This window comes from Rhynchophorus ferrugineus, unplaced genomic scaffold (assembly GCF_030347505.1).
Source record: "Rhynchophorus ferrugineus isolate W39M unplaced genomic scaffold, kcgeb_rfMv2 rfM4, whole genome shotgun sequence".
Taxonomy (NCBI): domain Eukaryota; kingdom Metazoa; phylum Arthropoda; class Insecta; order Coleoptera; family Curculionidae; genus Rhynchophorus; species Rhynchophorus ferrugineus.
In genome coordinates, this window is record NW_027472583.1 from 26,183,996 (window position 1) to 26,305,891 (window position 121,896).

Genomic DNA, 121,896 nt, shown 5'->3' on the forward strand with positions numbered 1-121,896 from the left:
TTACATAGTGGAATAACGGTCTACAAAATACCCAGAAATATAATCCCAGATGTTGAACACGGGCGGGGTGCCAGCAGCGTCAACTAGAACCCGATAACGAATAGCTAGCAACCCCGAGACGTTTATCTGGGATGTTATTGAAGGGTATTTCCGTCATTCAGTGCTGAACCCTCGTTTGGTTTAGACGTGCCACCATCTACTGCCCAAGCCTTGTCTCCAGGTAACACCGCTGCTATCCACTTTATCTATTTTGTATTTTCCACATTTTTATATTACTTCAATAAATAATGGTCACATAATGTAAACACCACTGTTTCATTTCATTTTACCTCCATTCACCGAGCCACATGTAATTTACCCTAAAGTGGTGACCCCGACGTGATCTTTCGCAAAATAGGGTTTGGACTCGTGAATGGAGGGTACGTGCAACATGGTGTATTTTACGTCGCCGTTATATTTTTTGTTTCAACATTTTCAATATTTTTAATTCGATTCGTTTTCGATTTTACCGTTATTCCTTCAACATTACATTAATTCAAACATTTGTTCCTCATTAAATTTTATTTAAGTGCTGGAACAATGAACCTTAAATTTCATTTCATTATTTCCAATTCATTTTTTTTTAATTTTTTGCCCAAATTTTATTTCTTTCACAAATCTTTTGAACTCTTAGAGATTTTTACATCACTGTTTAATCATCAGCGTCTTGGCTAAACATGTCTTTCGGCACTATATTTAAATCATAATGTCTTCCTTCGCTCGCCGTCTCCGCCATAATGGCAGACTTTTTGATTTGAAAGGCGTTAGGCAGCTTCGGTCGGATATCGTCGTTATTTGTTTTTTCTGAATTACCGTAACGTATGTGACTACGGATTAGTCACAGAGCAGCTCCAAAAGCTAGGTACCGATTACAATCACCGTAGACTTGTCATGTCTTCGCCGAGGTACCAGAATTGCCAACGTCTCGTCGTCGAACAATCGATCCTCCCACAGCGTCGATTATGGAAGCCCTGTCCGAAAAACAGCTTGTTTTCAACGTCGTCGATGGACCACATTCAAGTGCAAAAGCGACGATGAAGCAACGCTATCTGTAGGACCGTAAGATATCAACAGCCGTACCAGATCGCAACCGTACCAACCACAACCGTTTCGATTTATCATATGTTTCAAAGCCCTTTTAATGCAGCACATTTTGTTTGGTATATCGGTATTTTGTATTTGATTTTTTTTTCATACATTTTTGTATTTTTATTTGCTTAAAATAATTGTATGTAAAATTCTGGCAGAGGAGTATTGTAGCGACCTTGAGGCATGTCGATTTTACATAGTGGAATAACGGTCTACAAAATACCCAGAAATATAATCCCAGATCTTGAACACGGGTGGGGTGCCAGCAGCGCCAACTAGAACCCGATAACAAATTGCTGGCAACCCCGAGACGTTTATCTGGGATGTTATTGAAGGGTATTTCCATGGATTCAGTAACCGACCACCGTTTGGTTCAGACGTACCACCATCGACTGCCCAAGCCTCGTCACCAAGTAACACCGCTGTCATCCGTTTTATCTATTTTGTATTTTCCACATTTTTATATTACTTCAATAAATAACGGTCACATAATGCAAACACCACTGTTTCATTTCGTTTTACCTCCATTCACTAAGCCATATCTACTTACCCCAAAGCTTTAAACTACTTAAGAACACCTTCAATCACAAATTTGATATGTTCTAACTTGGTAGTTAATACGTGTAACTTTATTTCAACATTTATATCAAGGATAAATATTTTATAGGAATGTATTTAGAAGAGTATATATAAAATGATATATAATTTTAATACGAAACATATCATGGATAACAGAAGTCCTATAATCTAACCGAAATTTGATTGAAGTCTATATAAAAACTTAAAACAAAGTTAGAGTTTTTCCAAAAACTTATCTATATAACAACATTAGTCTATATAATAACTTGTTGAAACAGTTTAATAATCATATTATAGTGCAAATATATTTCTTCGCAATTATTTACCTGACAATCTAACGTATGGTAACTAATCAAGATACAAATATATATAAGGATGGCAATCATTTTTGTAAAATTCAAATATTAATTCAAGTTTGATATATATATATACATTTGCTGACAATGTGACCAATTTAATTGGGTACTTTGACAATACACGGTCTTTCCATTTTGTCCATTAAACTACATTATCTACTATTTGCTCCATATGCATTAAACAACTAATAGACAATAAATCGTCTTCTATTTACAAATATTTTTTAACAATGACAACAGTAACAATTATGAGTACATGTTATCTTTGAACCAAAATAGTTTTACGACAACCAAAATATAGTAGGTAATTTTATGAAAAAGTTTATTATCAGCTTTAGCGAGTAGTAATATATTATATATAATGACTTAACTGAAATATAGTAAGTGATGTAGTTTTGTAAATGCTGTTATCTGGTTTGACATGTCATGTGAAAATATGAATAAAAGTATATCATATCGATAGTTTTTCTATTAAAATCCTCAATTCGCATCTTCATGTATTACAATGCAACGTTGTCACGTCAATTTTAGGTCTAGCATAACAAAACACATTATAAAAGGACTTGAACCACATTAATTAATTAACTTGTTTTATTATATTTACACTAAACTCCTTTCCACACCATCTATGAGGTAGAGTTTTAAGCGCATTTTATGCATGGAGATTCACCTAATCCACCTAATTAACAATTGTACATCAATGTAATGTATTCTACATTCGTTAGAGAGAATATTTACATCTTTACGTTTAGTTCTTGTTTCCCTCAATATCTCCTAAATATAATATTAGATTTGATTAATGTAATGTAATGTTTAATTGTATTCTCTTAAATGCATTCTGTAAAACAGTTAGTTTAATTATCTCCTCATAAATTCTAACTTAGTAATGGTGTATATTCTGAACAATTATAAACATATATATGCCCACAAATCTCACACACTGTACAATACTTTTTTCTGCAGTTATCCTAAGTTAATTGGCAATTGGCAAACTCTTTGTTGGTAATGGTTAGTATTGGACCATATGCCTACAACAACAGTTTTATTCAGCCACAGTCGCGCTGATGATTTAAATAATTTTGCAGATGTGCCTGGAGATGAAGATATTAGATGATTGCATGTACTATGATGTCATACCAAATATCCATTTCCATAATTCCCTATAACTTCTTTTCTCTGGTTTTGTAATATCAAATGAACGATGTTGGTTTGGTAGCGATTCAGTCATCTATTATCGCACTTATTTAGTATTTCAAAACTGCCAATTAGGCCATGTGTCATCGACTGAGTAATAATCAGAATTCCTGGCAATTTCCCATAATAACTACAACAGCTTACACTTCACAAATATTGCAAATGGTGGCCGTGGACACAAGAAGACGTCTGTAATTTAACTCGACTTTCTGTCTTTTTTCAATATTGCTGGTCTTTTTTTCAACAATATATTATTCAATTTTTTCAATTAATATTGGTAGGTATTCTCAGTACGCAATTCCATTGGGTTTAGCCAGTAGTTGTTTAGCAACACCTTGCTGATCTTGCCATTTGTACAGCAAGATATTAGGCCATGAATAACCCGCAACGGACATATAAAACTCTTCATACTGTGCATGGCCAGTAATGGAATCGTGATGTTCAAATAGTTTGAAGTGAAATAATAGATAATTGTTTTGAGTTAACATTAATAAAAACAATAACAGTTGTGAATATTTTATTTCAACATTATGGCACAAATATGAAATAAATGTTAATAAGTGGTGTAATATGAAGGATCACCATAAGTGTTATAAATATCCTTATAGAATAGCCAGTCATCTTGTTCAGAATTTTTTTGCATGGTTACAGTATCATTTATGTTTAAATAATGCACACTTTCACTAACGTTAGTACTTGGTGTATTGGGTATCCAAGTAATGTTTCGAAGAACACCAGTTCCATTTGACGAAGTTGGGTTCCTTAAATATTGCAAAATTATACATAATTTTCAAATCCATCTCCAACCAAACTTACCCAGTTTTAGCAAAATTCGTCCACATAGTTATGACTCTTTTCACTGTTAATGAATCCTTTTCGGATACGGATACGTTTTTGTAGAAAATATAATTCATATCTTCAGCATGTTGGACACCTAAAATTAAAATATAGTTGAATCTGAATATAGTGTGAAGATATAGTTGAATCATTATTTATGCAAATATAATTTATATGTCATTTTGATTTTTAATATAGCGTTTACTAAAATATTATTTATATAATACATTTATATTCTATACCTGAAACGGTTCTATTTGAATTTCCCAGTTTTCCCTCGTACGAGAATTTGTAGTAGTAAACATTAGAATATCGTGACATCATATGAACGGTTTTCCTTACTGGTCTGTTGAATTGGTCGATCGTAGCAAACTAAAAAATCGAGATTTTTATTATTTAGTATTCCAAAATTTCAAAATGATTTGAATTTACTGCTGCCAACTTTATACAAAATATGGCCATTTTATTGATATAATTTCTTGAATTGTGAAAAATGAATTTGAAAAGTTGCGAAGGACTGAGTCAATTGATCATGTTAAAACCACTGGTCGTGAAATTAAACAGTTGTTCAAATGTCAATAGCGAAACAGTGTGTGAGCATGTTAGTGCTGAACATCATTTTGCTGTCGTAGATAAGAATGAAGTTTCAAGAAGTTTCCTGCAAAGGATATTTATTAAGGACCTGTATCTCAGTAATTGTTAAACATTTAACACATCATTGCGAATATATCATCAAAATCATAGAATATCATAATCATAGAATCATTGAATTTCCCTAGATTCCCTTACAGTTACATGCAAGTGTCTGAAAATATAGCGTAATATAAATAACAATTATTTTTAAAAAGTGATTTTGACTAATAATTTTTGAAAAACATTCATAAATATTAGAAGTAAAATTGAAAATTTGAAAATAATATAACACCTTTATTTTGAATCATTTGCTGACACATTTGATACTTTAAATTCTTTTAATTTGATCTTTTGAATTTGGATTTTCCTTCAAAGTTAAGATAATGTGACAAGGACTTAAATTTGCAGAATTTTTTGGCTGTATGTCGAATATTATAAAATATAAGTAAAGCCAAAATATCAACAGTATAAGTTAGCTTATTATAATTTCTCAATATTTAACAATGTTTTACAATCTTCTTTAATATAACCATTAGGTTGTTACATTTCTATCGTGTTTAAAAGTTGTTTAAATCCACTTTCACCACTTGATCAACATAATTTTTAATTTACTTTTGCTGCGGTAAATTCAAAACAAACTGAGCTTGTAGTATTAACTTAATATTGACAAGAGACAAATATGTTTTTTATTAAATATCTTATGATTAACCTATAAGTTAATATAGTTGTTTCCCTAAAACTTTAGCCAAATATGTTGAAGCAACTATATTTATTTGCTAACGAATTGCTTAAAACTGTAAATTTGCTATAACAATTCGTTTATTTGTTAAGTCTTAGTTAGAAAAATGCATACACTGACAAGTGTAATTTGACATTATGATATTACAGTTGAGTACAACATTCATGTCTATATAAAATAAAAACCTTGTTTTTGCTAAATTTCTTAGTCAGATGTCAATATATTTTTCTTATAACTTATAGTATACAGACAGATATAGGAAACATATTAAGTTTCTTCTTATATATCCGGTACTGTAAAATAAACGCTAGTCTTGGAACGCTTGAAATAGCACTTTGAAAATTGATTAATTTTGTTCTTGGTTCCAATTTCAGTTTTGGTTTAAATGATTTATAACCACCCCGGGGATTAAACTGTTCTCAAAGAATGTCTACACGGCTTACAAAATGATAAAGCGACTGTTTTCTGATCTTGTGGACATGCGGTGGTATATATTCAACGCAGGAAAATTAACTATCGTTTCAACATGATTGTTTTCTTACTTGCTACGCAAAAAAAAGTACTCTTATAGTAGTCATACCATGGATAAAAAGTAAAGTCATGGATTAGTTCAAGAGAACTCAACAACGATACCGAAAATTACTCTTCATGTGATCTAAGTGAAGTTGGTTCAATGAGTGAAGTTCGATTCATATACTTACTCTAAAAGCTTTATCTAGATCTGTAATCAATAAAAATCCTAAGTATTTATTCTTGATTTTATTCCCAGCTTCGTTCCTTTTGGAGGTTACATTAGTTAGATCGTATGGAGCTAAATTTTTCGGCAAAACTTTCAAATTCAAAAATCCGATAACGAGCAAATCTGAAATCGATTAAGAAATATATGAAGAGAGAATAACAATAGAATAGTTTATCGTTTACAATTTGATCCCGTAATCCTCGCCGCGAGCTCATTTGAATTGTATCCAATAATGGAAGGTACTCTGTTGAATTTTCCGCTAGCCAATATTTCATAAGTCCGCCCACTAAGAACTGCCCCTGAATGATCTGGTTCTTGAACAACAGCAAATGGTAAACCAGCCAAGATATCGCCATCAGATAAGATCTAAAACAAAATTTAATATTAGTCCGAAATTCTTTTTTTAAGTTATTATATGTGAATTAAGTTAGATATTTAAATAGATTTGTTATGTTATATCCAATGAAACACATCTGTAACTATAATTATGACTTATTTCTATAAAACAGGATATTAATATTGTCTCCACTAATCCAAATGAATTGAGAAAGAATTGATTGAAGATCGAAATTCAAGCTAACTAAACACTCTTTTCGGAAAGTTAAAATTATAATGTTTATTTCTAACAAAATAGCTGATCCATGTTTTCCAATTCTATCAGCAAATTGTAAATTGAATATTTTCTATCATCAGTTTAAAATCAGTGATTTCGATACACTTGCTGCTTGCTGTAAAGCTTAAAAATGGAACTTTAAGCTAAATAAACCATGGGCAAAAATAATAGAAGGCTAATATTGAACAAATAATGCTCAAATAATAATATTATTGTATAATTCAAAACGGAAATGAAGTAAATCCAAGAAAATGTGGAAAATAAATTATTTATTGCATTCTAAAATATATATTTATAGCATATTAAAAATTCGTCAGCAGTAATTATTATTTCTGGTTATTATTAGATATTACTCAAATACTTTTCAACCGAATTTTATAGAGTAACTGATAAAGTACTAAGCAAATAGCATTGTTTGAATATTCATTTTATTAGATGCTTACATACATCAGCGAGATCTATTGGTGAACAAGCAAATTATCGATGTAAGTACTTGCTCAACAGCCTAAACTAACAGTTAAATTCGATAACTTTGACATATTTGGTACTTTTCAGTGTTAATCCTGAAATGCTCAGAACTAAATTTTCTACATTCAGTACTTTTGTTGTTTAACTTAAAGGAATATCCTTCCGAAGTTCCTTAAACACTTTTTCAAACATATACTGATTTTGCACCGTTATATCCCAATTGTCCGTTTATATTAAATTATTTAAAAGTAGTAGTAATGGATATTTTTGTAAACATTTTAGCACGTCTTAATAGCAGTTTCTCAAATAATTTGATACAACTTGTTCTGAAGGTTTGTCAGGTTCCGTAAGCATATTTTTTCTGCCATCTTTATTTCATAATACTTCACAGACCTTATATATACTCTATTCAACGTTTTTTGTACATACGTCATCAAGATGTTTAATGTATGGTCTGCCCTAATTTGTAAATTCGTTTCAGAATCAGACAATATTTTCCTTCTCATTTTAGTCTAGTTAAAAACAGATACTATGCTGTCTAATTAGTTCGAACACGTAAACGACTGAGTCTGCCAAATTCGTCCAGATGTTAGACGTATGCAAAATTCTTGAAAGCAGTAATGATAAGAGGTTAGAACTCTAACCTATAAACTATTGTGTCTGTATAATTAACTGTAGTTTTATTTTAGACGTACTATAATGTTAAAATAAATTATTTTTGACAACATTTTGTTTAATTATTTTATTTTTATTTGGATTAGAATAGCCAAACTGAAATAAAACTCAGACTTGGTGTGGCAACGCTGCCACATATTGATGTCACAAATTTAAATAACTAGATTCATTCATATTATTTCGTAATTAATATGAAAAATATGCCTTAAATGGGAATCATCCAGAAAATCTCTGTATCAAATAGTAAAATAGGCATTTGGCTCTTAGCACCCAAGACAATTGCAGAGAACTTGCTATCTATTTCATGAAACTTCACTTTCCCAGAGCCCACAGGAATATTTATACTTTAAAATTCTTCAAAAACCAACACCAGTTCACATGATCTAAAATAAGAAGAAATTTTCTGACAAATTAAAAGACTAGGAAGCAACATTCAACGGGTGAAAACAGAATTGTTGCAGAACTCTAAAGTCAGTCGGTTCAGGGAGCGTAAGTCAAATCACATTGTAAAACACTTGGCAAATTGAAAATGTACCTTGATCCATCCACTACATAAGAGGGAACTTTTTGAACGATATTAAATTAAGAAATAAACAATTCCGAAATTAGGTATAACCAATAATAAACAACGGAGTGGAGGACCTATAACATACCTTACGTTATTGGAAAACCTAGCTTAAACACTCAAAGCACCTTCAGACAGAACTTTTAGTTGATTAATCAACTATTTCCAGGCGTTTTACATATGATGAGAATGATTCAAAGTTTCAACACCTCAGTTTCATTAGTTGCTAGGCAAAATAAGAAGGGTTATATAATTATGTCATATTCATAGGCATAACATTTTGCTGTGCATATGGTAGGATCTGCTGAAACCGCGTGAAACTATTACAGCAGATATCTACCGACATCAATTAAGCAAATTTACAAGGTATTGATGGAAATATATTGGTAATATCGAGTAACAGTCATACACTTACATAAAAACACTTGGCATCACATAGCAAGAGCTGTGAAGGATAAACTGACGCTGTTAGAATGGGAAGTTCTGCCACATCCAACATACTCACCAGATAGAGAGTTTTCTGATTACCACTTGTTCAAGTAGATGCAGCATGGGCTGGTTAGCACACTTATTTCAATATCGTTCTTTCAACACGACATCGTATAATGATGAAAAATATTTTGATTATTATATATTTTACTAGGTTGTCTAATTAAATGATCAGATATAATTTATATATCATATACGTCTTTCTTCTGTTATATTTTCACTACCTATAACTTATATCACGTGTTAATCTCAAGCTGAATAATATTTAATAATATAATAAGTGAAAAAGAGCATTTTAACGTTTCAAATATTAACTAAAATGTAATACTAAGTTTCTTACTTTAACGGTAACATTATTTTCTGCTGACTTCAATTGTTTATAGTCCACAAGACGAAGACGTTCTATCAAGGCGGTCGAGTTAGTTTCAGTGATGTTTAGTTCTTTTCCCACTTGTTGAGCTTTAGTCTTAGCATTCCTACTCAACGACCACAAACATAGCCCATTACCACTTTCCATAATTGCAGCTCGATATAATCCTAAAATAAGCATTATTTCATTGCTATAATTATTATATTAGATATATATTATTATAATGTGAAAGAAGTCCGAAGAAGAAAGACGTTTTTCAAATGATAACAAATGTTACTAAATAATATTGTACATGTAATGCAACATAAGATGACAGCCAAAATTGCCGATCTTCGTTATTCCCATCACTATAGATGCTGATTTCGATTTAGAAAATAGATTAACGTCACATTGCAAATATCCCGAGTACTACTTCAGAATTATTTGATCCGTCTTTGATTGATAAGCTTTTTAAAGCAAAGTTTATTAATGTACCAAAAAATAACAGATATATGAGTGTGAATTGTGAACAGTAGTGAATGTGAGTTACAACTCAATATAATTCAATTTTATCGTGTTTTATTGAACAAATAGAAATAAGGGTTAATCTATAAAGCATTATAAAGTATAGATATTGTATAAAAATATATTTTGACTGCTTTCTTCTATTTGAACGTCGTAAGGGCGATTTGCGTTAGTTGAGTTCGAAATATCAAGAAGGAGGGAATAAAGCAAAGTTTATAACCTCTCTAGCTCGAGATAATAACTGTTTAGAGTATGCTGTAACGTAATGTTCTTGCTTATGAATACTTAGAGAGAATTATAGAATATCATGCAAAAAAAATTAACACTACCTAAATGATATAATTTTTTACACCTGATTATGATATGCACTTTTAATGTATAAAAGCTGTGTATTTTATATTGATTTAAAAGTAAGAATATGTCGTTTTATCCAAAAATACTTCCCTGTCGCAGCCTGTATATGAAGAACGTACTCTAGCTGATCAAACCTGTAGAAAGCGGTTCGTGCAACTTAAAATCGCACATTAACCATAAGATTCAGAAATGTAAAATCCATAAGATTGGTTAATAAAAATTCATATTTATATAAATCATTAAAAGTTGAATTACCAACAATTGGTATCATGTCTAAACTACCTTAAGATTGATAAGTAAGAAAGAATGTTGGGACCTTTAGCGAACTGAAACTCAGAGACGCTGACGTTTTTTAATTTGTGACATATTGCTTCAGATTACTGCCGGTGATATATAAAAATTAATATATTTAGACGATCCTAAGCATAAAATATCATGGTTTAGAGAATATGTTTTCAATATCAGCTGCCACAATGTGCAACTGATATGTTTGGAATAGAATTGAATTTTCGACCACCATTTGTAATGCAAAATATTCTTCCAGCGGATGATTCTCATCTTGTACCAATCATAATAAAATATAGCAACTCCAATAAATAACACATATTCCTTTAAATATGCTTTTTTGATTAAAAATAATTAACAATATTTATCAAAAATATCAGCTAGTATTTATTTTCTTTAATGAAGGTATTTATTTTTTAATTGTATTTCATAATTTGATATTTTTTTAACGAAACTGTAAAAAGTTATCATACCTTTTGTTAAATTACTATTGACCAAATACGAAACAGACGCTGCACCGGCGCTTTCACCAAATATTGTTATTTTACTAGTATCTCCGCCGAAGTGAGCTATGTTCTTCTTCACCCATTTTAAAGCCAAAATTTGATCTTTCAGCCCCCAATTACCTGGCGCTGCTAAATCTTCAGTGCTGAAAATGTTGATTATAAAACACGTTTACAGATATTACTGCTCATAATCTTAAGTTAAATGTAGGTCAAGAAAAATTAATTAATTAAGTTAATACCTCAAAAATCCAAATATTCCTAATCTATAGTTAAAAGACACATAGAGCACGTCTTTATCCAAAATATAATCTGGTGCGTATGTGTTATAATCAGATGATCCAGACACAAATCCACCTCCATATATCCATACCATAACAGGCAAGTTTCCAGTTAACTAAAAAGTTTTAAATATACTTGTACAATCCATAAAATGTTTTAAATAATAATTAGTATATTATTGTAGTAATATGGTTTTTATTACTCTTAGTGGTTCTATAATCTGCCCAGTAGGCAATAAGTATATCTTATGTTATTATTATCTATATATATATATATATATATATATATATATATATATATATATATATATATATATATATATATATATATATATATATATATATATATATATATAATATATAATATATATATATATATATATATATATATATATATATATATATATATAACAATGTAGAAAATCACTTCATTAATCTTAATTAATTAGCCTTATACTATTTATAAAGTATATATACGTCCAATCATCAGATCAGGTGGTGTTAAACGTTTTAGTCTACACACTTCACTACCATGTTGCATATTTAGCTGATTAGCGAGAACATTGAGATGCACTGACACTCTTTCGAAGTACTTCACCCAAACACTTTCAATTACACTCGGTATAGGTTCTAGAGGAATATCGCGTTGTATCACTTCTTATGAAACATAGCACCCAACACTTTAATTTGGAACCGTTGAATCATGGATATATTAGATTTGCTAGTGGTACCCCATAGTTGGATTCCATATAACCAAATAGGCTTAAGTATTGATTCGTATAGATATCTTGATATCTAATGATAACTCAGATTTGCGCCCGATGAGCCAATATATCTGATGTAATTTAAATCCAAGTTGTTTTCGTTTAGAGAGTATGTGCTTCTTCCAGGTTAGGCGTCGATTGAAATATGTACAAACTAATTTTAACGCATATCTCCTTAATTAGTGTATTCAAATTTGAAATAATATTTTATAATGTCTAGATTTGTAATATTGAAAACTATATACAACAAAATATTTAACATTCTCTACTTGTGGAGTAAAAGTTATATGGGTAAATTTTGTTTCATTGGCTTTAATGTGCCAAGTCTTCAACCATCGTTGTATTTGCTCCAGACGAATTTGTAGGGTCAGTGATGCCGTGACTGGATCTTCATGCCACAGTAGTTATTTTTGTGGTGGGTAGATCAGCTGTATATAGAAGATACAGTATTGAACCCAGTACATTACTTTGCGGAAGTCCTGAATATACGGGATGTAATTCGGTATGTTTGAGAATCGTTAATATTTTAGCTACTTTCCAGATGCTAGGTAAGTAATTAATTCGTAGCATAGTATTAAATATATGTGTTAATAGTTTTATACCCTTTTTTGATAATTCATATCCAGCAGCTTTTTTAATATCAATATCTCTCATTACTGTTTGTTTAACTTTTTGACATTTATTTTTTAATGCCGTAAATCCATTTGAAATAACTAATTTAAAAACCTAGTCAATTTATTTTCGTCATCTTTATGTAGCTCAGACTAATGAAGGTTTAAAAATATTTTTTAAGTGTTTTCAGAAAATGTCGGCCTTCTCCTTATTGCTTCTAGCCCAATTATTTTCATTTTAGAAATAGTAAAATGCAATATATTTTTGAAGTTAAATACAGCAATAATGAAGTTATGCGGTGAACTTAGTTGTGTACAATTTATATTATAAATTGTTTGTGGTATCTTGTGAGAAATGAAAATAGTAAGAAACCGATATTTGACAAACGTATATGAAATTTAGAAAAACTGATGTTAAGGCTTAAAACATTCTCGATGCTATTGTTCCTATTGCAGTACCACAAATGCTGACAATTAAATAATCGCATTCTACTGCAAATCTCAAAGGTATCCAGTTATAGCAAGAATAAAAATTCATTCACACAGACAATTAAATCTAAAATCCGGCCATTTCGAACGGCATTTTTATCAATCCTCCTGCATGATTCCGAGATCTACAGAGTAGTGCACACTAGGGAAATAAATCACAGTGAACAGTAAAATTCAATGAATTCTTCACAGTCTTCATACAACGAACAGTTAAAAAAGACGCCGGGTAAGATCTTAGAGAACGACCTGAAAATAGGAGACTAACATTGTCCAATGCCAGAACGGTTGTGGCCGACCTCAGAGAGTGGCAATGGTAAAGATATTCTCACATACTAAATATTTTACTGCAAAACACAAAAAGATGTGTCATTTTTAAAATGTGAACATATCAGTGGGGACTAATTTGAAAAATAATAAACTACAAATATTCAACAAATTTTACATAAATTGATTGTTCATTAAAATTATAATAAGAAATGTTTATCAACATTGGATCTCTAGTTTGCACTGACTGGACCTGCTTACAAACCACAACAAAAAAAGACCTTCAGAACAATCCATAAAATAAAGACCCTCCTAGAATAAATCGCACGATTTTGGAGGCCCTTTAATATCTCAATAAAGATAATTATATCTCCAAAATTTTCCTGCAAAATATCCATGGTGGTCCCACTCTGTAGCACGTCCGTATCATTCAATTTTGATCACAGTAAATTGGTTATCATTGTTTACTTTTACTAGAATTTTCTTGATTTTCAATGAAATTTTGGAAAATTATATTTATATTGAGATATTTTTAATCACCACCGCCTTACCTATAATTTTATATATTGCATGGAAAAAATTGCTTGCTTCCAAAGACATTTATCTAGAAATGCGCCTATTTGCTAAAAATGTAGTGAAAAATGTATCCTCTTATATACACACTGAATAGAGAGAGTTGTCTATGATTATTAATTTTAAACTTCTGACTTTACGTACGAGCACTGACTGATTGTTTACTGAATCGTTCGTCTTGAATTTAGCCTCCAAACGTTGGAGACTCGATTTTTAAGGTCCAACCCATCTGTTATAAAATGGATACAACATAAACCATGTAACTTGCAAGAGTAATTTGGCATCAGTAATTTTAGATTAGATACGCTTAATATAATCTTGATCCAAAAATTAATTCATTGCTACTGTTGTACTTGGATCAACTCACAAACAAGACGAATGCTGGATTTGTTAGTTACACAGCAATAAGGACAAGCAATCGGAATTACTTTGTTTTGCCAGCGTTACACTACTAGTCCAGTTTATGTATTAGTGAAACCCCATAAGTTCAAATACGTTTTTTAAATAGGCTGATAAATCAAATATTTGATCTATAAATATTAAGTTATTTAATTTTGAGTCTAACTTGCAACTCAATTTTTCAGTTTCTAGCTCATTTTTGAATCTCGCTGACTTGTTGTTTATCTATAGCTCTGATATATATATATATATATATATACTATAACGAAACAAGAACACTTACATTTGTAGTATAGATATTGATATAAAGACAATCTTCTGATCCAACAATGTCTGACAAATTATCCAGAGATAATGCTTGGGTACAACTCTCTTTATCAGCAGTCGCATTTAATACACCACTCCATGGATCATTTGGTACTGGAGCCTGAATTATAACAAGAACACATATTAAATCATGGTATAGAAAATGCATAGCACCTTACAGCAAATCTTAAGTCACCAATTGGTTTTTTAGCAAATGGGATTCCTCGATATGCATAATAAATTTTACCATCTTGGGCAGTCTTACGAACTGTTCCTTGGACTTTTCCATCCGATAGTGTCACAATAGGGCTCAATTCCTGAAAATAACGTTACACGATTTTCATATTTAAATGTACTTATTAATTTGCACACATATATTTTCACTTTATATCTTTACCTGACAATAAGTGATGCCAGCACAAAATAAAACACCCCAATAACTAATAACAGGAAACATAGTGAAACACTTATTGTCACTCGAATATATCTTATTGTATTACCTACTCTAATTCTTTTCACTTATTTATATACATTATAGTTAGCGATAAATTCTAATTCAATATGTAAAACGTGTAACTATTTCATTATCAACAATAATTCTAAACAAATATGACAATAATTAGTGGAATTTTTCGTCTTATACACAATTATGTATATGAGCAGCATTTAAATCAATTCCAATTTTACCCCATGAATAATTGTACGTCATGTGAACTCGTGGAATAAACTCACTCGTCATTGAGTAATACAAGTTTACAACGGAAGAAAAACTTTGCATCAATGCAAAACAGTTATCTGCAACCGATAATATAATTGTTAAATATTAGTTGCTGCAGTTTTAAATTGAAAAATCGGTTTTGAAAATACATCACCGAATATCAAAAACATATATTATATATAATATATAAGTATATTTTGAATATCGATAACTTAGTTCCGAAATAATAACTTCCAATGAAGTTTATTTTCATCTTCAAACTTACGTAACCAAATAAAACTGTCAAAAGTTCAAACTCCTATTTATTATTATTATTATCTGACATACTAAAACGGCCTTTGGTTTCAGCAGGATAATATCATCATTATCAGCCACAAATGAAATATTCACTAATTCAAGTTCCACTTAACTAATTAATTTGTGGTGTTAATTAGCTTTGAGCTACAAAATTTGATTTAGAAAATAGCATATTTTCAAGCCAATCAAAAGCCAATCCAAGTCAATCATAAATCTACAGTGGTAAGTTTTGTATATACGACAAATTCATATTAACTAATTTTCTAATATCATATTACATGAATACGGTTTATTACTTCAAATATACAGTATATGTGACAAAATTTGTGCAATTTTATAAAAATAAAGAAATAAATACAGTGACATTTATTACGTTCCTTTTCTGTCTTACTTTGTTAGAATGGCATTGACAATACATCATTAAATATTGTTTCTGAATTGTCGGTATTTAGCAATACACTTGAATGAATTAGCTGTTGTTTACAATAATGTTACTTTAGCTAATAACAGCCGCATTCGTACATAATGATAACCATATATTTTATTAAACGAGTGATTAGGCATAAGTGATTAAACGAGGCACGTATTAACCACAAATATCCCGTGAAGTAAAATAATGTAAGTATAATGATGAGGGGAAAACAGACAAAGTATGATGCAAGTATGATGATGAGGAGAAAACAAGCAAAGACTACGCGTGCGAGTTAATTTAGTATAAACCGTAAATGAATAAATTGGTAATATAAAAAAAGAACGCTAGTGCAAAAATAGTATATCCCTTCCGACTCGCCATCCATGTATATTTTGCCATAATTACTGGGTAATTCCACTTTCAGGGAAAGGCTACTTATTCTAAAAACCAAAAATCTTACTCGATCACATACAACTATTACACATATCAGGCCACATTCTTGAAGTAAATACAACAACTAATTATCAATCATAAAAACATAGCAAATTACTAATTTAAATAATACTTAATATTAAATATTCGATTTTCGTTGTCGATTAATTTTTCAAAATGGGCATTATTAAAATATTTAATTTTTTAAACATCCATTCAGTTTTAAGATAATTCGATACAACATGAATTAAATACATTGCATCCCCTACGGTATAATAATATTCCCCTTAATCCAATTTATGCATTAATATTTTTTATTAATTACACCTTATTTCATGTTTTAAGACTAATTCTTAGATCACTTCATATATTCATTCGGTTTCGAGGTTATCGTGCTGCTCTTCACTGATTACGTTCATCATCACCCCATATTAGCACCACATAGGTCCAAATTAGCTTTATGATTGACTGATAAACCAATTTCATTGTTTTTTCGCTGAAAGTATTTTCTGACTCACCAGTATAGTTGCCCGATTATCAGTCTAATCTGCTGTGCTTTTTATTTGGATATTTCCAATTTAGCCTATATATGCCGAGGTATTTAGTATGATATATGCTATAGTAAGTATTTAGTGGGATACTGCTTGATGAATCGGACATCCCTCAAGTGATATAATTAGATTTTGTCATTTCGCCGCAACGCAAACTTAACATGGGCAAATTTGAAGCCTCTAAGCTGTATTTTCTAGTCACAAGACGCTTTGTAGATTTTGTCGAATGCTACTGGTGGTTTGTCTACAGCCTTAAACAGATATATATATCTTTTGTCATGAGAAATGTATCGTCGGCAAATGTTCCAAGAACTATTTCTTTTGTTGTCGGGATATCAGCAGTTTAGACCAGATACAACCAAAATACTACCCTGGGGAACATTAGCCGAAATAGATTTAAATATTGAGAGTGCTCCTTCATGCGAGACCCTAAATTTTCTTTCGAAAATATATGATTCCGGCAGTCGACAGTTTTTCCGAGGTAGCAATTTGCTCATGTTGTAGATTTATCCCAAATGCCAAACACGGTGAAAATCTCGTGAGACGTACAGAAATATTTCAGGGCAGTATTTATTTTCTCCAAATGTTTTTTCACCAACCACTGTTACAGTGCATTGGGTTGATTATCGAGTGGTGATTTTGAAATCCAAACTGGAAACCTGGTAAACGGTTTAATACGTTTTAACACTAGTTTCTCAAATAGTTTTGATATCTTAGGTAGCAACGAAATAGGTCTATAAGATACAAATTGTTCCGTCGGTTTGTCAAGTTTTTCTGAACATAATTATTCGAGCAATCTTAAAAAATTCCAGAACGTGCTATTGTAGATTCCATATAATTCTGATGGAATACGTTAGCTAAATGTTCTGCGAATAATGAATCAAATGGAGATATAAATTGTACAATAAATTTTCCGTCGATATTAGTTATATTATCAAAATAAGTGCTAATGGTAGCCTGGTTCTAGTCGTGCACAACAAGGTCGGCGTTTTACGTTTTTTTACATGAGAGTTTTCCCTTATCAAGATCAAAATACATAAGATCCAACTGAACCAGAAGTTACGTTAATGATTAATAAAACGTCCTTTGCGAGGTAACCGAGCTTCGTTTCGAATCCCAATTTCCAAATATATAATTTTAATTTTAATTATACTAAAAGAAATTATAATAAAGCGTGTTTGAAATATAATAGTCCATAGAACATTCCATATTAATTCGTTTATCGAACAATTGTTATTGCGTTTTTAAAAGGAAGACTTCATAAGTTATTCTATGTCATAATTTGGTTTTTTGTTTCCGAAAGGAAAATAAGTGCAGGTTCATCAAATAGTATGCGGTGTTTGTCGTAATGAGTGGTTAGGTGAGTGCCAGAATTCGATTTCTTGGTCACCTGGTCGAACAATCGTTAAAAAGGTCGATGAACATCTTAAAAATATCGAGGTATATGAGAAGGTACTCGATATTATATCGACCCAGACCCCTTAGGAAATGCTTCTCAAACAAAACGAAATCGAGCTATTTTTTATACAGAAGAATTCGAGTGATGAAATGTAATAAAGTGCGACAATAATGTATAAGCAGAACGTAGATGAAACCTGAAGATGTTTCACAAGCGGATACAAAGTGTGCTACTCTATGGCCTACCTGGCTGAAATAAATCTGTCCAAACATTCAAGTCCACTCTCTGCTGTAACAAAATGAGCAAAATTGTTTGAACTTGAGAAAAAATTTAGAGATTGTCTGAAGTATTCTGATTTTCCTTAATTTAATCTGGACCTTACTCCCACAAAACTCTCTTAATCGTGTAAAGGTGGCATCAAAAAAGTGGAATAACAATGCAGTTTTGGCTAGAAATATTATTATCAGTATAATTATAAATTCTACGATGACATAACAATAGCTTTTCATTGATGAAAACGGCATATATACTGTTAATTGGATAAAAAAGCTAATATGCTTTTTCTTCAATCCATTATTTAGCGACGACGCGTATTTTTAAATGAATGACTCTTACAGGCGTGACATGAGAGATGAGGCAACTAAAATGGATTTATTGTACGATTTCACTCTGCTTATTACCAAAAGATCTTCTGTTCTAGAGTTGAATGGCACAGACCGTCACTCAAATTCAGTTCACTGCATCACTCAGAATCTATACCACCACGAGAAACCAAAACAGCTCTATAAGTCATGAGTTCATTGTAAAATCGATAAAATAAATTGAGATAAGGTCATATTTGAAGTATGGGAATCTTTTCTAAAATTTACTTTGAGCCAATTAAAATGGACCAGGGAAAGTTTTATCTCAAGAGCTCGTATTTAAAAAATTGCATAATAAATATACTTTAATCATTCAGGCAAGTCCATAAAAACTTTAATACAGAGCCTTTAAAGGTTTCACACGTCTTCAATTAATTTCATAATATCGTTCAACTATATTTGGTTGTAGTCGAATGAAGGTAAAAAAATATAAGTACAGTCCAGTATAATACGAAAAAAAAGAATGAAATTAACTATTTAATGTTAGTAATATTAAAAGTAATTTCACTAAAACCATTTTGAGGTACTTTAAAGTATATTAACATAATCGTAAGGCTTTAAAATATTTATATCTCTGGTAATATTTTTAAATATAAAGGTAGCGTCATTTGTTTACCCATTTAAAAGTATTGCGTTTTAAAAATGGAAATTCCAGAAGGTTATTTTCATCATATTTTACTTTGTTAGGCCCGAAAAACATAAAGCGCAGAGTAGGCTCATCAAATGTTATGTGATATTTATAGTGACGAGTCCTTAAGTGAATATCAATCTCAGAATTGGTTTACCAGCAAAAATGTTGATGAAACTTTTTAAAATATCTAAGTAATTTAATATCTTTCAAGACATCAGTACCGAACTGAATATTTATCATAAACCAGTTTTAAACGATTTGTATAATACTGGATTCCAAAATAAATTTTATAGATGGGTATTACAATTGAATAGGCCAAGTTTTCATTAGTAAATCGCTGGTGAAATTAAAAAGAAATAGTTTTCAAACGAATACAGGCGATGATCACGTATGACAATAATCTATGAAAAAATAATGGTCAAAATACAGAAAAGGTTTCCTGCAAAGCTTCCCTTGATGCCAAAAAGTTGATTGTATATATTGATGAGATTGGAAAGGAACTATTCATCATGAAGTTCTTGAATTTATATTGATTTGTCGGGATGTTTTATTTAATTGCATAGCCTGGACCTTGCCCTGCCCGATTACTGTTTGCTTCGGTTTGAAAAACTCATTCAATTTTTCATTCAAAAAACTTTGAAATTTTAAGGTAACATTATGGTTACACCAGAAAAGGTGTATAGTTCATGGGGTTCATAGTATCAAAGGACCATAGTTCAAAGTGGCATTATATGTAACTGATTAGTGCTTTAAATTAATATGAATAGATGTGCTTTGAAAATACATGAAGAAATAATACAAATTTCTATCTTCCAGTCCATTTTCATTTTTCTAAATAAGGTATCCTTTAATGTATATTAATATATGTTGATATTTTAAAATGTAGTCTATATCTATAGATAAAATATATCTATTTGTTGTATATTCGTTAAAACAAAATGTATTCGCGGACGAACAGGAAATATTGGTCGACATACACATAATGCATAAATAGTCCGTAACTATTGGTTAAATCGAACTATAGACAAATATTATAGATAATACAAGTTTATGACACCAGATTGCAAACACATGTGTAAATGAAAGTCAAGAGAAACACAACAAATGGTTTCGTGCTAATGGATTGAGCACCAAGAGGCTTGTCACGTTAGAAAATGACACTGAAATAGAATATTCATCACATACATAAGTCGTTATCACAATCATGCACTTAAACCTATTTTTGCTGAGCATCAGGAAAAATCTCACTTCTATTAATACATATACCACCATCGTCATATTTTCAACAGTGGATTAGCAATTAGCTGAAGCCACAACTCAATCGAAATTATTTTTACTTAAAATTCTTAAATTTAAATCCTGCTTCCAGATGTCATTTGGAGCAACAAAAATCATTCAGTATAAGGATGGTAGTGATTATCAATCAACATTCGATATCCAGAAACAAGTGTACCATCAACTTGATTTTTATTTTCAATATCTGATGCGGATCCAAAATTTTTGCAAATATATTTTATGGGTGGCGAGGAGCAACATATTAACACATGTTGACTATACAACAACAAGCAAAAAGAGAAGAGAGAAATTGAGATAAATTTGAGGAAGTTTTTTCAAAATCATAACCAATTGGATCAGATGTTTAATACCATTTCTAATAGATTACAAAATGACAACTATACTATTATCATTAAGCCACCTAAAGAGCTATATGGAGAGATCTTTGAACGTCAAGATATACATATACAACGCAAAGATAATGGGGTGTAGATGATCCAATGATCCAAGACAGTAATCGTTCTTACGATTCTTTGAAATATCCATTGATATTTTGGAAATAGAAAAACACATGTCATTTAAACAATATTCAAAGAAATTCACGGATATTTTTATTGATCAGGTGCAGAAGCTAACGAGAAATATAGAACCATGAATTCCCACTCATATCGGTTGATGATCCATGCCAATCAAGATAATAACATTCCAATGTCGCCAGTTATTTCAAGAATATATTGTTGATTTGTCTGCGAAAATTGAAAGTAACCTAATCCGATTCATTAAGTTTAATTAAGCGAAGTTTAGGACTGCAAACATTTAAGTGATGCTATCATCAGTAGCTTAGATGGGACAAGTGATATCGATAAGATCGGTACCGCATAAATACTTCCATCATCATACTACTGCTAGTCCACTTCATACGCAAAAATATATTAAAGACGCCATGACTTTTTGCGTGAATTGGTTGACCAGATCCGTTCATCACATTTACGAGTAATCCAAATGGGGATGAAATTAAAATTTTTATTTTATTGTTGTTTTGATGAGGTCAAACATCACCATGGTATAACGCACATGTGTTCAAACAAAAATTAAAATCATTGATAAACTTGATTACACATGACTCGGTATGAAAAGTGACGTCTGTGGGGCCCGCTGGTATTTTTATATTTATCCGACGAATTATATTTAGACAAACTACTTTCAGCTTATCTAATAACATAATTTTTGAAATAGAAAAATATTTCTGTTAAATAAAGACGTATCGAGTGTATCGAGGTATTCTACATATTCGACTAATTTACTTTCTATGTAATTGAACAAAACGCTTATTTAAATATTCATTAGTACCCGTAATACTAATGAGTGTTAAAAAAATCCCTATAAAAGCTATTAAATAAACCGTATTAAAATACTTGGAATGGATTGTCGTTGTCCATTTTCCATTAACCGATAAATTCGCATTTAATGACGAATGAATTGGCCAACACCATCACGTCCTCGCTGATAACTGCAACCACCAAAATAATATTGATTAAAAGTAACACGCCTAATATAGAACACGTAAAAGTAATTTATGTTGTTAATCCTTAAATATAAAAAATTTTAAATTCCCCTAAACTAACATTTATCAACCAAATTGTTTATAATTAATTATCACATTAAAAGTTTTGTCATTCAATAAGAAAAATATTATTTTCTGTTTCTGTAATATTCTTTCAAGTCTACAATATTTCAGGTTTCGACGAAAATCTATGTGATTGAAAGGCCAATATTATTGCTATAGCATTTACTTATTTCCATTGAGACAGATAGTCTAATTTTTAACCTTTCATTTAATAAAACATCCATTTGAGCGATTTGTAAGTCATCTAAATTTGTGACGTCAAAACGTTGCAATGTTGCCGTATCAAGTCTGAGTTTTAGTTCACACTAATTAAACAAAAATTCTGTTGTCGAATATAATTTATTTTAATATTATAGTAAATCTAATGCATATATTATCGAAAGACTTAAAACTACAATTAAGTACACAGTTATAATAATTTGTAGGTTGTGTTTAATTATATTTAAATTGAACTATCTACAGTACCACCTATTATTTACGGTTCTAGGTGCGTTTTTTATGTAGTTGTATCCACTGGAGGCCTAATCCACCTAATTAGCAATTGTATATCGAAATAATATATTTTACTTTCATTAGAAAGTATATTTAACTTTTACGTTTAGTTCTTGTGTCCTTCGGTACAATTTCTTATTAGATATTTTAATATCTCTGTATTTCTCCTTAATTTGTTCTATTAATACCTGTAAATATATTTCTTAATAAAACTAAATTTAATCACTGCATTCTCCTTAATATATTTGCCATCTCATCCATTTGCCTCTTCTGACACATTTTGACCAAATGTTCATATATATTCTGAATAATTACACACATATATGTGCACATAAATATTTTGCACTCTATAATAACAGTTCCTACAATTATCATACTTAATTATATACTCACCTTTTCTTGTTTCTACTCTCCCTGTCACTCTGTCTTAGAAATTGGCAGCATTGAATCATATCATATTCAGAAAGTTTCATTGAAGTGAACTAAGCTGTTAATTTCTAATCCTGCAATAATATATGATTTTAAAAATTGTATTCTTTTAGAAGCAATATCCGGAATTTCCATTAGACCTCTTCGATTTTTCAACAGTTTCCTTTGAAATAATTTATTCTATATGTATGAAATTCTGTTTGTATTGAAAAACTATATAAATGTAAATGTTTTTATAAATTTCATATGTTTATTCTCTGATAGAGCTAACATCAAGCTGATATTAATTCGTGACGAATCAAGATCAGCTTGATTCATAGCTTCATATGAAGACGGTTTTTTTTTCGGTGAATTTAAGATTACATTTTCATTTTTTGAGGTATTTCAGTGACGGTGTCCATACTAATATTCAGTGCAACTGCAACACGCAAAAAATATTTTCAATTAAAATTGCAGATAATTAATATTTAACAGTAAGAACCTTTGTAACGAATTTTTACCGGTAAGAGGTAAGAGTTCCATTATCTCGTTTCTATTTAAAGTAACTGATTAGAGACGTAATCTGTAATGTCTACCTTCGGAATTCTAAATCAGGGTAATAATAAACAGCGATTTTAAATTTATCAAAACAAGCAATTTATCAATATTTACCGGTTTATAATCTCTTATCTCTATTGTTTTGAAGAATTTTGCATACGTTTGGCAACCTGACGACTTACACGTTACACGCAGTTCGGTTACATGTCCGAATTTATAAGACACCATTGTGTGCCTTTTAAACTAGAATAATATGAGAATGAATATATTATCTGATTCTAAAACGAATTTACAAATTGCGGCAGGTAACACAATAAACATCTGGATGAGATATGTACAAAATTTTCTTTAGATAGACTATACATCCCTTTGGTCGTTTCTTTAGGAGGACATCAGTAATAAGATTTCGTTGATATTAAAAACTTATCGTCCATAGCATGTTAATACATAATAAATATGATTAAATAAATAACTGACACACAAAAATGTATAAGATTAGCAAAACACAAAACTAGCCTCTACCTGTTTTACATTGAAAGTAGCGCGACATAATAAAGACTCTTATAATATGAGTTGATAATCAACTATATATTCAAGCAGCCAGATATCAGGAAGTTTAAACATATGAAGTTATCTTCATGCCGAAAGTATAGTAACGAAGACTAAAAACGACATACGGCAACTGAAACCTAGTGAATAATGCAACTAAAAAAACTAAATCTCTGTACATTTCTGCTAAATATCTCCATTTTTTAATGGAAGTAAAACTCGTTGTTAGAATAGATTTCATAGTCAGTCACTCATTCACTCAGTCGAGCATATTAAACTTAATGTTGCCACGTTTTGTGACATATAGTTATATAACAATTATTATTTCAATGCTCAATAATCATGCTGATTTCCCTCGGTTTGAGCCTTCACTCATAATTTATATCAGCATGAACTTTTTAATGAACCAAAGATATTTTTTGATATTTTTAGATGTCCGAGTTTTATTAACCAAAAAATAAATTATAAGTAATATTTTTATTAATCTGTGATTGTTAGGTGTAAATTCTGTCAACTAATGAATAACTAACTTTAAGACAATGAAATTACTTAATATAAAGAATATAATGTAGTTCGGAATAAATACTTAGTAGGTGGTATAATAGGATGGATCTCCATAAGTGTCATAAATATTTTTATAAAACAGCCATTCATCTTGGTTAGGATTTTTCTGCATGATTAAAGTCTTATTGATATTCAGGAAGCATACTTCTTGGTTGACATTGGTATTTGGCGTGTTCGGTTTCCATTTAATGTTTCGAAGAACACCAGTTCTATTTGATGACGTTGGGTTCCTTAAATAATGTTAAAAAATTATCACATATATAGAACTATAAGTAAAGTAGTAAATATATGTAAACACAGCGTTATGTATGAAGTTATAGAGCGAATGTAGCTGCATACGGGCTTTTCCCAAGTACCTATAATCATTTATATAAATATATCTAAATTTGATACGTATATTCAAATATCCTCCATAAACATAGTAGTGGTTATAGGCTTATTGGTTTGTGAATGCGAAGGGTTTATTTAAATGTATACATATATATTTACCTTGTCTTAGCAAAATTTGTCCACAGAGTGACTACCCTTTGGATTGTTAAAGCATCCTTTTCGGATACCGCCCTGCTCTTATTATAAATATAACTAAGTTCTTCAGCATGATGAACACCTATAATTAATTAGATCACAGTTAATATAAAAATTACCCGGGAATATCTTATATTATTTAATCTGTTATATCTTGTACCTGGAACTGTTCTATTGGGATTTCCCAAATTTCCTTCGTAGGAAAACATATAGTAATATACCTTGGAATATCTGGACATCATATTAACAGTTTGTCTAATTGGTCTGTTAAAATGGTTCTCTGTAAGGTACTACAGAAAAAGTCTAATTAACGTTAATATCACAATCGTCTAATATTTTAAAAGGAACAAAATTCCAATTATTGTCTAAGCTTTGAGCAATTTTTGAAGAACATATACGCTTAATTGATATTTACTGATGTCTCAATCAATCATAATCAAAGCAGAATACGAAAAACTGAACTGGATATTTGTTGAAATTGAAGTAAACCTTCATAACACAAGCCCCTCAATAAGGAATTATCGTAACAGAAAATGACATATTGCCGGCTTAAGGCTTTAGTAAAGTAATAGTCAAATATAGTCTATTCAAAGTTTTTTACTAACGCGTCATGGATATATGTGACGTCGAATCATTGCAATGTTGCTGCATCAACTCTGAGTTTTAGTTCAGTTTGGCTTTGACATACAAAAAAATCTAATTTAAATTTTTAAAATTAATTTAAAAATCTAATAAAAACATTATAGTATATTTAAAAACTATAGTTAATTATACAGTCACAATAATTTATAGGTAAGAGTTAAAACCTCTTATCACTATTGCTTTCAAGAATTTTGCATACATCTGACAGCTGGTCGCCGTCCGGTTGTCAGATGTACGCTAAATTATTCAAAATATTAGTTATAATTACTACAGGTTATAAACCGGCAAACATTATTTTAGCCCTTTCATTATTTTGATAAATTTTAAATCGCTCCGTAATATATCATATCACTTTGTTTGAAAATGCCGAAAACAATAGATAATCAGGGTCACAAATTGATTGCGGCTTTAATAGATTATTTCGAAAAGGAACGAGATAATGGAGGCCCCCTTTTGTCGGTAAATTCCGTTAGAGAGGTAACTATTGATGATATTAAATAATATAAGTCCCTACAATTTTATTCAAAATGTTTTAGCGGGTTACTGCCGCGCTAAATATTCATGTGGGTATCGTGAATAATATCGTTCACAAAATGAGGAATAATATGTTAGATTAACCCGAGGAAGCCCGTCTACATACAAAGTGGATAACGAATCTTAACCATCTTAATATTGGCTCTATTCAAGACCAAATATACGAAATGTATAAGAACAGTAAGTACAGCAAATTATTTTATCAATATAAACATAATTTAATAAAATTATTTTAGAGGAAATTGTCTAGAAAGTATACATAAAAGAGTTGGGATAACCCTCGGAGAGGTTTAACGGAACTTTCAGACATTACAAGGAAGATAAACCATTTGAATTAGTGTATCTTGATGAATCTTGAATATTTCAAAATGGTTTATTGTTATTTCACTCTTGGCGAGACAGTAACAAAAAAGTGTAGACAACAAAAATTGATGGAAACAGGTATAAGTTACAATAGCATTCGATTAGGTTTTGTTGCTCATTATATTTATTAATAATTAATCGCGGATATACTGCTGGTTGAGAAGGATATTCCATCAAAAACTGCTTGGATATGTGGAAGGAAACAGTGTCAACCATAACACCTTCGGTTTGGATGAACTCGATAAGAAATTCAGAGGAAGTAATTAAGATGTAATAATGCTGTGCAATGCTCAAAATTCCTGAGACAGCGTGATGAGAGTGGAACCAGCTGAAGGTATACACATAATTATTTGAATAGAATTGTAGAAAATGGTATTTTAGGGTGTGAAAGATTTGTATTCACAGATAGGATTGTAATTATTCAAAATTAAACATGAGCATTAGGTTAGAAGATATGAGGAGATAATGAATACTAACTGTCTTGTAGATATGGTAAATGCATTAGGCAGAATTCAGTGGTTAATTTAATGAAGAATTGTGTACACAGATAGTAGCAGAAGAAATAAAATATATAATGATACTGACAATCTATAAAATGACTTGTCAAGTAAACACACCATCGAAGGAAAGAAGAACTAAATGTAAGAAGCTAAATATGCTCTCGAATGAAAGTAAAATACGTGTCTCAGATATACAAATGTTGATTAAGTGGATCAGGCCTCCAGGGGATACCACTACATAAATAAACGCGCACTGACCAAAAACAACAACGAGTTGATGATTCGGAGCAATGTTTGAAATTGACCAAGATTGAACCCGAACTTTTGCGTCGATATGTGACAATGGATGAAACATGGCTCCATCATTTCACTCCGAAATCCAATCGACAGTCATCCGAGTTGACTGCACACGATGAACCCGCTCCAAAGCGTGGGAAAACGCAACAGTCGGCTGGCAAGGTTATGGCGTCTGTATTTTGGGATGCGCATGAAATAATTTTCATTGACTACCTTGAAAAAGGAGGGACCATCAACAGCGATTATTGCATATCGCTATTGGACCCTTTGAAGGACGAAATCGCCGAAAAACGGCTGTATTTGTAGAAAAAGAAGTGCTCTTTCACCAAGACAATGCACCATGCCCCATGTCAGTGAAAACGATGGCAAAAATCCACGAATTGGGGTTCAAATTGCTTCCTCATCCACCGTATTCTCCAGATCTGGTCCACAGCGAATATTTACTGTTCTCACAACTCAAAAGAATGCTCGCTGTGGAGATATTTTCGAATCGAATGAAGAGGTGATCGCCGAAACTGAGGCCTATTTTGAAGCAAATGACCAATCGTACTACAAAAATGGTATCGAAAAGTTGGAGGGTCGCTATAATCAGTGTATCACCCTTGAAGGAAATTATGTTGACTAATTTTGCCAAATAAATGTGTTTAATTATAGGAAGCCGGGAACTTTTCAATTGACCTGTTATATATTAAATGAAAAACAAACATAACCGGAAAATTATAAAATATAGATTACTGCAACATTTGCTCAATAAATGTGGTATCATCTATGTTGAAACCATTTGCGCACGTATGGACAATGATTTATTGTCAATTTGTCAAGGCGTAAGTGCCACAAAATGTGTCTTAAGAACTTCGTCTTCACCTGTGATATGTGATATATATATATATATATATATATATATATATATATATATATATATATATGTTACTTACTTTATATATACGTTCTGCATCCGAAATTGTGGGTGATGGCCCCAAGTAGTGAGAAATGACAAGTTTCCCCGCTTCGTTCAATTTGGAAACATTTCCTGTCAGATCGTACGGAGCAAATACCGCTGGAGTTGCTGTTAAATTTAAAATACCAGTAACTACGTCATCTGAAATTATTTAAAGAAGCATTTACTGAATAAAAGTACGCACTATTAATAGTTTACAGTTATCTGATGTCAGTGTCGCACCAAGTTCATTGGAATTGAACCCGATAATTGACGGGACTCTGTTGAACCTTCCCTTTTTCAAGATTTCATACGTTCTACCGGTATGGACTGCGCCTGGATGATAGGGTTCCTCGACCACTCCAAATGTTTCACCACCTAATAATTCACTTACAAAGACCTAAATAACACAACATATGCTATAATATCGTTTAAATTAATAAGAAGTAATGTTAATTAATTTTCAAGATATTCTTCAAAATAGAATTTTTTTGTGAAATAATAATTGCGTTATTATTTACTATCTATATAAATGATGTCTATACTGTAAATAAACTATGTCTTTTACTAATCATTATATAATTCACCAATACTTTGAATGAAAAATATTGTTTTAAACGTATTATACATTTGAACCATTGTTATTTGTTCCTTCGCTATTCATTGATTTTCATTGAAAGTGATATCATTTTGTGATAAAAATATTATGAATATTATGTTGTGATAAAATTGATTGAAAAGAATTGGGGAAGGTACAGAAGAGTCATTAGAATGCCTATTAATATGTTTACCGCAAGCACCATCATAGAAGTTTTTGTTCCTTACTAATCCTGCAGTATATGCGACTATATTCTTCTGTGTTAAATATTACCCAAACTTTTACTCTCAACTCAAAGATTACTCTTCCTCAAACTAGATGTTGTTCAGATTTTATTCTTTGTACTTCTATTCTTTAAATATATAGCTATGCAAAAGAACTCTGAAAATACTCGAAGTTTATATATATATATATACCAGAAGCTGTAGAAAAAGTACAGATAGCGGTCAATAAGATCTACAAATATACTAAAGGCTGTAAATTACAACTTAATAGCTCCAAATCTATCGATATTAATTTCGAGTTGCAGCGAAATTACAAAAAATAATTAGATCACTTGACGGGTGTCCTAATTACCTCGGAATACATCTCGATGGTAGGCTAAATTGGAAACATCATGTTAGACAAAAAGTAGAGCAAATTAGACTCAAAATCAAGCAATTATACTGGTTAGTCGGAAGATACTCTCAACTTGACCTAAAATCAATGAGATCGGTTTATCAATCTATCATAAAGCCAAATTGGACCTACGGGTGCAAATATTGGGTTGTACTAAAATATCACACCAAATAGTAATCCAACGGATCCAAAACAAAGTTCTACGATTAATCGAACCAAACTAGCCGAACTTGTTTAGTGTGTAAGTGTATTCTTAACTTTAGTTTAAGTAGATTCGTTTTATTCTAATTTGGGAAATACCTACTGATTTATTAATCCCGTACTCACTCTCCTTGTGTATTAATGCAAGTAGAACAGAACAGTAGTAATAAATTAATTTGCAAATTAAGGTTGTACTAAGCATCTCTAATGTAAGATGTAGTTAATAAAAAAATATGTATCAGATAATGCGGAGCAAATTACTGGCAAACAATCACGAAAAACAAAGTGAAGTATAGAGTTAGAAAAGCTTGGGCACCAACAGCAGCATATTAGTTGTCAAGATTTCAGATGAATTTGTCCGAGATCAAAAATTGGTGATTATGATGGTATTCAACGTATTGTACGCGTTATTCAACGTGTTATCCATCACTAGACTATAGTGTTTTTAGACAACTAGAACTTACCTATGATTCACATTTAAACTCTGTGGGTAGACCAATATGTTCGGTTTGGATTTATTATATTTTCAGGAATTTTCATTTAATTAAAATTCCAGCAAATATTTTTCGATAAAGTTCGATAAAGAAATAAATGCATTATTTATAGCAGAATGACAAAGCTTTAATATTCTTTCCAATTCTAATTATGATGTTTAATAATTATATTATGAAAACGGTGCCTTAAAAATTAAACTTGATATATAATGAATATAATAAGGACAGGGGAAAGCAAAGAACTTATCGAAACTTACAATTGAAAAAGATCAACTATATAAATATTAAATACATTTATAATGAAACAAAAGCAAAATATCTAGGATTTTTCTCAATAAAAATATAGGATGAAGCAATATTTCAGAGAAAGGAAACTAATTATTAAATATCGGTTATTTTTGTCAACAATATCAGCTCTCATGGAAAAACAAATTACTGATCTGCATTTTCATATCAAATTGTCAAAAAATGTTTTTTTATCAAATTAACACATTGTAATAAATAAATTGATATATCTTACCTTTATAGTTACATTAACTTCAGCAGCTTTCAATTTCTTATAATCTACCAGGCGAAGACGTTTTATTAAATTCGTTGAATTGGTCTCGGTAATATTGAGTTCTTTCGCCACCAGTTCAGTTTTTTGTCTGGCATTTCTAGTTAACGCGAATACGCATAAACTAGTACCACTTTGCATAATTGCACCGCCGTATAAGTCTAAAATCATTAGTTTATTAACATAAATTGTTATGGTTGCTCAACAAAATTCATCATTTTATGTTTATGTATATCATGATAATGTATATATATATATATATATATATAGCCCTTCAAATCAAACAACCATTACACGTTAACAAAATATATGACATCAGCAAGTTGTAATATTGATGCATCAATTTAAAATATTGAGTAACAATGTTTAAGGCTTAATATTATTATCCTTAATGATTTAAGGAATTTTGCATGGTCATGGTCAACAAGCGCCAATTTAAATCGATATGTAGACCGATTTCGATTACATGTTCCGACATAAAATATATCGATTGGGCGGACTATATAACCCCTAATTTAATACCAAATTATGGTTTTATAATAAAACGTCAATCGAAGAGTCCCCGGCCTGACACATAGATGAAGATACTGGAATTAAATCCATATGTTTTTTAGTTAGCCCTAACCCTCAAGAGATGCGTGTATAAATTTGACAGTTGTTGGATCATCAATTTGTGAATTATAGCATTTTGAGTGAAGAAACTTTTGTTATTGTAAAAAAAGGATATAAAGGAATTTCGCGTGTTGATAAAATATTGCTTTTTGAAGGAAAAAATACAGTTGAAGCAAAAACTTGGCTTGATGCCGAGTTTCCGGACACTGCACCAGGAAATTCAACCATCAAGTATTGATATGCTAAGTTTAGACGTGGTGAAGTGTTCACCGAAAACGGTGAACGCAGTGGACGCCCAAAAGAGGTTGTTACCGACGAAAAAATTTAAAAAATTCACAGTGATTTTGAATGCCCGTAAATTGAAACTGAATGAAATAGCAGACACTCTAAAGATATCAACTGAACGTGTACATTATATCATTCACAAATATTTGGGTATGAGATAGCTCTGTGCTAAGTGGGTGCTGCAAGTCAGTTTTGACCAAAAAAAAGACGAGTTGATAATTCGGAGCAGTGTTTGAAGATTATCAAGCGTAATAAACCTGAGTTTTTGCATCGATATGTGACAATGGCTCCATCATTTCACTTTGTAATACAATCGACGGTCATCCGAGTGAACTGCACACGATGAACCCGCTCCAACGCGTGGGAAAATGCAACAGTCGGTCGGCAAGGTTATGACGTCTGTATTTTGGGATAATTTTCATTGACTACCTTGAAAACGGAAGGACCGTCAACAGCGGCTATTACCTAGCGTTATTCGACCATTTGATGGACGAAATCGCCGAAAATTTGAAGAAATAGAAAGTGCTGCTTCACCAAGACAATGCACCGTGTCACAGGTCAGTGAAAACGATGGCAAAAATCCATGAATTGGACTTCCAATTGCTTCCTCATCCACCTTATTCTCCAGGTCTGGTCCCCAGCGAATATTTCCTGTTCTCAGATCTCAAAAGAATGCTTGCTGAGAAGAAATTTTCGTCGAATGAAGAGGTGATCGACGAAACTAAGGCCTATTTTGAAGCAAAGGACAAAACGTCCTACAAAAATGCTATCGACAAGTTGGAGGGTCGCTATAATCAGTGTATCACACTTGAAAGGAATTATGTTGAATAAAAAATGTTTTACTATGCCAGGCCGGGTACTTTTCAATTGACCTGTTACCCTATTGAAAAATATTAGCTTTATTAATAAAAACATTACCTTTTGTTGAAGGATTATTGACTATGTATGAAACTGAAGCTGCTCCAGCACTTTCACCAAATATCGTTACTTTATTTGGATCACCGCCAAAATGTGCTATGTTGTTTTTTACCCATTTTAAAGCTAGAATTTGATCCTTTATACCCCAATTACCCGGCGCTGCTAAATCTTCAGTACTGGAAATGTACGGTGTTATAAAAGTTCTTAGCTTTATGATTAAATAATTTTTAATTTATTTATTTAAAAAGTTGATATACCTCAAAAATCCAAAAACTCCTAATCTATAATTGAAAGAAACGAAGATTACGTCTTTTTCTATTAAATAATCTGGAGGATATATTTTATATTCAGACGATCCAAAGACGAAACTACCTCCGTATATCCATACCATAACAGGGAGTCTTCCAGTTAACTGAAAATATTTGAAATAAATTAAATAAATTATGTATAATGCGATAATTTAACGTCCTTAATATTTTAAGTTTTTATAAAGGTATATACTATAAAGGAATCACCTTTAAAAAAGTTTAAGAAATTATGTGTAATGTAATAATTCAACAGCCTTAACATATTAGGTTCTTAGTTATATATATATATATATATATATATATATATATATATATATATATATATATATATATATATATATAGATATATATATATAAATTCTCATTTTTAAACACTTTTAGAAGGGTCTCATTCAGATGAGATATTCTTCTTCGCCAATTTGAAACCGTCTGATAGCTGAACAATGCATTGATCTGAACAAGTGGTGAAAAAAGATGATGATTGAATTGACATAACTAGACATCTGAAGACTGTTACTTCACTTCACTGGGTTTCAGAAGATCTTAACATACTACAGCTTATATTATGTGAATATTCCGCGTTAATTCTAAAAATGGCGTGATCGACATTGACGAACTCATTAATAACAGGTCAATTTCAACGGGGACTTTTTACCCCGGCCTGACACATAAATGGCGCTACTGAAACTAAACCCATATTTTTTTAGTTAACCCTTATAAATTTGACAGCTGTGGGATTATTAGTTTGTGAACTTTTGTTATTGGGAAAAAAATTCATAAAGAAGAATTTTGCGTGTTGATAACATATTGCTTTTTGAAGGGAAAAAATACAGTTGAAGCAAAAATAATCCCTCCAAAATAATCCCCGTTAGCTACATGCTTATACTTTTGATTCCATTCTGTTTGGATTTCCGTTTCAACAATTATTGTCTGTCCAAACGTATTGAAATACAAACGCGCTATCTTAACATATTCAAAATGTTCACTATTTTATGCATCTTTACTTTATATTTTTTTAAAACTCTTTTGTTGATTGTTTTAGGTAATCTGAAACAACTATCGATTTTACACATTAACAATACATAATAATTGTTAATTTATTTCATACGGAATCTATGTAACAGCTATCAAGCATTTGTTTGGCATCAACAGTATTTTCTTGAAAAAAAAAACAATATTTAATAAACACATTTTATTCTTTACCCATCACTTTAAAAATAATAAACTGAATGAAACGTTTGTTTGAAATGAATTAAAAGGCTTCAACAGTTCTTTATACAAAAAACAAATATTAACTTTATTGTTATTATTATTTATTAATGATATGTTGACCCTATATATATATATATATATATATATATATATATATATATATATATATATATATATATATATATATATATATATATATGTATGTATGCCTTAAACTTATATATGCTTATATGCCTAATATTCTACTTACATTTGTGGTATATACGTTAATATAAAGGCAATCTTCAGAACCAGTAAGAAGGGTCGGATCCTCTGCAGTCAACACTTGGGTACAGCTATCTCTATCAGTAGTAGTATTTAATACACCAGACCACGGTTCATTTGGTACTGGAGGCTAAACATTGAAATATGAGAATCAGGTTTATAAAACGATTTTAATGATTCACTTACAGCAAATCTTAAGTCTCCAACTGGTTTCTTAGCAAATGGTATGCCACGGTACGCGTAATAAACTCTACCATCTCGAACAGTCCTGTTAAGAATCCCTTGAACTTTACCATCATTTATGGTAACAATTGGACTGAGTTCCTTAAACCATATGGTAATTTTATTAATAAATAAATAAACATATATTTTCTTTGTATACCTGACAGCACATCACGCCAATGTAAAACGAAATGCTCCAAAACCGAATAACATCAAATATAGTAAACATGTTTGCAGTCAGCGTCAATCTAATTATGATAAATACAGCCATTCTCTTGCCTTATTTATACGAGTTATAGTTAGCGATAAGTATTATTCCTATATGTAAACCATAAAACGGTTGCAATACTTACAATAATTCTAAATAATTATGACAACAGTTAGTGGAATTCCTCGTCTGGGATTTATGTTCATGGCCAGAACTTTACTAATTTAAAATTTTTACAGGTCATTGGGAACTTCCAAAAACATATACACAGATGGTTAAATTAACATTTTGTTATGATAATTTGGTTTAGGTAGCTTCTAGATGGTTTCTCTAGACTGGCGATTATTGATACTAATGCAGGCAAGTCGTCAATTCATATGCGCATTCGGGTACAATATAACACGTTATATACAAAAGATAAACAAAGAATGAACAAGGAAAAGATAAACAAGGAAGTGAACTAGATGTAAAATATGATGGGCTAGTTAAGCGCAGGCGCACTAAAATAAAATTCAATTTAATTTGATTATGTTTTGCATTTTTATTGTTTACATGTCCGTATTTCGTAGAAAAATAAGTCTAAGCTAAGGTTTCTCTCTGAAAAATAATCACAATGCGAATACAGTTATCAATATTTGACGAGAATTAGTGGAGTCGAAGGTTGAAAAATAAAATCAAGTCAAAATAAAAACAAATTTATGTCAATAGATACTTATTATATTGCTGAAATTTACTAATATACCTTTAGTTTTCACTAAATAACTGACAATAATATAAGTAAAAGCTGGTATATCAACTGGTCTTGAAAACATTAATGAAAACGAAAGAAACAATATCAATTTTAAAATAATTTTATTTTTAAAATAATATTAAATTTATATATTTAAATATTTTGACTAAATATGTATATTTATTATCTTATCTATTAACCCATTTAGACATAAAACGAATCTTTAAAAATGCATTTAAGATGCATTAGGTGATGACAAGATGAAACGCATGTAGTGTAAAAAGGAATACAGGATTTCGCTTCTATATCATATAAGCTCTCGAGATAACATAAAATTCAGGCGCCCAAAACAGACAATAACCAGAAAAGCATTGAGGACTACGTTGACCTTGAATACGCTGGAAACTTTGAATCTCTGAAAATTTATAAACACATGTTCTTTAGCGAGAAAGGAAAATTATAATTCAATGGGTTTTTCCCTTTCTAAAAATGTCATAAATACGGCGTTCAAAAAGGGGTTTTTATCCAACCTTTTATACCGCTACAATGAGCCCAAGGAAAGAACATTGGGGATAAAAGTGGAACTACAGATCTAGTATAGATTAAAACGCACCACTATATTATCGATATATTTAATATATTTATACTAAATTTGTATATACGTCATAATATTAAATAATATACGCATCGTGATACTCCACTAAACACTTAATCAAAACTAATGCAAGGCAATATTCAAGAAGTAAAGTTATTTTTTTATAATTATCATTGGATAATGAGTGACATGTGCGGTGTCTATATATAGGGGTTTTGCTTACATTCGAATAGGATTGAGTTGACAGTATAGCTTAAGATGCCGGGTGTTGTCGAGGAAATAACATCTACACATCCCAAAATTTATATTATAAATTGCAGCAGAATCAAAAACCAAAAAAAACCTTTCACACTCCCTCACTTCAATCTATGAGATCATCTAATTAAAGTGTTCTTAAAACTCAAAAAAGTTGACACTACTCGTTCGTCTTTTATGTTCGCTTTCATTGGATAACTCCTTGATAGTCCCCATAACCTAGAGATTCATCTTTAATGCAGTTCTTTTCAACTTTTCAACCAGCATTGTCGCTGTGCTCATTCTTCATTCCAGTTACTGTTCATCAACAGGTTCTCAGCAAGTAACTTCATCATTCGCTTGGGGTCCACATATTTCCGGCATATATGGGATATATTGGATATTGGATATATGTTTCACCTTGTCTATATTTCTGCATGAAAATATAATATAACTTGAATCATTACAACCTCAGCTACTGCTCAATTACTAGTTTTTAGTCAATTGCTAGAATTGCCCATAAAACCTGTCTCAAACTGGTCAAAGGCTCCATAGTACATAGCTGCCTGCACGAAGTAGTGCTCTATACACAGCCTTTTGATTCCAATAATGCCGTGGCCAATGTTGCCGTAACATATCGTCATCGATTATTGACATTCAACTATCAATTTAGTTAATTTATTTCCATCTTTCTGTTAAATATACAAATAATTTTTGCAACTGTTGAATGCTTTAAATGATATTACTGATAGCTTAGTAGCCTAATATATAAAATTAAAAATCTTATGTTCCTTTGTCGACATAATAAAAAACAGAAAAAAAAGAATTGAATAATACTAAGTAAAATTTTAAAATTTATTAAAATGTTAACATAATATTTTAACATGCACTATATTATGAAATAAAATGAAAACAAATTAATTTATCAAACAACCTTCAAAGTGAAATATATTTTCTGATAAGCATGTGACTGAATATGAAAAAGCAACAAAAAGGTAATTTAAATATTCATAGTGCTCTCTACAAATGTTAAAACAGCTACTATAATCATAGTTGAAGCGTCTAGTAAAACTTCGGTTCATTTAAAAAAAAACATATTACAGCTAAAATATGGTACTATAGCCAGCTTAGTAACCGCAGTGCTTAATAAATCGGTATTCTTACTAGATACTGATTCAATCTGACATTCTGTATGGATCCAGTGCCTTCATTTTCATCTCACCCAGCAGAATATCTTCAGGTCTGCCAAATCACACCCCTCAGAAAACCTCTCCCCTAGTTCGTTAGGAACTCCCAAAATCACAGAGAGAATGACGATCTTCAAGATTATGATTTCATTTCTGGCATTTCTATATGGTTCCAGGTTAAAAAAAAATAGTGTAGTTTTCTGTAATGGTCCCTCTCTTTGATCGTTGATCGGTAGGTCGATAGGCCTAACGGCGAGGACCATGTTTTCAAAGCCACGTAAACAGTAGATCCAGCCTTTTTAAGGACAAATCTAGAATTTAAAAGTCCATCTATATATTCTTAAAATATTCTATAAGAACTAATATGTATGTTGTGAAAGTATATTAATACACATTAATGTATAACTTTATTTATTATAGTACCTATAATAAACGCAGATTATCAGCATAATTGTAAGAAAATAAACGTAAAGCCGAAATTTTACTTTAAAATATAGATGTCTATATATATACAGATAATACAGAACTGCATCAAATAAAAAATATATAAAATATATATAAAACTATAAATTGATTGCCCACTGATCTTGTTATTATGGCGAAGTAATAAATTAACTAATTAATTGAATGTCTACAGTTTTATTTAAAATAGTTATCATTCCCTGTTCCTGATTCTACTTTAGATTACTAATTTAAGGCCTATATATAAATTTTAAGAGCTAGATTGAAAGGTTGGCTTTCTATAGAAATGCATCTACTTTTATTACAACAAACCCCCCATTTTTAAACCTGTAAATCTATATATATATATATATATATATATATATATATATATATATATATATATATATATATATAGTTAAAGTTTAATATATATATATAGGCAAAAAAGTTAAAGGTTTTTTATGTTTATAAAATAAAAAGGGTAGTGTTATGATTTTTGAAATCATAATATTGATTTAATTCGAAGAAAAAGAAGAAAAGAATTCATAGAATTTTAATTTCGACACATGGGACATGAAACAAAGTAGAAAGCAATAGATTAATGAAAGACAGAAAATTTAGGTAAAGAAATTATTCTCTTAATCAGCCCCGTGTATTTGTTGTTTTTGCAGCATATATTTTAGGTAAGAAATATGGATAAAAGATAAGGACCGCATGAATACATATTATAAATGAAGTATTAAAAATATGCAGGATTTAAAATGAAACTAACTACATAATTTACATAAGTCAAACATATACGACAATAGAAGAAATTTAAAAATTACAAAAAAATTATAAAGAATTAGGAAATATTAACTGGTTTAATGATTAATGCAATAAGATATGTGACTATATGACATGTTATTCTTTGGATCTTGCATCAATTATTTTGATTATATACTTTATAGACCTAAGTTTTGGAAAATTAATAGTTAATTTAATGATTGTAAATACATTCCCTTAATATACATTTCGAAACTGTAGAAAATCAATTACCTAATTATGTTCGTTGTAATATACATCAACATCAAATATCAATTTCAAAATTGTTTTATTGATATATTCTTTGTTTTAATGTACAAACATATATCACTTCATTTATTATTCCATTCTTATGTTTATAACATAAAAGTAAAGAAATGTCATGTATAACTTATATTTAATGCGTTGAAATTCGGTTCTGAAAATAGTCTAAACTTATGATACTAACAGGTTATAATGTTTAGTGGCGCAGTAATTTACACTAATTAATACTTTGTTGATTATTGAAAGTTAATGGAAAATAGATTTAATTAAATGCAATTTAAAAGATGTTAGTGAGTGTTAGTTCTGGAGATCTATATATTCGAGTTCCTATATATTTTAATTTTTTAAATTAGCCCTTTTACTCTATTATGAGAAAAACTAATTACGTATTTAATACATTGCGGTAGAATTTCGACCACAGGACATTATCTTGACATTATGGCGAATTGAAATTATTTAAAATACTTTTTAATTTATCCTATTTTAGATTAAATATGGACGACATATTGATAAAAAACAACGGTTACAATAAAAAAAATTCAAAAGTCATCCACATCAAAGACGTTCTCCCGTAAATCCGATTGAAGATGAAGGACTATTTTTTATGAAGTTCTAGAAACTGAATGCTGGTAACTGGGAAACGCCACAATGAACGATTGAACAAAACTGAGTGAATTAACTTGAATAAAGAAGCAAATAATAGTGTTACATGATAAAATGTGATGTTGATAGCAATAAACAATCCCAAAAATATTGTAATTATCTAATGTAGACTAGTCTAGGATTTTTTTCATATTAGGTCATAATTAATAATTTATGCAATAGAAATATTACCAAGCGGTTATTCGCTATGATAACTTGAGCTTCAAGCAGGGCAAATTACGCCAGTATTCGTTCAGTGAGAGGCTATAGGAGCATAGGAAGCAGCAAAACATGTCGATATATCCGATTTACTAACCCGACAACCAAAATAAGGTTATTGGTTTGGCAAATATATCGGTTTGTTAAAAAAATACTGTTTCTGAGATATTTTTTACCTATTTGTTTGGTTTTATCGATTTTATAGATATATCGATATTTTTTCAACAATACTAGGATGCACAAGTTCATTTGTTCGATGTGATCTTTTACACCCCCATTTACATGCTTTGTAATTCATAATTCATAAGCCAAATAATAATTGTTGGTTAAATAATTCATTCTTTAATAACTGTATTATTACATCATATGACGCCGGCAAAAATTTTAATGGGAATTTAGATCTTAAAACAGAAAAAAGTCTTTTTCTCTTGAAACTAATGATTTTTCAGAATCGATATATTTTTTAGATGATATGAAATGCATTAGAATATTGTAGAATGGTTTTAAAAAAATAGTCGCCTTCTCAATTTTCAAGTGGCATATTTGTGCGTAAAGCTGTGAATGATATATGTAAAATCGTTAATAAATATAATTGACAGCAGGAGATGGCACAGGGTCATAGAAAATAATGAAAAATATTTGTAATTTGAGAGGTTAATTATGATCTTTTTTAATAAAATTAGTGAAAAATATATACAAATTAAGTCGTACCGAATAACTATTAGATCTCATTTCAGATAAAGGTTGGAAATAAAAAATTCATTTATGATTTCAACATTTATCAATCAAATAATAATACTAACAATGAATTGCAACAATTGTAATGATATATACAACAAAATTGTAAAAATTAATATGTGTATATATGAATGATTTTAATGACGAATCATTAATGAAATATTAATCTACTACGTTTTAGTTGTGTTACAATACTATCGGTTTTAGTCTATTTTCTCTCAGTTAAAAATATAGCAGTTTTAATGGTAACTAATTGTTACTAAAATATTGTTGTTTACGATCTGATCTATCAGTTTACAATATGTTTCTAGCTCTAAATAACTATATATGACGACCAAATACAACTTATAAAATATAACTTTAAAAGAGAAAAAGTTAGGGAAAATAGTTTCTTGTCACAGATTGTAACTTATGATTAAAAATATAATAATTAATAAAATAATATAAACATGGGCAGACTGTAATATCTAATAATATATATTTTATAACATATATAAAATAATCAAGGAATATATGTATGTTGCAAGACCAGAGTGATATTAGTTAAGTTTATTATTTAAGAACATATTTGTACTTTACCTTACTTAGTTTTGATAAATATTTAATAACAATTGCAAATGAATTTTGAACTTATTTATTATCTATGCTAGATTCAGTCATAATTTGGCTAAAAGCAGGAAAATGGATAAGGCTATCGCTGATACCTAACGTATTTTGATCGTTTTGATCTAATGCGATGTTGTTTATAAAAGAATAATTGCTAGTATTTAATATTTTTGGAGATTTTGCTTCATCTGCACTCCTATTAACTTTTACCATTGCGGGCATAGCGAGCAACATTGATAGATGCGGAACAGCATCATTTCTAGGTTTTGTACCTGAAAATAAATTAAAATTATTCAAAACATGCTAAATTATTTAAATCAATTACATTTGATAGTATAACTGTAATAAAAAATTGTAAAACTTTTAAATTAAAAGGCAAAAATATTATTTAATTAATAATAATTCATTTGTGGTAACAACTTAGGAAATTACGAGATGTGGGACGTAGCAAAATCGGTCCAATAAGGCGCTTGAGATGATACAATATGAAATTGGAACAATATAGAACCATGAATCATGCTATTTCAAACAGCTTCTCTCAAATGATTCCTTATTTATCACAGTAATATAAACAAAGGGGGCTGATAATGTCACCTTTTAAAAAACTTTAATCATTTGTTCAGACTAATAATGTGGTATTATTATTATTATTTATAACTATATAACTGATATGACTTGTATTTATTCTGATAAATTTTTGATCTAAATCGAACTCTAATTAGGAAGAACGGGCATAATATATTTTCCCATTTGCTAGTTGAACAGTGATCGAATAACTTTTTGAGCATTTTGAAATAATGTGCCTGCCAATCCATGCTGCATTATTCTGAACAAATTTCAATCAGAAGGTGCTAGATCTCGAGAGTACGTTGGTTGAAGCAGAACTTCACATTCTTGCAATATGTGGTTCAATTTTTAGCGATAATATGTAGTTCAATTTGTTAAATTGATGTCGCTAAACATCTGCAATAACAATTTCACTCTATTTTAGCAGTTCGTGATATACTACACCTTGTTAACCCCATCATATGCACTTTGTGAACAATAATATACCGCTTCCATGTCCATCTGGATAGCTCTTCTGGACTAAACCACAACTTTTTACACGTCTAATTGCCTAAGTATTATATTAATACATAATATATATTGTAATTAATACACTAAGCTGTCTGAAATTCTTTAAGAGCTTCAAATAGAGTATCGTCCAATAAATCTTACGATTACTTACCTATTTTTTATCATGAAATTATTATCCATTTAAATTTAAATTTAAATGCATTTAAATCATTGCAACTAAATCCACAATTGGAATATAACGGAGTAACAACATTATAAGTTTATAAAAGTGTTTGACTGACTTTGGCAGGAGATCTCTTAATTACGAAAGCTATAAATGTCGAATATGCCTTCCATGATTAACGTTCATATATATTGAATAACTTAGTAATACTAAATTTAAAGATGTTATTTTATAGAGATATTTTGTAGAGAAATGTCAAAACAATCAAGTTTAACAAGTAGGCTAGGTTAATCAACTTTTATTTATAATAAAATTTAGTATTTTCATCAGTATATATTGTTAATAAAATTTTTGTCGTTGTAAATACCTTTTGTCGATGCCGATTCCAGATTTTCGACAGCGTCCTCTCGTATATTGCTATACTCGCAAGTGTCAGCAATAGATTCAATACGGGAAGTGGTGATATCTGACCTAACTGCATCGTTGACAGAGAATGACACATCTGAATCACTAAAGGGATAGTCAATCTGTTCCAACAAGGATTCCAGACTTTTATTTTCAGGTTTAGTCAGTAAATCACACGATACAGCGATCTCGTTTTGATTCACATCAACATTTTGAACCTGTTTCAACAAATGTTTTACTTTATTGGGGAGAGGTACATGTTCCGTGTCGATCTCGGTGCCATCTTGAGATACTAGGTCATCGGATAAGAGTTTAACCGTCGATGCAGGTCCGCTCTCTGGTCGAGATATCGGAGGTTGTTTCAACAATTCCACTGAAACATAATCCGCCGCTCTGTATAAGTTTGCTTTGGTTAAGAGATGTAGTAGATGTCCAAGGTTAGCTCGAGGTCTACCGGAAGTTCCCCATTCATCTAACAGGATTAAAGTAGGAGATTTATTGTACTGACGTGCACCTTGATCAATAGTCCTATAAACATATTAAAATTAATAGTAAATTTAAAACAGTTTTCTGTGCAAATTACTGTATATCTTCGACAGAATATTTTACAGGATTTATTTCCGAGATAGCGCTTACGAAACCATGGATTGATAACTTCTTAGGAATAATAGCCATCAGGTGTTTCCATTGACTTCCGTAATCTAGAAGGTAACTTAGATGGGTGGTTACGCTAGGCGGCAACTTTCTTATTTCCAGCAAGGGGTCCATTGTCCTAAATATTATATCTAAAAATATTAAAATATGATTAGAAAATTAATATTAATGAATATAGGATATATGCTAGAACTTTGGATTAATTTTCGTGGTTTTACAAATACCGCATCAGTTAGGTTAGACTATTATTAGGGACCTTATTAGGGAATAGACTGAAGAGTACTTTGTTTAGGATTATATATATATATATATATATATATATAATATTTATATTTTATAGACATATTTCTTTTTACAGGTTATACTTACTTTATTCATTGAATTTTATTTGATAAATTTATTTCAGAAATTTAATTGCTTTTTATTAAAATTTTATAGGTCAATTAAACGTGACGTCGGGGCTGTCAGGTGCCGCACCTGGGTGACAAACTTATAAAAAAGTAACCATTTAATAGGCCAATCAAATTACTTGAATAGCCGATATAGCCCCGTCTGAATGTTGAGCAAAGCAAAACTTTTCGCCAGAGACCCCCATTGAGTTTTCTCTCTATTACTCTATGATTTTAGATCACACTCGTTATGGTTTCCAGGAAGATATTGCACTTAATTGTTGTTAGTCACAAAATATGGGGCGTCTGCGATGGCAAGTAACATTTCATGTTGTATTTACTCGTGATACGTTTACGTGATACTTATTTTTTCGTGTAAAAAAATTTCGAGTTTCCCAATATATATATATATATATATATATATATATATATATATATATATATATATATATATATACTTTTTGCCGTTCTAATTTTATGAAACCTGCTTCTAGGGCATAGAACTGCTATGATGGTAAAGGTAAAGTTTACTTAGGTAAGTAGATTAATGATTAGTTTCAACTGTTTAAATCTGACATAGAAAACCTAAGCCGAAAGCGAACACACACTAAATTAAAAACTGTAAAATTTGCAATTAGAAAAAATTTTTAATTAGAAAATTAAAAGTTAATATACGAATATTGTTGGTAAAATTAAAATAAGAACATTAGTTATATTTACAAATAATATATTCTATAACAAACCCAATAAAAATTAACTGATGACTACATATACCAAGTAGCATAATGTGTACCTCAACTAGTAGCATTTATAACCCATAGGTGGCCCCATCGTACATGCATAAATATATACTTTTATATATACATAAATAAGTAACTTAGCAAATACAAACTTGTATAATTAAGAATCTGTATTATCTAAAGTTTGTTGAAATTTAAAGGAATCTTCACCTTCGTTTCTATACGAAGAGCAGGTATAATTTACGAATAATCCAATTAATACAAGAATTAATCTATAACGTCTGACGTCGAGCTTAATGAATATAAAGAACAAATTAACAACTACATAGCCAAATAATTAATGTTATTCAATAAATAACGAAATATTACAACATTATTCGGATAATTAAGGCAACATTTCACTATGATCGATGGCAGCCTTGTGAAAGGATGATACGAAAATAGCTTCACTACAGTCTCAGCGGAAAGAGAAATATTTCACATGTGATTCAAACCGGATCAAATCGCCCTTGACTTTTATGAACTAATGTAGCGCAAAAATGATGAAATAAAACAAAATAGTATTGAAGATCTTGACAGAGATAATTTTATAGATATAATATATAGAAACTAATGTATTAAACATATGAGTTAATTATTTATCCGCTTTTTCATAGTACGTGTAGCCGTATGGTTAAACAAACTTCTCATTTTTATTATAGAAAAATATTGTGCAAGTTAAATAAAAACTACTATTGGCCAGTATGTTAAACCTAAGCTCAAAAGTCGGCAGTTATTGAAGAAAACGTAATATACAAGACATATTTAAACGTAGTAGTGCATTAAAGTGTCGTTTAGTATGATAAGTAACACCTTCAAGTTATCGAACAGTCTATAATTTTACATGATAATTTTTTTACTACTACATGATACTACCTTAAATATAGTTTTTTTTCCAAATGCGTCTTGCATTTGAAGTTATTCAGACGAAATAAAATTGATTATTTTAGACGACATGAGCTAATGAATCAAACGTGGATCAATTACTGCATACTTGAAGAAAAAAGAATACCCGAATAAGTACAACCATCCAATATACATAACGGAACAGCCAACCCAACCGGTGATATTAAGACGGTTCAAAAAGTTGAAAAATGTATATTACCTCTGAGAAAAGAATAGTTTTCCTTAATTAAACCTGAGTGATTGTGTGGAATGGCATAACTAAGACATCGTCGTGTACAGATTATACATAACCATAGTCAATATGATTTACAGGCAAGAATATATACATTTTAGGAATACATCAAGTACTCTCTGTTGTAAATAAAATGAAACAATACCCACTATTTTTTACCAAAAACGTACAGATGTCAGTCAGCTACAGCCTTTCAATATTTCCAATTCATACCAATCAACAGTAATGTGAGCCAAATAAAAACAAAATGTATCTAGTGTCATATTATACTCCAACCTTATTTAAAAAAATATCAATATTTAAATTTACCTTAATAATTAACGTGATTTGATAAAAGATCCTATGTACACTAAAACAAACTATTACTCTCAAAACGAGCACTGCCACAAAAGAAAAAAATTAACATTACGGAAAAGTGACACGAAGGTATTATTGAACCTAGCCGGTATTTAGAAATATTAAGAATTAATGATAAGTTAACTGCTGGGAAACCAAATGCTTTATGGAATAATTCCAATAATTAGGGGACGGTACAGGTAAACGAAAAAAACCCAATATTGCATCGAATCCATTGGTAGATTTTTCACCTATGAAATTATGGAATTCTGAAAATTAAACTATGATACAGTGTACACGCCATTTCTAAAGATACGGTATTTAGTTTGTGAAAAGTTAATATTATTTTAGCTTAAGTATCTAATAAGGTAATATGAATATAATGTACTGGTATATGCACTTATGTGAAAATTAAATAGTTAAAAATGTACTTCTCAAATTTTATATTAGGGATAACATAAGTAAATTAAAAATGAAAATATATTTTAAGGAGATATTATTTTCCTTTATCACCTTTGGTTATTAATCATATGAAACAATAAGTTAACACGAATTTAAAAGCACGTTTTTTTATAATACTTAATTTGTATACATTTCTTCATCTTGAAAGTTTTCCAAATTAAATAGAATATTGCACTCGTTGCAATCTACCTTAAAATCTCCACGAAAAGGTTATAGAACGTTGAAATAATAAATTATATTATCTATTTTAAATCTCATAAGATTAAATGGTGGTCTTATTAAATAAAAGTTCCTTATAATAACGTTTCAAAAACAAAAATACATTAAATTAAAGAAAGCAAAGACCAATAAAGTTTGATGGCGCAGGGTAACTATTGTTGTTGTAGTCGCGGGTTCGAATCCTGCTGGGGCATAAATGCACTTTATGTTTGTGATTTGAATTGTAAATGGTTTTATAGACAACAGCGGAAAATTCGACAAGGTATAACCGTCCCAGTCACGTCAGTAACCAGACTGGGTAAGACCGGATGTCTTCTGGGTATCTAAATTGGTCACTGGCCAGTTGGTAGGATTTATGCCTAAGATCGTCGTTCGGAGCCAATGTTAGGTCCACCCCAGATAAACCATTGTTGGTAAAAAGGATTTTACCAACTTTAAAATACATCAAAAAATACCAATAAACAAATTCAAAGGCAACATTCTTGGACCATGAGTATCAACTGTTATTGGCAGATGTGGTATTTATGTAATAAGTATGTGAAAGATTTGTGTATGTGCAAGGATTACCACTGTTTCATAACAGTTCTGTCTTGAACTCACACTAAATAGGTTTACTGACTAGAGGTTCGTTGAATTTTATTTTGCCCAACTCACGCACTTAAAACATGCATTAATATGATCAATTTATTCATTGAGTATTATAGTTTTCTGCCATAATTTTTTTCATTTTATTGGAACTATAATTCTGTTGTAATTATAACTATTCTTATAACGCCGAAGCCGATGCCAAAGTCAATCACTGACGTTATAGATATTATATTATTATGTTATAATAATAATTTGAAACAAACATACCCTACCCGCCACTGATAACAATAGTTGCCGACTATGGTGACGGTGTATCTAACGTTTGCATTTGACTTTTCCCTGGTACGCACTGCACATTAATTTTAGTTTCAGCTAACAAGAAGTGAGTGCATAACAAATTTATTTATTAATTTTTTAACTTCTCTTTAAATGGACCCACTAATTCTGGTAACAAGTTATCTCGCATGTTTCTCATTTTTTGATCCCATTGTCCGTTACGTCCATAAAAACCAATATTTTTAGTATCTATTTTTAACTATTAATTAGTGCTAAATAATGCATAAAAGAAAAAAATTAAAATATTAAAAATCCCAAAAAGATACAGGCTTATAAATTGGGGGTATCAACATAATTAGGCAACGTCATTAACACTAAACTGTCTGAACCCTCCTAGTTGTAATAAGTTCTCCTATTACTAATCCAAGTGATCTGAAACCAAAAGAAAAACATAATACTTAATATAGGGAAGTACTGAGATTGTATAAACTAAAACAAAACATAAATTTGTTTTGACTTGATTTTTGATATTGTATATGTATATATATATATATATATATATATATATATATATATATATATATATATATATATATATATATATATATATGTATATAGAATAGAATGAAATTAAATAGACAAACTGGAATAATCTGTGAACAAACTCACGATTTGATGAAACTCATGTTGGGTGGGACAAAATACAGTAAGAATAAAATTAACAATAAAAAAAATTGTGTATTACTCTTAGCATCACGTCTTCACAAAAATGAACTATTATGAAATTCCAACGTCTCTTAGACTTGGGAAAATATAACATCTGGCCGAGGAAAGAGAACCTAACATATTCCCATTTATGGCAATTGTTTCTGTTACTAGGTGTCTGCAAGAATGACAGATCCCGCAACGGTTAGAGACGACAACATGCCATTTTAGTTTCTCATCATTATTTCAATATTCCCAATATACACAAATGTTCCAAATAGAAAGCTATATTTAAAAAAAAAACAAATTACCCTTAAGACGGTTTCGATATTTTGCAGATACCGTTTTTCTTTTACCGTTTACCGTTTACCGTTTTAAGTTTTCTAATAACCAATTATGTTCAGTTATGTTCGGTGATTCCGAGTTTCCTCGAACGATATGTGTTTTATGTTAGTTCTGCAAAGAACAATTTTTAAAATAGTATACTACAAAATATGTTTAGCAATATAATTTAACCTACTTCAAAAAATAAATAAGGAACGCACTAAAATTTAAGGAATAATCAAACTTAGATTTTTAACACAAAAAATATTTTAAAATAAAATATGTACATAATAATCGTTGTAATAACTAAGTGAAAATAAACAGTTAATCCAACAAACCAAACAGTTATAATAATTTAAGTTTGTTTTGTTGGTAAATTAATTTTTTGTATATATCACAAAATTATATTATTATTTTTGTATTTTTTGTGCTCGGCACCGACTTCAAAGTGATCAACTGGTAGTAGTTAAAATAATATTGTAAAAAGATAAAGAGGTTTAGGTAAGTATTAAGCTAAATTCTGTGTATATAGTAGAATATAAAATACGTGTAGTTCTCAATTTTCCCCTTTCCCCACAAGATATCCTGATTTGGTTCCAATGGGCCACCTCGGAGGTGCACTTTTGCGAATTAAAAAGAAATTTTGAAAATAGGCTCACAAATGACGGAGAAATCGACGAACATATATTAAAAGATAAATATACAGCCGAATATAGAACGAATAGCTGGTAACCCCGAGACGTTTATCTGGGATGTTATTGAAGGGTATTTCCATTCATTAAGTACTCGACCATTGTATGGTTTAGTCGTGCGACCATCGACTGCCCAAGTCTCGTCTCCAGGTAACACCGCTGGCATCCGTTTTATCTATTTTGTATTTTCTACATTTTTATATTACTTCAATAACTAAAGGTCACATAATGTAAACACCACTGTTTTATTTTGTTTTACCTCCATTCACCGAGTCATCTAATTTACCTTAAAGAACCAAATCTATTCAGTTGAATTTAAAATATCATATCAACCGTCTCAAAAAGAGTAGTTTTAAGAAATTACCAAATTCAAGAAAACAGCTAGACGCCAGATCCTTACAGAGTTAAGCTTTGATAGTATGAAAAAAATCACCTATCATACATGTAATATTTATTTTAATCCTCTGTCCTAATTTTATACTACACATTTCATAATAACAAAAATGTTATATAACATCTGTTTCAAATCAAATATGTCTACCATTTACTAATTTCTCTAACATACTTTGTTGCCAAACAACAAACGATAATTTTGTTTGGTTCTTGTCGTTTTTTAATTTATTAGTTTCTCACAAAAGTATGTGATCATCGTAATTAGAACCGGCCGAACGATGCTTTGGCGACTAGTTATGAATAATTCGTCTCACACATGACATTTCCAAGCGAAAAATCAAACGATGTTGTAACACGGTACCAGCCGAAATCCTCGTCTAGGTCATACCGGTAGACAAGGTCAAAGTAACAATTTTTCTTTCATCAAATGCCAGTTTATTTTTAAAGCAACATTCACCATGTACGTGTAGTTGGTGTCGTCGTAGTTAATTTGTTCATTTCGTTCTAAGACGGATTTTCCTTACGAACCTACGCTTTTACCAGTGGCGTGACGCTCTAGAACGTGACGTCATATCAGTAGGCCGCTCGGCTGCTTGGACACATAGATGTCGTAATTTTTGCATGGTCATTGGATAGAATAAATACCGCGGTGATTCTTATGTGAAAGAATCCGATTTATTCTCCGACAAATCATTCGGCAAACTAATTAGAACACTTGTATTAGACCAATTAATGTTTGTAACTGATAGGCGGTGTTGAATGGACGACCTTAAGTTAATGATGCTTTTATATCACTTTATGTTTAGAATGCAATATATATTTCCGACTTGTCAATCAAAGTTAATATAACTAATTACTTCACTTTATCTTTACTTATACAATTGACCCCATTAGTTAGTATTAATGTAATTTGCAATATGTAACTTGTAATTTTTAAAAATTTGTAGTAAATCAAATTACAGCCGAAATAGTTTTTTGGGCCTTCCATAAGTTATCGATAATTTCTAAAATTAATTTAAAATTAAAATATCGATAATACCAAATCACACACGATACTTTCCTTTGAAAAACTCGAGGTTTTTCATATGTATATTTTATTTAGCACATAAAAGTTCGATACTGTTTTTTACAGTTATCAATACCTCCTTGAAAAAAATATAAAAATTACTAACCCAAAAAATTATCGATCTGTTGATATATCGGGCAAAACATTCATGTGCCAATATTTTTCGGCATCCCTATACACAGCTTTAAAAATCTTTTATTACAGTGCATTAAAGTGCGCATTTTCTGGAATGTATTTTACTTGGAGAATAGAATTTATTTTTAAAATATTGACCAAATGCAAACCACCGACTAGCCGGCAGGTAAAATTCATGATGGCCTACCGTTTAGTGCCAAATACTTTCTTTCAAACGAACAATGGCGACGCAAACTTTAGTCATATAGTAAATAGACATGTAATTTAATACAAGACTTTGGAGAATTATTTCGCAGCGTCCACAATTCAGATGAAATTTAAATCGCCTTTCCGAGCACTTTAATTAGTTAGTTTGAATCGCATGAATCAATAATTCAATCACTCAACGAATGCGCAATTGGTTCATTTCATTTATAAGGCGTGTAATATCAGAACAAAGAAGAGCCAAGAAGAAATGGCATTATTTGAGGACTGAGCAAGATAAAATTTACCTGAATAACCTATCTGAGACATGAAATTAAGCAAATAAAAAATGACATTATGAGTAAATTCGCTATATCGAGCTACCAAACACTGCAAAGGATGTTGTATTTTTAGTTGTTGCTCAAGCTCTCGACAAGAAAGTTTGACATGAAAATTTAATGCATGAAATTAAAATGCTTGTCCCAACAGAGAAACAAGAAGAGTCAAACAAAAAGATGTCTTCTTTAACTTGAGGAAAATACAAGCAGAACTGCTAGAGGGAAGTATATTTGAACCAGTCCTTTATCTCCTGTACAGTCGAGATCGGCCAACATTCATTGAAAATTTTATTGCTACATTTGCTGATAACACTGCAATCTTAGCCATTGGAGGTAATAACATTGAATCAACCTAAAAATTACAAACAGCTATCCCTGAAACACAATGCTGGGCCCAAAAATAGCGCATTAAAATAAATAAAAATATATCAGCATATTGATTTCACCAACAAAAAAATCAAGCATAAACCAATACATATAAATCAGCAAGTAGTTCCGTATGGAAATCTAGCCTCAGGTGGAAGCCAAATGTTCAAATAAAAGAATTAAAACTCAAGCTGAAAAAAATGCACTTGTTATTAGGTGGATATTCATCTTGTCAGTATATAATAACATTTTGCTTTACCAACACTATTGAAACCATTGTGGACTTATGGTGTTCAACTCTGGTGTTGTACCAGTTAAGGTAATAGAAATATTATACAAAGATTCAAAAACAAGGTACTGCGAGGTATTGTGGATGCGCCATTGTACATTCGTAATGATAATCTGCACAAAGACCTGAAGGTTCAAACTGTCGATAACGTTATAAAGGACTATGCCTAAACACATGACCAGAGTCTCCATCGGCACATCAATGTTAAAGTTCTCCAAATCCTCGATGATGATGGCTTAGAAGATTAAAGAGAACTCAAGCGGTTTTATCAATTGATTCAGTGAAGTTATAAGTACAACTAGGTTATATTAAAAACATAGACATAGATGTTAAGCCCGAAGTGTCTATCGTAGAATAAGTACTGTGTAAATTTAAATGTAATAAATTATTAAAATTATATAGCATGTTAGTTTCTTGTGTTTTGTTGCCATTTCTATTGTGTATAATATAGAGAAAAGTATGTTTAGAATGTTTCCTTTGTCCTAATCTATCCTCTATTTGTGTATTCGATACGCAGGAACCAGCATGCGAACATCGTTAGAGTTTTCATTTGGTGAAAATAATTTTTCATGGAATAATTTAGTTAGATGTCAAATAAACTAGGCGCCAGAGGGAGCTAACTATGGAGAATAAGCTGAATAGTAGAATCTAACTTGGAGATGAACAAGAATACACATCGATATCGTCAAATAAATATTGTAGACTGGATCGGAAAAATCGGAAAAATTGCTATATATATATATATATATATATATATTCACGGTCCTCAGCATTAAGCCTACCGACTGGCGAGTGACCAACTTTAGAAATCATCCCTAAAGGCATCCGGTATTACCTAGCCTGTTTACTGGCGGGTCTGGGATCATTTTCCTTGTCGGATTTTACAGTCTTGCCTAGGACAATCAGAAATTTTAAACATAAATTTACGGCCATGCCCCAGCATGATTCGAACCCGCGGCTATCGCAACAGTAAGCCTTTATCACTGCGCCACCAAGCCGACCAACTATGAAGTGACTAATTATATATATAATTATTATTATATGATTATTAATATAGATAGATATATTATACGAACTATGTGACAGTTTAAGTAATTAGACATGGTCAGATCAAATATCAATTAACGCCTCTTAATTAATATAATTATGAGTTAAATACGTTTGTTAAACTTATCAGCAAAAGTCTCAAAACCATACCATGATGAAACATTTGTCAATTCAATTTAGAATTAAGTGAAAGTATATAGTTTATCGAGATTAAGAGTGAAAATCCCATAAAATTGATAAATTTCACCTTCATTATAATCTAATTAATATGTATTTGAATCATGCATAAAAAAATATCAAAGAATAAATGCATTTACAAAAATTCAAATATGTTCAATACTTAAATAATAGTAAAATCTTAATTTTGTTTAAAGGTATGTTAATACGTTAAATATCATCCCTAATTATTTATGTTATGAACTTGATAGATTTACAAAACTACAAAAATATATTCACTACTTACAATATTTGCTTGCTATAATTTCATTTTATATACATATACATTTTTCCTGTGTTTATTTTGTATTTTTCAATTTTAAAATTCCTAAAAAATCTTAATTCAGTCAATATTTGTATAATGAGAAATGAAATGAAGAGTGAAATAAATCATTGGTAAAACAGTGGAATAAAATTATCCTCTTGTGGACAGAGGTAACAAACGATTCTTCTTTATTTTAATTTGTTTCAATCTATTTCAGGGTACAATTTTCTCATACGTCGTTTTATATTATTATTACATAAAATGCTAAACGTTTTAACTTTCTATGATCTTACACTATTTATAATATTTTTTATCTGAACTTTTCTTGCAACCTACCAAACTTTAAACATAAACCAAATAACATTTAAACAATATTACTTAATAATTTTTAAAAAACTTTTATATTGAACTAAATGCTCAACCTTGAGCTAGTGATTCTTTTATATACATATTTTCTACCCATATTCATCTTTTAATTCAAGCAAATGTTTTTATTTCCTACGAATAATGGATCTGGACCAGTATAATAAGGACAAATGTTCATTCAACAAATTCGCTTGATTAATTTCGTCGAACCCATTTCATTAAAAAAACGCATTAAGGAATAAAAAATATGGTATTAAGTATGCAAAAATATATTATATATAGCCTTATTAATTTTATCATTAATGTAATTAAACGATTATTTTCATTTCAATTTTCGGTCTATATTTCAAACTTATATTGCAACGATATTATCCAGTTTACCTTCGACCGATATGTTGTTTCATTCTTGTTTTTGAGACATTGATTATAAAAATACTGCTAAGCCTTAGTAATACCATCTACCCATAACTATTTAAGTACAAATATGAAAAAAATACCCACCACACCAAGTTAAAACAAATGTTAATTAGCCTTGGAAGATAAAGGTACTAATTAAATATACCTTCACATTATGGTATGCTACTGATTAAGTTTAATATATCGACCTTAAGCTTAATGGAAGCCTTTGTACAAATATCATTTAGACAAAATAAGACCCAAAACTTAACAGAGTCTGTTATTAATTAATAATCTTTATTAATTATTTAATACACTTAATATAAGGATAAAATGAATGCAAGGTTTTTAAACATATTTTAAAATAATGGTCGTTAGTGCATATATTCGTTTATTTTGGAGTTTTTTAGAGTTCATTAGTAAATATCGGCAACAAATGGAATTAACGATTTGTCCGTAAGTTTCGTGTGTGCAGTAATTCTTTAAGATGTGTTCAATAGCTTTGTAATATAATGCTTATAGTTCAATTGTTGATATTTCGGTTATAAAATATAGTGGTGTTCAGTTAGGATGCTTAATCTGTATGTACGATAAATTAATTCAAATGTTTTTCTGCTTTAGTTGCGAATTATCTTTTGTGTGTACATTTTTGCAGACTTGAGAACTAAATTGTTACCGTTTAGGTTATTGGATATTGTATAGGTAATTAATTATTGTATATTGCTATCGAGGAACCGAATAGAAAGAAGTATTAATGAAATGGTATCATTAAAAAGCAGCGTTTCTACTTCATTAGTGTCTCATAATACGTGCTTATCACAGACTCAGACTTATTTATAAGTCGAGTTCTAATTGCTAAAATATATAGTACTTAATTATTAATAAGTTAAGTTACAAAAATGGACGAGAAAAACACTGATTTCTCTTGTGTATGCCTGTTCATACCAATTCAGTCACATAAGCGTTAAGGCTAACTTATATGGTTTAAGCGATCTTATATATATTATTATGTAATTAAAAATAACTTAACATATTTATTATACATTGAGAAGATTGCTGAATGCTAGTAGAAAGGAATATATAACGTTTGCTCAAGTAAAATATGATCAGACGTATAATATGATCAATTGAAGGAAGTAGCTTAAACCAATAATGAGCTATTTTATAGATTAGAAAAGTACATCAAAGATACGTAAAAATTAATGCAAAAAACATAAGAAATTTTAATCAGAGACTGATTGATGAGAGTTGTTTTTTCGGAAAGTAAGTACAAAGTTAAGTGCTAAATTTTATTTAAAAGTATAAATTTTAGTGAAATTTAACAGTCGATTGAAAAGTCCCCGGCCTACCATAGTCAAACACATTTTTTGGCAATATTGTTTTCTTTTTCAAGGTAGTCCATGAAAATTACTCCACGCGCATCCCAAAATGCAGACGCCACAACCGTGCCAGCCGACTGTTGCGTTTTCCCACGCTTTGAAGCGGGTTCATTGTGTGCAGTCTACTCGGATGACTGTCGATTGGACTTCGGAGTGAAATGATGGAGCCATGTTTCATCCATTGTCACATATCGACGCAAAAACTCGGGTATCTTACGCCTGGCTATCTTCAAACCATCTTCAGGCCAATAGTGAGCTCGCGCGGCACACATTTTGCACAGAGCTTTCTCATACCCAAATACTCGTGACTGATATGATGTACGGTCATTCAAAATCATTTTGTCGGTAACAACCACTTTTGGGCGTCCACTGCGTTCACCGTCTTCGGTACTCATTTCACCACGTCTAAACTTAGCATACCAATCCTTGGTGGTTGATTTTCCTGGGGCAGTGTCCAAAAACTCGGCACCAACCCTGGTTTTTGCTTCAACTCTATTTTTCCCTTCAAAAAGCAATATTTTATCAACACACGAAATTCCTTTTTATATATTTCTTTCACAATAACAAGAGTTGCTTGACTCAGAATGCTATAATTCCCGACCAATGACCCGACAGCTGTCAAATTTATACACGCATATTTTGAGGGTTAGTGCTAACTAAAAAACATATGGATCTAATTCTAGTAGCGCCATCAATGTGTCAGGCCGGGGACTTTTCAATTGACTTGTTATATATAATTCAATATAATAATTTCTTTACTCACCAGAGAGTTGTGTCATTGAATTAAATGCACTAAACCCACATTAGAACATGATGGAGTGAACCTGCATAGACATCGACAACATAAATCAAATAGAAATTGCAGAATTATAAACAGTATATAAAACACAATAAAAATTAAATACGTAATTAATAAATATATATAATTTATATAATAATTATTAAATTGTACCTTATTTTTACCTTTAGTGGTGATATTTAAATAACTATAACAAAAATTGCAACATTTAACACACAATTATTAAAACGAAAAGCCCAGTTCTTAGGGAATACCCAGAAACTACCACCTACGGATAAATTAAAGAACCATTTTTAGATCGTTATTACTCGGCTAAGCGATGAATATTAAGAAAACAATCTTAAGGACGATATATTTCCAGGTCCGTTTTAAGTGTGAACTTCTGGGGATCGGGATATTGTGGGATTTCTCAGGCTTTTAGTTCGGAAATATCTTGATAATATTAGAGTGGGTTATTACTATAAAAATAATTTTATTTAGCTCACCTGAATATATTTTCTTTTTGTTTGGATATTTTATAAAAACCTAATACAATTTAAGGTAGTTTACATATATAACGATAAGAGTAATATATATTTTTATGACTAATCATAAAGGGTGTCCCAAAATATACGCCTAATTTAAATTTTCACAATTTATTACATGTATTTATTGTGCGTATACTTACGGGTTTAAATATATATCTATAAAATTTATTCATCTATATAGTTTATTTATATCTATAAAAATCGATTCATATTTAAATGTGATTAACTAAATATAATTAACTTAAAAATATGTGATTCACTCATTTCAGGTTTTAAATTTCATTAAATTTGTATAGTATTTTGATTATCCTCAATGTGTTTTATTAAAATTTACCGAAGATCTATAAGGCACCAAAAGAACCTCCAACATAAAAAAATATCTGCAATACTCACAGCAGTTCATTCAGATAATTTTATACTATAAGTGATACCAGAAAATGTTAATAATCATCAGGGACAGATTCTGTCTCCCAAACTATTGGTATTAATCATATAGTTTCGTCATTATTGATTCACTTGTGGAAATCCTCTCTTTTCAAAACGGAAGTAGCCGTATGATCATTAGGATGTGATAATTAGGGGACGACCTTGGCAAATAACGTAAAATGTCAACTAATTTAATCGTAATTGACATAAAATACTAGATTCCGTGAATATTAATAGTTCCTCTTTATTATTACTAAGCAATTAACATTAGGACGGTAGCTAATATTACTTGAAGCTATTCGCCTCTAAAGAGCCTTCTTGTACAACACGTGTTTTTCCTCAAAAAGTTGACTCATCAAATAGTTCTGAAACCACTCTATTATCCTTATTTAGATTCGTCGGTTTTCTGCTTATTCCCTAATCTAAAAACACCATATTCAACTTTTTTTTTTCGAATTCAACAATTTTTTGGAACATTAGACATTGCTACCTGGTAAATAGCAAAATTTATAAAATGCCATGAAACGTATCAGAATTCAAACCATCAAATCCGAATAGGTGTCTCTGGGAACGTTTGGCTTCAGTTCCGATGGTGGCCGATTGGTGACACTCACCCGAAAGGAGAGCAGTACCGCGGAGGAAGCTTCCTTGAAGTTGTCAAACTTCAGTGAAGGTAAGCCTTTTCTTTTCTTTCTAGTATGTGATCTGAAAATATCACAGGGTTTCGCTTCAGGACATATGTTCGGATAATTTCAAGATAACATATATTTAGAACGGGATATTTCTCTATAGCATCCTGTGTCATTTTGGGATATTTCAAGATAAGATATTATTTCGGTATTGGAGGTATTTTCATAATCGATTATTTTTGTGTAATAGCACATTTCATGATATTTCGGTATGGGTGTTGACTGTTAGGTAGTAGTAATGGAGTTTGATTAAGATTGTGAATATTACTTTTTAGTAATATATTAGTTTTATAGATTACTTTGATTAGTATTAAGTATTAGTATAGAATTATATGTATTTTTTCCTATAAGTTAATAAATATATAAGTTATAATTTAACTCATCTATCCATGTACCCCCCCTCACTTTATTTAGTGCATCCCATATCCCCTTCGTTGTTTAGGATAACGTAAAGAGCCAAGAACTACATGGCGCACATTGTGGATTCGCGATTCATGGGTTGCACCAACCAAGAGCGCTGTCTGCATGGCATACTTACGTAGCAATAAAGATTTTGGTTTTTGAAGAAAACTATGCTGCAACTTGTTGAGTGCTTCTTTTTCCATCTCGTCTTTAGTTTCAAATTCATTTCAGGATGTAGTAGGAATAGATCGAACTATATATTGAAAATTCCTGGCAAACCTGCTTTTACAGACATACCAAAGTATAAACCAAGTATATATACATGGCCAAAGTATAAAACGTTTTTTCTGAATTTAATACAATTAAATCTAGTCTAGAACTATACTAAAAATCCTAATATCGATGTTATACCATATACGTAAATACATAATACATAATTCATACATAATACCATATACACAAAAATAGAAAGAGGTTTTAAAATCTGCTATCACAAAGTCGAACAGCATGAGCATAATATAAAAAAATGAAGCTGTGCTGAATAAAAATTACACAAATTACCACGAAACAAAACAAATTATCTGATTAGTAATCAGCATCTATTAAAAATGCAAACAATTGGGAAGCCCCCAAAAAAAGAACTCATTGGGTATGTTAAACGCCGTTCTTGGCCGCCGGTAACATCAACCGATTTCAAGAAAACAATTAAGAGGACGACCTATTACGTTAACAACGATGACGTACCTAAGCTCTGCGTTAGGAACTTGGAATTTTCAGGTTCCCAATCGGAAGTATCATGGTATCATCAGGATACGATGAAGAATCAGTAGACGTTTTAATTCCGCCGTGTGTAGTGTGGCTCATTGAATAACAGTGTGTTAATAGTGACTGGTTTTGGTTCCTAATAATGACTCATTAAAGTTTGTTGGATAATAGCATTTGTGTTGTGATACAGTATAGCAATTTAAGAGAATTTATATTAATATCGGTAAGTTTGTTAGAATAAGTCGATATATTAGGTTTACAAATAAGATTATGGTGTATTTTGTTGTAAACTCAATCTTCATCTATATCTCAAAAGATTCACAGATTTCCCCTCCGTACAAATATATAAATATGTTTATTCATATGAGATCCAATTATCAATTAATATTTCAATACTCTTGAAATATGCTACTCTAATTTTTTTAATATGATGTAAATATATTAATTATCGTTAGAAATTCTCACCAAAAATAGTTTCAGGTGATTACGATAATTAATAATAGAATACATTCTTCTGATTCCGCCTTATGTCCCAATTTTATCTTAATATAACGAATATTTGAACTCAAAAAAATAGTTTGACAAATATCTAGTCGGAGTTACTAAAACTTGGATACTAAATAAACTTTCATTGTCATTGCAATACTTTAAGAAGTTATGAAAATAGTGGCAACCACAGTTCGAAAATTTCACATGAAATATAATTGAAATATGTTTTAAAAATCGGGATAACTGGTTTAATTGGTGATGCTAATCCCACTGACTATGGAATAAACTGACATCAAATGTTAATATCGAAACAGCACGTGAAAGTGTGTGAACGTTCAGGAACATCAATTTTAAGGATCTGTGTTTCTATACTTACCAAGTTCAATTAACACAAGAAATGATCATGCACAGGGTAGAGAATAATTACAAATTGACGGCATCTTAAATTCTACTTGCGATTATCGAAAAAATTAAGACATTCGCAACGGTACGTGTTATTGGATTGACTTGTTCTAAAATAGAAAAGGCTGTCACTAGTAATTCATATCATAATAATCAAAAAAATTAAAATTAATGTACATATATATATATGTATATATATATATATATATATATATATATATATATATATATACATATATATATATATATATATATATATACATATATATATATATATATATATATATATATAAATATATTATAGTGTTATCATACAGTGTTATTATGCATGTTTGGGCCCTACTGGACCACGCGAAGTACAACAGAGAGACATTCCACTATAGTTTTCTCTTCTTTCGGCCCAAATTGCTTTTATTCCATCTGACCACACTTTCCAGGTTTCCTGGGTTTCTCTGTCCGGTCCATCTAATCTTTCTAAACGTATCTATCCTGTATTTCTTGTGTTATTTAGTCTCCTTTCAGGTCCTTCTTAATTGTAGCGATATATTTCATTGTTTCAACGTTGGCCTGCAGCGTTATAGAATTCCACCACCTGTCTGCTCAATATGCTTGGTTCCATTCTTTTAATATGTCCATAAAACTTTAGTCTGCGTTTTTTTAAATCAGAATATATATTGTTAAACTTTTCCACTTTCATTCTACCCTTTTTACCTGTTAATTCCTCAGTGTGTTTTGGGACTACAATTTTTCTAATAATTTTTCGTTCTTTCTTTTGAATGTTTGCAATGTAAACGTAATGTCTTAGTTTTATATATTTAGAGATGCATTTTTTGTTGTAGATATATTTTGTAAGTCTAAAAGCTCTATCCTTTTTTGACAGCAAATCATATTAGCGATCATTTCCAATCCAGTTTCTTGAATAGTTCGGCCGAAATATTTGAAATGAGAAACTCTTTGGATTGTATCGTATTTAGTTTATAAAATGTTGGTATTAATTTCATGGCATTGCTTGTCATGTTAATGTAGTGAAAATTTTCCCTTCAAATGAATTTTGAAGACCTATATTTTCAGCCGTTACTTTTGAAATGTCTATTTGTTTTTGATCTGTTTGAATGATCTGCGTTAGAACCGCCAGGTCATTTGCCAAATCCAAACAATCTATCGTAATTTTGATTCTTTCTAATTTGATTGGTTGGTCAATTTTAAGATCCGACTTTATTTTGCGCCACTCTTCGATTACTTTGTCTAGGACGCAATTGAAAAATAATGGGGAGAGTCCATAAACTTGCGTAACTCCTATTTTAATTTCGAAGAATTCCAATATTATTCCCTTAAACTATACCTTGAGTTTTGTACATGTGTCTGATAATTATATTGGTTTTTAAATCCAGGCCCTGTTCTTAAATAATTTGAAAAAGAGATTGATGATCCATAATATATATATATATATATATATATATATATATATATATATATATATATATATATATATATATATATATATAATATATATTCACAAAATCATGTCACAATTTGATCAAAAGAGAACATTCGGAATATTCGGATTGCACATGTCCATAACTTATAAGCTAACTTATAATATTTCTTAAAACGTTTTAACCATTGATAATAAAAATATATAAAGGAGTAGTAATAAAAACAGATAGTATATGAACTACTTTTCAATTATTGATGACAGAATATTTTCTATAAAGACAAATAAACATTTTATTTAATTCAGTGTATGCCTAACACTTGTGGTAAAGTGGAACTTTTAATTTAAATAATTGCATTTTTCATCATGCAAATCAGATAACTCTGAACAATACAATATAAATGAAACCAAAACAGTACTCGCTTTGTTTATTATATGTAAAACTGTATCATGTATTTTTCCTTCTAACTTATCAGTAATCAAATAGTTATTTTATTAGAACCCAAATGTTGCTTTTTAATAAGAAATCTGTCGTACATTGTACGAATAATAATAGGAATTGATGGTTAAAAACAAAACAGTTACAAGAACATCTAATAACAAATACATAAAAACAATATTATGGTAATTCCCCTTCAGCTATATACAAGTGAAATGAGATGTAGTTTTTTACTATAATGTTGTTTCATGTAAAAAAGTATTTCTATGATCTCCTCGACCAAAGATTATTAATATATTTCAAACTATTTTTAATTCTAGTGGTTGTTTAGTGTAGTGTCTGTTTTGTTAATCATAAATTCTTCACTCACACGCCAAGCTCTGATTTTATACTACCTCCCAGTGCTTACATCTAGCTATTAATCTATAAATATATATAATATACAATTATTGGAAATGTCGAATAACAGATCCTCTTCTTATTCCATCGTTTCCTTACTTACTTACTTTTAACATAATGAGTGATTACGGTGAACCGTGAACAAATTCAAAACTCAATAAACTTTCAGATTGAATAGACTGTACGCTAAGATATGAATAAATGAGTTTTTTGATAGATTGCCAATGGATGCAGCAAACAAAATGAGATTGGCAGTACAGAATCAGTAAATGTTAAAAACACGTTAAGTTTTCTGAAATTTTTCAATTTTCCATATAATTTTTAATGATCTCTTTCTTTGTTTCTTTCCCCAAGAACCTCTTACAGAGTAAAGCAATACTAAGAGACGAATTAAATCGGTAAAGTCGTTTTTAAATTATGTCGTGGTCATGGAATATATAAAATACTGATGTGCTGATAACCATGATGAAATTATAGCGATTAGATGCGCGATATACTAAAACCACGTCCTTAAAAACGAGATACTCATAACGTCAACATCCGTTGCATCGCTATAATAGGTTGGGAAAAAAGTAATTTCGTTTTCTCGCTTCGTAGTTTTATTTTTCATGCTTTCCAAAGCGAATTTCGAACAATCGAAACAATCAAGAACGGCCATACAACAGTAATAACCAAAAAGGAAATTATTTTGCTTTACTTAAGTACTTCAACATTTTCTGTACAAACTAAACCGTTGTATCAGTTTCATGCTAAGAAGTGTTAATAATCAAATTAATTTCAAACCAAAATTAACGAAATATCAATCAATAATAATATTTTTTCTAATATATTGTTCTTTATACAAATTACAACATCGGAGTCTAGAAAAAATTCGCATATTATTGACAACCTCTGAAATTACCAACTGTTGAGAAACCCGGATCTATATTAGTAACCTCGAACCATGAATGAACTGTTTTAAAGAACGCTACTGGTCGCTACCGATACTGACAAAATTCGTGAAAAATGCTCGATGGAGGACAAAACATCATTTCCGTGTCGCAATCGAAAATTGGTGACTGAATTGGAAATGTCTAATTGAACTTACTCAAATGACTCACTCAAATATTTCAAAACCGCATTGGAAATATTTTTAAACTTAATTATTATTTTTTTAAATAAGTAAAGCAAATTATATTCAGTATACAAAAATGATTCCGTCTTTTTAATGACATTGATGAATACCCCAAGGTATAACAAAAAAATCAACAACATCGAGAAACAGTTGTTCCGTTAGTGGTTGGGTATCAGAAAATCAAGTCCTTAAAAGAAATGTCTAGCATCAATAATCACTTAGTTCGATCCATTCCCGCTCTGCCACTGTAATATCACGTTGCATCATGTTGCACGATGTGTAACAGTATACCAATTTATAATTAATAAAAGATCTTTAAGTAAAATAATTATTGCATCAAGGATATTGGTGTCTACTGTATGTTGCTGATGGAATTTGTTAATTAATACGTTAGAAGATGCTAAATAAATTAAAATTTAAAGTCTCATTTTTACCAACGAGGGTTTATCTGGACTGGACCTACTGTATAGCGTGAGCTCCGAACCACGGGCCTCGGCATTAGCCAACTTAGAAATCATCCCAGAAGACATCCGGTTTTACCCAGCCTGGTTACTGGATTGAGTGGGATCATTGTTCCTTAGCAAATTTTACACTCTTGCCTAGGACAATCACAAATATTAAACAATCACAAACATAAATTTCCTACCATTCACCAGCAGGATTCGAACCTACGACTATCACAATAGTACTGGACCGTCTTGTCGCCTTTACCACTGTGCCAACTAAGACAACTCAAGTAAATTTTGATCAGTTATTATATTTTCAAATTATATTTACCTTATTATTAAACGTTTTTGAGCTTAATGGATAAATTAGAAAACGAAAGTAAAAATGGTTCGTGAAAAATCGCCATAGATCGCTTTATATAAGATCCTGTGTGACAGTATAGGGTAACAAGTGCATAATTGCTTTTGTTATACTACGTCAGTGTACATAAAATGTGAATCAGTCCTACTTTACTGACCACTCCCAATCCTAAAGAATATGATGAAAAATCTTATAATAAATATATTACGAATAACTAATGGATCTTTGAATATTGTATCCTTCTTCATTTTTTAAAGATACTGCAAACCAACTATAAATTTAATGATTTACTGAGTGATTATTGTCCCTACCTTGAAAGGTCCTTGAAGAATCCTACAAATAATGACATCCCAAAACAGTAGATAATACCAGTTTGTATCTGAAATTAAATGTCTATGTTTTAATTTTAATATGTGTATTCATGCTAGTTGTACTAGAAGCTAGAGCCAAAATGTGTAATATCTAGGAATCTATAGAAATATAAATGGTGCTCATCTAAACCGTATAACACTCATAATCTAAATAGGTTAATATCTACTAAATAAAGCAGATATAATACAATTTTCCATTTGCAATATATGAATCATATTGAACTGAAAATACACATGTGAATACTTAGCTCAAGGGGCATTTATTGTTTTTCTTGCTACATGTTGTAGATATACTTTTCACAGCTACACATCACAGTTATTCAAAGATTCTTGGTAATATGCTTGTCTTTCAGGACTTGGGTTTTGAACATTAAATTTATACTTTCAATGTTAATTTAAGTCTGCTCTATAGATTTTGCATATAGTAGGCAATCGATAGAATCGATATCGATATATCCACATCTCGTAAGTTGATATAGCGTCAAACTCCATTCCAATATTCCTTCCAGTTAGGATTTTATCAAAAATAATTTGTGAGAAGAAATTATCATCATATCTGAGTCTAATGATTTGAATCTTGTAGACGGTTCTGATAAAGTCGATCTTTGCTGTCACCCCCAACTTTACAGAGTTGTTAAACTAATGTATCGCGTTTTGTTGAATCGAGGGTTTTGTTGTCAGTTTATATTCGCTCTAAGCAGATATTTATGTCTTTTTTGTTCATAACAACATTGTGGTAGCGTATATAAGCAGGATGTTGCCTTTCTCATTGAATTTCTCATCTGAGCCTTGCCAACCAGTAGAAATATCATCAATGTCAAAAATTTTATTTAACCAGTTGGTTGCTCTTCAGGTGATATCACATTTCAATATTTCCCATGCTCTATAAGTTAGGTTATATTAGCTTTTGCTAATTGCATAGCATTTTCAACTTCATAGTAGTTTAGGGATTTATGGCTCGGTGAATGGATGTAAGACGAAATTGAAAATGTGATGATTACATAATATGACCGTTATTTATTGACGTTATATACAATATAGAAAATATAAAGAGGGTGAATAAAAAGGGTGAGCAGCGCACTGTTACTTGAAAACGCTTGGCAGATGGTGGCACGTCTGAACTGAACGATGGTCAGTAACTGAATGATTCAAACTACGCTTTAATGATATCCAAGGTCAACGTTTCGTGGTTGTTGCTGGCACCACGCACGTGTTCAACATCTGGGATAATATTGTATGGGTATCTTGTAGGCTGCTATTCTAAGATGTAAAATTCAACATGCCTCAAAGTAGCAACAGTAAAATGTTCTATTGTCATCGGACAGTTTATATTTGTAGTTCCTCCAGGTGTCCTACTTCTCTTGGTAGCCTAGTATAAGTTGAGTAGAGTCACTGTACAAGGTTGTTAATAAGACCTTGTCATATTTTACTGAAATACCATAGTTACCGTCAATATTATATCCCTGTGACTGGCAAAAATACACTTTTATGGTATACAGACACAATGTATTCTTATTAACCCAACGGCAGAAAAATACAAAATATTTGATAAAATATCTTAATTAATTCAATACAAAATTAATGTTTTTGTAATAGAAATCATCTACTAAACAATCCATCAGTAAATTACCGACGTTTAATAAGTCTCCAATTACACATCACAATTATCATGCTTGCTTGATAAATGTTATTTTACGTTATTGACCTCTAGTGGCTATCAATTAAGATTCAAACAACGAAAACAATGACTCATTAATTGCTCTTTAAGACAACATAAATTAAATTTGAGGAGATGTGGATCACCTCGTCTTTGCTGAATTTAATACTGAGTTTTGCACTATCGATATTTAGGTAAAAAGTCTAACACGGGTCAACAATTTCAAGACAATCCAGGAAGCAGGTTATTAAAAAGCATTCCGGAGCTTCGAAACGACTTACAAAATTATTATTGCAGGGGAACGTTATTACCTTGAACAAAAAACAAGTGGAATCTTTTGTTTCTTAAACTTTTAACGTACTTTTATTAAAGGATATATTTGCTTCTCTTTGTCTTTTTATAAACAGGAATAGGAATTTAATCAATAATTTTGTTCTAATATAACAAGCCTATATGGTTTCGAAGTTTTTTGCACCAAATAACGTTTACAGGAAATGGAAATAATTCAATTAAAATTCACTAAATATATGTTAATTCGAAACATATTATGAAACATATTTGAAACATATTGATGGAAACATATTACTTAATAAACAAAAACCGCTTACTTGCATTATATTATTAACAGTTACTGGAGTTGAGAATTAATTGTATTTCTAAAATCAGCTGGTAAAAGAATCTATCGGGATCTTTAAAAGAGATGTTTGTGTCAAAGAGCCCTAATATAATCGTTACTAATAAAAATAAAAATAAATATCTCTTCTTCTGAAATACAGGGGATCATCTACACGAAAGAACTGTTATTTTCTAAATCAAAAATAATTTTCAAACCCTGAAACTTAACATCAAATAGTCTTACAGAACTTAATGTGTCATATAAATTACAGTATATCAACAAAAATATTTATAATTCGTCTAAGTTAGACGGCATAGAACATGCAGAAAAGCACATTGAATATGAATGAAAGCCACGATAAGCTAATATTTTTGTATGACAAAAAAAATTGAACTTATTGGGATAAGTTTAGCAGAAAAAGTTTCACAGGATTCCAAAAGATAGCAGTCAAGAATAAGACGGAGAAGAACATAATTTATAAAAACTTAGGTTCTTACACCATTCTTTTGTTTTTCTTATTTTTTCTCAGTTACAATGGATATTGTTCAATAACTAAATATAGTTTTTCAATTCTCTAGATATGAATGATTATCTCTTGAGCGAGTAATGTCCACGACTAAACTTAGCATCTACTAGAAGAATCTAGCTGTTTGTTTTATTTATTTAATTTGAAAACTATGTTTAATTCGCATTTAATGTATTTTCGTAGCAGAACTTCTTAATTTCTTAATGACTAAAAATGTTAAGTGATTTCAAAAGGATTTCTTTCAAATTAAGGGATTGAACCCCTCACAAGCAGTGATTAAAAGTAAAATTTTAAGCCCTTCAACATTCTGGTTTTTAGTAACCATTATGTGTAACGCTTGATAATTTTTATTCGTAATTTAATGTATATGGGACTTAAATATAGAAGATTATCTATTATAGCCTAACCAGCCTTCCATATTGAAACCGTGTTTATTAACGACGTTCACAATCATTAAATGTTGCATCTTGAGAGGAAGAACTCTGATAGTGAGACTCCATAAATCAGGTAACCCTATTTAATCAGGTACTCTTCATATCAACCGCTTAGGACCGATAATTAAAAGTTGGAACTATAGTACCCCGAGTAGGATTGAGCTTAAAAACTTTCGCCTTTACTGAAACTATTTTGGTGAAAATTAAACTTTGTGGAGTGGCTAAAACATCTATCTTACACATCATTGATATTCTTTTATATATACTAATATCGCATAATCTCATCACAATACAATAAATAAATATAGTATTTTTTGACATAAAAATCGTTCTAGTTTTTTACAGAATTGCGATATATTAGAAATGCATTTATTTTACAGTCTCATTTAGCGGAAAAAGAGTCGAGACACTACATTTGACGTCACATTAATATTAGCAGCAAGAAGTCATATTACAAAATTAATTCTATATATTTGACTGGATAAGAAAGGCCCACTACTTTATAATGTGTTGCACACCGGTCAAACTATTGAAGTTACTGTTTTTAAACAATATCTAATCCTTGAAACAAAAAGCAATAAAATATTATGACAAGCCATCACACGAATAGCCTCATTTTCCGTTTTGTCGTTTTAATGGGTCGTAACATATCTACATAAACCAGCTTCTTAAAATTAAACCGAAAAAGGATATTAGATTGTATATACCTCAAAAGATATTAAAATTTTATATCATCGAATCTATTTGTTTCCAGGATAGCAGAAGATAGTAGATAATAATAGGCCGCACTTTTGTATGAAATAAAATGGGCATCTTGACATATTAATTTTTTCAATATTTTTTAGTGTTATCTTAATAACTAATTGATAAAAAATATTTAATAATTGATGAAATAATTTACAATTAATTAATTTTCAATGCGTGAAACATATGTTTTATGACACTGAAGCAAACTATAGCCAATTAAGCTATAAACTTTACATTGCGTTTTTATGTTATCCGTTTTAATTTATTTTTAAAAATCTTTCTTGGGGGGCACAATTACAAAAATAAATTCGGTATTGTGTAACGTTTCTGACATATTTTTCACCAATAATTGTACATGAGACGGTTACGTAAAACCAAAAGTATCACAGTGCACTGATCTACTTAACACCTGCAGTACTTTCTAATAATTCATAAATTAGCGAACCGTTGAGACAATTTTGTTGTCGTTTTAATTAGCAGATAAACTGAATAGACGACGTACAAAGACACACGTCAAAAAGGACGTGTGGCGTCCGCTAAGATCATTGATTCCGTCTAGAGAACGACCTTAGATTTGGTGGCATTTTATCCACATGATTGTGAAAGTTTTCCCGACCAGAGGTGAATGCAAGAACATAGCGCAAATTTACAACGTTAGTCTTTGGCCGGCTCGCGTCAAGCGTATTACCGAAACGCGTGTTATATTTGATACTGTCACTAACATTGTTGCTGGTCGTCGAAACTCAGTCTCGTTCCACTGGTTTATGTATTCCGTATTAGATTATTATCTCGCTGCACTTTTTCACCTGAAGTGATCACCAGATATAGAGATTTCAATTTTCACCATTCGGTATGTTGTGATTGTGCTTTCGTCTTCTGTCAATTCCGTTTTATATGCACCGTATTGGATAAAGGACAATTGCTTTATCTTCTGGTAAGTTTTCCGTGCTTCACATCCTTTCCCCACGTCTCTGTCATTATAAATTTCTACCATCAGTGATCATCTAATAAAAATACTATTCTATATAAAAATAAAACTTATTATTTTAATTAATATACAGTTCTTATGTTCCCAATGAATTTTGTCATTTTCCGAGGTCCATAACACCTGACATCATATGTTAACTAATACGAATCACCAATTATTACAGAGTTATTAAAATATGCAATATAATAATCAGAAAGGGAAGAGTGAAATGTGAACAAACTACATTGAAGCATTTAATCACTAAATATCCGACACCAACTCAAGGTAGTACAATGTAGGTAAACCTGAATATTCATCTTCATATGAAATATTATATATTGCTTCTATAATAGTAAAATTGTCATAGAAAAATAGTACAAGATATTGACAGTATTACATCTGAATTAATCAATTATGTCACTACAAATTTTCAAATCATTCCTTGAAAAATACAACCTTACCATATCATGAGAAGTGATATACCAATCAACGTCCAATCACAAGGAGAAAATACCCAGATGCTTATCTTAAATATTGAAATAATGCATTAAAACAATTAAAAACAAAAACAAATTAGATCAATACAAAGTTGCGATAAAAGAGCATCACTGTTCCTTTTTCAATACTATATTTGCAAAACATGAATTAAAACAATTGATATATAATATTTATAAAAAAAAACTGTAACTATGAAGATTTTTTGATCGCAAATCCATTTAAAGTCGCTTGATTTTAATTACCAATCGTTGCGTTACACTTTTATCCTTCAAAAGGTGTAATAAAAATGAAAATTCCGCAAATCCAGTTTAAAAAAAGGAAAAGATTTTTCGAAAAATAAACGCAAAAATATCGAAATTATTTTGTCCTGCTGGGAATGAAATATCAAGAGAAAGGAAGGACAATAGCCAGAGGCAAGGACACGCCCACAATTTGGCAGCTGCTTTTTAAAAATTCATAAAATAAAAATGTACCTGCTGGATAAAAGCTGGCCAGCGGCTTTAATTGATACGTAAAAATATATCCATTTATAATGTGTAGAAATTGAGAATTATATTAAAATATATAAATCATTATTTTCTTATTGAAGTAATCTTGCCTGTAATCAATATAATTAATTAAATATTACTAATTATTATTTGATATATGTTTTTACTAAAATATTTTAACTATAAATTAAATTCAATTAATAATCAGTTAACATTAAAAAATTTGCCATGATTTGTCTTCAAATGCCAAAGAACAGTTGAATAACTTAAATGTCAGGTCTTTGAATCGAAAAAAGTTCAAAGTGCTCTCGTTGTTTTAGGAAAATCTGATCGAAAAATAATTACACCGACATTGTCAGGTTAGATGAAGCTGTTCCTTTTTATGTCGACGCAAAAATTGGGTCGCCATTTTTAAAAGTTGTCTAACGAGCAAAATTGTGAAGGTCGTCGAAAAGTTGTCACGCCAAAAAAAAACTTTTAGTGATTACTATGTTAATAGACAGATCTAAAATATATACCTTAACATGACTATTGGTAATATCAACAATAATTAAGTCCATGATATGATTAGACGAAATCACTTGTCAAATTTAAGCATGACATTGATATATACTAAATTAAACTGTTATCATTTTTATTATTTTACATTAGCACACAAAACGTAGACAAAAAATGTATTTATTAATTGAATAAAGAAAAATGTGATCCAAATTAACATTGACATTTACAGCTGTAAATAAAGATATCAATATAAACAACAACAAAATTAAGTTTAATTTCTGATCAGTACTCGTACATAACTGTCGTTATACTTATTGTTAACATTATATCTGAAAGTTGCATAATCACCATTTAAAATGGAAAGGTTTTTATGTTTACTTCTCGGTACGGAATGAAAACTAAAACAAGATCAGTTTTTTGAAAGTAGGCCGCGACGCAAAAATGCAGGCACGAATCTAAATTTGACGTTTTTAGTGATAAATAAGTGGAACCTTACTACGACGCTGTTACGACACCACGTATAAATAGAGAAAGAACCAAGTAATATCGAAAATTAGCAAAAACCGCCACTGGATCATTTTATTTTCGCGGTGTAATAATAATTAATAGAAACGTTTTCGAAATGCGGAATGAACGCTAACCGCTTTTGTCATGACTTCGTTGTTCTTTTGTTTTGTTCTTGAGTATTAAACAAAAAAGGATCATCCAGATATTTATATTTCTCGCGATATCATTATAAACACGGAATATTCGAAATATTTTCAGGTGGTATTAATACAAATTAACTGTTTCATCATAGTTAGGTGTGTGCGATTTAGCATATATTTTAAAAGCCATTAAATATAAAATGGTGTGTTATATCGTCATAATTTTTCTTTGTCAAGCCTACGCAATAACGTAATCTTGTGTTTCTAAAGTAACGTAACAATGCATTCCGATCATGTTTAAACTAAACTTTAAATAGGCAATTATAGGGAATATTTACATAATATATTAATAAAAATAATTTCCATCAATTTCCTCAACTTTCTCCCATCTTTCTGGCAACATAGCGACACTTTATCGAAAGAGGATATTGGTTTAGCATCGATCTAATGATTAATCTAACCTTTGAAAAATCTGGTCAGCCTATCTACTCAGCATCAATCTGAAGTGGTAACCACAAAGTTCTGTTTATTGAGAACGCTGCTTGCGGCAAAACTTCCCATTAAAGCTGCAATAATATATCAAAACTCTCGCAAAGTGGGCCTAAAAAGAAGCCATTCGTGCAAGAAGACGACTTGGTTTGATATTGTTGATACATAGTTCAATTTATTCATTTGATATGGGCATAGCATATATATATATATATATATATATATATATATATATATAATAGATTATATATATATATATATATATATATATATATATATATATATATATATATAATAGATTATATATATATATATATATATATATATATAATAGATTATATATATATACATATAAAACGTTACAAAAAATGTATTATTAAAAATTATTCATCATTATCTGCTTACAATTTTTACGCAAGAGTTTATAATAATCGAATTATTTACACCAATATCATATATATACTTTAATGCTTTTCTTGAAGTTGTTTAACATGAATTTTTATTAAATAACTTATACATTTTAATAATCCAATAACTCTTCCATTTTATAAGCTTCAAGTGTATCAGAGCTTTCTTTATCAGTATCTATGTCTATTTCTGTATATATTCTTTAAAAAGAACAGTTTACACCTCTTTTTATTTTACGATATTTATTTATGACCATAAATGTGTTATCAAGAAAATGATATATACTAAATTTTTACTACAAATAATGATGACAAATACATTGATGTCTATAAGAATATATCGACAAATCAATATATTTGCTTGTGATGAAAGAATGTATATTAGTTTTTTAGTTAGTTATATAACATTTTCCCATGTTTAATATTAGCACCTATTTTGGGCTACTAGAGGGTTCAACATTATAAATATCAGAATTATGTGACTACATATATTTTGGTATGCGGTATATACTGGTTAAATAAATTAACCAAAATCTTAAAGCAGTTATATTAACATTTCTCAAAATAATAGAGTAGTTTTCCAGTTAACATTTTTGAGTTATTCCACGAATACACAATTTTAGTACATTTCCTTCTCTGCATTTATTAATTTTGTTGTTTAATTTAACGAAACCTGCTGGCTAGACAAACCAAATACGTTTAACTTATTATAGTGCCATGTTTCTATGTCGAATATGAATATCCCTATGTCGATTTTCGTTTCAACGTTCTAAAAGTGGTGATTTAAAAGTCAAAATTGACAAAGAACCACAAGGATGAAGAATATCGGCCTGGATGACTAAGATATGTCGATACGATAACGAAACATCTAGAATAAAGGAACTTTCAGACTTTTGTACTTCATGATTCAGTTTATTTATGTTTACATCCAATGAGAAGGCTTCAAAAAATGGGACACAAAAGCTACAAAACGAATTGACTGATAGTTCTATTTCGAATGTTTCAATACCGCCGTTTTACTGCTTGCCACGAAAACAAAAAGTTTTCTATTGTGTATTTTACCTGGTGATGACTATTGGATCTGTTACAATAGGTTAGTCTAGAAGAGCTATCCATATCGACAGAGAATATTCATGATAATAAAGTCCTGCTGTGTATTTAGTTTATATCTCAGCAGACGCCAACTGAACAAATTAACGATATATTGTTGAAGGAAAATTTATGAGTCAATAATAAATGATTTCATTACTATATATTCTCTATCTCACTTTCGACAGTATTTTTGTCACTAAAATCAATGTTTAATCGATTGTTTCACTAACCTATTAACTTATACATGAATAATCGGAATGATATGAAATGTGAAAAATATCTATATGTTTGAAGATATTTTCTATCCAGCAATTATCTGAGCCTCTGAGCAGTAATACTATCTACGGATTCTATCGCATATTACAACACCATCTAATCACAGATTAGAACATGAAAAATGAAAAATTATCATTAATTATTCATTAAGAAATTCCTATATTCTACTATATGTATCAAGTTTAAAGACGTTAAACAACGATTAGTTTATTCTAAAGTCAGATATTTCATCACTAATTAACACTTAATTTATATTTTACACAACAATTTATTTAAATAACTAATATTCAGTAAGCTTAAAATTTAAATTTAAAACATTTTATTTTGCTAATTGAAAATTCTTTTGTGTTTCACAACAACAAATGATGAAAGTGAAAATGAATATTATTCAAGCCGAATGAAACACATCTTCGCCGTTCAGCGTTAGGTGACAATAAACTTTCAAATAATTTCTTTGTTCGACGGGCCTGACGCGTCCCATTGCATAACCTGTTCGAAATAACAATATACATGACACATTCGGCGATAACTTCTCCATGAAAGCCATCACGGTTATTCTTTATTTATGTATTATTTCGAGAAGCGTTGAATATCAAGGCGAGAAGCACACTTAAAATTGTTTCGCTGAACGAGGCGGACTTTGTTTTAGCTACGGTAACGTGATGAAGCAATCTAGCAATGGACTACTAATAAATGGGTATTACAGTACGATATCTTTTAATTAGAAATAATTACGAGGGTACGGTGAAAACTACTGATCCAATGTCTACTGTTATATAGATGTTAATATAGTCTATCCAAAGTTATTTTCTACCTACCTCATCTAAATTTGAATGTTGCATCTAATTTGAATGATGCAAATTAAACATCGAAATGTTGCCGTATCAACTCTGAGTTTTAGTTCAGTTTGGATTTGACGTACAACAAAATTCTAATCTGATTTATATATATCTCATTCGTAACACTATTCTAAAGAGATAATATAACATATGTTTATCGACTTTACAGATACATCTATAGTTTTTCACTATGCCTGGGATGCCATCGCCATTTTGTTCCGTGTATACCTCGACAATATTTGGGTTATTTGATAATTTTATTGCCGTTTAACAAAATACTTCACAATGAAACGCATAATAACTGATACTGCTTTTTCTCGCCCAACATTCATTGCTTATTAACTGTATACTAACATTATATAATACATCGGAATATGAATGTAAGACGTTTTAGTGGGAATTTATATTATAAAATAGAAAGAAAAAATGCAAAAAAAATACGAAGATAAGGTATCTCAATCATGTCTTGTCATAAACAATTGAAATTTAGCTAATTTTTTTTTAATTTTAGCTAAAACTCTTAATTATTATTCACCTTTAATTTGTAATAGTAGAAAAATGACTTACTGAATATAAATGTGGTCGGCGCTAACGAAATATCAAGATATTGGGTCATTTAGATATAAAAATTTGTACAAAACACAAATCACCACCATTTACAGATGATGAATAATTTTTATCATTTAATTAAAATACGAATGATTGCGATGTCCGCCATGTTTAACTTTTGATTACCTCTGATCTACGATGTTCATACTTTTCAAAAAAAGACATTTTCAAAAACGTTTCGCTTCCATGAGATCAAATCTATATATTTTAAAATCACCTTGTATATTGTATCCGTATATTTAATACCAAATAACAAAAGAACTGGGGTTAGACTGACAGGAGCATAATATAATTTAATGGAATTACAAATAGAATAAAGTCGAAGGGGATAGAGAAGAAATAGAGAAATAAAAATGACGGAGTACAATTCTGGAATAAAAAAAACACTTACAACAACTTAACAGATATAAATGACAAATCGCAATTATGTTATATTTTCAATTATATTTTGAATAAATCAAAAGTTTTTAAACAACATTTATTCAATACTCTAAAATTATTTATTCAAAAATAAAGATAAATAATTAAATTAGTTATCATTGGGATTTTTTATTTACATGTTGGTACTATTATCCTACACAATGATTAGGCAGATAATGAAACTCAATAAACTTGATTTAAACAGTTCAGAAAAACTGATAATATAATAAATTGAATAAATTGACTAAAGACTATTTTTAAAAACTAAATGCAACTTATTTAGTATCGAAGATATAATGATAGTAAATGGGCTATATAACAATCACAATCATTTTCACTGTTAACCTATAGTAGAAGAAAAATAAAATATGAGATTTTATAAAAGCTTAATATTTAACACGTCCAATTATTACTAGCGAAATAAATACTAGTACTATAAAATATTTTAAATGAGATATTTCTATACAACACCATGCTTCTTACTTAGTCCTTCCTCAAATATTTAGAAAAACAGTGATCACCATACCAAAAACTCAAGTAACAATGATCTTTCATAACAAAAATCCAAACTCTAAAGCCTAATTCTATACATTAATTTGATTTTCAAAATATGAATTTCATACATTTGAGAAAAAGACAAGCAAGAGTTTTAAAGCTGCTTTTTAAACAATTATTACTGTTCGTGTATCAGATTACAAGTGTTAGTTGTTAGAGTTGTTTACTATATAAAACAATCCTTAGACCGGTCGGGTCATTTTCAACCAACTCGGGGGAATTCAATGCCCAAATAATGACATTTGCAGTGATTTCAAAACAAGATTTTACGCCCATACTTCATACCATAACATATATTCTTATTTTAAAATTATTCATATCCCAATACTACCGAAAATATAGTAAGAGGACAATATGGTAATAATGCTAAAGCTAAAACAATGAATAAATCAACAAAAAAATTGAAGATCGCACATTCAGATCTTATAACTATATACTCATTTCGAACTTACAAATTCAGGTTCATCTGGTTTGTAACTTCTTATTTCAGGAAAACAGTAAATAAAATTATAAAAATCATGCAATGGGTTTAGAATATGAAAAAGTGATAAAGAAAATCAAGAAAAATGCCCATAAAAATAACAACACCAAAGAAATTAAAAAACCTAATAATAATTAAAACATGCAATGTTGAAGATTGTAAAGAACAGCTACAATTGTACTGTGTTTTGTTGTAATATGGTGCAATATAAATAATAAAATATTTTTTATTTATCCTTTTACGACCTTGGTGGTTTTATTGAATTATTTTTTTAATAAAAACTGACCGTCCTATAACAGACATCATCGTTATAAATCAACTGCATAAATTTAACACACATTTTATGAAAACTCTTGAATTATTAACAGGCGTTTCGCTACTTATATTAAGTATAAGTTGCTCAATAATCAATGTAAATTTATTATAATAATTACAAAAACAGTTTGTGATGTAAGACGGAAAGTTCAAAGTTTTAATTATAGATTTTTTGCCCCCAAATTCCTCTTTAATTAAGAGAGGCGATCAACAATCGTACGGATATTAAGAATCTGGTCGCGATTTTGTTTTTACTTTGTAGCGATAGCAATTTAACAAAGTAAAAGTGGGTTTTAAAGAGATCCAATGTTGCCATATTTAATATATAGAGAATATATTAAAAGACTGAGACCGATTTGTGTTGTTTACAATAACTTGAACAATTAATCTCGGGTACTTTAGGGAATCGGTGAATGGAGGAAAGACGAAATGAAACAGTGGTGTTTACATTATGTGACCGTTATTTATTGGCTATATAAATATGTGAAAAATACAAATGATAAAACGGATGGCAGCGGTGTTACCTGGAGACGAGGCTTGGGCAGTCGATGGTGGTACATCTAAACCAAACCATGGTCGGTTACTGAATGATCGAAATACCCTTCAATAACATCCAAAATAAACGTCTCGGAGTTGCCAGTTATTCGTTATCGTGTTATAGTTGTCCCTGCTGGCACCCCGCCCGCGTTCAACATCTGGGATTATATTTCTGGGTACTTTGTTGGCCCTTATTCCACGATGTAAAATTCGACATGCCTCAAGGTCGCTACAATACTCCCCTGCAAGAATTTTACATACAAATATTTTAAGCAATAAAAACAATATGATGCATGAAAAGAATTTTAAACATTTGGATATGCTAAATCAAAACGGTTGTGGTTGGTACGGTTGCGGTCTAGTACGGCTGTTGATATCTTTCGGTCCTACAGATAACGTCGCTTCCTCGTCGCTTTGACACTTGAATTGAAAAAACAAATAACGATGGTATCCGACCGAAGCTGCCCAAAGCCTTTCAAATCAAAAAGTCTGCCAATATAACGAAGACGACGAGCGAAAGAAGACATTATGATTTAAACATAGCGCCGAAAGAAATGTTTAGTCGAGATGCTGATGATTAAATAGTAATGTAAAAATCTCTAAGAGTTCAAAGGATTGTGAAAGAAATAAAATTTGGACAAAAGAATTATAAAAAAAATTAAATGCAAATAATGAAATGAAATTTAAGGTTCATTGTTCCAGCACTAAAATAAAATTTAATGAGGAACAAATGTTTGAATGAATGTAATGTTGAAGGAACAAAAGAAAATCGAAAACGAATTGAATTAAAAATATTGAAAAAAGATCACGTCGGGGTCACCACTTTAGGGTATCGGTAAATGGAGGTAAGACGAAATGAAACAGTGGTATTTACATTATGTGACCGTTATTTGTTGGCAATATAAAAAATGTGGAAAATTCAGTATAGATAAAACGGATGGTAGCGGTGTTACCTGGAGACGAGGCTTGGGCAGTCGATGGTGGCACGTCTAAACCAAACGATGGTCGGTTACTGAATGATCGAAATACCCTTCAATAACATCCCAGATAAACGTCTAGGGGTTGCCAGTTATTCGTTATCGTGTTCTAGTTGTCGCTGCTGGCACCCCGCCCGTGTTCAACAACTGAGATTATATTTCTGGGTAATTTGTTAACCGTTATTCCACGATGTAAAATTCGATATGCCTCAAGGTCACTACGGATACATTCATTTACCGTGCACTGGGTATTTTGGGTCCTCAAAATTTCTATTGTTTAAACGGATGTGTGAATGCAGCGTAGTTCTCAATACACTGTTGTCTTCATTATGCACATCAAACGTGATGGGAAATGATAGCAGGAAAATGTTCTCGATTTTTACCCTATATGACTTTTTATTCCCACAGATTAATACCAACCAGATTACCGGATAATCAATTCAAAACCATTTTCAAAATCTAAAGATGCAGTTTATGCGTACAAATTCGTAGTTTAAAGTTACTTCAATCGGAATGGAAAAAGTACTACGAAAACTGATTCCAGTTAATGGAAAAGTACATTAATATTCATGGAAAATATTTTTGTTATATGGAATATATTATCATTATCTTAAATATAAACAAAATATAAAGTCCAGATAATTTGCATTAAAAGCATATTTCATTTCGTATATGTATTAGATATATCGTCACTGAACGACTAATTGTTAGTGAAACATTATGGAATTTATAAAAGTAATATTAGAGCCACAAATACCTATCTGCCATGAAGAAGACAAGACGTTAAAAATACATTGTGCTCAAATTTTTTGTTAAAGCATATCAAATTTTACGATTCTACTTTTTTCTTTTATTTCTTATTCCAGCTCGTCTCAAGTATAAGAACATTGAATTTGACGTTGAGGGCGAAAGTGCATGAAGAAGTAACATTGTAACGAAAGTTGGATTATTGGACTTAAACATTAATAAAAAAATCAATAAAAAAAGTAATTTTGAAACTTCAAATAATGGCTCACTTCGGAAACTTACCTCACCAAGCATTAGTAGTTTTGAATCACATCACATTATATGACGTTACCAAAATTTAGTCGGTATTATTCGTTATAGTTTGATAGTATTGTTCTAAGTATTTGGACAGATGGGAATGGGGAAAATCAATGCCTAGGAATGGGCAATATTTTGTATACGATAAGGAAAGTTTCCCTCATTCACAATAAATGCCGATTTTCATATATAGGTAAAAGAAACGAACCGAAAAAAATGTCCTACTAAGTAGTCTGATTACTTTGGATTTTGCCTTTCAATTATCTTTGTTCCCTTAGAAAAAAAAACTCCTTTTAAATGCGTAGTTTTGTCAAGAAATTTCATATTTCCCTCTAAGAATATGCCCTTAAGAGGATATTTCAAAATTCGAGAATATGGCTAGTTTAGTGACCAGGCATTTAAACAAAACTTTAAACGCATTTTTCTCGAAACTGCTATTTTCAAGACGGTTCTCATATTTTTGACAAAAATCCAAAGTTTCTAGAAAAAAGCGTTTAAAATCTCGTTTTTGGATTCCGCAGTTTAAATATCACATCACTAAAAGATCTATATCTCCGAAAATAATTTTAATTTTGAAAAAGCTCTTTGTAAGATCAAAAAGTCGATTTTTTCACACATCTAGGCTAAAATATACCCTTAAGATATAGTTATTACCGACTTCAGATACTCACTAACTCAACATGTTTTTAAATATTTATTAATATTCGTAATATGAATTCACATGACTCTGTATTTAGTATTGTGTCTATTACCGAAAAAAAAGTTGTCAGGTATCAGCAATAATAACAAAAACAATAAAACGTGACGACAAAGTATGTAAAATAGTTTCAAAATAATACCCATTTTTTTTTATAATAGTTCTCTTGTTTCTGACCAGAATAACAGGTGAACACATCTATCACATTTGCTTCTCGCTTATCCATCTTTGACAAGTAGAACAAAAAAACATCAAAGAATCGTGACTGTACGTTTCTTGATAACTTAAATATACATGTTATATAATTCTTCTAAATATACATTTAAGGTTACCCAATATAACCTTTAAAATCAACCTGGGATACGCCCATTAGAAGAGGCGAAAATGTGCTTGGGAACAACGGTCGTTTGTAATTACCTACCACACCCACCCACCTTATACACCAATACTACGTACGTGTGATTTCCGTTTGATTGTAAAAAAACGCTCTTAAAGGATATTTATTCAAAATTATTTGGACACATTTCTAATCCAAGGTTACTATCAATCATTTCACAGTTAATTAATATACTATTTTGATAAGAAAATCCAATTTTAAACGTATAATTATTATTTATTTATTTTATTTTTATGAGCTATAACAATTAGTCACTGAAACTGTACCTAATATCTATATTTAACAATTTCCTGAGCATCACCTGCGCAGAACAATTAGACGCAAAAATTACATAAAATATAAGAATTTTCAATTAATCTTGAGCGATTTTCAGACATTTTGATAAAATGTAGGTTTTCGCAAATTTTACAACACATAATCGTACGGCTACAGTTTTTAAAAGTTCAATTATCATAGATATAAATTTTCTATGTTGAATTCGTTCGATGTTCTAATATCTTTTTGATATTAGACTTTTTGATTGCATTGTATCACTTTCCACACATTTATTAAGAATTACTTGTTTGTCACTGTGGTGCCATTTTTTTGCAAGTGCACTTTGGAAACAAGACAACGAACGTTCTATGATGGTTATGGTCAGCACATCTTTAGCTACTGAATGTATATAATTTTACATAAGAGCAATCATAAATCAATTCTTCAACAAAAAAGTTAAGTTGAGTCATGCTAAAATCTGCAAAAAATTTTCAAAACAAAAAAATTCGCAGCAATGTCTCTTGTTTGGATATAAACGTCCCAGATGATGAATAATCTACTCAGCATCACAATGTTTGTTTTCGATTTGATAGTATCATATAACTTCTATGCGTTGTTCAATATTGTAACCTTCCATTGTTATTTTCCAACTAACACTTACACAGCACTCTCAAAATTTAACAGCCCCATGAACGCTAAAATATGCTTTTAAGGAAACATTATGCCATCTTTATATATTAATTTCAATAAAAATATTAACAACATAAAATACAAGAATAAAGTAACGGAATAAGGAACTATTATTAACTGTTATACGATCCATCATTATTGAATAAATAGATTTATTAAAATTCAGCTTCACTATCAAAACACATGACATACTAATGAAAATAAAGCATTAATTTCACAAACAAGCCAATTTAATTTGTCGTGATTATACATGCCAAACAAAGATGGGAAAATGCACACGAGGAGGAATCCTATTCAAAACACAATTTATTTCTCTACAAGAAAATGTCGAAGCTATTGTTGGCATATAGCAAGGTATTTGAAAGCATTGTGTTCAAGGGGCTTGCTCATTTCTTTATATCATTATCTCGATTCCTAAAACAAAAATAATTTAAAACACTACCATTGAAATATTCGTTCTATTTACAGTTGACCTCCAAAATATTTATATTGACAAAAAATCGCTCCTTCATTCTAAAGCTTATTCTAAAGTCTACATATGTCCAGTATATATATATATTAGCGAATACATTGGGATGCACTGGCACTCTTTCGAAATACTTCACACAAACACGTTGAATTACACTTGTTTAGGTTCTGGAGGAATATCTCGTTGTATCGCTTTATTTGAAATATAGTACGGAGCATCAACAATGGCACGCAACACTTTATTTTGGTACCGTTGAATGATGGATATATTAGATTTGCTAGCGGTACCCCATAGTTGGATTCCATATGTCCAAATGGGCTTGAGTATAGACTCATACAGCAATACCTTTTTATCAAATGATAACTTGGATTTGCACCCGATGAGCCAATACATTTGATATAATTTTAGTCCAAGTAGTTTACGTTTAGAGAGTATATGCTTCTTTCAGGTTAGACGTCGATCTAAGTGCATACCAAGATATTTAACATGCTCTGCTTGGGGGAGTTGACGATTATTGATATTCACTGGTCGACATGTTCTTCTACGCAGGGTAAACTTTATATACGTGGATTTTGTTTCATTGGCTTTAATGCGCCATGTCTTCAACCATAATTGTATTTTCTCCAGGTGGGTTTGTAAGTTTATTGATGCTGTAACTGGATCTTCATGGGATGCTAAGATTGCTGTGTCGTCTGCATATGTTGCCACTGTAGTTATTTTTGTAGTGGGCAGATCAGCCGTATACAGAAGATGCACTACTGGACCCAGTACACTACCTTGCGGAACTCCTGAATATATGGGATTTAATTCGGTATGTTCATCTCCTTGATTTACAATAAAATGTCTATCAGTGAGATACGACTTTAATAACTGATAGTCCGGATGAGAGAGAAGTTTGTTTAGTTTAACCTGCAAGCCCGTATGCCATACTTTGTCAAAAGCCTGAGATATGTCTAGAAAAGCAGCCGAATAATATCTTTTGGCATCGCTCCAATCTTAAAACACGTCACATGACCAGGTGGTAAGTTTGCAGACAGCACCAACTCAATATCTCAATATATAGTTTTGCTTTACACCAAGTACATTTTCTTTATTCATATATATTTATTTATTTCATCATAAAGACCACTCCAGTAGAAATTCTTGGTATTACCATTTTAAAATTAAGACTCTCGTACAAAAGGTCACGGAATAGAATGTTCCATTTCAAATGTCGCGTAGACCGTTGCTGATTATCCTCGCTGATATTTTATTCATCCGCTGAAGCCGAAGATATTGTTTTACTCCATAGTTTTTTTTTCTTCTTCGGGCCGACAACGATTTCAATTGCAAATTAGGAATTAAACTATTCCACCATGGACGACGTCGAAAACTCAGCCGTTATATAAATACAAATTAATTTTAGTAATGATTATGCTGTAATGGTGAAAGTGACCAATCTAGTTTTGATTCTGTGCTGAGCGTGGGCTCTCGTATTATATTCATTTGCAATGCTGGGCAAACAATACATACAAATATTTACAAAATACACTGCTTAACATAATCAGTATTCGCGTCATTCTATTTTATGTTACATATTAAGTGTATAAATATTTTATATGTAATACTGTTTTACGTATTAGAAGAGCTTATATGATATTAAGTCTGTTCGAAAAATAACATAGCCTTAAAATCACATCTCTATAAGAATGTTCGTTTGCTGTACCGAATTTGTTTGTTTGTTCCACACACGCACTACCATTTCGTGGAAGAAATTTGCAACTGAATGGATTCGTTCCAGATATTTCAATAAAAATATCGCTAAAGAAGAAATTCACCAATTTAATTGGTAGGAAAGCAAGCAAGTCATAGTATTACATGATAACGCTTGACCTTACGTTCACCTGCCAAACGGTGTTGAGATAAAACGCTTTACAATAGTCTCCATTTGCCTAAGAGTAGACACCAGAAGTTCGAAAATTAGGTATCAAATGAATTAACATTGGAAAATTAGGGGGTTAGTTTACATTTACAATCACTGCTAAAACAATGAAACGTGGATAATAGACGGCAATAGTGCATGAAAAACATGATGCTTGAAACCCTAGAAACTTCATAAATGGTTTCAAAACCCTCACTGAGAGCAAAGAAAATGATGTAAATTAGTAAACTGCTCGAACATGACCAAACCATTAATTTGACAATCTACTATCAACCACTAATGGGTCTGAAGCAGGAGATTGAAAGAAATCCACCAGCATTGATCAAGAGGAAACCTTATTTTCCATTACGATAACACTAATCTACATATATTCATTGACGCGGTAAAAACTGGGAAACCATAACTGGAAAGTGTTGATGCATTCACGGTATGGTCTGAACCTTGCCCTTGCCCTTTCCCATAACCATAATGTATTCCAGTCTCCGCGTCTATCTCTTAATGGTGAAAGTTGACCCTAAAAGAAGCTTCTGAGAATCAATTGGTTCAGTTTCAATCAGAAGATCTACAACGACAGAAGTATGATATTACTAAAAAAAATAATTTGGAATCGAATTTCTATCAATAATTTGGCTTCGAAAAGCGCGCTTAAAAAGAAATAAATTCAACTTTTATGTTAGTTACATCACCTTCTTGACTATCAGAACGAAAAACAAAAAAACGATACGATAGCAAAAAGAAGCGCGGAAATCTATTTATAATGTCAAATTTCGGTAACAACATTATGTGTTATGAAAGGTATTATTTCGATCTTAGTGATCAGCCTCGTCATGAAGAGCTTCGACAATTTAAAGATACAAAATTGCAAGCTCTGATGACTTAACACAAGCGCAACAAAAACTTGCCACTCGTCAACCAACTGGAGTTACCCAAATAACTATTTTGCTAAATATGTTGTTCACTGATTATCCGAAAAAAAAAGAATAACAAGATTCGCTTATCGTGAAAACGGACACTAATTTGCTGGTCAGACAAACTAAACTGGCTGCATTACAAAATTAGATCTCGCGTTGTTTCTAAAACGAATTTAACCATTTCCCTAATAACTTGCAATTATATAAAGGAACAGTCGTATCTACAACTTTAACAGCTTTATCAAAATATGAGTACAAATTGTCTAAACTATGAAACCATGAAGCATTAATTGAACATGAATCTCTTCCAATAGTCCACAAGTACATAGAAACCTTCAACCTTAAAAAAATACATGTCACTTGAAATTGTTACATTATTTTGACATTGTTCGAAATTACTAAAGTCTATTTTTAATTTATTTGAGTGAATTTTCTTTCCAATAGGCAACCATTTCCATTATATAATCCAACAAAATCGGTTTTAAATTATTCACCTAATCATAATAAAATAGCCATAATAGAGAATGTAGTGTACAGTTTGGCAGAAATTGTACATCGTATACTTCAAATCTCACAACAAATATAAGTATTATTTGAATCTCTAATACTGACAATGATAATGAATAAAAACCAACTGGCCATTTCAACTAATATATACAACCCCAACATAAGTTTTAAAAATAGAAGAAATTTAATCAGTAAGTCAAACAACGTGAAAATATTGCAAATTACCAACAATCTATTAAAAGCTTATTCCCATTTGAGAAAGCTCATGAATAAAAAGCATCCATTAAAATGTCGAAACATTTTATTGCCCAAAAAAGTCAATTCACATCTATGTAATAAAACTCGCGTCACATGAAATCTATCATTATCTATAGTAAAATCAATTATACTCACAACTTAAAATGGCTTAATTCAAACGAAGACAGTCAAACTGATTACTCAACTCACGATAATATAATAATTTTAAAATTTTACAAATACAAAAAAATGCTTGTGTCGAATTTATATTAAAATCCAACGAAATTGATATATTTTATTATAATGAAACCGATATCAGGGATTCCCAGAAAAAAGCCAGATGTCTTATATTTTATGTAAATTATTTTTTAACTTCCGGTATATTGGTAAACAATGCTTATTATAGTGATTAATTAATATTAATTTAAATAAATGGAAACCAGCATACACAATTTAAATTTTAATAAACAATATCACAATGATTTTAAACGTTTCAGTATATCTGTCCTTCCAGAGGCACACTGCAATAAGTATCCCTGAATGTGTTACTTCTATGACTATTAAAAATAAAAGTGTCCTTTTCAAACTTTTTGGTAGTTTTTTTGTAATGTTCCTCCATAAGGACAACGCGCCTTGGCGGACAAAATGAATTCAAAACATAATGCATGGTAAAGTTTTTTTTTCATCGATAGTAGGAACATGGTTGTAGCTATCATATTTCTTTTCTACCACAAGGAAATTTTCTAAATAAGATTAGATGCTCTGCTACACTTTCACGAAGTGCTAGGATATCCAATATCTTCATTTTTTGGATCGCCAGAGCCTGCTTCTTGTTTTTCAGCCATGAGTTATCAAAGTCCAGATCAATTACATGGAATGAACACAACTTAGCAAGAAATCAACTTCGTCCACTAGTAGATCGCCTTGATTCTTTGATTTTCTACTTACTTTGGTGTGATCAGTATGAGCTCGTATATAGTATAATGTTCGCCTGATCAGTCGTAAACCTTTGGGTCGTATTATTCAAGACTCATCTATATCAATGGCGTTTTATGACATGATACAGTCAAAGTCACCATTTAACAACCATTAACTTAGATTTAAAAAATCTTAAAAAGTTAGATTTTCGTTTAAAAAAGTAAAGACGCTACACAGTTAATTGAATAAACTAATATGATAAGTTGGTAGTGCCGATAAGGTTTATAATTAAGACTCGATGTTTTTACAGCATTTTTATTTAAGTATTACGAACATTTCAATACCTCACCAAATCTTAACAAGTTTGACCGCTCACTAATATGTTAATGTTAATAATTTCGTAACCTGCTTCAGAGAAATGTCACTTCAATCATTATTTATAGAAGGATTGATACAATATATATTAAACAAAATATGTTCCATAATTCTTCAAATATTTATATGCCACAATATGTCGTTGAAAACTTTTTCAAAGCATTATTTCTTGATTTAAAAGAAATAAAACAACGATGTTGAAATTAATCGAAATGGAATGTTCAATCAATTTGTGTTTTACCCATTTTCCCATTTTTAGATCTTTCCGATCTCATATAAGTTTCTAAAAATTCCCTGAGAGTTTGGTCTGAGTTTTCGTTCAATAACTCTTCCAATTCATTTTAGCGCTCCAGGCCACTGACATCAAATTAATTACATTTAAATCGTTGAAACCAAAACCGACAATTTAAATATAACGGAATAGCATAACCATCAGTTTCTAAAACTGTTTGAGCTTCAGCAACATATTTCTTCAACACAAATCAATATTTCAACAAAAATAATGTAGAAAATTTATATTCGAACGTTCCGTAATACTAAATCAGAAATTGTTATTTTATGGTAGAGGAATGTCAACAACATCGAATTTAACAGTTAGATTATGCTGTTTAAAAGTTGTTTACATTTGGACCTCTCATTTTCAGCAATAGATATAACTGATCAAAATATATGCATACACCTAATATATTAACGATATTAAATAAACAGGATATTCAGATAATTATGTACCCGCCCGGAAAAGATACACATGTGTAAACTCAGTAACAAATTTTTAGACAAATTAATAAATAATTTTTTTTGTTTTGCAGAATTTCATGGGAAGATAACAAAAAGCAAAATGGTATCTCGCAGGAAAATCCTCTCAAGGTCACGAGATGACATCAACCTGCTGGCCAATGCCCAGCCGGACGACTCCGAGGATGTCTGGTACCAAAAGGAAAAACTCTTTAAGGTCAGTTGATGAACACAAAAACAAACGAATCATATGACGTCATCCGGAATATCGTTTTCATCCGGCGCCATTTGTGTGCCATCGAGTATTCAACGTAAACGAAAGTGATTTCGTTTAGACACAACGCTCTCCTATCAGGCGTTTGAATAATTCGTAAAACGTCATTTATCTGTCAATTTTCGTTATTGAGTTTTAGAAAACATATACTATTGAATGAGAAATTAACACTAATTACATTATGCGTTCGAAGTGAAAAATACATAGGTGCTCGCATGTGTTTCGATTATTTTTATTTCACTTTTATTTTTTAGCCCTAAAATAATTGAGAGCAATTGGTACAATATATATTAAACAAACATTTAAAATTGTCGTGGTAGATCCACTTTTCATTGCTAATCATAATACGCACCAGAAAACCTTTTGTTAATAGTTCTAGTCAATTTTAGCAATTTTCCCTCCTTTTGGATATTTCCCACCGCATATAAATATCTGGACATAGTTGATTCATCAGCGACTAAGTTTTCAGAAAGAGTTTGTAATGACACCAACAACATCATACATTTCTAAAAGTGTTTTCGGCAGAACATCTTTTCAAATTAAACAATAAAGTAAGGAATGTCGAAAATGCAATTTTGAGTGCTATATATTATAGTCCAAAATATCTGTGATATTCTTAGTAGAAATATTAGAAATCGAAATAATAGCAGAAACGAGCTAATGGCATAAGTCATCTTACAATTGCAATACTAATAAGAGACAAACACAAATTGCCAACAGTAACTAAGACCTATAATAAAAGCAATGGAAAGCATTTTTACTATTATATATTAGTTATGGCACTAAATAATAACGTTAAACATGAAGTGCTGTAATTACTCTCATCTCCAAGATGTGACAACTCATTTAGGCAAATTATAATTGTCTATTTCAATAAATTCAAGTGAGGACCATCCGCATATCATTTATATGCGGAATATATAGATGGAAATGAATATTAAATACAAGTGCAGCTTTCTTTAGTATCAAATGTTGGTATTGCTATAAATAAAGATCGAGATATCAAAAAATATGAGCTTAATAACTTTCGAAATACTGCTTCAAAGACAAAAAAGATACTAAAACATAATTTCAACAGATGGTGGTTCAATTTTAATAATCAAATATAAAAAAAACAACTTCATACCATATACTTAAAATAGATGTATTCAAATGCAATGCTTGAGGCAAACTCTAGAAGGCACTCCTAGATCATGTTAAAAATGAAGTCCTTCGTTTAAGATGCGATAATCAGAGTACAATTGAAGAACACATTCAGAAACGTAAATTACAAGGGCTTAGACATCCCTCCAAGTCAACCCTTTAGGGTGGAAGACACAGCGAACACCTCCGAAAAAAAAAACGTGGATCAAGATCATCGAAAACAATCTGAAAAGCGTATTGGTTGAAAAATAGATATTCTCTCCGAGCGCTGACTGTGGATTATTGACGCTGATGAAAAGAGATGTAATGCAAAATGCAAAGTAATCTAAGTTTTGCCAAATAGGTTCAGTTCGTATAAACAGTCAATGGTTAAATACAATACTCTAAAATATAATAACAAATTAGGTATCCTAGCTTCCGACGTCATGACGGTAGATAACAATTGTAGATAATATAGTTGTCGATAAACATGCAAAAAAACTAGGACTATCAATTAGTTAAAAAGTAAATTGATTGACAACATGTGATCTCTCCAACAGTCCTTATCTCGTTATTATCAAATGTCATTTCCCCCTAATCGATCGTCGTTCGTTAGAGGCGGATGCTGATTCTGTCATCGAGACATCCATTATTCAAAATTAATCTCGGAATCGGATCGATTTCTTCAGTTCGTTGTATCATTTTCTCTCGGCAATTATTCGACGTACGTAACAACGTTTGCAAAACGGTTTCAATTAATTCTAATTTTAGTTGAAATGAAATCGATTATATTTAAATACAATTAGCACAATTAAAATCGATTAATGTGCAGACAAAAAAGTGCCGATCGAATAGTTTTCCAATTAGCAAAATAATGTCGATCGGATTAAATAATAAAACATAAAAAGTGTGATGTAATTTACCACTGTACATTTAAATATTGTCAAAGCAAGGAATATAAAGAACATGCAAAGCTGTTATATGTATATAGACAAAAAATTCAAAATTAATTCAATTCAAAAATGGACTTAAGTTGCGGTTATTAAAATAGAAAAATCTAGTTAACTATTTAATTTATAAGACTGGACACCTTGAATGCGTTGCTACATAGTGTACATAGTCATATAGTAAAATTCGGCTATATAGCTGAAAAACATTACTGCATTGAATAGATGGAGGAAAAAGACCACTGCATTATCTACCAAGATCACTTGGATAGTTTATCTTCATATAATTACATTTAAAATGAGTTAAAAATACTCAAAATACTTTGTGCATTATCGGACAGATTTGCGAGAAACCAAAACATTTTAACATTTATGAACAAACTGACAATAAAACCTGCATGCCATTTTTAATGAAAGAAACTCTCAAGGAATAAGAGAGTTATATATGCCCTATTTTTTAGAAAGGTGAATCTGAAAGAATATTTACATGTTTAGTAAAGTAGTCCCATTGGCATCTTATACAGTTGCATGGAACTTACAGCAATTTTTCAAGCTCAAACAGCGGAAAAGTTTTGCAAACTATTTTGTTACTGTTACTGTTTTTTAGACAGCTGGCCAAAAATGTTTCATGTAAACAAGAAGATAATAGTTAAATGATTTGTAAACTGCTATTACCTTGAACATATTTATAATAAAAATGTTTGAACTGATTAACTTACTGTATATGGGACTTTAAAAAATAATATCCTTTAAAGATGAACTTTTTAAATATAGTTGCTATACCCGACTATGAACAAGATCTACAGATGATATTTAATGCCAATTCAGCAATGAAAGCCGAAAATTGGCTCTAAAATAATCAAAAGGAAAACAGTGATGAAGTAACCTCTACTTCTAGTGGAATAAATATTAAAATAAACAACCACACACTAGAACAAAAAGTGATGATTAACTATCTTATATAACTTCTTATATTATCTTATATTATTAACTTTTTATAACAAAATTAAACGAATAACTTAACTACGAACTGGAAATCAGGAAATTTATCGAACAAGCTAAAAGGATGTAGTCCATTATTAGCTGATGAAAGCATAAACTCAAAATAAAGAACATTAAAATTGTAGATGCAGTTGGTATAGAAATATGGGCATTAACAATAACTAAAATTCGACTAAGGCGGATGCCTCAGAAACTTCTTTCCAGAAAACACCTTGAATGGAATAGTAACAAATTCTAGTTGTTAAGAATCTCGTTAAAACAAATGGTAGTATCTGTCAGAAACAAGACAAAATAGATGCATAGCATCAAGGATTCACTTAACCTGTTATAGTTAGTTATAATATGTTGTAATAGCATCAATTTTACACAGAGAAGGAGAGAGATACAAACAAATTAGAAAAAGTCGCGGATATCATACCATGTTAATAAAAGAAAAATTTACGATATAAGTATAATATAATATAATAACAGGAATGTTATTTTTTTAACACACACAACACCTATTATTACTGACATTTTATTGCCAAAAGGCAAAAGAATGTTTAAGATGAAATTATTAGAGAGTTAATTTTTAAATTACATTTCATAAACAGTTTAAAATAGTATGTTACCAATTAAGAATTTAAACTCTGTCTTATTCAACACCATAACTATTCATGTTGATTGGCTCAATAAACACTATAACATCTAAGTTTAACATGTAGTTTCTTCAATATAGCAGTTAACCTAAACATTAGAAAAATCCTTATTAAAAAAAAAATACATATTAAAAAGATTATACAATTCCTGTATTTAATGAAAAATGTCTGTCTGTTCCGTCAAAATACCTTTCTAGAAACCGCAAAGTTTGGTAACTATTCAGGGTCAAGGTCTGACCATTACTATTGTTCGTCTAGATTGTTGAAAAAAAAACACTTAAATTCGTAGATAAATACCAATTAATGAAATAAAATGAAATCGATTGGTTTATTTTTAAGAAACAGCGAGTACCCGACGATATATTAACTTAAAAAACGAGTCAGATATTGTTCAGAATCACGTCATCCCCGATAATCTATACCAAAATGATCTCTTAAACAAGACCTCTATCACGATTTTTATTTTTTGTGCTGCTTAAAGAATCACCAACAATTAGTTTATCTATATAAATGCAAATTGTAAATGTTGGTTTGTACAAGAACTCAAAAAACTCTAAAATATCTTCACTGAATGACTAAAATGTTTTTTCCTTCGCTATTCTGCGCCATGGGAATCTGTCTCAAAACAAAAAACCACTATGTTATCCATCCAACTTCTAAACTGTTTGTTGTATTTGTTATGGGAGAGGTTCCACATGTAGTCTCAGATCCCATTCCTCTATGCGAATCTGTTGCTGGGACTGTGGAAGTCGCATCTCTTGAGTATCGCATACTTTTATTTTCCTACTCCACTCAACACCAATGTCAGGTCGTTTGTATGTTGCGCAAGTTTCCTCTGATATTTTATGCTATGCTGCTTCACTATTATCATACTGAAATCTAGAAACCTGTTGCTCAAGCTTTGAACAATATTGAGCATCAGCTCCTCAATGCTTTACTCTGGAACCTTTCTAATATTTCAATATTACTGTTGCTTACATAGTTAGTTATCCATAGTTGAAAGTCATATGTTCAGATTGACTTGATGATGCCTGTGATTGTTTAAATAGTGGCGACTTGTTACTGATAGTGCTGTTAAAATTGTTATTGGTAGTGCAATTTAAGAAATGCGCTTCAGGTCAGATATTTTTCTTTAACTTGCAATAAAAAAATCAAATCTTAACAGTATCTAAAATTTGTAATGCTTTTTATTTCTTATTTTCTACCTGTTATAATTTTGTGTCTTTATTAAAGCTTTCTTAGTTCTTTTTCACGGCATTATTTTATTCTAGTTGCAAAGATGCTTTAAGTAGTTGCAAATTTTACTAAGCTAGACTAGAACTTTAGCTAGAGAGCTAAAATAAACAGTTCACACAACATGATCATTTTAATATATGCTAATTTTCATATCCTTCTCAACATTATAAATGTGAGAGGCTAAGAATAGCTCAAAGACGTCAATGAGAAACCACAAATCGACGCTATACAACGTTAGAACACAGATAATCAAGAAAATGCCTATGTTCACTGGTATTTCGGCGATCATATCAGTAGTAAATTGGACGCTGCAATATCTCTACCGACATAAAACAGTTAAGGTTTTTCATGATAAAATAACAAATTAGTACATTTGTTCTGACCGGATTATACTTATATGCATGACGCTTCAAGGCTGCAACTCTAAATGAAGTATGAATATTTATACAGAAACAATTATATTGAAAAAGAAACATAAACTAACAATTATTATGCTATCCTACAATAGCTATCCTATTTTGAAATGATGCCTCTTTGATTTACTTTGCGATGGATATTACCTCAAGATAAAGTATTTGAGAGTTGACTCCACATTTGATATTCCTGCATTACAATCCAAGCTTAATTTTGAATAAAAAGTTCATTGAAACGAGAAATATAAAATATATGCTAATATCCACGTCCAACCCACATCATATAAATTAGTAATTCTCAATTGTTATCAACAAAGCTCACTAACAACCTTTAATACTAATTCTTAAAATACTAATCTAGAAATTCTCTTATAGCTCCTCACTTGGCAAATTATATGTTCAATGTTCTTGGTTGAGTTGAGCAAATAATATATACATCGTGTGTACTACAAAAACTTGTGCTTACTTCTCTTAATTTTCCTCTTAGGCAGAGAAAATAGAGTGAGACACAGAAAATCTGACTAATGACAGCTAGTAAAAATACAAATATGCCAGTTGTTCTAATTTCTACTTTTTTCTAGTTCAAATAGTTTGGATTCTGACTTTTATACCACATTTCTCTCTTATACAAGATTAATATCACGTCTTTTTTTTCTGATACTTATACAACAAAAACGACTTTGTTTTATATACCAATTCAAAACAAATCAACAATAAACAGAAATTCCACGACAAATACGTATAATTAAACGCGTGTAATGTTATACAAGACAATAAAAAATTAATATGTTCGAAACAAACGTGGAATAAGAATGGTAATAACCTCACGGAGCGTAAAAAATAGGACACTGGGTAGTGAGATAACAAGAACGCGTACCGTACCATTTAATTACGATTGTAATTTTAAAAATCTCACAGCCACAAGGGGGTATAATTAGTTTCCATTAGGTTGAATAACGATGAATATTTTAACCGTATATTTATTATGATACGATTAAAATACTTCATTCAATGTAAACTATTTAGTATTAACAGTTACGTATATATTTACAGTTGGTATTAACTATACTTAACATATAGTTATACAGCACATTGATATTGAAACAGAGTTAATAACACAATTAAAGTAAATTATCTTAAAATATAATATAATTAATTTTAAAATTTAAGTTGTTTGTCCATATTTATTATAATTAGTTTAGTTTAGTTTGAATTTTAACATACTAGGCTGCTCAATAAATTCTAGGATAAAATCTATTAACAGTAAAATTAAAAATTCCTCGTTATATTAATAATACTTCATCTTAACAACGTAATTAAAATTTCATAATTGATGTGAAACCGACATTTGGGCTCCAAAGCAAGTTAACCTCTAAGAATTAATCCAAAAGATATTCGGCGTAAATAATTTTGTTCTTGTATTACCTCCAAACTGGTGAAATAATAAACTGAGAATATAACTGTTACATTCTGAATCATTTAAATAAAAAATTTCGTGAAGAAAATCGGTTATAGAAAAAATATTGATTTGTGACATAGTGCATAACGATAGTCATTTCACAAAAACTAGTTTTTAGCTAAAAGTCATATTTCCATAAGGTTCCTATAATCAAATTGGATGAGTTCTGCTTCTAATTGCTTTACATCAGAAGCTCAAAAAAAGGTCCTTCGGAAGATATTACCTAGTTCTATTTCAATAAACTAGTTTTTTCAATGGTTTTTTAGCTTTGTGTGAATATATATAGTCAATTATAAATACAATAATAAACTGAAGCTATTATTTTAATTGTTTAAAGGAAATTCACGAACAAACATTTTCATGATTTTTCAAATATATTCTTTATGCGACCATTTCTTAAGTTAGTTCCTTCACGTTATAAATATGGTACATTTTGCGGGGCCAAAAATGGCCATGCTTCTCTGGACTGTTTTCAGTATAAGGAAATAGTAATACAATTGTATGTCTTATTTTTTGTAAGTGTTATCAATCAAGAACTAAAATTGATTGAACAACTTAATATATGTTAATTCACTTACAGACAAAATTACTCAGCTAAAGAACCTCCAAATCAATTAATTTCTATTTATATAACATTTTAGTAAAATATTCAAAAACTTATACTTAACAAGCTTATCTCAGTTATCAAATTTTACTGATATATCATAAATGCCAAATCTAATAAAACATGTTTTCTACTCTGAGTGTTTTGATTAAATCATGGTCATAATGAATGCAAAAGAATTCTTATTGTCTGGCATTTTAAGTGTTTTGATGTTATAAAATGTTTTTTGATTACCTTTTAAGGCTTTTTTTAAAGTGTTTCTTAACCTTTTGCTATTCAAAGAAAAAAAAACATCGAATATGTAAATAGGAAATTTATAAATTCAGATCTTTTTTTCAGGTTATTTCGTACAATTTACACGTAATCACTTATGTTTAGTTCATAACTATGTAAAGTTTTTAGACAGGAAGAATTGATATTGTAAACTCGGAAACTAAAATACATGATTATATTTTAAATAATTTCTAACATACCCTTCTATATTTGACAAATAGAAGATAGGAGAAAACATTAACAGAATATATTCCAATAACGTTTTAAACTGCACATTGTATGAATAATGCCTATATAATATATACAATGTATCAATGGCACAGCGTTGGTGAATGAAGCCATACTGTGATTAGAAATTCCTTTTTAAATTCCGAAAAGCAAAAATACGGAAAGTTGTACGAATTTTATATAAATAAGTGCGTAAATGAAGGCATAATGGTGATGTTCAAATGAATGGCAGTGTCAGAATTAGTTTTCAAATTTTCATTCTGGAAATTTCGATGGCTAAGATGAATCTCAACCTGGCCTACCAATCGAAATAGTCATTTGTTTACACTAATTCAATTTAGTTGCATTGGACATTTTTCATTTTCAAAAATAAAAATTGGCTTCGTTAGATATGCTCGTATAAAGTAACAACCATATGTTTTTTTTAAATTGGTATGGTGCCTCATTACGTTTTGTTAATATGTACAAGAATGACATTATGGGTCAAATACTAAACTTAATAAATATCCTTGCTTTAATTATAATATTACACAAACGTTAAAACTTCTTTATATATGGCCGGTACTGTATATTAAAAAACATGTCAATTATTTTTCTTCAAGATAAAGAATAGTATTCGTGAGATATAAATAGTTTATAACTGATACATAACACACATAATTATATGGTTATAACTTTAAAAAAATAATTTTAAAAATTTAGAGTCTGTGATCACTAATTATGTTTGCCTAAATTTACATAAAAAGTGATATTAATCACTAGTCAATAAAAATGATGTAATCAGTGCACTGTTGAAATACAAATCCAGAGACAAAGATTTCAACAGCTCAAACATGTCTATCGATCAAAGGCAAACAAATTCCTGTAATTTCTGTTTAGAAATCCACCTTTTGGATGGAAGACGAAACAAAAATCTCCAAAAATGGCATGGATCAAGATCATAGAGAGATATGAAAAATAGTAGAAATGCAGGGAAATATAATATTAACATTGTTCGAGGTTAGAACGATTGTGACCGATCGTCAACAGTGGTCAGATTTAGCGAAAAATTTTCGTAGTACGGCAACACCAACAACAGCGTGAGAAACAAGTTCAATACCAGCATAAAGCGTCTCATATTATAGGAAAAAAACTTTCACGACCTATTAACTACAAATTAAGTTGATTCTATCCTGCTAATAAAGAATTTCAAAGATAAGCCTTTATAAGGTATAAATAAACCGACTTGATGCTGCAGTGGTAAAGACAAGAGGACGGTCCTCCTGCTGTTGCGAAAGCCGCGGGTTCGAATTCTGTTAGGACATGGTCGTATGTTTGTTTTTGTTTAATATTTGTGATTGTCCTAGACAAGAGTGTAAAATCTGACAAGGAAAATGATCCCAGTCACGCCGGTAACCAGGCTGGGTAAGACCAGATGTCTTCTGGGATGATTTCTAAGTTGGTCACTCGCCAGTCGGTAGGCTTAATGCCGAGAACCGTGGTTCGGAGCCCACGTTAAATAGTAGGTCCAGTCCAGATAAACCCATAGTTGGTAAAAGGAGACTTTAAAATATGTAAAAAAGTATAAATAAATCAAACAAATATTATTCTTTTAGTGTAACAGTACGATCTATATACTATTAAAAATATCTGGATAAAGCAGAGTATAAAATATGGACATTATGTTACACAAAAAAAAACATCCTAATTTACACATTCAAGAATAATTTTAATATTGATAACAAAGTTTTTAAATTTGTTAATCAAATATTTAAATGATAACCAATAAAATTACCAAAAGATCATAGATTGTACTTAGAGCAATAAGTTTATAATTGTTTATAATTGTTGTTTTTGAGTATTGCAAGATCAATTGGTGTACTTTGGTCCGCGTTTACATTTTCGTCCGCTTTCTTATATTCCAAATTCAAAGCTTCTATCTAAATTCCAGTAGACTATGTTAAGATAAGTTTTTGCAAATTACGAATTTCAAAAATCAAAGCTTGATGAAGCTTCGCCGAATAGGGATGTTTTTTAATAATCTACGATTAAGCAACTTCAGTACTCCTTTACTTTTCACGAGCTGCAAGTTGCTGCAAGATATGCTTCGAGTAACTTCAGAGCGATTGGCAATTCCACGTTAAATTGTACTCGTTTGTTGATAAGTTAGATTCCAGTTAATTCAATGAATTCAAAAGAGAACAGATTGATCCTCCCAGAAAATGTCTACCAACACTACTCTGTTAATTAATCCGCTAATTAAATGATTTTGATTCTTTCATACTAAACTTCATTGCCTACCAATTGACTAACTTTATAGTATATTTACATTATATGATACTGTCGAGCGAGTTTAAATCTTAAAATAGAAAAAAGCGTTTTTTTATACCGAGTCGAAAATCTTTAACTATATGATCAATATAATTACTTTTATCTTATGATATGTATATATATATATATATATATATATATATACATAATTTATTTATTTGAATATCTCACTGTATATAAATAAATATGATTCGTAAATGGATCTAGCAGTATGGTAATAAGTAAATAATATATCCATAATGATTTAAGTGTATTGTTCGAAGAAAAATACTTTATTTACAAGTATGTATTCTTTAAACTATAAAATGAATTATATCGTGGTAAACTATCCCATACCGTTCATTACGCTTTGTTCGTGTTATAAAATCGCTTCCAAGTCGATTCTGTTGCATAACGTAGCGCCATAAATTATTAATTCCCCAGCACGACCTTGCTAGTAATTTTGCAAGTCAAAAGAGTCACGGTACTAAGCAGTATGAGTCTCCGTCTGTGTTGGGCAACGCTTGCGTTACGATTAATTTTTACATTTACACCATTTCGACTTCAGTACTTTTATCTCTTATTCTCTCGGACAGGTAAATGTCATGTGAATCATTTTCGTTACAATTTGTTTCTGCCGAGTCCCTGTCGGCTACTCACGCGACGAAGGCTGCTTACTGATTCTGGGAATATTCGAAATTAACAATAACGTTTCTGTCGAAATTGTATTATTTGTTGCGGTGAATTGCTCAAAAGTTTTTAATTGAAATGTTTATGCTCAGTACATTATCTAGTATTAACAATGATAACATAACAGTATACAATATATTATTTATATAAAAGTAATGGATTTTCTATTTGGATAAATTAGTTTTCTTTTCTGATGTAAAGTTTATTGTAAAACTTAATATTTAGCTGGCTCGTAGCTACAGTAGACAAGGCGACCGGACAGTCCTCCTACTGCTGCGATATTTAAAATTATATCTATATATCGGTGAACACAAAATCTCGATACCGAGTCACGCAAAATTAAAATATCCGTATAATAAATATCTGCATTCCGGTGAAAAATATCGATATTTGTTCAGCATCCCAAGTAGCATTTCGAATCCTACAGGGCATGAGTGTACCTTATGTTTGTGATTGATTGTTATTGTATATATTTCTAGGCAACAGTGTAAAATCTGACAAGGAATAATTAATGATTGGTGAAAAGGAGATTTTAAAATATAATAAAAATAAATAATAATATTTTCCTTTAATTGATTATCATTTAAACATTTGGTTATCAAATTTAAAAACTTTGTTATCAATATTAAAATTATTCTTGAATGTGTAAATTAGGATGGAATCTAACTTATTAACTGGAATCTAACTTATCAACAAAGGAGTACAATTTAACGTGGAATTGCCAATCGTTCTGAAGTTACTCGAAGCATATCTTGCAGCAACTTGCAGCTCGTGAAAAGTAAAGGAGTACTGAAATTGCTTAATCGTAGATTATTAAAAAACATCCCTATTCCGCGAAGCTTCATCAAGCTTTGATTTTTGAAATTCCTAAGTTGCAAAAACTTATCTTAACATAGTCTACTGGAATTTAGATAGAAGCTTTGAATTTGGAATATAAGAAGGCGGGCGAAAATGTAAATCCTGACCAAAGTACACCAACTGATCTTGCAATACTCAAAATCAACAATTATAAACAATTATAAACTTATTACTTTAGGTACAATCTACGATCTCTTGGTAGTTCTATTCGGGAACTTCCTTCCTGCTAATTGCATTTGTTCAAATATTGGCTCTATATAGACATGACGGATAAGAGTTTCCAATAGGATCATAATGACACACATAAGCATCCGGAGTTTTCAACTTCGCACACCTCACATCTCATCTTATTTCAACCCCTTGAATTGAAAAGCTCTAAGAATAATAGAGAAATCTAATAAATATCTTTATTAAAAAATTACCCCCAATAACTGATACCACTTGGTATGTCTAAATTCAACATCGAAAAAAGATATATCCTCAAAGGATTATCCAAAGAGCCGTTTTCAAATAAATTTATAAGGGAATTTTATATTTTTAGTTACATGAGAGTAAATTAAAAAATAATAATAACATAAATAAATAATAAAAGGAATAACATTTCATTTGCGAACAGTGGGACAGTATTTTCGGCTTGTTCCCAGGTAAATCTACAAAACTTGACCAAATATGATCATGAATTATTTTTACCGAACACTGTCTTGCAAAATCGCATTGTCTTATTTCTGCTTATATAACGCTCGTTCTTTCAATCCTAATGGTTTCTTAATGGTTTCGCTTTGCTTGCAGTCGCAATGGCTGCATCCAGTTGATCTCACCAAATATAGAGCAATTAAACAATGATTTTTAAATCATCTAAATCAATATTTGTATGTTGTTTCGGATAAATAAAGAATTCGTCTCGAAAGAATTCTATATATTATTTTGCATAAAAATATTCGTATTTAATACAAAGTTCAATTTAACTATTAACAAAAATTGTTTTATTGTTAAAACATTAAACCTATACTTACTACTTTTTATTTCAAACTATACCAAGACATCCGGTCCTAAAGCTATATCTTAAAAAACAACGAATTTTTTTTCAAAATTTCAGTAAAAGACTTAATTAAAAGGCGATAAAGCAGTAAATACGACTTTGAAATAAATGTAACTCATATGTTTTCTGATATTTAATACGTTAAGAATTCTATTTCTATTGGTATAGAAAAAATTATTATTACAATTATTACAATTTTTTATTATTCACTGACATCTCTGAAAATATAATATAATTCAGGAAAAATTAAAAGATGTATTTCAACATGCAGCTTGAAATACAGGTCACATCTATAATATCTTAATATTTTTTTATCATTATTTATAACCAAAAGATTTGGAGATGTAAAATTATTTCTGACTAAAAATGAAAGCCAATATACGAGGGTCACTATTTATATTTCGAGAATTGGCAACCCTGCTGTCATGTGACCATCGTAAAGTTTGACATTTTTGACGACATACGTACCCAGAACATTTTGTCGCACGGACGCTATTTGTTTATTTTATATTTTGTTGAAAGTTTCGTCTCGGCAAAAAATGGAACTGAATCGTGAACATTTTCGTGCGATGATTTTTTACGATTTTCGACGTAGATTATTGCAACAAGAGTGCATCAACCAATTTGATTTGATATTTGTCGATAAAGCTGAATCAAAAACCACCGTGTATCACTGGTTTAGTGAATTCAATCGTGGTCGTAGTACGCTGTCCGACGAATTTAGTGAAGGTCGTCCAAAATCGGTTGTTGTGTCAGAAAACATCGATGCTGTGTGCGAAATGATTAAGCAAGATTCTAATGTCACCTATTGTGAGATTGCGATATCCCTAAGCATTAATTCCACCAGCATACATGCGATTTTACATGAACACTTAGCTGAGCGAAAGTTATGTTCGCGTTGGATCGCTCGCTCGTGTCGATTGGTGCAAATAAATGCTTAAGAAATTCAATCGCGGTGCTTCGAAAGACGTGACAGGTGACGAATCATGGATATACTCGTATAAGCCCGAAAGTAAGCAGCAGTCGACTGTATGGGTGTTCCAAGATGAACCAAATCCAACAAAAGTTTTTCGCGTACGAAACAATTCAAACAAAATGGTGGTCTGTTTCTTCAAGAAAACTGGTCATATTACAATAGTGCCTCTAGAGGATAGTAGAACACTAAATTCTGATTGGTATACAACCATTTATTTGCCAGACGTCTTCGATGAAATAATGAAAACAAACAAGAGACTATTTGAGCACTCAAAACATTGAACTGATGGCCATTCGCCGTACAGCCCTGATTTGGCACTCAATAACTTTTTTTTGTTCCCATCCGCGAAGAAGTCAACGATTTTCATCGCTCGAGGAACTATTGAAGCGTTCAAAAATGTTTTGAAGATACCTCATTTGGTATGGAATAAATGCCTTGAAAATTAGTTTAAGCGTACTCAAAAGTGTATCGATCATCGTGGCGACTTCTTTGAAAAACAATAAAAATATATTCGCAGCTTAACTATTTGTTTTTTTTTTCCTATTCCCGAAATATAAATAGTAGCCCTCGTATTACCGAAACAATTTTTTATTGACCTCTTCAGAAAAATGATTACAAAATATCTAAAAATATGAAAGTACTGATTACACTATTTTACACATTTGTAATTTTCGATAATAAAATATAATTGATACAATAATTAAATCATTCTAGAACGAATTTTAATATTTAAAACCTTTTCAATTGTCCCTGTATCTAACGACTCCATAATAGCTCAAGTAGTTGCCGCTAATGTCTCAGTATTGGTTACACAAACCGTTTAATGGAAGATTTCTATCATTACTTGCAATTGAAAGTGAAATACAAAGAGAGAGCGAGTGGACAGCAATAAAACGTCGAATAAAATTTCGATAGAAAATGCCAGTTTGCCAATGGAATACTGAGTACTATTTAGAAGCAGATGTTACCAGATTTTACTGATAATAAATTAACATGCTTGGTTTCCTTTTCATTTATAGCAGCAGACGGAAAATAATACCGATATGTTTAAGTTATATTTAGTTATAAAACGTCAGGGTATAAAAATAAAAAATTTTATTTTACTTAGAACTATTCTATTTTATAGAACCCTTATGTCTACATACATCACATCTCCCAGTCTGACATAAACACATCGTTTTTTTAATATTAAACAAGTAATGTCGTATTAATCGCGCGATATAACATATTTGCATTTACAAATATATAAAGTTGCTTGGTATGAAGCTACGTTCAAAATAAAAGACGTACCCAGATTCAGATAGTTCATTGTTCTGACCTATTGGCTTTTTAGGCAAATGAACATAATTACCAGCTACCTACATAAGTTACAAAGGTTATTCAAAGGCAATTTTAGATGCAAATTAAAATACAAGTAATGTGTCACCCACTATGACAACCTAATATATCATACACGTATTCTTACCTTCCCGGATATTAGATTGTGTAGTTATTTTTTATATGTTCAAAACTAAACAAAAAGGAAAACATGCATTTTCCTTAACTTCTTTTCTAATAATGTTCCCATTCAAAAACTTGTATAAATCGATATTTTTGACAACTCCTTCGAAGAATTAGGCATTATTATTAGGCCTATAAATTAGTTTTAAAGTATTTTTTTAATTCAAAGGTTCATTGTGAAAAATCTGTACAATCTACTTTATTCAAACTATTATACATCGATGGCCGCTATTTCTTCCCCTGTTTTAGACAATTTACGGATTTCAACTCGAAATAATGATATATTTTTTGAGGGTATCCGCGAGTCTACCCATAACCAGAACCAGAACAAGTAATAATCAGAAGGACTAAGGTCTGGTATATACGGCGGGTGAGTGTATATAACATGTGATTCGAGCGTTGTTATGCTGAAGAATAAGATTCATTACTTGTATTCCAACCGTTTTAAGTACAATGTTCAGCTCAAATGTATTAATTGTAATCGATAGCGATCCCCAATATTGATTTTATCAAGTAATGCCTTCAAATCCTCGTATTCAATTTTTATTGGCTGTCCAGAATGCTCTTTGTCTTTGGTGCCAAAATATCCACCTTTAAAACGAGAGTAAGTCTTTTAGCACCGGGGATTATCATGACTAACGAATAGAGCCTGCGAAGTAACCAACAACCTAATTAATCAATTTTCAATAATAAATTACTTTATGATATATTACAGAGAGTATCATGAATTAAATACATTATTATATAAACTTATCATCCGTAATAATAATTTGCCTCTTTTCAAATGTCTTTTTTTAAGTTATTGTCAATACAGAGCCTTTTTTCTTGCGACATTTTATTACATTAATTTTCCTTATTCAAAAATAACTGCATCTCTTATAGTCTTCACAACAATGTTATTTACCTCAATCTTACGTAATATATACTAAACCTTTAAAATTAAAGTACCAATTTAAAAGGCTTATGGAAAATAATTAAACAGTTTCTATCTTTAAGAAATATATTTAATTTTTTTTTGAATAATATGGGCTTATAAAAATATACTTTGTTGTTTATACAACTTTTCTTGTACCTCATTTCCATATGACCAAACCACAACAAACACAAGAATAAAAGAAACAAACACTAGAATCATAAACTGCCTCTTTCTCTTTCTTGGTCTCGTTAACATTGTTCTCATTTAATTCAGTCAAGTTACAAAACAAAGCCTTTTATAAAAATAAATAAAGAACCAACGTGCCGACCAACTAGGATTTCACATTTTGTGTCGTATTTTCTCTTCGTTTATGCAGGATAATTAGAACATCCTTCAGCTCATGTTTATTTTCGTTTGCGCTTAATTAAAATTGTTTCATGTGAACGTTGCCTTAGTTCAGCTTGCAGTTGAGTAACATGACTTCTTTGTTATAGTTTATTTCGGAGCTGAAGGTAGTGCGTGATATAAACAATCTTAGCGTTTTACAATCGTTCTAATGCTATTTTATGAGCCGTATTGGCTAGGTTAATTGTGCTTGGTGTTGTAAGTTATACAAGTCGTTAACAATATTTAACGCCACAATGGTTTTTGACTGAAGAATTGCATGAATATTTGAGAAATGCCGGTTCGAGAATAAACTAAACTAACTTTGACAAAATCCTCTTAAACACTTAATCAAAAATCGTTTTAAAGATATAATGGTTCCTAATTGAATTTTTAAAATTGACTAACTTATAATCACTACACTATTGTTGTGAATAAGAAATAATTGTATCCACTGACCTAGTCTGACCGACTAAAAGTTATGTCCAACTACGGAAATGAACGAGATTCTTTGTTCTGGCCTAAAACCAGGCGGTGTAATGCATGACGCATACCTGGTGACAAGTTGGATCGGGTTATGTGGGACTACCTCTAGGCTTACCAAAACACTAAAACGAAACCGCCTCACAGCTAACCCCTGTGGGTCGCTACTGTTATTGCATTAAATGTGGGTATATCGCACCCATCTAATCGGGCAGCCATTTTGGGCACGAGGACCAGGCGAAATAACAGATAGTCAAACTAACTTTTGATAAGCGAACTTGAGTTAACGCACGACTGGATACTGTCGTATAGGGGCAAAAGTTATGACTGCAACGACAGAGGAGGTTAGCCTGGAAAAGGGGAAGGTTAGCGGTGACGCGGTGAAGGCGTTTAAGATTCTCGTGAGGAGCTTATTTTGAAAACATGAAGCCCTTTCAACTGGCTGGATGTAAGAAACTTAAAGTAGACCTTAGATCCGTAGGGGAATACGGACCGAATTAACATCTTGTAAAATGAGCATTTAATGGAGATGGGAAGTCTGCTAGGAGATCAGAGAAGATGGCAGGTTCACTATTCCGAAACTTTCTGGATTGATTTCTGGATTTATAAATACTTACAGACAGTGGGGCATAGCCATATGACCAAGCGTATATCAAGAAAACTGACAAATATTCATATAAATAAATTGATTATAAAGCTATTGATAAAAGCTGATTAGAGGATAAAAGTTTATTGTGGAATATAGGTGTAAAATATGAACAAAACCTTCAAAACAACAGCGAAAATAAATTAGAAATTTGATTGAAGTGATTTCATATAGCTGAAAAATATAGCTCGTCCCGGTTTGGCTTAGCGTAACATAAATAAAGTATTACTCCAGTGTTCAAAACTTCAAACTTCTAAGAAGTACTTACTTCTTTTGTTTCGAGAAATGTTATTTGAAAACATTTTATTTTCTAATCGCACATAGAGGAGATTCTGATTGATAAGAAAATAATTGAAAAGGTACCACTCAATAATAGTTCCAAATAATTTCTAAATGTTCGTCCTTCTATTTTAAATCACGACACCAAATACAAAGCACCGTATTTTATATACTTACAATTTTATCATCTTAATAGTCAATAGATTTTCCATGAAGTTCATGCCTTCATAGGGTATATCTCCAAGCAGCTTCTCTAGATCCTGCAGTATGACTTTGATAATATTTTGAATTATGTTGTTTTAATAGTTCCTAACTGGCATTGTAAATACCTTGCTTCCTTCTTGCACTTAACTAAATGTATTAATTTAGTTTCATATGTTCCTCACTATTTTGGTTTAATACAAAATTAAAAAAAAATTAATCTGTCAATGTTTTATCAAATGTCTACTGTATCACTTTGTCCATAATATGAGATAAGGAAGTGAAAAAAACTTTACCATAAGTTTTTTTTATTTCTTTATATAAATTTTAACCAGATAATAACGAGCACAACAAAAAAAATTACCCCCATTCTGTTGTTCTGTTGCAATCATTCTGAAGTTGTCCAATATACAAGTTATGTAATAATTTTTCTAAAAGTTTTTAAAAGTTTTAATCTGTCAAAATGTATTTTTTTCTTTCAAAATAACCCTCTTTTGAAAATAATATATTTATGGCAATGTTTTTTTTTTATTCTTGGAAACAGTTATTGAATTCATTTTCTAGAAGAGATTTCTCTCGTTCAGTTCTAATTTCCTTATCAGTTTATCTTTTAATTTAAGAAATAACTAGCAGAACAACGAAGTTAAATCTAGAGAATAGAGTTATTGTTAAATGATATTATTATGATAAAACGTATTATTGTGAAAAATAAAGCAATTCTAAATTTACGTATAATTCCGACCTCTATCGTTCAAGAATTTAACTCGTAAACGATGCACAACACTCATATAATATTCCTTGGTGGCCGACTAGTCGTGCTGAAAGATTTCCTAATGAGTAACACCGCGATTTTTACATCTTACTATTTTTGATTATTGTAGTATAAAATGTAATATTAAATACAAACCTACAAAATTATACATAAACAACTGTTACGTTATCAACAATCTAGTGGATTTTCTGATAATAATTACCATAATATTAAAGTAAAAAACAAGCTTTACCGTTTATTAGAAACCTAATTATATCACTGACAGCTATATATGCCAAGGTGTTGAGAATGTCCAATTAAAATTAAGAAATAAATGTAAATTTCAACGGCCATTGTTGATCCGGATAACAATGACGCAAAGTCATATTTTAGCGTAAATTCTATTGAATTTAATAATGTGTAATAGCATAGTAATACATAAGTCATACTTTTAATAAACTAATAAATAGATGTAGTAAGCAGAATATCGTAAGATAGATTGTTAAGTGTCTCGAAAGGTCGTTAACAATAAACACGTTTAAGCTGTTTTTGTCAAATTGCTTAACACATTTCAGAAATGCTAGCAATTAAACATCAAATAAGCTTTACTTACTATGAAATTTACGTGACCAAAATCATATAAAATTTAGTACATCGTTAATAATAGATTGTATAATATATTCTCAGGTAAATATTTTCTTAGAATGTTTTATATTCATTTTTTATGGTTAGAAATTCGTCCACCCGTTGGAATTTTTAAAATTTCATAAATGCTAAAGTAATCAATGTTTATAGAAATGAATTCATATTTGTAAAATTACGAAAATGTTTCTCTTTAATTTCTTTCCTCTTTACTGTACTTATTTCAAGATTCTTTAATCTAAGAATAATCACGGTATTTGAGGAACACTTCGACTATGTTATAGCAGGTATTTCCTCTTTACGAGGACTTAATAAAAACCGTTTACCTTAAAAGAATCTTTTGAATTTTTTGAAATTTCCAAATATGTAGAGGTAGATCTAGAAATGTATAAGTCTAAACTATAATTATATGTTTAAGAAACTATTATATTTTTATCCTCTTTTTTCTCTGATTTTCCGTTGCTTCACCGGGAAAGTTTGGAAGTAACTTACGAACAAAGAGCTTTAACGCACACCTTATTTTTAACTTTTGGTTTATTAGATACATGTATTTGTGCTTATTTTGATCAAATATTAGTGAAAATGCCAGGTATCATTGTAAAGCAATATTAGAAAATGTAACTTAACTGTTAAATTTAATTAGTTTTGACATTCCTCTATACAAAATAAGAGTTTTCCAATTAATATTCAGTTATTTGTATATAGACGTTAATAATGAAATATTCAAAATTACAGTTGCGACAAATAGTCATTAAATAGTAATAAATTTTGTCATTCATAGCGTTGTACGTATATATATTAATTGAATTATAAAGGTGATTATTTCAATATCAGTTACCAAGAATAGCCTGCAGAACCAACAAATTTCGAAGACAATGAATGACATGACTTAATGGACGAAAATGCATGCCAACCTCTTAAAAGCCTTTCAAGCAGCTCACCTATTTCTTGATATTCTCATGCTATGGAAAAGATCCAAGAGGAGGGAAAATGACTACGATCCAAAAGGAGATGAGAAATGGATAATCCAACGATAATTCCAAACATAACAAGTAATGGCTTAGTCCAGGAGAGCTGTCAAGATCGACACCAAGCGGAATGTCCAAGTATTGAGGGAAACATAATAAGATCAGCAAGCTATAATCTCTGACGAGTTGTTAAAATCGAATGAAGAAGAATGCTCTAAAATAAAGCGATGTCATGAGAATAAATGGAACGACGCAGCAGCGAATAAGAGCTGCAAAATCATCCTCTTGTTTTACAACACTCGATCACATGAGTAATACATTCTGAAATATGCACTGTTGCAGCTAAAATTGGAAGTTCCGTCATACGCAATGCATTCAACAGGTATTTTAAGTAACAATTTTTCATTCAACAGGTATTTTAAGTAACAATTTTTCAGACCGATGCAACATAGCTTGACTGGCACACAATTTTAAAGTGCTGAAAATACGATCGCTACCAAACTAACATCGTTCTTTCGACATGGTCTCTCTAATTTACCAGCAATGTGAAAAAACGTTGTGCAAACTGATGGAAATATTTTGATTAATATACTGCACCAATTTCTCTCAATAAATTTCTTCTTAAAATAGATTTGCCCAAAAATGATAACAATGGACTTCACTTAACACCAAAAATTGTTTTCAACCATCAAATCACTAAATTAAAATTATTAAATTAGTATTATTATCCAAAACCCCAATGACATTAAAATATAATATTTATTATTATTCATCATTCCTCCACGCAATCATTTCATGAATATCGTACTTCGAGAACTTAAGCCGAATTAAATCCCATTCAGCTTCTGTTGCATTCTTACTTTATTACACCACAAACTAATTCATTTATGTATAAATCTAAAGTGATTGCGTCACATATTTTCTCATTCGCATGAACATAAGGTATGCGAAAACGCGGATGTTTTTCACTCACTAATAGGATTGCAATTTTTCTTTAGACAGTTTCACAATATACATCACTTTCGTCTACGAGAATCAATAAAGTATATTAATCGGAAATGATACAGGGTAACCAGGAATGTTAAGATCTACTCCTAATCATCAAATACACAGAATTAACAAAGAATCAATACGTATTTTTCTTTACAGGACCATATTCAAGAAGTTCTGGATAAGTGGAACCAGATAGATGACGAAATATGGGCCAAAGTCATTATCTTGGAGAAGAACAGAAGGGTGGCCAAGGCCTACGCTCGAGCACCAGTACTTACCATTAATGGATCCGAATCTGGTTTTGACGGATTCAGGTAATATATTTTGCATTTCACTACATAGTATAAAACAAAGTCGCCTTTTCTGTCCCTATATCCCTATGTGCGCTTAAATCTTTAAAACTACCCAACAGATTTTGATGCGGTTTTTTTCAATAGATAGAGTGATTCAAGAGGAAGGTTTATATGTATAATACATGCATAATATACTAAGGCAACATTGCTAATTTTAGAGGTTTCTAACGTGATGTCGTAAATTAACCTATTTTTTTAGGCTTATTTAGCAATTAGCAAAAACGCTGCCTAACCCTACGAGTTAGATCAAATTAATGTACTACAGTATTGTACATCATAAAAAGGTCTACAAAAAAGTCCGCGATAGTATATGTTTATCTTTTAGGGATTAACCATTTTAGGGATTTTAGGGATAACCCACATTAACCATTTTTATTGTTTACTTTTTACGTGAGAAAATGGCTTATTTACGAAGCTATTTTAAGCAATACGGCATTAATCCTTATCGAATTAAGTACCTTAAATACAGTGTGCAATTAATATAGATCAATATGGTTCCTTACAGCATGTAAATTAAACAAATATTTTCGGAGATATTACAAATTTAAAATTTGCGTTTAAAAATGTGTAATGTAATAAAAATTGTATGAATTTAGATATTCCAAAGATAGCAGGAAATCTTCATAGTAAGTATAGGGGAAGAGGAATTGTTTTACTCCAAATTTAATGCGTGCAGGCCAAGGGCAGTAATGAATGAACCAAAAATACTGGATCGATTTTAATCATGTTTTCATTGAGTGACATAGGCATATATATATGCCCGTGCAAAGTCGGAGCGGTCCGCTATGTTTTTATATACAACGTTCATATTTTTTCTGTAGTGTATTTAATTTAGTATCAGCATTGCACCCGTGCGAAGCCGGGGCGGGTCGCTAGTATCTTAATAAAAATAAGATAATTTCGGTTTTGTACTATAGGTCTTCGTAAATATTCATGTTAACATCTGCGGAGTTTGAAATCTTACCTCTTAAGTATCATAAGTTTATGTTATCGTTATAATCAATTTATAACCGGCTCTCGAAGGGAATTTCTACACCTCAAAGCCATACACTGCTTTCGGTACCGCAGGACTTCTGAATATTCTTCAATACATCTCGTCACAGTTGACTATCAACCGCAGCTCTTCTGACCTCTTAGGACAATGTTATTCTCCTATTTTTGAGATATATTTATATCATCATGATCCATGTCCTTTCTGAGCGGTTCACTAGTTCAAAAGATCAATTTCATCACAAATATCTATGAGGAAATCGTTCACCTTAATCTCGACAGACATGTCCAAAGCATTGTAATCTGCGTTATTAAATTTGTTCCTCAAATATGCACTAATTAAGCATCGCATTTGAAGGATCTCAACATTACAGATGTTAAGCTGCACAATATCCAAGTTTGGGATATTACAGATATATTGGCAAGATAAGCGTTCGAACGAGATATCGTCTTGATTGTAATATTTCCTCTCTTCCACGCCCACCATCTTAGAGATGCAAACGCTTCCATCTTCATAAAATCTCAAATCATATGACATTGCAATGTGAACTATATAATGAAGAATACTAGAAATATTTACATCCGTATAAGTGCATATAGCGCTATAATCAGACACATCAAAAAGTTTGTAGCAACATATTGAATGCAATGTCTGTTTTAAAAACTTTTCACAAAATTGCATCCACCACTAAGAAAAGCAGTGGAAAGACCACAACTCCTTCGCGAACATTTGCTCGAATCTTAAATGAATATAATAAATCATTTCACAATCGGGCACAGCTAATGGAACCATCAAAAGATGCCTAAAGAAGTTTAACAATTAGGTTCATCTTATACCACTTTCTATGAATATTTTTGTATTCTATGGCACATATTTTTTCGTCACCCCTGGGTTACGCGTACTAGATATACAAATCTTCATTGTAATGTTGTTTAAACGAATAGATTAGTCGAACGATATCAGATTTGTAGAAGAAAACTTTTCGATTTTGTATTTTGACAAGGCATTATCTCACAAGATTCGTTCACTATCATTTTTAACCAAAAACAACCAACAAATTTATGGTATTAAATACGTACTTTTTTGAAAAAATATGTCACTCATAAAATATACTGATTTTAATTTTCGATATTAATTCATACCTCGATTAAACAAACATGCTGTCATACTTTAATAACTCACATTAGCGATCAACTCAAGCTTTTAACCAGGTAGCTATTAAATAAAGTACTGTATACTTCATAATGCACCTTGTACTATAAAATTCATAATTTTTCGAATAATAATTTTTCATGAACTTTCGATGCTATTTATAACAAGGATATCAACAACATGCGGTCTGGTTTAACAGCCATATCAAACGAATAAATAACATAATTTATTTTTTCGAATTCTTTTACAGGATTGGTATGGCTGCTTTTGAGAATCCACTCAGAGATAAGAAAACCGAGGAATGTCGACGTCACATCGGTCACGTAAGTTTTTAATGTAAAAATTATTCCACGTTTCATATAAATCAAGTTCGATCCTTCATTTCTTCCATCTATAAAAAGATATTTAAAATGTTATTAATGGCTCTAAATAGGGATTTATCATGACGAAAAGGACTGAACGATATTTATTTCTTCATACATCAGCTGAATCTATTAAGTTAATTACATTTCATCTGCAAAATTTACTAGAATTGATTCTGTTTTTTTTCTGTTAAATACGCTTCACTGCACTACCCAAGGTCAAATAGTTTGATTGTTTTGAGACTGTGTCCTGCTTGATTGTTATCCAAGAGTTGCAATCCTTTGGTATTAACATAAGAGTGGAGCATCTCCTCATATATCTTTGCGATTATTTTGATTTCCTGAATAACAATCGGTATATGAAGGTAATATAACTAACCATTTCTATAGTATTTACAGAACATCAAACCATACAACATTCTTGATTACGTAGTTTATATCGCTTTTATAATATGTAACTTATGTACGTATAATGGAGATTTTCTCCCAACTAACCAATACACTTTTTATATTCAATATCCGGTTGTTTTCTTTTCTTTTTAATGTGATCCATCCAATGAAGTGTTGCAGCTATATTCATCCCAAGTTTAGTTTTCTTGCTCTATGACATAACAGTCTCATTAATCGTTACTGTTCCATGAAAAATTTCATTATATGTAAATTCAATACGCACCGATTTATTTGACTAATGAATAACAGTCACTTACATTTCATAATTTTTACAGAACCCAAAATCAATGAATGGCTTTAAAACTTTATATATAGGTAATTTCATCTTTCAATTAGTCAATCTTTTTTGATGATTTATTGTAATTTTATTAAATTAATGTTTCATTACAAACTAATTTGACAAAAACATAGATTCGTACAATAAAAAAATAAATATAAACAATTAAAAACACAATAAATAATTATTATAATTTTACAATTTAATAAATACTAATTCTTTTAGAAAGGAAATTTATTTCAAAGGCATATGATAGTGAATACGATTGATTGAAAAGCACTCGTGTTGTCTTGTTCTTATATTTAGCCCCATACTGAATATCATAGTTTAAAATCATTTTTCGGATTTGAACTTATAGAATGACATTGTTCTTTCAATGATTGATTCAAATGCATCATTTATAATTTATGTGCCCCTATCATTTTCAGCAGTATTTTTAAATTAATTTAACAAGGCCATTAAAGAATATTTAATATAGTTAGTTAGTAAAATCAGCTTTTCTTATACTAATTGTAAAAAGAAAAGCTACGTTTTATTTTCTAACTTGCACTGACAATGATTCGAATTATTTCTGTCGATCACATAAAACATTTCCTTCTTTATAAACTATATTGCTAAATAGTTTCAGTCACATTTTTGGCATAACAACACTATTAATCGAATTATTGAAATAACATATCTTTATTGTAATGGAATGTCGTGGACTTTTTAAGAATATTACTCTCACTGTTTTTAGTAATAATTTATTGAAAAATACCACATAACCTAATATAAACTAACTAAGGGTATAAAAAATGTTAAAGGATCACTAAAAGTGGGTAAAGACATGCAATTTCAACGTTATTAATGATTTCTTAGGCTACGCATCAGGAATGAACCATGACATATTCACTGCAAATTTAACAACTTATTTCACCTTTACTAACTCACTACCTAAGGCAAATAAACCTAATAAATCCTAATCTTCTCTAACCTTTAACACCCCCCTTTCATCATACACGTTCTCGATCAAATATCAACAAAATTAAGCGAGGGCCGCTCGTATCCGTATCGTTTTTTTCGAGCGGCGATCAAAAACCACGCCCATCTCAATGTCAAATTTTGTCAAAAACGATCCGTATGTGTGTGTGCCGGTCACCGAATCGCACCCAAAGCAGAAAAAAATGTCTGCAATCGTACATTCAGCTTGGCCTAACCCACATAGCAATCGTTGCGGAAAAGTTCATTTAAATTGGTGATGCCGAGACTCTCGTACCACCATCACAGTTTGTTGGGTGTTCACGACTATCTCGCTGGATTTTTCCTTTCGTATTTTGCCATAAAAGGCGATATGATACGACACAATTTTATTTCGATTCAAAATATGATATTAAAATAATATTAAATAAATAAAATAATATTTGGTTAAATAATATAGAACTCTAACACATCCCTCAATAAATTTCCAACCTGGTCCATAGATGCCATCACTGCTAGAGGGCTTGTAGTAGCGAATATTTCTTCCAAAATAACAATAAACTCAACGACCCGGTATTGTAGCATCAACTTTTCAAACAAATTTTAAAACAAAACAAATTCTAATGTATCAAATATAATTTATTTTTACATAAAATATATAAAACATATTATGCAAATATTATCAAAGAACTTAAACTACAGTTAATTACATAGCCATAATAATTTGTAGTGTAGAGTTGTTTTATTATTTTACATTGAACTCTTTTGGATACCACCTATGAAGTATAATTCTATGCTTGTTATTGTTATGTATATGTATATGTCTGGAGGTCTAATGTAATATATTTAATTTTTAATAGAGAGTATATTTACCTTTAGTATTTACCTTTATTACGTCCAGTTCTTGCTTCCGTTATCTCACTTGTTCTTCCATCTCACGTTTTCTATCAAAGCTTTATGTTTATTTCCTTGGTTAAGCAACAATAATTGTTATTGTATTTTTTATTTATAAAACTATATTTATTTGATATTAACTTTCACATGTTTGGTGGGAGGATCAACTCTTGATGAAAATATCCTTCACAAGGCATATACCAACGGTTCAAATCATCCAAACTATTAGTTTACAAATTATCATAGTTTTAACTAAAACCATTGTTATAAGAACGTATGTTATATTCAAATTAGGAGATATAAACGAGGCTGTCGTGAATGGGAAAAACACTGTTGATACCAAAAAGTTACTTAATAATTATTGTGGATATAAATATCAATAAAAATAATTGTTGATATCGACCCAAGGTTATCTTCGCAGTTGTTCAAGCGAAACAAAAAAGACATCTTAAGTCATTATGTGACAATAGATGACATATAGATCCATCAATAAACACCTGAATCATTCTCATTTTCAGCTGTATAAACAGAAAGAGCGTTAGAATTAACATATCAGTATTAAAATTAATTAAGTACTTGAAATGTGACCTGTAAATTTTGTTGATTTTCTGCAATATTCAGTAATTTATTTAAAAAAACCATTCATTATTATTATTTCCTAAAATATAATTCATTAAAATATAAAATATATTCCAACGTCTCTTCCTTTTATTAACGCGATTATATATATATATATATATATATATATATATATATATATATATATATATATATATATATATATATATATATGTATATATATATATATATATATATATATATATATATATAAATAATATAATATATATACCATAAAATGTATTCCCTAATAATTATTTGCTATTAATATATTCATAATAGAAAATTATACAACTAAAATTTCATAAATAGCTAATAAACATAAAAATAAATTTTGATAAAGTAAATTATTATTATAATTTAGCAAAATAAATGTTATTATCATAATCAATGTTATATTAAACATACTATGATTTTCAGGGTGTTAAAATCAAAATGGACGAATCTGGAAACATCCTAATCAAAAGACTGTCTCGCTCAAACATATTCATCAGGAAAACCACCCTCGACGATGAAAGTGCCATATCCAACGATATATTGAAACTACCACATGGAGCTCTCGAGGCAAATAAGCCTTTTAAATTATTTGACATTAAAAAATTCCAGGTATGTATCCTACCTGTTCATGTAAAAATCAAACATACTATAGCTCATAACCAGAATTGTTCGATAATAGAAACTAAAAATATATTCATATTTAGGTAAACGTAGCAAATGAATTGAAGAGATCATACCCAAATAGAAGACGTCTAGAGAATCAATGCATCAGTTCGATAGTTTTCGTTAAAAATGAGACCGAACAGCTCAAGTGCCCCATTTGGATGCTCGTTATTAATATGGTTGCAATAGAGATGCTTAAGTCTCAGATACCTATGGGTAAGTAAATCAATTAATTAATCATCTAATCAAATCAATCTAATTTCATAATTACAAGCAAATGGTTTAAATAAGAAAGATAATAAATCCACTTGGAATAACTAAAGAACTTTTAATTTTATACGAAAAGTATAGTGTTATTGTTTTTAATTAAGACCTTGATTTCATTTTATTTTAGATCCCATTGCTAATATTAAAACGAGACATCCCATGCCAGTACCAACTGAGGAAGATGCTTATTCTGTTTGTGGAAATAATAAACTCATTCCGAGCGGTAAAAACCACGTCGAGAACTTTAAAGGATCAACTAATAATATAAACGGTTATGAAAGTAGCAGTATTCATGGAAAAATGGACAGTCCTCCTCAACTACCTCCAAGAAAGCAACTGGAATCTTGTGGTAACATACCCCAGGTAAATGAGGAATGATTAAAATTGTATTCAGCAGTGTTCTTCAAAATTCCATCAATAATTTACAGCCTGACTATGACCAAAACATCCAAACAAAAATGGTTTCAAGCTCGATCAGGAGAATACCATCCAAGAAAAATAAAAACAAAAACGACAAAAAAGCAAAGAAGAAGATGGGTAAGTTCAGCAACAGTGTAATATGATGTAAATTTTCTAAAAAAAATCTTTTATTAACAGATGACCCATATTATTGTGGATTCCGGGCCAGAATACCCAATTTTGTGGCAAAATTGACAGGTAAAAATCACTCAGGTTATCACAAGGAGAACAATGTTGTTAAACAGCACCAGCCAAACTGCAAGCACTATCAGCCTCCAGCTCAACAGATATATGGCTATTTGCCATCCGCTATGGAACAACATGTGAGAAGAGTATCACAAGTAAAGCACCCCAATATGATTCCTCACGCTCTTTGGCACGCTAAAAGTTTAGATAGTGGTTTAGGTAAGAACATAAAAATCGATACTGGCAAAAAACCTGCGAATGTCATAGCCAGTTTTCACCTATACATTTGCTTGCACTTGCTTGAGTATTTATTGAATTATAGTTGGATAAAAAATAATATCAAATTTTACAAAATTAAACAAATTTAATTTGAAATCGTTCAATAAGCCCATATCTTAAACACCATTCTTCAACCCAAATCAATCGATTTATTTCGGTTTTATTGTCTAAAGTTTGTTGTTTAAAGTTTGTTTTAAAAGAAATAAAAACTAAGTTTCTTAGTAAAAAAGCATAATCAAATTACAGCACCTATTCCTGCACACAAAATAGAAACTTTGAAAATAATATTTTAACAAGTAAATCTTACAATAATAAAATATGATTTACATTATGCGAGAACAAATTTAAATTGTTATTTCAATAGAAAATTCTGTATTTATTTCAATATGAATGTTAATTTATCACTATAAAAAGAATACATATACAAATTATTATACATCACTTTATTGATATTAGGTACTTACGTGTATTCTAATAATTTTTTCATAATAAAAAGCATATATTGAGAAAAATTGGTACAATATATACTAATCCAAATATTTTCTATGACATCTATCTCAATCTTTCTGGAAATATGGTAATACCTACCTTGTTGAAAAAATGATGTTGGATTAGAAGAAATCCAATTATGCCATCCGAGCTATGTGGCATCGACCTAAAAAATTATTATTTAGAAGGCGTTATATTTGATGAGTAATCTGCGTGTGGCATAACGTCCCATTCGAGCTGCAACATTGTATAGTTCACAATTCTTGCAACATCAGTAGACATGTAGTAACATTTTCGTTCAGTTTTATGAGTTCTAGTAGGTTCTAGTTCTAGTGTATACCTTATTAATCCCACCATATATACAACAAGACTCTATAGCCATGAATATTCAGCTTCGATATCGAAGTAGATGATTCTTCTAGACTAACCAGGGCTCTTTGATCCAGAGAGTGCCGTGGTAGATCAACTTTTCATCGCCAGACAAGACATTTCTCTGGCTGCCTGTCAAACAATGATACACCAATACTGAAGTAGTACGGTAGCCATTTTCTTCCTTTTTTTTATTCATAGTCACTGTCAACAATGTTGTGTTATTTAGCGACTTTCAACACACTCACTTAATTTTTAAGAGCATTACACGTTAGTACTGTGTACTAGTACGTTATAATCGATGGGCTAAACTCAACCCGCATGGCTACTCGCTGAGTATTTTCACTCCTATTGGATATTGCCATCGCATGTACATGCCTGGAACCGCTTTAATTCATTAAATGCCAAGCAATAAAAAAATATTTACGAGTTTGAGCTGGGTTTACGTCCAATAAGTCGAAAATAGCAATTAATTGCCTTCGAACTTTTAAGAAACCAAAACCAACAATTGCTGTGGAATAGCATCACCATAAATTTCTAAAAACCTTTTGATAGGATTCGACGGCAGATTATTTCATATCAAACAAAAAAGCAACAAATGTTGACAATGCGATTTTGGACATCCAAAGTATAATATCTGAATAAACTGAATATCACAATTATTTTAAATAGAAAACTGTTATTTTAAGTAGAAAACGATCGAATTTAACGGTTGTTCGTATTGTTACTTCGTGTTTTCATCAATAGATGCCTCTGATCAAAATACATGCAAGTACCTAATAATTACATATTTTCATGATTGTTTTTTATTGTTGATACAGAGAACAAATGATACTCAATATAAAAAGTTTATTTGTCTTTGTAGATACAGCTGGTTCATCTCAATCACCCTATAATAACTACACCATGTTTTATCGTTTCCAAGCTCAACCATCCAGGGGATACATACCAGTCCCGCCCGGGACCGTATACATCGGAGAATGGGACTAACACCTGGACATAAATTTAGTATCCACGTTCACCTTTTCATGTACTAGTCCTCATGAAAATAGGCTGAACTGTATCGAAACTAAACTCTTCATGTATGTATAGGTTAGGGTAAATATTTATTTATGTCTAATAGAACAAGACCTATTTACCACTTAATATGTAAAATTAATTATAGCAGCCATAAACCTAAGTAAAACCTTCTTATCATTATATCCCAACTACGACTAGCTTAAAACAACTGCCAGGAGATTCAAAACTTTTTCTTCCTACCCATATTCTCACACATTGTATCGACTAGTTTCTTTATTGTATGTATATCCTGTGATATTTTTTACACTAATTTTGTTTCTGCTGTATATATACTATATATATCCTTCGAAATACTTTTTATAAAGTTACCGTATAACCTACCATAATAATAAAGTCGTACTTGATTTAAATTGAAGTTTTTATTATTGTTCCTTGATTATGGATGATAGAAATATATCGATTATGCCCACATAATCGATTTTTATGCATAACATCAGAGGAAATGTAGAGCAATGCTACCAAGCATACAAATGATGAAAATTAAAGTTTTAAAATTAATTGAGAAATGACGAAATAAAAACATATTTGTTTCGTCAATTTAAAACTTAACATAGCCTAAATTATCTTTGCAGAAACAATATTTGAAATATTTGAGTATTTACCTAATCAAATAATATGCCAGGCATTCCTTTCAATCGGAAGTGGCTTTAAAAGTTTGAAGAAACCGGTATGACTAACGGAAGATGATCAAAAATAGTAAAAAACATGGAGAATGTATGGAGAGGTAGGAATCCTGCCGAATTCCAATGCACTTGAGTATTTTAAATGCGTGTAGATCATCATTACTCTTACAATATTAGATTATTTAAAGTTTGACATTATTAAGTTATGGAAGAGCGTCAAGTTAATCATCTCATGTTTCTCAGGGAACAACTAATTGAACTATGAGGATTAAACCACCCTGTTTGGCGTACCATCTTTGAATATGTTTAGAATGAAAGCCAAGCGTAGCTAATTTATTTTAAATGTATTCAATAGAGATGGATTCCATTAAATTCCTAAACTATCGTCTAAGAGGCTATGTTAATTAACGCTTGAAGGGTGAAGGGGTAAGAAAAACACCCTCCTTACAAGTATATGATAACTAATTAAGAATTGTTTATTCTTGATACGAGGCATCATTGAATTCAGTCATAGTTTATCCTGCGTATCTAACATTCGTAGTTTGACTTGAACTGAAAAATGTTATGTAGAGAATATCACTGCAATAAACAGATTGTACAACCAAATGCTTTTTTAAAATAGGTAGCATTATAATACCCTAACAAC

General features: G+C 30.5%; 4 protein-coding genes across 7 annotated transcripts in view; 1 reads left to right on the forward strand and 3 right to left on the reverse strand.

The window, feature by feature from the left end:
- Positions 1-15,274, reverse strand: part of LOC143196331 (uncharacterized) — a 27,000-nt gene extending 11,726 nt beyond the window's left edge. The window contains exons 1-12 of the mRNA XM_076403997.1: positions 15,116-15,274; positions 14,898-15,035; positions 14,696-14,839; positions 11,274-11,428; positions 11,002-11,177; positions 9,356-9,552; positions 6,388-6,571; positions 6,168-6,328; positions 4,337-4,466; positions 4,074-4,191; positions 3,814-4,018; positions 2,034-2,102 (exon numbers count right to left, since the gene is read on the reverse strand). Of these exons, the coding sequence (XP_076260112.1) occupies positions 2,034-2,102; positions 3,814-4,018; positions 4,074-4,191; positions 4,337-4,466; positions 6,168-6,328; positions 6,388-6,571; positions 9,356-9,552; positions 11,002-11,177; positions 11,274-11,428; positions 14,696-14,839; positions 14,898-15,035; positions 15,116-15,175 (1,737 nt within the window). The 5' untranslated portion in view covers positions 15,176-15,274. The remainder of the gene's footprint in view (positions 1-2,033; positions 2,103-3,813; positions 4,019-4,073; positions 4,192-4,336; positions 4,467-6,167; positions 6,329-6,387; positions 6,572-9,355; positions 9,553-11,001; positions 11,178-11,273; positions 11,429-14,695; positions 14,840-14,897; positions 15,036-15,115) is intronic.
- Positions 15,275-25,170: 9,896 nt separating this feature from the next.
- LOC143194728 (juvenile hormone esterase) lies at positions 25,171-36,047 on the reverse strand. 2 transcript variants are annotated; one of them, XM_076401379.1, is made up of 12 exons: positions 35,712-36,047; positions 35,519-35,637; positions 35,323-35,460; positions 35,123-35,266; positions 33,610-33,764; positions 33,353-33,528; positions 31,502-31,698; positions 29,290-29,470; positions 29,069-29,232; positions 25,958-26,087; positions 25,762-25,879; positions 25,171-25,502 (listed from the first exon to the last, which is right to left on the reverse strand). In XM_076401379.1, the coding sequence occupies exons 2-12, from the start codon at positions 35,627-35,629 to the stop codon at positions 25,295-25,297; spliced, it is 1,722 nt and encodes a 573-aa protein (XP_076257494.1). In that variant the 5' UTR covers positions 35,630-35,637; positions 35,712-36,047; the 3' UTR covers positions 25,171-25,294. The 2 variants fall into 2 exon arrangements, with proteins under 2 accessions (XP_076257494.1, XP_076257495.1); XM_076401380.1 differs by having other exon boundaries at positions 35,519-35,606; positions 35,712-35,894.
- Positions 36,048-41,948: 5,901 nt separating this feature from the next.
- Positions 41,949-47,109, reverse strand: LOC143194729 (protein Tube). The gene is made up of 4 exons (XM_076401381.1): positions 46,944-47,109; positions 44,258-44,459; positions 43,637-44,202; positions 41,949-42,301 (listed from the first exon to the last, which is right to left on the reverse strand). The coding sequence occupies exons 2-4, from the start codon at positions 44,440-44,442 to the stop codon at positions 42,054-42,056; spliced, it is 999 nt and encodes a 332-aa protein (XP_076257496.1). The 5' UTR covers positions 44,443-44,459; positions 46,944-47,109; the 3' UTR covers positions 41,949-42,053.
- Positions 47,110-60,375: 13,266 nt separating this feature from the next.
- LOC143196405 (uncharacterized) lies at positions 60,376-120,977 on the forward strand. Of its 3 annotated transcripts, none has more exons than XM_076404069.1 (10): positions 60,376-60,506; positions 89,048-89,190; positions 110,941-111,098; positions 113,531-113,603; positions 117,259-117,444; positions 117,540-117,714; positions 117,893-118,128; positions 118,194-118,302; positions 118,363-118,629; positions 120,413-120,977. In XM_076404069.1, the coding sequence occupies exons 2-10, from the start codon at positions 89,077-89,079 to the stop codon at positions 120,535-120,537; spliced, it is 1,443 nt and encodes a 480-aa protein (XP_076260184.1). In that variant the 5' UTR covers positions 60,376-60,506; positions 89,048-89,076; the 3' UTR covers positions 120,538-120,977. The 3 variants fall into 3 exon arrangements, with proteins under 3 accessions (XP_076260184.1, XP_076260183.1, XP_076260185.1); XM_076404068.1 differs by lacking the exon at positions 60,376-60,506 and adding an exon at positions 70,376-70,653; XM_076404070.1 differs by lacking the exon at positions 60,376-60,506 and adding an exon at positions 70,466-70,653 and having other exon boundaries at positions 120,473-120,678.
- Positions 120,978-121,896: the final 919 nt, after the last annotated feature.

Bases quoted from the DNA above. Each gene is read 5' to 3' on its own strand.
- LOC143194728 (XM_076401379.1), bottom strand. From the start codon at position 35,629: ATGGCTGTATTTATCATAATTAGATTGACGCTGACTGCAAACATGTTT. The intron at 29,233-29,289 runs GTAAACTATTAA...AAATAATTTCAG, and splicing joins GACACTGACATCAGATAACT to ATGACGTAGTTACTGGTATT. The intron at 26,088-29,068 runs GTAAGTAACATA...CTTTTTCTGTAG, and splicing joins ATGCAGAACGTATATATAAA to TACCTTACAGAGAACCATTT.
- LOC143196405 (XM_076404069.1), top strand. From the start codon at position 89,077: ATGGTATCTCGCAGGAAAATCCTCTCAAGGTCACGAGATGACATCAAC. The intron at 111,099-113,530 runs GTAATATATTTT...ATTCTTTTACAG, and splicing joins TCTGGTTTTGACGGATTCAG to GATTGGTATGGCTGCTTTTG. The intron at 117,445-117,539 runs GTATGTATCCTA...ATTCATATTTAG, and splicing joins TTGACATTAAAAAATTCCAG to GTAAACGTAGCAAATGAATT.
- LOC143194729 (XM_076401381.1), bottom strand. From the start codon at position 44,442: ATGGACCCCTTGCTGGAAATAAGAAAGTTGCCGCCTAGCGTAACCACC. The intron at 44,203-44,257 runs GTAATTTGCACA...ATATGTTTATAG, and splicing joins TATTCTGTCGAAGATATACA to GACTATTGATCAAGGTGCAC. The intron at 42,302-43,636 runs GTATTTACAACG...ATTTATTTTCAG, and splicing joins GGAATCGGCATCGACAAAAG to GTACAAAACCTAGAAATGAT.